Source organism: Hylobates moloch, unplaced genomic scaffold, assembly GCF_009828535.3.
Source record: "Hylobates moloch isolate HMO894 unplaced genomic scaffold, HMol_V3 SCAFFOLD_21, whole genome shotgun sequence".
Lineage (NCBI taxonomy): Eukaryota > Metazoa > Chordata > Mammalia > Primates > Hylobatidae > Hylobates > Hylobates moloch.
In genome coordinates this window covers 37,828,298-37,971,467 of record NW_026652296.1, presented here as the reverse complement: position 1 = coordinate 37,971,467, position 143,170 = coordinate 37,828,298, and the positions used below count along the sequence as shown (strand labels likewise).

The following is a 143,170-nucleotide window of genomic DNA, read 5'->3' as shown; positions in this document are numbered from 1 at the left end:
TTCCAGGATTGAGGGTGGGATCTTTGCTGGAGAACTGCCCACTTCTACTCAGTATTTCCCTGTCTCCTGTCCTTATCACATGTAGAGAAAAAAGGCACTCAGCTAGAGAGGGATGAGGAAGGTGTGAGCTGTTTTAGGTAGCAGGGTCAGGGAAGGTCTCTCAGATGAGGTGACATCTGAGCAGAGACTGGGATGAAAAGAGAAAACCAGCCCTGTCAGTGTCCACTGCAAGAACAGCCAACCCCTAACCCTCAGCCCTGGGAAAGGAGCAAACACAGCTTCTTCTGAGAACAGCAAACAGGGCACTGGAGCTGAATTGGTGTGAACAAGGGTACAAGGGGGAGAAGATGAGGTGGGGAGATGGGGGGTGCATGCCATGCAGGGACTTGGCTTTGATTCGATTTTGGCTTATAGTCAGGGTGAGTGGGAAGCCATAGGAGGGTTTGAGCAGGGGGGTACGGACAAGTTTCTAAAGAACCACTGTGGTTGCTATGTTGGAAATAAACAGTGAGGGGGTTGGGTAAGGGCAGGGGCAGGAAACTATATCAGAGACGTGGCTAATTAGGATCAGCTGCATGGGGCCAAAATTCCCAACAATGACTTCAGTAACACAGATGCTTCTCTCTCTAATGTAAACCAAGTATAGAGATAGGCTGATTGAGGCTGGTAATGGAGACCTTAAATTTTCTTCCAGCCTGCTTCCCCACCATCCAACATTGCTGCCTCACAGTCCCAGAGGTTGGTTCAGCCCCAGCCAGCACGCCTGCACTCCAGCCAGCTGCTGTAAGGAAAGGTCAAAGAAGAACCTGTTCTGTCCTTTTAAGTGCATTTCCTGGAAGTTGTATAGGACACTTCTGTTTATTTCCTATTGGCCAGAGCTCCAGGGGAGGCTGGCAAATCCAGGTCTGTATTCTGAGCTACCATGTGCCCTCCCACTTCAAAATAATCAGGAGTTCTGTTCCTAAGGAAAAAGGGGATGAATGTTGGGGAGACCATTAGCCATCTTTACCTTGAAGGAGACTGCACCAGTCCAGGTGAGAGATGATGGAGGCTCAACTGGGATGGGGAGAGTGGGGGTGGGGGTGAAAAAAGAAAAAAACTTATCTGGGGAATATGAGTCTTTTTAAATGTCAAACCCACAACAAGCATGTTTAAAAAATGGTTAACATCACTAATCATCAGGGAAATTCATATTAAAACTGCAATAAGGTACCACCTTACTCTGCAAGAATAGCATTAAAAAGTCAAAAAACAATAGATGTTTGTGTGAGTGTGGGTGAAAAGGGAATGCTTATACACTGCTGGCGGGATGTAAATTGGTACGACCTCTGTGGAAAACAGTATGGAGATTTCTTAAAGAACTAAAAGTAGATCTACCATTCGATCCAGTAATCTCACTCCTGGGTTATCTAAACAAAGCAAAATAAATTATTACATCAAAAAGACACCAGCACATGTATGTTTATTGCAGCACAATTCACAATCGCAAAGATATGGAGCCAACCTAAGTGTCCATTGACAAACGAGTGGATAAAGAAAATGTGGGATGTATGTGCCATGGAATATACTACTCGGGCATTAAAGCCAACAAAATAATGTGTCTTTTGCAGCAACTTGGATGGAGCTGGAGGCCATAATTCTAAGTAAAGTAACCCAGGAATGGAAAACCAAATACCGCATGTTCTCACTTATAAGCGCGAGCTAAGCTGTGGATATGGCACACAGAGTGGCGTAATGAACACTGGAGACTCAGAAGGGGGAGGGTGGGAGGGGGATGAGGGATGAAAAACTACATATTGGGCACAATGTACACTACACTACTCAGGTGACAGGTGCACTGAAACTTCTGACTTCACCACTATACAATTCATACACGTAACCAAAAATCACTTGTACCCAAAAACTATTGAAATTTAAAAAATAATTTTTAAAATTAATAATAAGTTGAGGGTAAAGGAGTACATGGATTTCACTGTACTTTCTGCTCAGTTTTGTTGTGAACCTAAAACTGCTCTATGTAAAAGAATAAAATCTATATAAAAGAATTTTAAAAATTAAAATAAAAATAATAAAAAATAGAAATAAATAAACATCAGGCCAGAGATATTAAAATGAGACAGCAATCACGTACTACTTCTGCCTTGAGCTATGAATTTATCTCCTGAAACTGCTTGCTATTGCCGCAAGTAGCTATAATGTCTTATGTAGCTAATTAACATAATAATGCTTCAGCAGACACTATAACCCACACTTTATAGCTTAACAATGTGTAGCCAATCAATCACTAACCAATATTATTGCAGTTAAACCAATGAGAATTCCTAACAAACAACTTCGTACTGGCCCACTCCCTGTCCCCCTTTTCTGCCTTTGAAAATCCCCTTGTCAGTGCTGCTAAGGGAGTATATGTATTCAGGCAACTTGAATCAATGCTCCCAGGTTGCAATCCTCAAGGTTGGCCCGGATCAACTCTACTTATATAAATTGTGCCCCAGCTTCTTCTTTTTAGATTGACAGTGGATATTTAGAAGTGGTGAAATTCTGGAAATATTCTGGAGGCAGAGCTGATCTGTTTTGCTGATGACTTAGGTGTGGATGTGAGTGACTAGAGGGGAGCCAGGAACCAAAATTGTTTTCGGTTTCCATGGCTGCACAACAAATTACCAGAAACCAGTCTCTTGAAACAACACAGATAAAGCAAACAGCCCTCTAGAAACCTGGTGCAGGTCTCACTGGGCTGAACTCAAAGTGTGCATGGGGCTGGGCTTCTTCTTTGGGCTCTAGGGGAGAATCCTTGCCTTGCCTCTCCCAGTTCTAGAGGCTGCTTGCATTCCTTGGCTCATGGTTGCATTCCTTGGCTCATGGCCACCTAACTCCAGCCTCTCCTTCTGTAGTCACCTCCCCTTCTCTGACTCTGATCCTCCTGCCTCCCTCCTATCAGAACATCAGGCCTACCCAGACGGGGAAGCCAGGATCATTGCCCCGTCACAAGATCCTCAACTGAACCACACATGAGAGGTCTCATTTGCCATGTAAGGTCACGTAGTCACAGGTCCCTTGGATCAGGACATGGTCATCATTAGGGTGCATTATTCTGCCTCCGCAGAAGTTTTAGCTGAATAACTAGGAGACTGGACTTGTCATTTAGTGAGATGGAGAAGAAGAAGGTTTGTGGGGAGGGGCAGGAGTCAAGCCCTGGTTTTAGCGGTGTTGATTTGGGACATCCTACTAGGCACCCAATGAAGAGAAGTGGAGCTGGCTGGTGGGAGGTTGAATATGAAATTCAGGGATCTGAGCAGGAAATGTAAGTTGTGGGGTCAGCAACAATTGGATAGGATGTGCAACCCCAGGACGGGCTCTGTTTATATTGGGAATGGAAAGAAAGTGGTGTGGGAACTGAACACTGAATGCCAGTGCTTAGAAGACTGGGCCATGAGGAAAAACCACCACAGGAGACTGAGAAGGGGCTTCTGGTGGGGAGAGGGAGACCCAGAGAGTGTTTCTTGTTCCTTTTATGAGTTTCACTGGGAACAGTAAGAAAAAGGGCTCCCTCTCTGGCTTTTGCCCAATACCCTGCCGCTGCACCCCCTGCTCAGGAAGAAATGTAATCGGTTGAGGCAGCAGAAACAGGACAGAGGGCAGCTCGGAGGTTGAATCCACCTTAGGAGTGAGAAGGGGTAACAAAGTCCTTTGGGATTGACAGCTCCTGCCTTTTGGGTGGCAGCAGCACCTTCCCTGGCACCAGGTCCCATCCTTCTCTGCAAAATAGCTCTTTCTGTAGGATGTTACCTTTCCTGCAACAGTGGACCTCAGCCTCAGCTATGCAGCTTTGAAAAATGCTTATGCTTGGGAACCACCCCAGAATTTTGGATTTAATTGATCTAGGATGAGGCCCAGATGGGTCAAGCTTAAACAGCTCTCCTGCTGATTCCAGCATGCAGCCTGCTCTCCAGCTACAGCAAACCCTCCATTCACTGCAATCCCTGCAGGAGGCTGTTTTGCTAGCTTATATCTCAGATAAAGTCCTTTGTGTTTTAACTGTTCCTATGAAGTCCTGGTGAGGATGTGGAAGAACAAGAGCTCTCACGCTGTGCTGGTGGGATGTAAGATGGTGCAAGTGCTTTGGAAAACTGGCCGTTCCTTAAGGAGTGAAATGTTCACTTAACCACAAGATCGCAATTATACCCCTAGATACTTAGTCGAGGGAAATAAAGGCTAGGCACGGTGGTTCATGCCTGTAAACCCAACACTTTGGGAGGCCGAGGCAAGTGGATCATTTGAGGTCAGGAGTTAGAGACCAGCTTGACCAATATGGTGAAACCCCGTCTCTACTAAAAATAAAAAATTAGCTGGGCATGATGGTGGGTGCCTGTAGTCCGAGCTACCGGGGAGGCTGAGGACAGGAGAATTGTTTGACCCTGGGAGGCAGAGGTTGCAGTGAGCCGAGATCGTGCCACAGCATTCCAGCCTAGGCACATGGGCACAGAGCAAGACTCTGTCTCAAAAAAAGGGGGGGGTGTGGGGGGCAGGGGAAATTAAAAGATAACACCACAAAAAGGCTTCTAGACAATATCCCCTAGAAGCTCTATTTGTCCAAAACTGGAAACAGCCCACAGGTAAATAAAGAGATTGTAGAACAGCCATACATGGAACGCTACGCAGTGATGAAGAGACAGACCATCAATGCACTGAACATGGATGAGTCTCGAAGACATTCTGCTGAACAAAAAAACCCAAGTGCAAAGGACCACATATAAGTGCAATTCCCCATGGGAAGCTCTAGAAGAGGCACACCCAATCCACAGTGACAAATGCAGGCTGTCTATCAAGGAAGAAAATGGTCCCTCAATATCCATTTTCTCCATCCCCGATATTCCTCTGAGCACATGGCCACTCAGCATAAAAGCCACATTTCTCAGCATCCTTTGCAGCTGTGCATAGCCATATGCCTAATTTCCAGCCAGCAGGAAGTAAGCAGGAAGAAGTGTACAACTTCTTTCAAAAGAAGAGTTAACGATTTTGCCATCTGAGTGATGATGAGGACGTTTCCAGCCACCAAGATTGCTGATGCCGAAAAAGAAGAGTTGTCTCCCCTTTCCTTCCCACCTTGGTCAAAATATACCACCTTGCTTGGGTCAAGAAGATAAGGAATAGGACAAAAAAGTACCAGACACCGTGGACCATCACATTTGCCTGGACTTCCTACACCTGCACTATCACGTGGAAAGAATGCAAATTATGCAAGTTATTTCTTTGTGGAACCTCTCTTATTTGGGGTGGCTATCAGAGCAGACAAATCTAGGTCCTAACCAATTCAGGTTCAGGGGATGAAGGGGGCTGAAATCACAGATTCTCAGGAGGTTATCACCATGCAATTCCTCATTCAGAGGACATGAATTAGCAGACAAGCTGTGGGGAAGGAATGGAGCCTCCCTGTCTCCAACTTCCCTGTCCACCAGGGCAGCCACTGGAAACCCAGGGCTTGGCATATCCCACAAGTAAGAGAAACACACGGTGTCCTCCCTCCCCAGCCAGGCCTCTCTTGCGCGCTGATGATGGCAGCAGCCACGCTGCTCTTAGGACCAAGGAATCTATCCCACAGCCGCTGGCAGGTGTGTCGGCCAATATCTTCAGCTGTCAGCTCTCTCCAGGAGCCGCCTCAGCCCAGCTGAGTCCACATGAAGTATTGTCTCTCCTGGGAGCAGCTGCACCCAATACTGATCCACCTGGAGGGTGGAGGCCCTCCCCTGAGCTGACCAGCTCTGAAGAGCCATTATAGCCTGACAGGTCCCCAGGGGGTGGCTGAAGCCTCTGTGGAGACACCTGCAGCCTTGTTTTTCCCCGGTGAACCTCCTGCTCTCCAGTCTCAATGCAGAGCTGCTCCCCCTATGGAACCAGCCAGTGACATGCAGATAGCTATGTGTGGAACACAAGAAGCACTTGCAAACATTCTCTCCACACATGCCCACAAGACCCCACAGGCCACTGCTACTGAGGTCAACAGTGGGTTCTACCAGTTTTTTAAAAATTAGATGAGGCCAGGCATAGTGGCTCACGCCCGTAATCCCAGCACTTTGGGAGGCCAGGGTGGGCAGATTGCCTGAAGTCAGGAGTTCGAGACCAGCTTGGCCAACATGGCAAAACCTTGTCTCTACTAAAAATACAACAATTAGTGGGGCATGGTGGTGGGCGCCTGTAGTCCCAGCTACTTGGGAGGTAGAGGGAGGAGAATCGCTTGAACCTAGGCGGTGGAAGTTGCAGTGAGCCGAGATCACACCACTGCACTCCAGCCTGGGTGACAGAGCAAGACTCTGTCTCGAAAAATTAAATAAATAAATAAATAAATAAATAAATAACAAATAATAAATAAAAATTAGATGAAATGAGGAAGAGCCAGTGTCCTGGGTTGGATGTCATCCATATCCCAGATGAGGCACAAGGGGGCACATCACGAACTTACCCACAATCTTTGCCTAAGTCACAGGAGGGCTGTAAAGAGAGCCGGGAGAGCCCCAGACACGCAGAGGAGGCTGCAGGCTGGGAAGGCTTGAGGGGAGACCCTCAACTAGGGCCACGGGGCAGGAAAGTGGAGATGGCTTAGACGGCTAAAGCCTGCTGAATGACAGAAACACCCTTGTCTCCCCAGACGGCCTCAAGAAGATATCATTTCTCGACAATGCCATAGCAAGGAATTTTTTTCGGGGAATTAAGCAGTGCAGCGCAAGGGAAGAGGGAACCGCAAGAGGCCATAGGATCCAGCAGAAGCCTGGGGATTTCAGCATCACCTGCATCTGGAAGGGCAAGGACCCGGAAGCTCTATACCACTCTGGCCGCTGGCCACCATCCGAAGGTCTCCCCAGCAGCCGGCACCCTGCAGAGGGTTCACAGGAGGCTCAGTGTCTGCACAACACAGACTGTGGCAGGAGCAGAGGGACACCACACTGGCACCAGCCACTGGGCCTCAGTGGGCCCCTAGAGATTAGATTTCTCCCTTCTGGCAAAAGAGCAAAGTGGCCGTCTCAAGCTGCAGGTCAAAAAGTTCTCCTATGTAATTGTCCACTTCTTATATTTAAGAACTCAAGGTAAAAACAAATTCTGCTCTAATTGGCAGTCAGACCTCACGTTGCTTGATGTTCACAGTTCCCAAGCCTGAGCTACTGCTGGTGAGCAGGGTTGGTGGTCAAGAGGACAGGCTGGACCTGAGCAAAGGAGGGCCATGCCACGCCGGGACCTGTTGGACAACTCTGCATCTGTCCATCGCCACATCCAACCTCGACCATGCTTGAGAGTGATGACTGCCACCTCACTGCAGCCTCCTGGATCTCAGGCAAGTTTTTCTTTGGCCAGCTGTAACCTGGAGCCATGCAGTGAAGGGGTTCAGGTCACAAAGCTTGGCCAGGTCAAAAGGCACCATCCTGCCAGAGCCCTGAGGTGTAGCTGGCTGGTTCTTCAGGCATGTGCAGCCCCTCCCTGGAGTCCTGCCCCAACAAAAAGCATGACGCTGCTCCTCACAGTGCCCCAATCTCACCTCTCAGCCTCGGTTTCCTCATCTGTACAATGGAGACAGTCATAAAACCCACCTGACAGGACCATTGCAAAGATCTTCAAAAACTACAAAGCCATACCCAGATGAAAGCAGTCATCACTATTTAAGATGAGAAAAGCAGCAATTTACTCAGAATCTTGAAGAACAATGTTCAGTTTGGAGCATCAGTTTGCTTTTGCCTCCCCCTAAAAAAACTCCACAATTTAGGAGCTGCTGCCAATCATGAATCCTGACAGTCAATAATGATAATTTTGCAATTGTTTTACACAAGTTATTTAAAATAAAATATCTGATGTGATTTCCAAATTACAAGGCTTGTTCCTAAGCAACAGCACAGGCTTTAAGAAATACACACAAGAACAGAGAGAATCCAGGGCTGTGTTTTAGCAGCAGCTGTGCTGGGTGAGGGTAAGCCTTGGCCAAAGATGTCTGCCTTTCCCTCACCATTGCCCTCTGCCTTAAGGATCTCAAGAAGTGGCCTTCTCCTCTTCTTTGGGGAGGCAGTGGACTCCTGACACATTGGCCTGGTGGGCCATTGGCTTCTACCCTGGCTGCCCTGCTGCTCCCAGCCATTGGTCCTTCATGAAACCCCCAAGGTTCATGTACCACATTCTTATTCAGGGCTGGGAGTGCATCTCTGCAGGCCCTTGCACCTACAAAGTGCAGGTGGCCAACTTTTGGCTTGTTGGGGACCCTGCTCTGCACACACACATGTGGGTGGAACTGCCCTCCTGAGACCTCTTGGTTTTCATGGACAATGGTACCACCAAGGCATTTCTCCTTCTCAGCCCAAGCCTTTAGAACCCCATCTCTTCCTCATGCCTGTAGTTGCCCAGCAGGCTCTCATTCAGTCCTTGTCTACCCTTCTTGGTGGGCCCAGACCCATCTCTTCAGTCTTTTTCCTTCATGGTGCAGCCCATAAGACATGGGGCCAACCAGACCCCACTGGGGCTTGCTGTTGCTATGGTTAACAGTGGGCTCTATCAGTTTTTAAAAATTAGATAAAATGAGGAAGGCCCAGTGTCCCTGGTTTGGATGGATACCATCTCTTTTGCTGAGCTGCTACCTAAACGAATGCCTTTATTTGCCATCTGCTAAAAAGATTAGGTCCTTGAGAGCTGAAACGACTACCCTAGCTGAAGAATTGTATCTGATAAAGTGAGAGATGCTGTTCTTTGCTCCATAGTGCCTATTGGAGTCATTCCTTGTTGCCATCACCCAATGATTAAGATTGGGAGCATTTCTCCAACAAAGGCAATTTGCGGAACTCAGTCTGCTTTTGCATGGCTGCACCCTGTTCTCAACAGTCCAGCACACACAAGTCAAGGATACAATAAAACTTCACCAAGTGTGATGGTTGTTTTGTATGTCAACTTGACTGGGTCATGGGGTGCCCAGATAGCTGGTTAAACATGGTTTCTTGTGTATCTGTGAAGCTGTTTCCAGAAGAGACCAGCATTTGAATTGGTGGACTGAGTAAAGCCAATGCCTCTCCCCATTGTGGATGGGCATCATTCAATCTGTTGAGAGCCAGAATAAAACAAAAAGGCAGAGGAAGGGCAAACGCTTTCTCTTCTGAAACTGGGCCATCCATCTTCTCCCATCCTCAGACATTGAAGCTCTTGGTTCTCGGGTCTCCAGGCTCAGCCAGGTCTTAGCACATTGGCTTCTGAGTTCTTGGGTGGAAGAACTGCCTGACTGCTTGAGTTGGGACATGGATCTTCTGCCCTCTGTGCTTCTAGTCCTCAGGCTTTCAGACTGGACTGGAATCCCCACCATTGGCTCTCCAGCTCTCGGGCCTTTGAACTACAGCACTAGCCTTCCTGAATCCCCAGCTTGCAGATGGCAAATTGTAGGACTTCTTGACTCCCATAATCATGTGAGCCAATGGCTTATAATAAATCTCCTTTTTCTAGATATATATCTGGAAATATATTTATTCATATAATTCTTATATTTATAATTTATATTAATATAATTTATCATATTATTATTATATATTATATATAACAGCACCCATTGAAGATATATAGATTTATATCTCCACTATCCTATTGGTTCTCTTCCCCTGGAGAACCCTGACTACTATACCAAGTGTAGTAGCATTCTGGGTAGCTCACCATATCCCAGGATGATCACCCACATACATGCTACAACTGCCCCTTTCTTGGCCTTATTTTTTTCTCTCTTTTCTTCCTTTCTTCCTTATCGAATATTTATGACATAGGATTACTTATACTCAGAGATAGGGCCAAGCTTGTCTCCCACAAAGATGAAAGAGTTGTATAAACTCACCTCAAAGATGCTCCAGAAAGGAAATCAAAAGAGGTTCAGAACTTGAATAGGAACCAGGAAAGAATCAGTGTTAAAGTATGTTTCTCAAAATACAAATCACGTAGGGTGGGAGTGGGGGCTTGTGGAAGCACACATTCCCAGGTCCTGCCCAGATGGACTGAATCAAAACACTAGAGATGGGTCTTGAGTTCAACATTTTAAGCAAACTTGCATAATTTGTTTGCTTGTGGTTGCACACAAGTTTGAGAACCAATGCCATAGATATTCTGGAACAAGGACATATGCAGGAGCTGCATTTTAGGAAGCTCAGTCCAGCAGTTTATGTAATATGCACTAAGGGGAGGGGGTGCTGGACATCTGGAGAAGATCAAAGAAGGATGGAGGCACTTGCAGTAATCCAAGTGTGAAGGCAGAGCCTCGAGTCAGGTCTTGTAGAAGCAGAGCCAGAGACAGGGGTGTGGGTGCCCATGACTGGAGGGAGGACTCAGGAGGAAGAGAGGGAGGGAAGCAGAACAAGTCAGGGAAGGAGTGAGATGGCCTCATATTCGCTGCAGTCACACCTCAGCCTGGCCCCACTGGGGGCTCTGGAGCAGGGGCTGCACTGTGGCATTGATCCACCTTGACTCACAGGCACCATGTTGGTAATGTGGCTATTTCCAGCCAGCACACACAACAGCTGGGGGTGTGACCACTCAGTAAAATGAATTGGGCAGGGCACCTGCAGAGTTATAATACATCAACCCTGAAACAATACACACCCCTTCGAATTTACTGACAAGCCAAGTTTCAAGCCAAAAATACAGTCCCCAAAAGGGTGTCAGTGGCTGGCCAAGGGAGGTATTATTGGTGTTAGAAGGAGAAAAGGAATCAATCCCTAGAGAAGATGCTACTTCTTCAGGGTCTGATGATTTCATTTCAAGGATTTTTATTGGTGTTTTTTCTAAGCAAAGTTTACTGGAAAATACTAAAAGAGACCCATGGCGGAGACTGGAAAGGAAAAAGGAAGAAGTGACTAAGCTGATGTTTTACGCATGACTGACTGGGACGATAACGGTTATCAGTAACAAAAGGACCACATTCAAGTCTTCTTTTCTTTTTCTCAGATGTTTGCTAGAGCCATATCTGACCAACCAAGGTCCTTCAGGAGGGACTCAATCCTGAGATCGTCAATTCGTCTTTCTCTCACAATAGCTTCATTAAAAATCACCACAATTCAATACTGACAAATCCCCATTACTTCCTATTATAAATCTTAAAACCATAAGAATCAGCGTCTTCCTTACTACATAAACTTCCAGCCCTCAAATCTCACCTTTTTTAGGTAAGGGTGGGCTATTTGTTGACACTTGCACAAACCTTTGGCTGGCAGAAAATTTTTAAATAATTTCTAAAGAATCATTCAAATAAAATACCAGACCCAGGAAGAAAGAACCATTTCACTCACCAACAACAATAATGTCTCCCTCAACCATCTATCCACACACATCCAGGCACATCCCTTTTTGGTTTAGAACTGGTCAGGTGTGCACTGTGAAGGCATGACAGGTTGCTTCAGGAAAAGGAAGATCAGGTGTACAGGCTGTGGTAGGCAGACAGGCTCTGATCTTCATCCCCAGTAGATCCATCACAGGGCATAAGAACAGCATAGCTCTTTGAGTAACTGGTTTCTGTGCAAGCAATATATGACATTTCACAGACATTAGGCTCCCTCTGGGAATTCTTCTTCTGCATGGCTCCTTTACAAAACGAGATCCTCTTCAAGACTGGTTGGTGCATCTTGGTCAATAAGAAGAGCATCGGCTCTATCATCATCTAAACCTTGAGGGTTTTCATTTAAATTATTGATTACGACCCACTATTGTAAAACAGCCTTACTGTATCTTGAGTAAAATGCCACTTTTACAACCCTTGGTCTCTACTTTATATTTTTATTATGAGCTTTTCAGATCCTCCTGATATGGATTTAACTTACAATGGTCAATGAAAAACAACCCAAACAACCAACACGTATGAATAAAGACAAAACAAAAAAATTTAGAACCCAGAAGTCATTTGGCTTTGACTCTGTCCAATGCCAGCTGAGTCCATTTTTCTTGTCCTATTTTCTCTGCTAAATGAGCCCCCAAAACTCTTTCCAGAGAAGTGAATAAAATGCATGACTCAGGATTCCCATCTCATTTATGTCCTGCCTCATGGAACCAGAAACCCCTTTTGTCCTCCATCAATCCCTGGTTAAATAATATTCCCACCTGCAATGAACTCTTTCTTCAGTCTCTACCCAAGGGCCAGCCCGCTGCATGCACCAACTTTCGCTGAGGGGTTCGGGGTCTGAGAAGTGACTGGTTTTGCCCTTCTATGCATGCTTGCTTTATTACTTAATGTTATGACTTAATGCTACTTAATGAAAACCCTGGCTGGCGGGTCTGCAGAGCAATGCTTCAGAAAGGGCTCTGGATAGATAATCACCCTTTGCCAGAGCCCCTCAGTATTCCCAGTGCCTCCTTTCTTTCTTTCTTTTTTTTTTTTTTTTTTTTTGAGATGGAGTCTCACTGTCGCCCAGGCTGGAGTGCAGTGGTACGATCATGGTTCACTGCAACCTCTGCCTCCCAGATTCCAGCAATTTTCCTGCCTCAGCCTCCCAAGTAGATGGAATTACAGGTGTGCACCACCACGTCTGGCTAATTTTTGTATTTTTAGTAGAGATAGGGTTTCACCACGTTGGCCAAGCTGGTCTCAAACTCCTGACCTCAGGTGACCCACCCACCTTGGCCTCCCAAAGTGCTGGAATTATGGGCGTGAGCCACTGTGCCTGGCCGGCCTTCTTTCCCTTCCCTGTCTGCTTTCCCACTCCCTACTGGTGCTCCTGAGCATCACCTGCAAAATGATCAAGGAGTTCATTCGTAGGTCAGGGAATCCATTCTGAGGTCAGGGAGTTCATTCTGAGTTCAGAGAGTTCATTCTGAGATCACAGAGTTCATTCCTAGGTCAGGGAGTCCATTCTTAGGTCGGGGAATCCATTCTGAGTTCAGGGAGTTCATTCTGAGTTCAAAGAGTTCATTCTGAGGTCAGAGAGTTCATTCTGAGGTCAGGGAGTCCATTCTGAGGTCGGGGAGTCCATTCTGAGGTCGGGGAGTTCATTCTGAGGTCGGGGAGTTCATTCTGAGGTCAAGGGTCCATTCTGATGGCAGAAAGTTCATTCTTAAGTAAAGAAGTTCATTCTGAGGTCAGGCAGTTCATTCCTAGGTCAGGAAGTTCATTTTTAGGTTGGGGAGTCTATTATTAGGTCAGGGGATTCATTCTTGGGTCAGGAAGTTTATTCTTAGGTTGAAGAGTCTATTCTTAGGTTAGGGAATCCATTATTGCTTCGGGAGTTCATTCTTAGGTGGAGGATTTACTCTTAGGTCAGGGGGTCCACTCTGAGGTCAGACAGTCTATTCTCAGGTCAGGGAATCCATTCTGAGGTCAGAAAGTTCATTCTTAGGCCCAGGAATTCATTCTGAGGTCAGAGAGTTTATTCTAAGGTTGGGGAGTCCATCCTGAGGTGGGGAGTCCTTTTCTTAGGTCAGGGAGTCCATTCTGAGATCAGGAAGCTCTAACCTAAAACAGTCTTTAGCTGGAATCCCAGTGTGGCCACTTAGTAGCTGAGTGGTCTTGAGTAAGTCAGGACCTCCAGGTCCACATGATGATCCCACCAGGCAGGCTCATCCCCTGGGCAAATCTCTCACTACTCAGCACCTGCTCTGCAGCAGAGATCCTGAGAGTGCCCACGTGTGGTGGGTGCTCAGTGCCCTCTTCAGATCCTGCTCCAAGGCCAGGGTACCCCTTCCCCACTGATGGCTGAGCCCCTTCTGCATCCTCACCAAACCCCCACTGGTCTAACGAGCAGCCTATGGCAGGGACACGGGGAACCCTTGCCTCAACTCTGCAGGTTTCCAAAGCTCCAAGCTCCCCAGGGGCCAGTGGAGGCCTCTGTTGCAGCAGCATCAAAGCCCCACTGCTCTCTTACCCTTCCCAGGTGGGACTCCCAAGATCCCCTCCCCAACAAACCCCTACATGCAAATCTCCATCTCAGGGTCTGCTTCTAGGGGACCCAACCTGAGACGTACTTCATAATGTTGCTGCAATCATCTAGGACAGAATAATTATGAATAGCAAAGCTCTGAAAAATGTTAAAACATAAGTAGTAGCAGTAGTAGTAGTAGTAGTAGTGGTAGTAGTAGTAGTAGTAGTATTTTGTTATTGTCAACATTCTCATCATCAGGGTCTTATTGCCTGGACTCTGGCCTGTTGGGTCTCAACCCTCCCATGGCCTCCAGAAACCATCTCTCCCCCACCCCTCCATAGCACATAGCCTTATAGATTAAAATGTTCCTAATGGCCCCCAAACTGTTTGTGGCTCCCCCAGTGCTTGGGGGATTTCAGAGGGGCTGGGGAACAGTTTGGCTTCTGCAGCCATTTCTGAATTTCACTTTTGGTTTGTTCATGCTGTGCTGATGCTTCAGGAGTTGACCACAAAGTAGCCACCAGCCACCAAAGTGGCACAGGCTGGCCTGAGGGTCATAAGCCGACCCACTGGGCCATCAGTAACAGAGGCGAGCTGGCTACTTGGCTTCCCCTCACATTTCAGACTCATTAAGCCAGGCAGGGGTGTGGGCATGCTGAAAGAACGCTCTTGTTCTCAATCTCTTTTAACTGGTGATGCCAAGAAGAAACTTAAAGAAGAAGAAAAAAAAAAACTGACCAGGCGCAGTGGCTCATGCCTGTAATCCCAGCACTTTGGGAGGCTGAGGCAGGTGGATCACTTGAGGTCAGGAGTTCGAGACCAGCCTGGCCAACATGGTGAAATTCCGTCTCTACAAAATACAAAATTATCTGGGCATGGTGGCAGGCGCCTGTACTCCCAGCTACTCAAGAGGCTGAGGCAGGAGAATCACTTGAACACGGGAGGTGGAGGTTGCAGTGAGCCAAGATTGTGCCACTGCACTCCAGCCTGGGCAGCAAGAACAAGACTCTGTTATAAATAAACAAATATACAAATAAATTAATTAAATAAAATAAAACTGAGTTGGGCCAATGTGCAGCTTGAGGCAGTATTTCTCTGAGCCCTTTGTTCTCTAAGGATAAATCTTCCGATGAGCAGCCCCCACATGGGTGGTCCAGATGAGGCAGAAGAATAGGGTCTGGAGGCAGGGAACCTAAGGCCATTTCAAGCTGACTTCCTAGAACTAAATTCAAAGTAAAGCCCTAACTTTCCACACCTTAGTAACAAAAAGATCAGAAACTACTCCCTTTGCAAACCCTCACCTTTTCTGTGCAGCAGATGGGAAACTGAAAGTACCTCTGATTGGCTGCTTTTTGCAACCCATCAGATGTTGCATAGGAGTGTAACTTTGTAACTTCACTTCAGCCTCTGACTGGTTGCAGAAAGCAGGCCGCCACTTCATTTACACAGAGTGAACACCAAGTGGCCAATGGGAAACCTCTAACGGGCATTTGGACTCTGTAGATGCTATATCTTGGACCTTGAGCTGCTGCTCCACCCATTCCCACACTGTGGAGTGTACTTTCATTTTCAATAAATATCTGTTTTTGCTCTTTTGTTGCTTCATTCTTTCCTTGCTTTGCTGTGCATTTTGTCTAATTCTTTGTTCAAAACACCAAGAACCTGGACAACTTGCAGTCAAGACCAAGACCCTCTACTGATAACACAGGTCAGATACTTCACAGCCTGCTACTGAGGGATGCTGTGGAGCTTCCTGGGCCCAGGATCCTTGTTGGATCCACAACTTTCCAAGTGGCCCTCAGCACTCTGTGACCCCCACGTGGCAGCCTCCTCCCAGGGGAGACTTCTAGCCTGTATTAGCTTCATGCCAGCCTCCCTGTGTGGCTGCTCATACAATATGATGGCTGTGTTCCTTACCCAAAGCCTCTGTTCCCCATGGGCAGGAATGCCCTTGGAAGAGGAGCACCAGTGGGGGACAGGCCAGACATAGGGCAGCAACCTCATTAAATCTCATCCTCAGAGTCTTTGCTTTCTCTCATTTGGCACTTCTTCCGCCCAAATCTAGTCCCACTGCTAGATCCTGAGAAGACACCCATTTTTACACGCCACAGAGCCCTTTCCAGCACATTATTCTTCCTCTGAACCCCTTGGGGTAGCTTTGGTTTGGCATGCTGACCCAGCACCCCATCCTTTATCTGGGATCTGAGTTGACTCCACTAGTCACAGAGGTGGTTGCCAGAATGGGCCTCACCAATTAAATTACTTCATGCACTGTCACAGCTTAGTGCTTGCTGCCAACTCTGGCTGCACAATAAATATGCATTTGAAAAGGGCACAGCAGAGCCTGCTGAAGGCTCATCCATTGCACATCTGACAACTGATGTTTGCTGTCACTGGGGCCTCACTCAGCTCCTCCCCAAATAGGCCTGTCCATGTCCTCTTTCCAGGTGGCCTAGTCCAGGTTTCCTCACAGCATGGTAGCTGCATTCAAGGGTGAGCAGAGAGAGACAGAGGTGTGGGGAGTTGGAGGGAGAGAGAGACTGAGAGAGAGGAAAAAAAAGAAGAGGGAGTGAGCACAGGTGAGCTGAGTGGAAGCTGCATCACTTTCTATGACCCAGCCTGGGAACTCCTCTCTGCCCAGATTTAAGGGGAGGAACACAGAGGCCACCTCTCAGTGAGAGCAATGTCAGTCATGATGTTAGAGCAGGAGGTCTGAGACATCTTTAATTGTGCAGATGCCTTTGGGCAATGCAATCTGCCACCAGTGACATGCACTCAGTACCTACCTGAAGTCAGGCACCATGTGTGCATCAGGTCATAGCAACTCTTTGATCTTGCCAAAGCCTTGAGGCAGATTAACTAACTTGCCCAGGATCATGCAGCTGGTAAGTGGCAGAGCCAGCATTTGAACTAAGGATGCTCAGCTCCAGAGGTTTCTATGCACTTGAGTCTGTTCTCATAAATTTTGAGAGGTAATTGCATTCCTTACATATAAAAAGGAAAAAGGCAAAAAGTACAATAGAAGAACAGAATACTAGAAAAAAGGAACAGTTAGAAACATGAGATCATGAAAGTAAGCTTAGAAAATAAAGATATAATTGGCAAGATAAGGCAAATAATAAGTCAATAGAAAGGATACACAATAGGCCGGGCGCGGTGGCTCACGCTTGTAATCCCAGCACTTTGGGAGGCCGAGGCGGGCGGATCACGAGGTCAGGAGATCGAGACCACGGTGAAACCCCGTCTCTACTAAAAATACAAAAAATTAGCCGGGCGTAGTGGCGGGCGCCTGTAGTCCCAGCTACTCGGAGAGGCTGAGGCAGGAGAATGGCGTGAACCCGGGAGGCGGAGCTTGCAGTGAGCCGAGACTGCGCCACTGCACTCCAGCCTGGGCGACAGAGCAAGACTCCGTCTCAAAAAAAAAAAAAAAAAAAAAAAAAAAAAAAGAAAGGATACACAATAAAGTTGTTTGTTTATTTTTAATTCCCAGGGCACAGGCAAAAAAAAAAAAGAAAAAAGAAAAAAAGAAAGCAAGCAAGAGAGAGGCCAAAATTGCAAAAACAAAAGAAAGAGGAGAGAAAGTAAATCAGGGAAAGCCATAAAAAAAAAAATAGAATAACTTTTCCAGAGGGTGAAGGAAACCCATACAGACTGGAAAGGTCCAAGGATCATTAGGGAGTGACTCCAGGGGTAAAGGGCCTTTCAAGCAATGAGGGGTGCTCTGGAAAGGCTGGCCCATGAGATGAAGGGATTAAGGCACATTATTTTGTTAACAGCAAAAGCAACAAAGACAAAAACAATTAGGAACTCCAAGAAAAACAAGATCCTGTTCCACAAAGATATAGCCGAACAGAAAGTAAACTAAAATAAGCATGGTGTAAGGAGGGTTGGAAAAGTGAAGGCTGTACACTGGACTTTGAATCTGGGAAAGTCACCCTTTAGGGGGTACACACATCGTGGGAGAGAACAGAGCGAGTCCTACATGTGTGGTTCTATAGTAATCAATAGTTAGGCCTAATAGTGAAAATGCTGCTTATTTATTTTCAATGCTTAGACTCAGTCTAGACAAAGAATAAACCTAATCCGCTGCTGTAGAACAGAAGGTAAATATAGTCATCCTTGATGCTGTAAATGTGAAGACAGTTCTTACTATATTACCTAGAATTAGTTTTGATGGCATCTAACTGATGAGCTCAAAATGATGTAAACAAAATAGACTTGTAGTTCTCACTTGCCTAAAAGAGAACTTAACATAGCTGTATGAAATAAAGGGAGCCAAGTCCTTTCACCCTCCTCTCCACCATCCCTAGGATCTGGCCCACATCTGCATGGTCCAAAATAGCAGCCAAAGTACCAGCCATCACATCTGCATTTCAGGCAGTTGAATGAAGACATGGGGGATGGCCCAGCCTCCCTAGTTTTAGGAAGTCCCACATAACACTTCAAACTACATCTCATCAACCAGATAAGGTATATGCCACGGCTAGTGGGAGAGAAACTAGGAAGCATGGTCTTCAGGCTGAGTGGCCACATACAAGTCAGGGTTCTATTTCCACAGGTAGAGGAGAGCATGGAGGTGACAGCGGCTCAAGGGTTAGTCACAGAGATGGGACTTAGGAAGAGATGGTTGAGAGAACTGTTACCCCATCCCAGAGGGCAGAGAGTTAGACAACAGTCTTTATCATTGATGGAATAAGCAGCAGAGAGGAATTATGTATTTAAAGCTATAAAGGTCATCACTAGAACTAAATCTAATGCAATTAGCTAAGAGACTATTTTGTAAGATTCTATTGTAATAGTCATTGAAGATTGTCCAAAATAGATAAGTCAAGCAATTGAATTACAAGCTCATTATTTAGAATTACAGTGGTAACTGCCAAAAGAACAAAAACATAGGAACAGTTGCAAGTGTTTACCCCATGAGCCTGAATGCGAGGGAAAGCAAGGGGCAGGACAAGAGGTACCTGCTCTCCTTACAAACCTTCTATGCTCTTGGATCTCTGTACCACGAGTTGGAACTTTGCCTTAAATTTTTTAATTAAATTAATGCAGCCTCTGCTTCCACTCAAGGCTGGGGACAGAAGAGTTGCCAGAAAGAAGAGAGAACCACTTTGCCTGTTGCTGACAGCTGCCATCCCCCATTCCCACGAAGCCAGGGCCCCCAAGGAATGCAGAGGGCAAGGCTGGGGGGGCTTGGGGCGTGGCCAGCTCTCCTGTCAGGGTGCCCCTTTCAAACCCAGCAGGGATGAGAATCCTCATCATGGGGAGTGCCCTCCAGGGGCCCACAGCTGGGAGCAGGAAGGGAGACTGGGAACGTTCCACCTGGGATGACCCTCTTACGTCACGGGAGGAGGGGTAGAGTCGTGGGGAGGGGCAGGATCTTCTCGATGCCCGCACCCCTCGCTGGTCATAGGCACTGGCTGGCAAGAACGGGCTGCCTGGGGCCCTGCGCCGGCACCCTGAGCTGATCCCCCCACCTGCCATCGCGCTCATCCCATTGTACACTGTGCATTCATTGCCTCGGAACCATCCCGGGACAAAGTGCCAAAGTCAGCCATTGATGAAAATGCTCACCAGGAAGCATTTTTGAGATAGCACCTCAGAATTTGAAATAGCACCACACTAAAAGCTGTGCTGCTTTGGAAAGGCAGAGACATCTGCTTTCCCAAACCGGTTCTAAAATCTCCTAGGGAAAAACAAAAAAGCCTCTCTGAGCAGCCACCTGTCAACACAAAGGAGATTTTATTGGACTTTTTAAATGCCCTATGTTTGATATAGGGAAGGAATACTTTGGTTTCTTGATCAGAAAAGATGTCACTCAGATCCTGTCTACAACGCAAGCAGAGCGGCTCTTGTCAAAGGCTAGACCACCCTCATGTGGCTGCTTCTGTGAATGGCAATTCAGATATGAAGAGCAATACAGATCAGACAGCTTCAAAAGCTGGAAAACTGGCTGGGCACAGTGGCTCATGCCTGTAATCCCAACATTGTGGGAGGCCGAAGCGGGCAGATCACCTGAGGTCAGGAGTTTGAGACCAGCCTGGCCAACATGGCGAAACCCCATCTCCACTAAAAAATACAAAAATTAGCTGGGCAAAGTGGCACATGCCTGTAGTCTCAGCTACTCGGGAGGTTCAGGCACGAGAACTGCTTGAACCCGGGAGGTGGAGGTTGCAGTGAGCCGAGACTGTGCTACTGCACTGCAAACTGGCAACAGAGTGAGACTCTGTCTCAAAAAAAAAAAAAAAAAGAAAAAAAAAAGGAAAACTAAGCTCAACAGTCAAGCCTGAACTAATTGCAGAAGACTGTAAAATAATAATTTACTTCATTAAATAAGCTGCAGAGCACTTTTCAACCCAGGCTACTTTTATTCTCTAGTCAAGAGCAGTTGTTTTCAAAGTGTGGTCCGAGGTATCCAGCATGCCTAGAAATTGGTTAGAAATGCAAATTCTGGCCTTGCCTGGGCCCTGCTACGTCTGAAACTTTGAAGCTAAGGCTCTGGCACCCTAGTGTTAGCAAGGATTCTGACACTCCCTCACTTTGAGAACTGTAGTTAGCATTAGATTTGTTACTGTCTGGCACCAAAAGAGAGCTGTTAGCCAAGACATTGACCCTTCAAGGGACCAGGAAAACCCATCTAGACATTCTTCAGGCGTTTTAACAGTGAGAGAAAGTCCTTTCTTTGCTCCCTAGCTTAGACAGAGTCCCCAGCAGCAGCCCCTGAGACAACAATTGCACTGCAAGCCACTTATTTGAGAGGTGATCCCAGGGGCACCTGTTGGGGTGTGGGGATGTGAGTCAGGGCAGGGGGAAGCCAGTACAGGGGCAGCACTGCAGGTGCCTGGCTCAGTCCCTGGGGAGCTCCGGGATGATGCAGGGTGTGCCTCAAAGATGTCCTGCCTGAGGGGTTGGAACCCTCCAATTCCCATCTGTCCTTATTGAAGGATGCTCTTGGGTGTTAACTCTGGGCATTCCTGCCCTGCCGTGAATAAGGTCCAAGACTGTGGCCAGAAAACCCCGGTCTGGAAAGGAGTGAAGAGGACACCTCACTGTCTGCTCCACTCAGCTTTCCCAGGCTGCAGTGGGAGACAAAAAGTGCTTGCCGCTCACTTCTGAGCTCTCAAGACTCTGATTCTTTATTCAAAGCCCACTCATCAATCAAGGCCTCTCTCAAGTCCCATCTTTGCCAAGCGCCTCAGCGTCTCCCACTTGGGAGCAGCCTTTCTCCGCACACAGAGCAGCCCTCAGATCCATGCATCACTAAAACGTCTCTGCTGATGCTGGGCAAACCAGAGCCTGGCCCTGAGCCCACACGGCCTGGCCGAACACAGGCGAGAGAGCGAGAAATGAATGCCACAAAAGGGGCACAGGAATGTTCAGAAAGGGGAACACCACAGACCTTTCCACAAAGTGGGATGGCTGTAAAGAGAAGGTGGCATCTGAGCCAGTCCCTGAAGGATAGCAGAATTGTGTGCAGAAATGGGGGCAAGGTACGCAAGGCAGAGAGGGCAGCCTAAGGACTGGGGCAAGCAGCATGGATTCTGCATGGCTGAAACATGGGACAGCGGGAGAATGGTGGGAACCCAGCTTATGTCTCATTATGGAGGGCCTCGGGTCTGGGACCCTAGTCTAGGATATGGGGAGCTCACAAGTAGGGATACTGCAGAGTGACAGTTGTGCCCCAGGCAAGTCCCTTTGAGGAGCATGTGTGGATTCAGGACCAGAAAAGTCAGTGACCCGTTAAGAGAGGAAGAGAAGATGGGAGTGGAGTTGGGGTAATTGTGCCACAGGAGCTGCACCCACTACTCAGGCATTGTTCAGCTATCCACATGCCAACATTGGGGAGCAGCTACCCTGATTTTACAGGCTCAGAGGGTTAGATCATTCACAGGAGGTCACGCAGGTCTGACTCCAAGTTCACATGCTCTTTCTGCTCTATCCACCAGGATTGTTCAAATGGCCCCAGCCCAAACTCCAGACCCACAGTAGGAGCTGCAGGGGCATAAGCGACTCAGCAAGGCTGAAGTAAGTGTGAGCCTCAGAGTGTGAGAGGAATGGCTGGCCCCAGCCCCTAGTCCTGAATCAGGAGGAAGGGATACAGACACTGGCCCCAGCCCTCAGCTCTCAGAGTCAAGAGGAAGGGACATACGGCAGCTGGGAGACAAAGCATCTAGAAGCAGAGGAACCCAGTGGCCATGAGGTCACGAAAGTCACCTCCAGTCACTTGGACCAGAAGACATGCCTTTGGGCAGCTGGCATGTCAACTGAGCCTCGAGGAAAGAGAATTTTTTTTTCTGTTTAATAATTTCTTGAGGTGAAGTTTATATAAAATGGGCTCTTTTAACGCAAACAATTCAATGGCTTTTAGCAGTTTCACAATATCATCCAACCTCTATCAGTTCCAGAACATTTTCATGACTCAAAAGCCTGGTACCCATGAAGCTGCTTCTCCCCATTCCTCCCTGCCCACAGCCCCTGGCAAACACCATTCTCCATTCTGTCTGCAGATACACCTATTCTGGATATTCCACAGAAATGGAATCCTACAACAGGTGACTTTTGTGTATGGCTTCTTTCACCATGTTTTCAAGGTTCATCTACATTGCAGCACGTATCAGTACTTCATTTATTTTTATTTATTTTAGAAATGGGGTTTCTGTTGTCCAGGCTGCAGTGCAGTGGCATAATCATCGCTCACTGCAGCCTTGAACTCCTGAGCTCTAGAGATCCTCCTACATTATCTTCCCAAATAGCTAGTACTACAGGTGTGACCCACCACACCTGGCAAGTTTTTTTTAAATTTTTTGTAGAGGCTAGGTCTCATGATGTTGCCCAGGCTGGTGTGGAACTCTTGGCCTCAAGCAATCCTCCTGCCTCAGCCTCTCAAAGCACTGGGACTACAGGCATGAGCCACCACACCTGGCCAGTACTTTATTTTTCATGGCTGAATAATATTCCATTGTATGGGTATACCACATTTTGTTTATTCATTCATCCACTGGACATTTGGATTGTTTTCAATTTTTGGCTATTATGAACAATCATGAACAAATACTCACTTGAGTACCTATTTTCAATTCTTTTGGGTATTCACCTAGAAGTAGAATTGCTAGGTCATACGGCAGTTCTATGCTGAATTTTTTTTGGACTCATACAGTTTTTTACAGTGACTGAACCATTTTACATTCCCACCAGTGATGCACAAGGATTCCAATTTCCCCACATTCTCACCAACATTTGTTATTTTCCATTTTTTGATTCTAGGCATCCTAAGATTGCAGAATGGCACCTCACTGGGGTTTTGATTTGCATGTCCAGAGAAGGGCATTCCTGGTCAACAAAGCAGCACAGGCCATTTTACAAGGCCATCATTCCCTAAGAGCCTCGTGTTTATAAGTGTCATGCCCTCAGCTCAAAGCTCAGCTCATTGAGAGCAAGGATCATACATTTTACCTTTCCTTTGTGTCATTAGCTCTGAGCACCCATGGCTTAATGAGGTTCACAGCCCCTTTCCACTCAGATCTACAGTTGGCCTGCATGGTTGGGTCAACAGGAATAGCCACCTCCAAGGCTATGCCCAAGGTCACCACGGGGTTGCTTGTGAAGGACATTGAATGCGCCAGGTCCTCCAGAAGCTGCTTGTGCAGCCACTTACAACACCTGCTATGATTGACACCTTCAGTGCCTGTCTGAGGCCTGGTACTTCCCTTTTCAGGGGGCTCCAGCTGATTTCAAAATGCCTAAGGGCTTTTTTTCCAGGCCAGTGGAAGAAAAGCTTCTCTGCCCCTCTTGCCAGACAAGAAAACGACACCCTAACCAGCAGCACTCAACTCTCAGGAGTTGTGTGTAAATTCCACAGTTCCTACACGCTCCTGGCCCTCCAGGGGGAATAATTCTGAAGCATGTGTTCTATGCTGTTCTATGAGGAGCTGCACAGCGTGATGAGGATCCAGTCACCCACAGTGGTAGCAGCCTGGGTAATCTACTCCTCAGCCATCCCAATTCCCCACACCCCTATGCCTAGCAAATCAATGACTTGCACCAAAATACTTGCTTCGGATCAGCTTCTTGGGGAATCCAAACTAAGACATGTACCATGTGCTAGGCACTTCCTACACAGTAATTTATAAAACTAGCTTAGAAGCAGAGAAATAACAGTGTCCCTGAGAGTTAAAAGTCAGTAAGACTTGGAACATACCTATGCAATGTCACCTTTAAGAGAAAAGAGGCTCCCAGCCCATGAGGTGAACAAATTAAAATATCCACCACCAGAATGTGGAAACGCCCAAAAAGGGGTGGGGTAATTCACAGGGGCAAATGTGGGCGGGGCTGGTGGGAAGGGACTGTGGTCACCAGACTCACGGTGGGGTATCTGGTCTCCCTGGTGACTACGTTCTTTCCTGAGAACATAGATCCTTCAGGCCTTGTCAACCTGTGCCCTTGGCCACTGGGATCACGCCATCTACTGTGTTTCCTTGTTCTGACCCATGCTCTTATAGCCACCTGCACCTGCTCACATACAGAGCACATGAACACATGCTGCTTAGTCCCTGGGAAGTTGGTTCTGGCCATAGATGAACCAACCAACACCCGCTCTGGAGTGCAGCCTTGTGAGCTTGTTCTTGTGACTGTTCCTGGCCAATGGACCCATTTTCAGAAATCAGGACAAAGCCAGCCTCAGGACTGTGGTGAGTTCATTGAGGTGGCGTCACTACGTAAGGCCTTGAGGGGCCTTTTTTTTTTTTTTTTTTTTGAGATGGAGTCTTGTCACCCAGGCTGGAGTGCAATGGCGTGGTCTGTGGTCTCAGCTCACTGCAACCTCTGCCTCCCCGGTTTAAGCAATTCTCCTGCCTCAGCCTCCTGAGTAGCTGGGATTACAGGTACCTGTCACCACTCACGGCTAATTTTTGTATGTTTAGTAGAGACAAGGTTTCACCATGTTGGCCAGGCTGGTCTCAAACTCCTGACCTCATGAAGTGCCCACCTTGGCCTCCCAAAGAGCTGGGATTACAGGCATGAGCCATCGCACCCAGCCAAGGGGCCCTATTTTCAAGGTTCCATTAGCAGCAAGTGGCAAACCCAGGTCAAACATACATTAAAAAGGAGTTATTGCCAGCACTAGGCTATTCCCTGGAGTCTTGGGGCAGGACCACAGCAAGGACTTGGAGAAGGAAAGTAATGAGTAAGAACACTGTCTTGCTGCATAGCAGACTACTGCAAAACTTAGTGAGTTAGCATGACAACAATCATTTATTTTGCCCACAAATCTGCAGTTTGGGTGGGGCATGGCAGGGTAGGCTCATTTCTCTCCAAGTCATGCCCACCTAGGACCACAGTGGTTCACACAAGCCACTCACACAACTGGCTACTGGGCACGTGTTGCTGTGGGGTGGCTCAGCTGGAGCTGGGCTTTGCAGCACAGCACTGGGCTCCAGGGACATGTATAGCTAGAGAGCAGCACCGACTGTAACTCCCTTTACAGGCCAATCTTGGCAGCCATGTAACACCATTTAGCCTGAGCTCACACAGTCACAAAGGTGTGCCTGACCAAGGGAAGGACTCAACACCATCTCCTGACAGGGGGTTGGGGAGGAGGGCAAGGTGAAGTTCCAGATGAGGACATGGGACCATTTATTTTGTGGCCATTTTCAGAAAATGTAATCCATCACAGTGAGGAATCAAGGCAACCACTCTCCATAGCTCGTGTGTGCACATGTGTACATACATGTAAGTGTGCATATGTGTACATGTAAGTGTGTACATGTGAGTGTCCATGTGTACATGTGTGTGTGCATACATGTCTTGCTCCAGCTCTCTCCTCTCTCTGGTCACATGGCCTTGACCTCTGCTTCATCCGCTGTCTGTGCTCACGGCCTCAGTTATTCCTGCCTTCTCAGAATCCCTCCTCCTTCCTTTGGGAACAGCTCCTCCACATTACTTCTTTTAAGAAACTTCCTCCCCAGGTGTTTTTGGTGGGACTGTCCCTCAGGCCACCCATCCCTCCTGGGCAGCAGAGGGGTGGCACATGACTGAAGTTGGGCCAATCCAACTCTCTCCTGAGAATCTGACTTTAGTGGAGAATCCCGGGTGCTAGACACTGGTCACAGCTCTGTCAGTCCAACTCAGCCTCTGAGGCATCCACCCCCCAGTTCTTGTTCCCAGACTCCAAGAGCCACTTTACCCAGTGCCTTCTGTAGACTCTGCAAGCATCCTGCAATCTTCCATTAAACACTGATAAATATGCATATTTAGTTCCAATTCCACATAAAGGCTCTGCAGCCACCTGACCTCTCTCATGATTCCAGATGGCTGGTGGCTGAGCTGGGAAGAGGGCTGAGATCCAAACCAGAAATGATCCCTACAACCTTCTCAGACAAACGGCATCATTGCAGGCTGGGCAAATGCTCCAGATGGTGCCTCCTTGATACACTGCCATTTGATGTCTACAGTGTCCACATCCCCATTTTACAGAGGCAGTAACTGAAGGACAGAGAAGGCAGAGCTCAGATTTCACAAAACACTGTCTGACCCCACATGGTTTGCTCCTTTGGTAAACCTCAGAATCTCCTCAAAAGTCAGGTCCCCAACTGCCCTCCTGGAAAAGCAGCCCGAGCTCACTCTGAACTGGCAGTGGCTCAGATGATCCTGCTAAGGCCGAGAGATGGAAAAAAAAGTGTTTTTGGTGGCAGTGCATTAGAGTCACAACTGCTTTGCTGTCACCGTAGATCGACTGGCTCCAAGTCATGCAGCCTCTCATGGCAAACAAATGCTGTTAAGATCCTGCGCCAGAGAACAACATTGACAATGAGGGAAAAGATCAATCCTGTGTTTACAGACTTAAAGATCCTTAAGTCAAGCCTGTCATCAGAGCTGCCAAGGACTCTGCCTGTGTGACCAGATGTGCCCTTCCTCCCTGGACGGACTCCACGCTGCACATGGGACCACTGGGCTCATCTTCAGAAGGTGCCCATGCAATTTGGTGACAAATCCCACCAATTTGTCAATATACTTCTTCCAAGTTTAAAAGCCAGTCATTGGAGGGATTGTTGGCAAATAAGGAAGTTGCTGTAGATGCAAAATGTCAAAGCATGATTCTGCTTTCCTAACGCTTTCTGGATGCTACTTGGTGCTCAGCCCCATGTGAAGCACTTAGCATGCATTGTTTCCTTCACTCCTCACGTCAGCCCGAGGAGATGGATATGACCACTGCCCCTGTTGTACAGAAGAGGCAGCTGAGCCCCCAAAGAGGCTAACTCACTTGCCACAGCCACCCTGCTAATGCTTAAGCCACATTAGTCAAGTTGCAAATAACTTTATGTTTATGCCCAATTTTAAATAGTATAAAAGATAAAAGTGATTTCCTGGCTCTTGAAACTGAAAAGTCCAAACTTGAGGGATGATTTGACTCCCAACATAGTCATGAAGAGCCTGATTTCTTCCCAGCCTTCCTGTCTGCCTCATCATCAAGGGTCTACCACTCAGGGCAGCAAGATGGCTGCAGCAGTGCTATCCACACACTGTGAGTCCAGAAGGGAAAGGAGAAAAATCTCCTTCCCCAGAATCCCTCAGCAAACACCTCCAGGCTCAGTGGCCCTAACTGGGCCTCCGACCACCCTCAGCTGAGCTCAACGCATACAATGCCAGTCGTGTGCCCTTTGGAACCAGGGATGTCTCTGACCTCCCCAAACTCCAGGATCATAGTAAGCGAGGAGACCACCCCTCATATTGTCTTATGCCCAATTTCTGCCTCCAAAGAAAGAAGTAGTAAAAACTGAAAGGCAGAAATGAAATCCACAAGCAGACAGCCCAGCGCCACATCCTGGGCCTGGTAAAGACAGACCCCTGACCTAATTGGTTATTTGCATAAAAAAAGCACTGTGAAGATCCCTGTCCTGTCCTGTTCCGTTCTAATTACCTGTGCATGCAGCCCCCATTCACATACCCCCTGCTTGCTCAATTGATCATGACCCTCTCACGTGGACCCCCTTAGAGTTGTGAGCCCTTAAAATGGACAGGAACTGCTCACTCGGGGAGCTCGGTTGTTGGAGACCTGAGTCTTGCTGAAGCTCCCGGCCGAATAAAGCCCTTCCTTCTTTAACTTGGTTTCTGAGGGGTTTTGTCTGCTGCTTGTCCTGCTACAATAGGGGGAATAAAAGTCAGGGTTGCTTCCAAAGAGAGCAGGGAGTGAGTGTTGAGGACAGATCAACACAACTATGCAGTTGAGGAGCAATGATTTGAACCCAGGCTTGTCTGTTCATTCAAACAGTATTTATTGAGCCCTTGCTATGGGTCAGGCACAATTTTATATGCTGGAGACACAAACCTAAAAGGACCCTAACCTAAAAGGCAGACCCCACAAACCTAAAAGGACCCTAACCTAAAAGGCAGACCCCACAAACCTAAAAGGCAGAACACCTGCCTCTCAAGGCTAAAGTCTCACATTTTTAAAAGGCCTTGGAGCTGCATTAATGTTCTTCTAACCAGCTTTTCTAGGTATGAATCGACCCTGTGACACCAGGATGGTTCTTTGTCAGCCTCCTTGTCTATAAAATCAGAAATAATGGTACCTCCCCCAATAAGTTATGTGAAAGAAATGAAAGGGGCTTATTATATAGGAAACAAAAGCAGCACAACATCCAAACTACTGAGCATGCGGTAAATCAACTCTCATTCCCACTTCCATCCACGCCGATTTAGATCAATCCAAGTATCACTGCCTTGGGGTTCAAAAAGCCATTTTAGTTCATAAAGCCCCGAAAATGCTCCTTCACCCTCTGTGCTCAGCCTCCAACGTGTCTTTTTAATAATCCAAACTTTCCACCTACTTAACTGAAGTGTGTATGTGTGTGGGGGGGGTTCGGGGGGGGGAAGAGGTGTCCTATACTAAATAGTCCAACTGTTTTCAACTTGTCCTGAAATCTGAGACCAAGATTCTCTTGTGAATGCAAACAAAGGGAGCCGACGAGACGCCAAGAAAGCACAGGTTAAACTACCTCACTTCATCTAGCCCCAGTTCTCTCCTGGCTTTGCAATTAATTATTCAGCCTTAGACCAGCAGATGGAGCTGAAAATGTTATCTAAAGAAATTAGGTTTTTCTTTTAATTTACAAGCTATAGTTTCTCATGCCTCCACACTGAATGGTTACATCCTGTTGAGCCTGTTGGTAAAGTTCAGTAAAAATCCAGTTCTCATTCCAGAACAGCTGAATCGTAGCTAGGGACGCGTTAAAACAGAATCCCAACCCCAGCCAGGCCCGGGTTTCCCGGGGCCCCTTAGGCCTCAGGGCTGTGGGGAGCCGCCGTCACTCCTCCGCCTCACCCACGTCCCACCCTCGGCCCAGTCTCCTCCCACTTTTAGCTACGTTTCCCATCCGACTAAAACCGGCTTCCTCCGTATCCACCAGGACGTCGCGCTTAGAAGTGGCCTAAGCTCCTACGGAGCGCGATCGGCTCAGGCACTCCGCCACGCGGATTAAACGGGGCGCGGCCGGCGTTGCCCTCCGTGGCCTCAAGCATTGCGGCGCCTCACATGTTGCCAGACGGAAGGCCTCGGCGGGGTCAGGCAGCTGCTGCTGGCCGTGATTGCATCAAGTGGTGACGTTGCATTAGCCTTTTAACTGAAATCACTCCAATACAGGGCGCACGTGGGACGAGGGGAAAGCACCTCAGCCGACCCCACACACCTTCCCCGCCCTCACCAGCGAAGCGGCCTCCGCGCAGCGGAAAGAAAAGCAGACGCCACACCCAGCTCTAGGGGGCGGGACCTGAGAGGTTTGGCCCAATCAGGGATCCCACTTAACCAGATGGGCCGGAGTCTGTGACCCGGTTGGACCAATGAAAACTCAAGGGCGGATTTGCCGGGATTTCTGGGAACGTGACACTCCCGGAAGCTACCGCCTCTTAAAAGCCACACATGGGCGGAGTTAGCCTTCCGGCCCGCAGTCCCACTGGTTGACTTCGCTGCCTGTCACGGGAATGTGGGAGTGGGCGGGGCCGGCGCGCTCGCGTCTGCGCGGAGCCCGGCTGGCCGCGCGCGGGAAGCCGCGGAACTGCGCCGGAAAGTCCCCCGGCTGTGGGGCCCCGGTGACCCAGAGTACGTCTCCAAGAAGGAAGAGGAGGGGAGAAAGGCGGCTCTTCCCGTGCCCCTACCCGAGGCCTCGGTGGGCCCACCCTGTGACCTCCGCGGCCGGCCCCTCAGTGGTACTGCGGCCCGCGCGGGGGGCGTCCCGACCGTGGGCGCCGCGGCCCGCGCCGACCCTGGACGTCGCCGCGCAGGTAGATTGCCGTCCCCCGGCGGTCTGAACCCCCGAGACAGCCCCTCGTGCATACCCCACGCTCTCCTCCATTGTCGAGAATGAGACACGGCTGTGCCTTTGTCCACGTGGTAGAGTTGCCGCCGGCGTGAGGCTCTCGCCTGTGCAAAACGCGTGGCAGCGAATTCTCTTCAACGAGGAGAGGCGCGTCCCCTCACAGAGCAGCTCTCGGGTCTGAGGAGGGCAGGGCAGGGCGTGCGTCTGTCTAGGTTTGAATTAAAGGCGACTCACAGGAAATAAGGCCATGCCACTGTGGTAGCTTCTCCCGTCCAGCTCCGGACGCTCGACAGTGCGGGCCGTGCGAGGAGGCGGCGGTCTTCACAGCCTCTTACTCCAGTCCTCACGGTCTGGTTCTTTTTCTGATTTGACACAGACAGCGGCACTGACGGCCCCATACGTAGCTGAGAGCCAAAAGTGGAGATGGTACTTCTATGGGGTGTGGGGGCGTGGCCAATTGTTAGATTGTGTTTGGAAAGACAGCCAGGGGCGGAGAAGAGGGGCATTTCTGAGATGATGGGCGGACTGGTGCCATGGAGGGAGGAAGAGTGAGGTGGAGATCGGGAATTCCAGCCAAAGAGAAATGGGGTCACTAGGAGAAAATGCCCACTCCAGCAGTCCTGGAGTTGTGCTCATGGAGACTTGCTTACGCGAGTAAAAGGACAGCGTCGTCTTGACAAAATTTCAGCCCTCAGTCTAGTCTTGTAAATGATAGATCAGGAGTGTACTTAACCGTCGTTACCTTGATCCTGCCCTAGGTTAACCTTTTCTCATTTGTAAAATTGTTATAGTAATACTTTTTTCATCCATTTATGGTAACATTTAAATGAGGTAACATTTAAATGTGGTAACATTTAAATATGCGAAGCCCTTAGCAAACACAGCGCTTCTTATTCGTGGTTTCCGCATGGGGTGGATTCAGCCAACCTCAAATAAAAATATTCTTCAGAAAAAGAAACATGCGTTTGTACTGAACATGTAGAGGCTTTTTTTTTTCTTGTCATTGTTTCCTAAACTATACAGTATAACAACTATTTACATCCCATCTACATTGTATTAGGTATTATAAGTTACCTACAGATGATGAGGGTATATAGGAGGATGCTGCGCATAGGTTATATCAAACAATAAGTTATGTGAAAGAAATGAAAGGGGCTTATTTTATCAGGGACTTGAGCATCTGCAGGTGTTGGTATCCTCGGGGGTCCTGAATCCAGTTCCTCACAGATACCGAGGGACCGCTGTACTCAGTTCAGAGTACAGTTGAGGCTTAACTTTGAGGTCTGTGGAGGGCGTGGAAAGACCCACGTCTGAAATTGGCTCTTAACTGCTCATTTTTAGGACAGCTTCCCTCCCAGCCAGCCCTTTACCAGAAGCAGTGCACCACCTTTGCAGCCGTTATAAGTACCTGGCTCTTTCCAGCCCTCTGTGGAATGTTTTATCTATTTCATAAGCTAATCATTAAAAAAAAAAAAAAAGTCTTTTTTTGAGATGAAAAAACTATTCACTATTTAAGTTTGTAAGTATAAACTATTTTAGTAATGTCTTCTATTTTAGTAATCCACTACTTTAGTCACGTCCTCTTTTTTTTTAAGTGAAATATTTTAATTATGGAGAAAAGAACATAACAGTTGTACCTGTACCCTGAAAAAAGTAAATGTCAATTTTTTTATGCTTTTGGACTTTTTTATTGGGGGGACAATGTGACATTTCAGCTATAGTTCACATTCTGTGCCCACACACCCAAGAGCTTTGAAATCTAACATGCCTTTCTGTTGAGGCACTGTGGCTCCACAGGACTTATCTGGTGGATATTAGTACCTGTGTAAGCTGGGTGTCCTGCCTTCTAATCCCCACTCACCCAAGAGGTTTGCTGCTTCCAGCTTATCATGGGGATTATGGCTGCCATTTTGGTTCTGTCCTCATATCATTTGTGTTTCTACCCTCTTAAGAAACCTGCCTTCTCTGTCCTCCCAGTTCCTCTTGAGTGAGCTCATGATAGACTTTCCGGGACTCAGCAGCTGACAAGCATTTCATTGGTTTGGTTGGCCTTTATTGGGCCAGTGACCATTCTTCCCTTCAACATGGTCCACTGTCTTTACCAAGGGGCAGTCATGTCTGTTGCAAGCATTCAGGAAAGAGTGGCCTTCCATAGTCAAATGTACTCTATTTTATAAAATGTGATTTTAAAAATTCGTGGTCCAATCAGGCCTCCTTATCCTCTGGGAATTGATTCCAGCAGCACCCCCTACCCCCACAACAGACCAAATCTGCTCATGCTCCAAGTCCTTGATATAAAATGGCATTAAGGCGGGGCACGGTGGCTCATGCCTGTAATCCCAGCATTTCGGGGGGCCGAGGCAGGCAGATCACCTGAGGTCAGGAGTTTGAGACCAGACTGGCCAACATGGCGAAACCCTGTCTCTACTAAAAATACAAAAATTAGCCAGGCGTGGTGGCAGGCACCTGTAGTCCCAGCTACTTGGGAGGCTGAGGCAAGAGAATCGCTTGAACCTGGGAGGTGGGGGTTGCAGTGAGCTGAGATCGCGCCACTGCACTCCAGCCTGGGTGAGAGTGAGACTCCGTCACAAAAACAAAATGGCACAGTACAGTCAGCCCAACATATTTGCAGGTTTCGCCCTGAGGTTGGCTGAATCTGTGGATGTAAAACCCTCAGATATGGAGTGCTGACTATAACGAAATGTTTTTAACTAAACACTTAATGTATACTGTCTCAGTATGCCACAGTGGTAATCCTATCTTAACAAATGAGCAAACTGAGGCTTAGTAAAATTAGGCATTAGGCACTATTTGAGCCTACAGTCATTGTTCTGCAGTCTGTAACTATTTTGCCAGTAGTAGAAAAGGAGGAATGTTCCATTGTCAGGGCAGAATGAACTTTGGCATTCACATCTCTTCAACCTTACTTCCCGCAGCCCCTGGTTCCCCAAGGCAGCGGAAATACCCTGGTGGAGCCCTCCTGCCATAGAACCAGAGATGGCATCTGTGGATTTCAAGACCTATGTGGATCAGGCCTGCAGAGCTGCTGAGGAGTTTGTCAACGTCTACTACACCACCATGGATAAGCGGCGGCGTTTGCTGTCCCGCCTGTACATGGGCACAGCCACCCTGGTCTGGAATGGCAATGCTGTTTCAGGACAAGAATCCTTGAGTGAGTTTTTTGAAATGTTGCCTTCCAGCGAGTTCCAAATCAGCGTGGTAGACTGCCAGCCTGTTCATGATGAAGCCACACCGAGCCAGACCACGGTCCTTGTTGTGATCTGTGGATCAGTGAAGTTTGAGGGGAACAAACAACGGGACTTCAACCAGAACTTCATCCTGACCGCCCAGGCCTCACCCAGCAACACGGTGTGGAAGATCGCAAGTGACTGCTTCCGCTTCCAGGACTGGGCCAGCTAGTGGGGGTGGCAGAGGTCTCTTTGCTTCATTCAGCCCTAGCTCTGTAGAGAAATGCAAACCTTGACTCTCAAGGATGTGAGGAACACAAGTTCATTTCTGTTGTTGCGGAGACACTGCAGACTCCACTGTGCTGAGGTTGAACTCTTTTTTTTGTTGCTCAAGCTCTAGGAGTCCCTTTCCTGAATATATACTTGTTTGTCATAGTTTCCTTTTCAAAGTAGTAAACTTTTCTATTTTTCTACTTGCCCAGTAGAGACTCTGATTCTGGAAATTCTGACAAATAATTTAATAATACACATGTTGCTTCTTTCCCCCTGTCTGATGTGTTTGACCAGGTTTTGAGGGAGGAGGAGGGCTAAAGGCAGAAAGCATAGTAGGAAGCACCCGCACAGGGGTGAGGATCAGAGCTTAGTACCTCCCCTAGGCACCAGTGTGCACATAGTTGACCCACCTGGAGCTGTGATTCACAGCCCCATGCACACTAGAATCTCTTGGGACACTGAAAATTACCTATGCCAAGGCCATACTCCAGACCCAACCATGCTTGAGTCTGTGTGTGTGTGGTGGTGGGTAGGAGGGTTGGTTTTTTTTTTTTTTTTTTTTTTGAGACAGAGTCTTGCTCTGTCACCCAGGCTGGAGTGCAGTGGCATAATCTCGGCTCACTGCAACCTCCATCTCCCGGGTTCTAACAATTCTTGTGCCTCAGCCTCCTGAGTAGCTGGTATTGCAGGCACATGCTACCACAGCTGGCTAATTGTTTGCCTGAATCTTTGAGGATAGGACTGGGCATGGGCAGTTTTAAAAAGCACCCTAGGTGTCTTTTAGGATACATCACCTTAGGATATAGCAAAATCACCTAACAGATGGCTGGGCCCTACCTTAGCACCTTAGCTGAAAATTAAATGTTGAGAACAGATGAAATACTAGAGTTAGCTAATAATTGCTTATAAATGAAGCCACTATATTAAACTCATTCATAAAGAGAAAGTGAATCAGCACTGATTCTGAGAGGAAGAAGCACTGAAACTGGGATGGGGGACATCAGAACTAGAAGCTGCTTTTACTGATCCTAAAGGCCAAACCCAATTGCATTTCTCCAATGTAAAGAATAGAGAACCCTGTAGAAGTTGGACCAATAGATGATGTGCCTGCCATGCTGCAGCTTCCCCAATTAAGTTGTCTTTGGTAAGAGTGTGCTAAGTTTGGGATAAGGTAGTCAAGATACTGGGATGGGAAATTTTGAGAAGGGTAAGAATCCTGATGAGCACAGTGACATGGGTAACCGTTTCCTCTTGACACCCCTTCCCTTCTCTATTATCTGAAGCCCAGTGTTTTGAGAGACAAGGGACCCACCTTAAAGACTTGACTTTCTCATTCAATTTGTAGCTAGGTCTGACATGTGATTAAGTTCTGGCCAATGAAGTAGGACTGAACTTGGGGGAATTTTCCTTCAACAGACCTTTCTTTTTTCCCCACTCTATCCTGCTGCCTGGAAAGGTTATGCTGGCCTGACCATGGGCTCTGGCTCAGTCTTGGCCAAGAGAACAGCTCAGCTATACCCTAGAGGTAGGATAGTGGTGAGCTAAAAGGAGTCTAGGTCCCATGTGGAAACACCAAAATAGCCACAGCTCACTCAACCTAAGACTTCTTTTTAAATGAGAAATCCCATCTTAAGCCATTATCAATTTGGGGTGTGTGACACTGACACACAGCAGCAATCCTAAGTGAGGAAAAGGATTTGAATGGGGCAGACTGTTCACTATAGGGCCCAGAGGACACGGGGACGGCCCCAACTACTGCCCCTCAGGTCTGGGCCAGACCCCCAGTGGACAGGGAGGATAGGGTACTGGGCGTGTGTCCCCACCCACACTAGCCTGGTTGCAGGCGGCCTCCAAGGGCACAGCGGGAAGCTCCGCCCTTGCCACACCCCTGCCACCCGGGAAGACAAGTGTGCGTGGCACCCTCCTCCTTCGTCCCTGCGGGTGGGGTTTCCCACCGGTGGAAAGCGAAAGCCCCTCCCGTTATGTCCGGCGCGCTGACCACTGCCTTAATTATAAGGCAGATGAAGGTGAAGAGTTTACTGGTTTTTATTTTTACAACTTTTTCTAAATTTTAAATTATTTTAAAAAGTTTAAGAAATTAATTGTGCTGAGTGTAATCATGCAGTGCGAGTTCTTAATAGTGGCCACATCCACAAACCTTGTGTGGAAGAACAGAAGGCGTTCTGCTGTGTTTCACCGTCTCTCCCTCGCTTCAACTTCCAGGTCCCACAGTAGTGGTGACAGCAAGGTCTGTTGGTTTCTTTGGTTTGGGTTTGATGAAAGGCCACTCCAGTGGGGTAGGGGGTGGGCAGGGAGAACAGGGGCTGGGGTGGGAGGGGCAGGAGTTGGGGCCTTGGGGAGTGGAGGAGACGAAGGGGAGAGTGGCTTGGAGAAATCTGGAAGAAGAGACATTGGAAGGCCTGGGGAGGTGAAATGGACACTGGGTGAAGCTGAGGAGTCCTACTGAACCATGTTACCTCTGATCCTGATATTGCCAGAACACCAGGAAATCAAGAAGCTTCTGAATGTGGTCTGTTGCAAGCTTGGAAGGTGCACACCTGTTGCTGCTAATTTGGACAATTTGGGGGAAGAGCAGAGATTTAGATGCTGCTTTGGTCGACCTTAAACACCAGCCCTGCCTCCCCTACCACCTTGCCAAATTAGGGCCCAGTCTCTCTAAAGAGCAAACAGAAAACTGCAGAAAGTTGCTTTGTCCTGTAGACAAAAGGCTGGGACTTGGTAAGAGGAGGGACCCAGGATGCAAAACTTAAGACCAGCCTGGCCAGCAAGGCGAAACCCCGTCTCTACCAAAAATAGAAAAATTAGCTGGGCGTGGTGGCGGGCGCCTGTAATCCCAGCTACTCAGGAAGCTGAGGCAGGAGAATCGCTTGAACCCAGGAGGCGGAGGTTGTAGTCAGCCAAGATCGCGCCACTGCATTCCAGTCTGGGCGACAGAGCGAGGCTCCGTATCAAAAAACAAACAAAAAATCTTAAACATCACCAACGAGCCTTGTGAGAAATGGTTTAACGTTGTCATACCTTGCCCAATTTTAAGGCAGGTAAAGGCGTGTGTTTCAACTGAACCCCAGCTGCCCTTTAGGGCATGCTTAATTTGATGTGGACTGTAACCTATTTTGCAGCATGGTAGAGATTTGGAATCTGCACATTAGGAAGAGCGCCCACGAGGCGGTGGCGTTCTTTCTCCATCGGAGCTCACACCCCTCCTGGGGCGCCCTCTCCCAACCCGGGCTCCCGGTGAGCGCGGCCGCCGCTCCTCTGAGGGCTGCTCTTCCCTCGCTTCCGAGCCGAGGCCCCCGCGACACGAACGCCACGCCCGAAGCAGCTCTCGGAACCCAGAGCGCCCATGGGCAGCTCTCGCCAGGACGTACTGACCGAGGGTAGGCTGCCCAGCCGAGTGGGAATGTTGAGGAAAGGACAGCAGCTCAGCAAACGAGCTCAGTAAAACCACAGCCCAGACCCCGCTGGCCACCAGCCCGAGACCAAGACGCAGGGGGTCGCGCCGGTTTCGCACACAACCGCAGGTTCCAGCATCCCCGATACGACCGACGTCATTACCCTGCGACCGCTCAGGACACTTCGGAGAACTCTTTTTTCGGCTAATAATCGCGCAGTGGCGCGACCACGTGACTCCGGCGCCCTAGCCCCGCCGTCCGTCTTCAAGGAGCCCTGGAAGGAACTATCCCAGCGGCTCCAGAAGGCGGGGAGAGGCGGGGCCGGACTCCGGGACAGCCAATGGGCGGGGAGTGCCGCCCAGCCGGACCCACCGGCTGCTCCCTCACGAGCCTGTGGGAGTGCGCCGGCGGTGCAGGTGAGGGGCAGCGAGGGCGCCTAGTGGGCAGGGCCCCGGGGTTGCGCGTGCGTCAGTGTTCTTCCCAGTGCAGTTTAGAATTTGATACATTTCTTTCCAGTCTATTTCTATAGATTTGTTTTCAAGTCAGATCAGACCCTGTGTAAAATAGTGTAGCCTCCGTTACTCATTATAACATGGTGAGCATTTCCCCAAGCTATTACACATATTTTTAAACATTGTTTTAATGACCGGCATAATAATCCAGTGCTTGGATATATAAAATTATTCGGCCATCTCCTTATAGGTGAGATTGTTTCCAAAGTTTCACTAATGTGAGTCCACTGCAGTGAACGCCCTTACATAAAAATTGTTCACTCCCGTGTACTTTTCTCGTGCAGAGTTCTACAGCATGAAACACTATATTTAACTGCGTCAGGGTGATGTTTATCAGTGGCTTATTATTGTTTTTATAGTATTCTATTGTCAGTGAAGTATGCCATTCACACTCTCAAGTGAGTTGTCTATTTGTATTATTTTTTAAAAAATCACAACATAAACTTAGAAAGGAGAGCTTTATTTCTTTAAAGGGTGATAACCTGCAAGGTGGCCCTTCTGACAAGCTGGGAAGCATAGCTTCTGGCAGGAGCTCAAAAGGCAGGCACCTGGAGGGAAGGGGGCCTAAGACAGATTTAAGCTGAAGGGCTTAGCCAGGTACACATATGAACAGGCCACAGGAAGAGCTATGAATATTCATGAAACGGGTCCTGACCCAAGCTTACTGGACAAACGTGCATGTTATAGGTGACCTACTTTGGGGTGGACTCAGCATTTACATGTATTCATGTATTACACTTAGACCCTCTAAGTTGAAAGATCTTTTCAGAACACTGATGCACTTGTGTGCAGCCTCTGTAAACCGCCAGAATCAGACCCTATTCGGTTGTTTCCCATCAGGAAAAAGTTACTGCAGTCAGTCTCTGGTCCAATCAAAGCAGTAATTATTTGTGGAAGTGGCGGGGCTGGGGCCGGGGGCGTGTCAGTCAGCATGTGGATGCAAAGCACATTGTTTGAATATTGCTTATCTAGAGGCTAGTGCTTGTTTGGCTGCTAGAGAATAAAAACCTTGTGGCAGTTAAGGCATAGTTTCTTCTTGAAGTGTAGAGGTGCATGACAACCCTTGCTGGGCATGGCCCTTCATTCTTTATCATTTAGTATTGCCACAAAGAGTCTGTGAGTCTTATGACCTCTATTTTAACCTTAATGCTAGGATGGGTGGTGCACGGAAATGAGGCCTGTCCAACCTCTTGTTCCATCATGGCCAGGAACTCAGTTTTTAAGGTTTCTCTGGCTTAAAAAAAACTCGTTTTTAATGTTTGTTTTCTCCCTCTTGGCCAAGAGGGAGTCTGTTCCATCAGTTGGGGGGCTTAGAATTTTATTTTTAGTTTACAGTATACTTTGCTACTTTTGTGTTAGGCTGGTGTTTTTTACCTTACTGATTTCCAGAAGTTCCTTTGAATAAGCTTGTTGTAATTTCTACCTTTGAACCTGATCTAGTTTATAAATTCCTGTAGCATTTATAAAGATAATTTTAATATAAAATATATGATTATCATATGCCTTTTCTTTCTTTGGTTAGGCATTAAAGCTATTAAGACACGCAACTAAAGCAATCCTTTCAGCATTGAATGCTAGCTAACATAATCAAAGGTGCAGTCTCGTTCTATTGCCCAGACTAGAGTGCAATGGCGTGATCTAAGCTCACTGCAACCTCCATCTCCTGGGTTCAAGTGACTCTCCTGCCTCAGCCTCCTGAGCATCTGGGATTATAAGGGCCTACCACCACTCCCGGCTAATTTAGTTTTGTTTTTTTGAGACGGAGTTTTGCTCTGTTGCCCAGGCTGGAGTGCAGTGGCACAATCTCCACTCACTTCAACCTCTACCTCCCGTGTTCAAGCGATTCTCCTGCCTCAGTCTCCTGAATAGCTGGGATTACAGGCATGTGCCACCTTGCCTGGCTAATTTTTGTATTATTAGTAGAGAAGGGGTTTCACCATGTTGGCCAGGCTGGTCTTGAACTCCTGACCTCAGGTGATCCGCCCACTTCGGCCTCCCAAAGTGCTAGAATTACAGGTGTGAGACACCACACCTGGCCTAATTTTTGTATTTTAGCAGAGACGGGGTTTCACCATGTTGGCCAGGCTGGTCTTCAACTCCTGACCTCAAGTGATCAGCCTGCCTCAGCCTACTAAAGTGCTGGGATTACAGGCGTGAGCCATGGTGCCTGACCACCTTTTTGTAATGCAAAACAAAATCATAAAACACGATTCTGGGCCTGCTGGAGCCATGGGTGAAAACTGCATTCATTCCAATTTCTTCAAATCATGGAATGCAAATATAAAGAGAGTCCGCCTAAGAAAGATTTCTGTCACTCATTCATTCTTCAAATATTTATTGAGCACCTACTATGTGTGGGAAACTGGCTCCAGTTCAGGAAATATAATTAAAAGTACAATCTCCCAATCCTTTTCAGAAAGGTAATGGAGAAAGAAAACACTTTGTAATTGAATGAGCATTAAACTAGAATGTGATACTCATCAGAGGCAATCCACTAAGAGACTGCAAAGACAGAACGAAATCTCCCTCTTTTGTGCAGCCAAGCAATCTATTACGCACATTTTCAAGATAAACAATAACTAGTTCTCAAGGGAAGTTGGCAGCATTTTTCATCACACAGTTCATCTAACCTGATATTTGGGGTTATCCTCTGTGTTAGCCAATTGGCTTTATCTAGAGAAAAAAGAAACTTGTATCTTTATGATATAATTTTGTAAGTTGGAGCTAACGGCCCACTCAAGTTAGGCTCCTACTCTCCCAGTAAAACTGGGAGATAGGGGCATTAACTCCCTTGATACTTAAAGAGATGGCTCCTAGGTCCTAGAGAAAGACATATCTAGGTTATAAAGCGGACAAAAAAGGCCTAACTAGTCTTCAAAAGGATTTATATATTTCAAAGAGAGGAAAAAGTACTTACACTAATTACCAATTTTCTAAAAGTAAATGTTCAAAGTAAAAGGGAGGGAAATCTCTTATTTCCAACAGGAAGTAGTAAACCTCTTATTTTAAATTTGTTTTTGTCCTGACAGTCCCCAAACATTACAAACTCAACCTATCAATAAGACATGGCTGAATTAACTGCTGGCCACAGTAACGGACTGCATGACCTGGCAAAGCTTTAGCAATGGCTGGGAGCAAAATGCAAGGTCAGTTTATGGAGAACTGGAAGTCTGGCTCAAGGAAGGTGTTTCAAAGCGGGCTTTGGTTAGTATTGAGCAAGAACTGGTGGAAACAGCAAGATTTCGAGGAGTCAGCGAATCTTAGGGCATCAATTGTGCTTTCCCCGGAAAAGTGGATGGGTCTCTGGGGAAGTTCTGTAGTGAACAAAGCCTTCGCCGGGATGGGAACTCCTGGAAAAATAAAGCCCTGCAATAAAGACCACAGGGTGCAGTCCTGGCTCCTGGCGAGCCGCGTCCCCCAGTAGGGGCGGGGGCACCGCTAAAGAAGCGCCCCAGAGGAGAGCGCCGCGCCCCGCCTGGCGCCAGTTCTCCAGCGCCCGTGGAGGCATCTGCGCGCCGCTGCGCCCCCAGTAGCCACGGTGAGTGCCAGCTCCAAGCCTGGCTTGCCGCGAGGTCCCTCGCGTGGCCACGGGGCCCCACGGGTGCGCTCGGCCTCGGGGACCTGAGCAGCTCTTAGTGGCACGCGAGCTGCAGGCCACGCCCTGACCGCTGGCTGCTGGGGCCCGGAAGCGACGGCGCCTGGCGGCCAGAAGCCCGGAACGGACGCGAAAGTGACCACGCACCTCTGACGCTCATATGACTTTTCGCGACTGGCCCCGCCCCTCTGTGGCGTGCCGCAGAGCAGACGTCGCTGTCTCCTGCGCAGGCGCAGGCCTTGGCTCGCGGCGGGTGACGCAACCGGCGTCGCCAGACAGTCGCGCGGCCAGATCAGGAAACTGCCGGAACCGCTCCGTCGCCCGAAGTGTGCGCTCAGCCACTTCCTCAGCCCCGCCAGGGGCGGGGCCGGCCGCGGGAGAGGAGGGGCCTGCAGCGACCAATCTGCGGTGCCTGCGCAGGGTGCCACGCCACGCCCAGCCGGGCCGGCCGTTCCTACCGGCCTGGTCCAGCGGACAGCGGCGGCAGAGGGGGTGCCGGCTGGGAGGTGAGTGCTCGGCCCACAGGCCTGGCCCCGGCCCCTCGCCGCCCGCCGCCGCTTCTCTGTGGTCCGCGCGCCCCGGCTGCTCTGTGGAGCTGCGGGTCTCGGGGATGTGGGAGCGGGGCAGGGGGCGGCCCGAGGGCCTGATCCACGCGGCCCCGGATGCCCGCGTCGGGAGGCGGCGCGTCCGGCCGAGGAGGGGCTTCTCTGTGGCTGCAGTAGTTTGTTCTCCGGGTCGTCTTTGGAGTGGCGGAGCGGCGTCCGGGCGCTGGGGCGGCCAAGTGGCGCGGGCAGGGTGGGAGGTGCCGTGAGGGCGGCGAGGACAGCGGCGGCTTTAAGCCTCCCTGGAAACCCTGGTCCTTGTGGCCGTGGACGGTGCTGCGGATAGCAGCGTCTCCTGGAAGGGCTCTGGCTCCGTGAGCCCCGGGGATTCAGGAGCCGCCGACGGTGGTGCACATGCCGGGCGCACTAGGAGGCGGCCGGAATGCCAATGAGATTCGGCGGACACGCAGCTGTCACCGGCCGCAGAGGGCCCTGTCTCCACCTCCAGTGCCTGCACTCCAGTAGCCAAGCAACATGGGAAATCGCGCTCAGAACCCACTTTGCTGATTGAGAAATCAGGTCCCCTCGAAGGCCCTGTTGGCAGAGGTCTGGGGAAGTCAGGGCTGGGCGGTGCATGTGGGCATCAGGCTGAGAGAGCCCTCTGCAGTCTTGTTTCCCCAGGCTGGGGCTGGGACCACTGAAACCCCGCCCCACTCATAGATCCCTTGCTTAGGCTTTGTCAGTGTTCTCACAGTTTACTGTGGCGTCTCCTTCAGGCGACATTGATCAAACCTCATAGGTACCTGTTTACAGTGGAATTCCCAGAGGGCAGTCTTTTCCATGTTTGGGGGACTGGTGGTTGTGGGGAGCGGTATCATTGATGAGACTGCAGAAGGGGAGAGGGGTGGAACTAGTTTTTCAGGGAAGATGATGACAAGTTTTTTTCTAGACATGTTGAATCCGAGGTGACATCTGTGGTCTGGCCGAAGGAGGCTAGAAGGAAGGCATGTGCTTTGGATGGATGGAAACAGGAATCAAAGAGGAAGGTAGATTCAGGAGCTGAAGGGCAGGGACGAACTTCGTGGAGAAAACACATTCAGGGAGTTTGTGGCAAAGCAGCAGAAATGACGATGGGGTGAAGGTATCTGGAGGCCTTAGGTGGGGTTGGTGAAATTTGCATGCCCGCTGCAGTGGAAAGATTTAGGGGCTAAAGATAGCCCTTTGCTTTTGGCAAGGCTGAGGGGAAGAGTGTGTTGAGTAGTTTGAGTTGAATCCAGGCACCAGGCCCTGGCTTAGGTCCCAACCAGCCATTGACTGTTACCTTGATAGATCCTCATCTATGAAATGGGGATCACTGTAGCACCTTGGCCTATGTGTGGGAAACCAATAACAACTAGCCAACAAGTTTCAGGCTCATGGAACCCTGGTAACAGCCGGTCAGCCTTCTTCAGAGGAGGAAATGGGTTCACAGAAGTAGCTTGCTCAAAGTAACATAAAAGCCTTGGAACTTACATTATTTCGGTAGAGTAACAATAGTTCAAATTATGAGGAGTTTAGGATGTTGGGAATGGGCGATGAATTGTGAACTGCTTTTCCAAGAAGTTTTCCTCATGGAAAGTAGTTATTTAGTTGATTCTTTTCAAAAGCAAAAATGATTCCCTAAGGTTTTGGATTTGCTCCCAGATGGTGGTGGCTATGTGTTTTAATTATCTGGTTTCCTGATCAGAGAACTAGACATTATTGTTGCCATGAATTCTTTTACAGTTTTGGGGACTATGTAAGCAAATTAGACAGTGACCTTGGTGAGCAAATTACTGTGTTAATGTATTTCACTAATCACAGCTTCCATCATTTGTTTATCACTGGAGGAAATCTTAGAATACACTTTTTTTCATGCCAATTTATTATCTTAGGAAAATGCATGAGGAACTTCACTTTAGAAAACTGCTAAGAAGTGAAATGTCATTTGAATCTTTACCTGAGTAAAGCTAGGTTGTTAATGAGTCTGTATCCTCTCAAGTACTGAAGGAATCCTCAAATTTTAGTCCTTTTGCATCAGTGGTTGCTCATGTATAATTCTTGTTTCTTTTTCAAAGCTGTTTTTGGAAGGAAGAAAGATGGAAAGCAGTGCAGTTCTGCTGGAATCCAAATCCTCCCCATTTAACCTACTGCATGAGATGCATGAACTTCGCCTCCTGGGTCACCTGTGTGACGTGACAGTCAGCGTGGAGTATCAGGGCATCCGCAAAGACTTCATGGCCCACAAGGCAGTGCTGGCTGCCACCAGCAAGTTTTTTAAGGAAGTGTTCCTTAATGAGAAGAGTGTGGATGGTACTAGGACTAATGTCTACTTAAATGAAGTACAGGTTGCTGACTTTGCTTCATTTCTTGAGTTTGTCTACACTGCAAAGGTAAAGGTAGAAGAAGATCGGGTGCAGCGAATGCTGGAAATGGCTGAAAAGCTGAAATGTTTGGACTTATCAGAAACTTGTTTTCAATTAAAGAAACAGATGTTAGAGTCGGTACTTTTGGAGTTGCAAAATTTCTCAGAGTCTCAGGAGGTGGAGGTGAGCAGTGGCTCCCAAGTTAGTGCTGCTGCTGCCCCCAGGGCAAGTGTGGCCACTGATGGCCCTCACCCCAATGGTCTCACGGATTCCTTGGGCTACCCAGGAGAGAGAGCCAGCAATGGCATGTCTTCAGATTTGCCACCGAAGAAGTCCAAGGACAAACTAGACAAGAAGAAAGAAGTAGTTAAACCTCCCTACCCTAAAATCAGGAGAGCTAGTGGAAGGCTGGCGGGGAGGAAGGTCTTTGTGGAGATCCCTAAAAAGAAATATACGAGAAGACTCCGAGAGCAGCAGAAAAGTGCAGAGGGTGACATGGGGGACTACAGGTGTCCCCAGGACCAAAGCCCGGACAGGGTGGGCACGGAGATGGAGCCGGTTTCCAAAAATGAGGGTTGCCAGGCAGGTGCTGAGTTGGAGGAAGTGTCAAAGAAAGCAGGGCCGGAGGAGGAAGAGGAGGAGGAGGAGGAGGAGGACGAAGAAGGGGAGAAGAAGAAGAGCAACTTTAAGTGCAGCATTTGCGAGAAGGCGTTTCTGTACGAGAAGAGCTTCCTGAAGCACAGCAAGCACCGCCATGGCGTGGCCACCGAGGTGGTGTACCGCTGCGACACCTGCGGCCAGACCTTCGCCAACCGCTGCAACCTGAAGAGCCACCAGCGCCACGTGCACAGCAGCGAGCGCCACTTCCCATGCGAGCTGTGCGGGAAGAAGTTCAAGCGCAAGAAGGATGTGAAGCGGCACGTGCTGCAGGTGCACGAGGGCGGCGGCGAGCGGCACCGCTGCGGCCAGTGCGGAAAGGGCCTGAGCTCCAAGACAGCACTGCGGCTGCACGAGCGCACACACACGGGAGACCGGCCCTACGGCTGCACTGAGTGCGGCGCCAGGTTCTCGCAGCCGTCTGCGCTCAAGACGCACATGAGGTACGCAGGGAGCCATCCAGAGGGGTCCCTGCGCACTGGAAGGGTGTGACAAGCACTGAGGTCGTCCTGGGATTTGATGTCTTACTGCTTAATTTCTCTGCTCCAGACGTGGGGGCTTATTTCGAGACAGCGTTGAGTTCTCTGTCAAGGTAGAGGGGCTGCGAGTGATGGCTCTGCTCCCTTGTTCTGAGACCCCTGGGGCGCCCTTGCTGGCCAGGAAGTCCCCCTGGTGGGACTGCGACAGCGGCCGCGGGCTCGCCCCACTGTGCTGGAGGAAGAGTTGGGCCTCGTTACCTTTATTTCTCCTTTCCTGACTCTTCATTTAGATCTTGGGTTCTGTGACCCTCCGGGTCCCACAGTCTCAGTAGAGACCTCAGTGAGATGCCATTTCAGGCTTTAGGACTCGTCTCTGGTCTTTCGGTTCTCAGGCTTGGAAGGAGTGCCATCTGGGCAGTCTACACTCCAGAATCAGGACAGACAGTGCTTTCTGTTTCTTAATATGTTTCTGAGCTGTAGGTGTGTGGTGATGTTTTTAAATGTTTCCTTATAGTTCTTAGTATATTTATTCTTGAAATCTCAACAAGCAGTTGTTTTCTCTTCTCTTCTAGATCTGCCCTCAAACCTCGGTCAGTCTTGGGTTAGTAGCATGGTGTTCATCTTTTACTCTATATAATAAGTTAAAAATACTTGGTTTAGGAAGTGCTCAGTAAATTATGTTTGATTGCTACTTCATACTAGTTGTGACATTAAAATGCTTACGCATTTTAAAAATGCCACCATCAGCAATTTGAGAACAGTTCTCCTTTCTCTACTGGTGATGTCATGTTAGGAAATGAGAGTAACATTTTTGATCATGTGACACTTAATCAGCAGTAGTTCCTAAGGTGTTTGTGGCTGATTGTGTATGAGACAGCTTTACAAATGTTAGATTGTGGTCTTTAGTGTTTTAAAAAATCTGCAAAGGCCTGGTCTCTACCTGCACATGCCTTATAGCATCAGCAATAGGGCTTGTGATCAGGTGTAGATGAACATTCCAGTCAGTGATTTATGGAAAATGTGTGGATCCATTGACCTTGTGCAGAAACTCAGTTTATTTTGGGATGGAGATTATGGGCTCTTGACCTGTCACTACAGTCATTCTCATTAGGTCTCTTGGAATAAATGATTTTTGCAGGATAGAGTGGAAATTGTATTGCAAAGTGAGCTTTGAAATACATCCTAAGTTATCATCTGAATGTTGTACTTTCAGAATTCATACAGGGGAAAAACCTTTTGTCTGTGATGAATGTGGTGCAAGATTCACTCAGAACCACATGCTGATTTATCATAAAAGGTGTCACACAGGTAAATACCCATGCTGTTGTGATTGAATGTCTTTCCTAGATCTAGAAGGAAATGCAATTGATTAATTTTGAAGTTGGCATCTACCAAGGTGGTGCAGGTTAAAGCCATGATATAGCTTTTCCATCTAGTAAGTGAGCAAAATGAATAAACATACACCCATTGCCTTTGTTGCTAGTGTGCACATGGCCATGGCTTTTATACCACCAGGCCATAGGATCTGGCATGCACGTCTTAGGTATCAAGAGATATAAAATAGTTCTTTTGTAACTGAAAATTTTTTTTCTAAGACTCTGTCCTAAAGAAATTGTCCAACATGGGAAGAGCGGTATGCTGTTATCCCACTTCTTGCTATTTTTATTAACTAAGAATGGGAAACAGCCTGATTGTCCAACCACAAGGAAGTGCTCCAGTAAACTCTGGTAAATCTATACCCTGGCTTATGACCCGGCTATTCAGAGTAAGGGCTCTGAATGACATGAAAAAGTCTGTGCTTGGATGTTCAACTTTAAAATCCACAATTAAGCGTACAGTTAACCTCAACTGTACTGAAAACCTGCACATAAAAGACCAGAAGAAAATAAGTTGTTATATGATACATTAAGGTAGTAGGATTATCTCATTTCTGTTTTCCAAAGTCTTTATGATTTATTATGTGACAGAGAAAATTTAAGTTGGCTTTATTCTGCTTCAGCACAGTAACCCTGAGGTTTAGAATCTTGTGGAAGATACAGAAGCATACAGCACTGAAGTGTTCCAATTCTTCTCAGTTTCTTCTTTGCTTGCATTTTTTATTCTTACTTGTAAACACTGGCTTACAAGCCTCAAGTTCAGATGCATGTGAGACAGAGATGACATGTCTCTGACTCATTAGACACCACATCTGTGTGATTAGACACCAATTCTGCTCATTCTGAAGTCACAATTCATGTTATTAAATGAAAATCTCATTTAATGTCATGAAATTAGCATTTAATGACATGAGTTTTGACTACAGAAATGAGTAGAATTGGTGTTTAAAGAAAGCTTAGGATTGGGGACAAAGTCAGGTTATAATGAAGGATTAAGTTAGAATTGGTCCTTTGATAAGAATATTAACATGGTAGGATTTTACTAAAGTCGCTGTTTTTATTTTGATGTCTGAAATCGGGCACAGCTAATAATTTGGTAAGTCTTATTTGTGGGATTAAACTACAAAAAGTGAGATGGTATTTAAAACTTTTGTCCTACAATTCAATCAAGTTGATTGGAGTTGCTACTCTTATTTAGAATAGTGATACATATCCATTGTCAACTTCCCCTTTATTCTGATAAAGATCCATAGAAGTGTTCCTTTGAAAATAATCCAGCAGTTCCTCCAAACAGAAGTTGTGAAATTATTTTCTTGTTTGGAATGAGTAAATTTCTAAAATGTGAGCCAGCTGAACAAACAATACCTCTTTGATTCTAGTCAAATGGAATTTTTCTTGCAATTTCCAAGGATATTTTACACCAACTTTCAGTAAGTAGCAAGCATCATACATGAATATATATTTTATGATAGTTTTTACTAGAAAATGTAACATGCTGCCTACCAAGGCACTTTTGAGGAGTTCATGTGGGTTTTAACAGTGGAGACCTACTGTTCCATGTGTTTTTAATGCCTGTATTGTTTATGACTTTATTTCATTTTTTCATGTAGGTGAAAGACCTTTTATGTGTGAAACATGTGGCAAGAGTTTTGCTTCTAAGGAGTACTTAAAACACCACAATAGAATCCATACTGGATCCAAACCCTTTAAATGTGAAGTATGTTTCAGGACTTTTGCCCAGCGGAATTCACTCTACCAGCATATTAAAGTCCACACAGGTATGGTTGGAATGTCCCAGGGAAGGGAGTTTAGTTTGGCCAAAAAAAAAAAAAATTCCAAAGCTTGTAGATTTACCAGTAAATTACTTGGAACTAAGCTTTTGAAGAAAACTGGCCAAACTTTGTATGTCATAATAGCATTTATTTAGAGATTGTTTCTAACTCTGAGAAACTGAAAAGTGGGAGCACTTATGTGTGTAAATGGGAGAAGACTAAGTCCCTTTGCTACATGGAGTTTTTACTGAAAAGGACAGACAGCTTAGTCATGGTGTGAATGTAGGAAGTAGATGTGGATGTGTGGACATAGGGATAATGATCTGTACATGTTAGTATATGCACACGCACACATGCATATTCAGTTGTTAGGGGTCTTGTAATTATATACTCCATTACCGTGGAAAACAGGTGTCATTCCTATAGTTATAATACCTGCTGCAGGCACATGTCCTGGCCCCTTTTTGGTGTAGGCCATAAATTTTTGGTATTATAGAGATAGTAGATTTGTAGCCCTTAAGTTGTTCCCAGCATAACCTTCCTTCTGTTGGATGCTGAGGCTCCCCAGTGGTTTACAACAGCATCATTCATTCAAGTATGTATTCAGAATTAAGCACAGTAGGCCAAAGGGACCCACCAGCAGTCTCCTCTCTCCCTGCCTCAGGGGAGCGTCCCTACTGCTGTGACCAGTGCGGCAAGCAGTTCACCCAGCTCAACGCCCTCCAGCGCCATCGCCGCATCCACACAGGGGAGAGGCCATTCATGTGCAATGCATGCGGACGGACATTCACCGACAAGTCCACTCTTCGACGGCACACCTCAGTAAGCAGTGGGTTGGCTTATTTGAGAAACAAGCTGCTGTCCTTAGATACATGGAAAGAGAAATACCTACCACCATTCTCCAAGGTGGTTAGAGGTCGAGACAACAAGTACTTTCTCCTTGGGTTGTCTCTGCAGTGGAACACTCACGGAGTGAATGAAGTGGAACACCAGGCCCCAAGGCCCAGGGAAAGCATAATCCACGATGACTACTCTGTAACAGTGAGGGTGGTGGCAGGCGGGTACTTATTAGTGAAAGTTGAAAATTGAAGTTGTAGAGGGACTATTGTTTTAAAAGATGCACTTGTTCAGAGACACATTCAGTGACTTTTGTTTTGTGTTTAACTTATAGATACACGATAAGAATACTCCATGGAAGTCTTTCCTTGTCATTGTAGATGGCTCGCCCAAGAACAATGACGGACACAAGACTGAACAGCCTGACGAAGAGTATGTGTCATCCAAGCTTTCAGATAAATTGCTGTCTTTTGCAGAAAATGGCCATTTCCACAACCTGGCTGCAGTCCAAGGCACTGTACCTACCATGCAGGAGAACAGTTCTGCAGACACAGCCTGCAAGTCGGATGACTCCGTGGTGTCCCAGGACACCCTGCTGGCCACCACCATCAGCGAGCTTAGCGAGCTGACCCCACAGACAGACTCGATGCCCACACAGCTTCACTCTTTGAGCAACATGGAATAAGAGCTTCAAGCAGTTCCCATCCTGTTAGTCTGTGTGGTAGCTGAACTCAAGATGATGTCGGGCTAAGAAAAATAATTGTCCATGTGCAAAGATGTGGGCAAGAATGGCCTCTGCAGATTTTCCTGAACTTCTGCTAACTTGCACGGCTTTATCACAGCATTTTTAAAGCTTTCCCTTAAAAATCCTGATCTGCATGATCTCAGCTACTTTATCGACAAACAAGGCAGTGAACATAACCTTACTTAATTCTGGTGTAGGGTGTATGTGTTATTCGTTCTAATTCTTGATTATCTAGTTTAGACAACTGCTGGTCTTAACTGCAGAGTACAGAGCACTGAACCAGCTCCTGATATTGTCGTTAGCAGTCTTCCTGGCTTCTCACCCTGCCTTATATTTCCATGTGGGTTTACTTCTCTCATAACTACTTTTAAGGTATTTTTCTTCCAAGCTGAAATAAAACTGGGGCCACATATTTTCAGTCATTTCTTCCCTGTTGAATTGAAGCAAATCGGATTTTCTGTGGGGACCCTCAAATGCAACTGAAGAAATAGATTGTTGCATTCATTCCACCCCACCCCCCATTTGTAGGCAGTAAACAAGGTATGACAGATTGAACACCTGCAAAACTGCTAGCATAATCTCAGCACATATGCAGCTAGGAAGTCTGTCATAAAATCAACTTAGAAATGAGATGAGACTGTTAAGTTTCAGTCTTAAAAAAATCAGATTAGGTAAAAGCTGTCCTACCAAAGAGTCTAGCAAAACAATATAGTATTTTTTTGCAGAGGCGTGAAAAATTAGATGCTTTAGAGTACTTGAAAGTTGTGTAGTCATTTTATTTGCAAAATGAGGTGACTGTGGCAAATTATAGAACACAGAGTATTATTATTTTTGCCAGGTTTTTCTGACTTTATTTCTGTAATTTCCAGAAACCCAGACTTCTCGTTTCTATACCTAGAGATGGAAACAGGCAAGTAACTGACATGTCTATTTCCTTGGGAGCATGTGAGAACACAGCAGTAGGGACCAAAAGTCTCAGCACACTTACCTCCGATTATGCCTTAAAGAGTTGATTGTGAAGAACCAGTAACTGTCTCAAATGCTTCTTTCGCTGTTTCATGCAGGACTTAATTATTGCTTTAAAAAATTCACAATGAAAAGACGATTCTGCTGTATTTGTTAAATGTTGACATTTGGTTCTAGGGCCTTGAGTATGTGCCACGTGCTTGTGAAATGCTTTGATTCACATGTAACATTTAAACATATTAATTTAAAAAAGGGAACCTTGGAGAATTCTTTTGTTCGCTAGTTCCTTTTTTGTCTACATTTTTAATTTATTAAACTTGCTGTGAAAACATTGATTTTCTAAGAGGAAGGTACTTTGTCCTTAAGTTCCAGGATGAAGATGTAGCTGCACTACGCCAGAAATTAATGAGGGAAGACTTTCTTCCTAAGTGCTTATGTTTTAACTTATGTTAGTGAAACCACTACAAGGTGTTTCAAGCGCTGATAACATGTTTCACACCTGCCCTTGGAGGTCACAGTACTAATTTACTTCAAATTTAGTTATGACAATGTCACTGTATCCTAGTTATGTTTACAGAACAAATAAATAATGACTGTCACACATCCAGAGGAGACCGAACCTGCCCAGCTGATGTACTGTTTTATGGAATAAAGTCACTTGATCAGAAGGAATTGAAACAATAGATTATTTTGTTACCTACTGGAGGGATTTTTGTCTTGAATTTGTTTCTTTAGAAATTCTACAAAAAAATGTTGTTAATGTCTGCTTTGTAAAAGCAGTTTTGCAATTTTTTTAAAGATCTATTTCTGTGATAATTTAGGCTCTGCAGAAATAGGATTCTTAATTGAAACATATAATTTGCTTAATTAGATGAATAATGAAATGTAAAATCTGGGTCCATAAGCCTTTATTTCATACAGTCCTAGGATTAAGCTGTTTAACTGCTTGGATCCCAGTTGGTCTCTGGCAGTGGGATCCTGGAGAGGAGAAATCCTGGCCTCTGCTCACGTGCAGGCCGCAACCGGGCTCAAAGGGCGGTTGAGCTCTCTGCCACTTTCTTCGACGTAAAAAGTAGGCATCAAAGATATGACTTCTACTATATACATTTCTCTGTCCCTGAGAACAGAGAAACCTAACCCTGTAGGGGACTGGTTACAGAGGACCTCCTGGAGCGTCTGCCCCATTCCTCCAAGTCCAAGTACAGCCATGCTGAGTGGAAGCGAGGCCACCCTCTGAGTGGATTGGTCCCAAGTGTGTAATGAGGAAAGTGCCCAGGTGCCGGCACACTGCCTCTCCCAGAGCCTCAAGAAGGGCCATTTAGGAGCTTACTTCAATCATTTTCCAACCATTTTCTGTGAAATACTGTCAGCCCAAACTCTAAAGGGATGTGCAGCCTTTTGTTTTACCAAATTCTTTGTTGTCGTTTGGAAAAAATGGGCCATGTGGTGGAGACCTTTATTTAAGGTGATTTTTACAGAAATGTGATTTTGCTGTAGATGATTATCCAAACAAGTAAATTTGAGTGTATAATTTAATTTTTAACCTGTTAAAATAAACCTTGTCACTCCAAGGAGTTCATTTTTGGGAAACAAGATGGGTACTTGTCAATTTAACCAAATGTCATGATACTCAGGTACTCAGGAGTAACAATATTTCATTTGATGTGACTGAGAAAGCCAACCAGGTCAGAGGATCATCTAGCACAGCAGTCCCCAACCTTTTTGGCACCAGGGACCACTTTTGTGGAAGACAATTTTTCCACAGGTGGGGGGACAGAATGGTTTCAGGATGATTCAAGCGCATTACATTTATTGTGCACTTTCTATTATTATTGCATTGTAATATACAATGAAATAATTATATGCACCATAATGTACAATCAGTGGGAGCCCTGAGCTTGTTTTCCTGTAACTTGACAGTCCCATCTGGGGGTGATGGGAGACAGCGACAGATCATTAGGCATTAGATTCTCATAAAAAGCATACAACCTAGATCCCGTGCCCGTGCAGTTCAATAGGGTTTGCACTCCTATGAGACTCTTAATGCCGCTGCTGATCTGACAGGATGCAGAGCTCAGGTGGTAATGTGAGCCACGGGAGTGGCTGCAAATACAGATGAAGCTTCACTGCCTACAGCTCACCTCCTGCCGTGAGGCCCAGTTTCTAACGGGTTGGGGACCCCTGATACATCATCCTAAATGAGACTCAGAAAATCATCTGCGTACCTTTGGCAATCCGTACGTGGACTCTTAACTAAGGCTGACAAAACTAAGCTTTTAAACTACCATGGTGGCATCTTCATTAGGAAATTGATTCTAAGAAGAGCCACTTGATTTAGGCTTTGAATGATCAACAACTCAATGCCTAGATGGGGACAGCTTGTTCTACCATTTAAAATATTTTGCTTTGACTTGAAGTGTTGTGAATATACCTTAGGACCTGAAAACAAAGCTCTGATAAGATGGTAGGAAGAGCCAGCCTGCACTACCCCCCATGGGTCCTCTTCCTCATCAGAACTTCAGGCCCCAGTGGTCAGTGGGACTGACCCTTCCCCAGGGGCATCTCTTCTCTCTGTGCAGATACTTTGCAAAATTAAGATAAATGCCCACACTGACCAGATAGTTGAGTGGTACTTTCTTGGGGTAGGAGAGTGTCAGGCTTAGGGGTGCCTCACCTCCCCACCAGTCTTCCAGCAACCATGCCTTCCTCAACTTTGCAAGTAACTGTAGACCCTAAAGGATTCAAGGAAGGGATAAGAATGTGAGGTCTGCAGGGTTATCACGTACTTTAGTGGACTGCATCAACAGAAGTAACCAGGGTTTCCTTCTAAACCCTCAGTCTGCAAAACCATTACGGTGCCCTGGAATTCCCATCAAATGACCGGAGCCTACAGAGTATTAATGTCTGTTGCCTTAATCTTAACAGGAACAACTTGAAACAATGGAAGCAACTTTTGACCTATGCCAATTTAGCAACAAAACTCATCAAAATATTACTGATAATTTCCACTTTACAGGTTAAAATAAAACAAACATACTTTTTCTGCTAAGGTAGATTTATTGTTACACATGGTTAGTTTTCATACATGTAATCCCCTGCCCCAGAGCAACTCAGGACTCCATGGAGCAGGAAGTCTGCTCTTGGTCATAGCTCATACCACAGCAGGCAGGTCACGGGGGCATGCTGTGCTGCCAAGTCCTCCAAAGGAAGTCAAAACGGTTTGCATTTGGACATTTAAATGCACAAAATCAGGAGAAACAATAAATGCACAAGGGCTGGTGCATATACTTTGGTTATGGTGACGCCACCACACACGGTCACGACTGTGCAAAAATACTGCTTTCAAATCATTAAATAAAAAAAGGAACTCACACAAGCTATAAAAATGTTGCCACAAAATGCAAAACTTTCCTGTAAGAAATATTAACTGACTTTGACTATGAACTAACTCCAGATTTGCTAAAGTACAAGAATTGTACCATAAATAATTATATTTTGTTCATAAGTAACATTCTATAAATCTTGAAGACCTAGCTCACAGGCATCTTGAAACATGGCACTGTCCTACATCCACGGGACATTTAAAGGAAGTAAGTTTGCACATCACTGACTGGGCTTTTCTCTCATTCTTTTTTTTAATCTTCTGGCAGGTCTCTTCTAGCCATTACAATTACTTTGATTCTTTTCATGTGAAATATTAAAAACAAAAATTAATTCCAAAAATTAATTCTCAACCCCGGAACTGGTCCCAGTGTTTATTGCAATACAAACAAGTGACCCTCCAATTGACACAACAAAATGTTACAAACATTATTGTTAAAAAAAAATACCCATTCAGACAGGGGTCTGTTGGAGTATCATGATGAAAGCTAAACATAATTGCCCTAAAATAAATCATTTGGTTTTTACTTTAAGTGGTCAGACCAGAAGATTCTTTAAACAAGTAGAAACAAACTACTTAAAACCAGAGGACTCAAGCTGCAGAACCACTCCTCACACCCCATTTTCACAAAAGTGCATTTGGCTGGTTGTACGATATTAGGTAGGGAAACAAAACTCCATTTTTCTCTGTGATCATTTTTTCATAAGAGATTCTAAGAGGGAGTGAAAAAGTACCAACTGGACTCCATTCCAGGTCTTACCTCTAGAGACAGCCAGCTCTGATTTAGGAATCTCAGAACTTGGAAGGAAGGAGGAAATCCACATTAAATTCTAGGGCCCAACAGACAGAGCATCTTCATTGCCACCCCCAGTAGTGGGGACTACAGTACACCTGTAGTCCCAGTGGATGCCGTGACATCACAGAGCTTCCTGCTCTACCAGCCCACCTCATGCATGTCACCACCATAACTATAGCCTGCAAGTCCTTGTGGCCACCTGATGTGGATCCTCTACAATCTGTCCTCGGCTGGCCCTTCCCACTTCCTTTCCTGCTACTTTCTCTTTCTTGCTAGACTGACCTACTCATCATTTCTCAAACAACCTGACTCGACCCTTGGCCTGGAAACACTACCAATTCCAGTTGAGAGCCACCAAAAATGAAAACATCATTGCAATACTACTTGCTACTACCTGACATAACATAGGAAGTTTCGTTACCTGTCATCAGTGAAGCTCCGTGATGTCAGAGTGTCTGCTGGGTTAAGTCTGGCAACGCATTTCAAATATGAATCATTTAACTATAAAATATGCAGAGGACATTCAGGAGACAAGCATATGTCTAAAGTACAATATCAGCATATAAAATAATAGAATCAAGTTCATGAATCAAGATAGCATACATATATTATATAAACCAATTAAACATGACAGAGTTCAAACACATAAGCCAACATATTCCACCAGCTAAGAGAACAATCAAGTCCCCTGAGAAACAAGTTGGGGTTCTTGCCCACTTGGGCATACAGGACATTCCTGTACCACATTCACCCCACCTAACCCATCTTGTGCAATAAACAGGAAAATTACATACATTCATTCTCAAGCTTGACTTAGATAATCTATCCAGCCCTGACCAAGATTTCTATAGCCACAGCACAGAACACACCACCTCAATGTGGGAAAGTGTATAAACATGAAAATAATGAGCAGGCTGTGCCAATTAAAATACTTTAATGCAAATGTAAAGGGATTTCTCCTCCAACTAAAAGTGAAAACTATCTCCAGAAAAAGAGAAAAATTCCATTTATAATAGATGTGATGTGTGTGTGTGTGTGTGTGCGCGCGTGTGTCTAAGTACAAATCAAATTCATTTTGACACTCATCCATACATGAAGCAAGTACTTCCAGAAAGCTCCTTTCCTCACAATGTGATGCCTACAGACCCTGGCTATTCTAAATTTTTGCCATGCACATGTTAGCATACGGAACAACACAAAAAGCAAAGAAACTAGTCACTAGCACCATCAAAATAATCACAGGATAACAAAAATAGAAATGATTTCTAATAAAATTATAAACTCATTCCTAGTAACTGTCCTAAACTAAACACACATTTAAAGAACATATCCAGATGCCAAAGCACAGAGAAAATGCAAAGCATCTATGAGAACAACTGGGTTGAGTACTCAAGTCCAACAAACAGGACATAAAAACACGTGGCAACATTAAACATAGGCTCCGCAAATACCAATGAAATATGAGGAATGAGATTCTGAAGTACTTCTCAGAAAACACTGGGGGTTCTGATGAGCATGAAACAACCCATCATTACCACAAGATGAACAGGAGCCTCTCCTTCATTCATTTCACAGCAACACAGACTTGGCGAGCTTAAATAATACACAGGCCGTCTGGCTCATATGCAACAAAATTAAGCCATTAAATAGGGATCCCATAAAGATCACTTGACCCTAAGACAAAACTAAAGAGGAGTTAGCTGCATGCCACAAAGACAAAAACATTTCATTTTAGGTCTCCATCTCCTTCTCCATCCCCTTGGATGGACTTTTTGATGCGAAGCAACATGGTGGTCAGCCACTGATCCAAGCGAGATATTGAGTCAAATTCCTTCACCTAGTGTAAGGAAAGAGGAACAGGAATTACCCCATGTAAATACATTAAAAACACAAAATAATAGTAACCCAAGCTGTTTATACCTTTACAGCCATAATCTACTAACTTTCTTCATCATTTGAAATTAATCATTCCAGTTTATAACCTTCTTCATTAAAAAATTGTTTATTTTTTCATTATCCTGTTACTATTTTGATGATACTAGTGACAAGTTCCTGGGCTTGACATTTCTCTGTTTTCAAACATGTGTAAGAAAAAAATTCATTAAGTCATAATTATTGTGGCAAAAGAAACTGGACATTGTATAAAAATTTGAAAGGAATATGGAAAATTAATACTCACCAAACATGGGAAAACATTAATTACAGAGTTAGAATATGTATGGAAGCGGAATTAACACATTTCAATGCATTACCCAAGAATAAAATTACAATAGGATGAATATGATGTGGTAGGCAAAAGTTAGACAGGAAAACATTCCTTTCCACTATCACGCCTGAGCTGTGATGAACATGTTACAGGAGGCTACTGAGAAATTTGCTTGAGGCTGGATGTAGTGGCTCATGCCTGTAATCCTTGAAGTTTGGGAGGCCAAGGCAGGTGGAAAGCTTAAGCCCAGGAGTTAAGAGACCAGCCTGGGCAACATGGTGAAACCTTGTCTCAACAAAAAAATACAAAAAAAAAAAAAATTAGCTGGGGGTGGTGATGTGCACCTGTAGTCCCAGGTACTTAGGAGTCTGAGGTGAGAGGATCACCTGAACCCAGGCGGTTGAGGCTGCAGTGAGCCGTGATCACACCACAGCACTCCGGCCTGAGTGACAGAGTGAGGCTCTGTTTCAAAATATATTAAAAAAATTTTTTTTGCTTGATTCTAAACATGAGATGGCAAAAGATGGAAAAACAAAAAGTATAAAAAAAAAACCCTCATTTTTTTAATATATATATTTTTATTTATTATTTATTTATTTATTTTTGAGATGGAGTTTCACTCTTGTTGCCCAGGCTGGAATGCAATGGCGTGATCTTGGCTCACTGCAACCTCCACCTCCTGGGTTCAAGAGATTCTCCTGCCTCAGCCTCCCGAGTAGCTGGTATTACAGGCACACTCCACCATGCCTGGCTAATTTTTGTATTTTTAGTAGAGATGGGGTTTCGCCATGTTGGCCAGGCTTGTCTCAAACTCCTGATCTCAGGTGATCCACCCGCCTTGGCCTCCCAAACTGCTAGGATTATAGGCGTGAGCCACCATGCCTGGCCACCTTCCATTTATTTTATGCCACAAATACAGCAAATTCTCACTACTTAGTTTTTATATTTTAAATTATATTTAATTTTTTTTTTTTTTCTTGAGACAGAGTCTCGTTCTTTCACCATGCTGGAGTGCAGTGGCACAATCTCCGCTCACTGCAACCTCTGCCTCCTGGGTTCAAGCGATTCTCCTGCCTCAGCCTCCCGAGTAGCTGGGACTACAGGCGTGTGCCAGCATGTCGGGCTAATTTTTATATTTTTAGTAGAGACGGGGTTTCACCATGTTGGCCAGGATGGTCTCGATTTCCTGACTCATGATCTGCCTGCCTCAGCCTCCAAAAGTGCCAGGATTATAGGTGTGAGAAGCCGTGCCTGGCCTTAACTAATTTTACTTTATACTTATTTATGGGTCAGATTATTTTCAAAAGAAAAAATTAAAACAGCAAATTATAAGAATATAAATGGAATATTTGCTCCTGAACTAGTCTCACAGCTAAATTAGTTTTGAGTATAAGTTGAATCTCAGCATGGCTAATGGAACTGTTTAATTTGTGTGATATATAAAAGGTGACGTTTGGAAAATACAACTTAAGATATGCTGGAGTCATGTTCAAATAAATATTCAGAATTTACATAATGAAAAGGAAAAGAAGTTTCTTTAACTTAAATCTTCAAATAATGTACCATGTCCCAAAAGCATAACTTACTGCTTCAGTGTAAGCTTCACTGTTCTGTTCCTCATGAGCTTCTAGGAGTTTCTGGTAGCATAAAAATATTTTAAAAAACAGTTCTGTAAGATGAAGTCCCATTTCTAAATATATACTTTAAGTATAATACCAATGTTGCCAAATATTGCACACAACTGAGGAAATACTCGTATACAAGTCAAGAGCCAAGTTAGGGATCTAGCTTTTGTACTAACATTTCTTAGGTGCCTATTTCGGAACACAACTACATGTTTCTGACCTTAATTGCATTTGAACACCTATAATGCTAAAGCAGGAAAGTACCAGGGCCCCTCAGTTAGCAGACTTTATAGATTAAAACTTCACTTCATACCCAATCCCACTTAGGTGCTGTCACCTAACAGAGCAAAAGCATTTTTCTTCAAAGTTCTAATATTACTTACTTTCAATAATTTACATTCTCTTGAATCAGTAAATGCTGGAAACATTTCCTCATATTTCTCAAGAGCAAGCTGAGAGAGAAAAACCACTCATCAATTTCAGACTTACTAAACAAAGCTTTCAACATTCTATCAGCTTCAAATAAGATCTACCTATATCCTATTAAGTGTTGAAGAAGTATGTAGTTAAACTCAACAGCAGAATCAACATAGAAAATCTGTCTATTCTGAATTTTCCATTTCAATAAAGAATAATTTCTAAACTACTTTTTTCTGAGTTAGGCTGCTGCCAAGAAGACAGTGTAAATGAAAATGAATTCTTAAACACTCACAGACCAGGTATCTGTATCCATCCATTAAATGGAGAAGTTCTTAATACAGTCCAGATTCCAAATAAATTACATTTAGCTTCCTGCTCGAAGCTGACAGAAAGAACAGTTTCTCCTACTGGCTTTAATTCTGCTCTTCCAACTCCAGACACTGGCCACACCAAGGCTGCCTGTCTTTTTGCCTCTTGGCTCCCAGTACTCACTGTGCTTTCCAACTTCTTCCCAGTCCTCACTCCAACACCATTTCTGAGCTTGCCTGTTGTTTTGGTTGTTTTTTAAATGGATATTATCCTACTCTTATTGTCTCCTCCCTTAGTTCCTTAATTTCTTTCTTTTTTCTTTTTTTTGAGGCAGAGTCTTACTCTGTCACCCAGGCTGGAGTGCAGTGGTGCGATCTCAGCTCACTGCAACCTCTGCCTCGCAGGTTCAAGTGATTCTCCTGCCTCAGCCTCTCAAGTAGCTGGACTTACAGGCACCCGCCACCACACCCGGCTAATTTTTTTGTGTTTTTAGTAGAAACGGGGTTTCACCATGTTGGCCAGGCTGGTCTCGAACTCCTGACCTCAGGTGATCCACCCCACTTGGCCTCCCAAAATGCTGGGTTTACAGACGTGAGCCACCACACCTGGCCCCTTAATTTCTTTAAAGCAAAACTACTGGGAAAAAAAAAAAAAAAAACAGTGGCTACCAGTGAACATATACATATATTTAAGCCTATAGCACTAAGTATTCCCAGGCAGTGCCCCTCATTCAAGTACCAGGCTCTACACTGCTTAGTTTCTGAGATCAGATGAGATTGGGTGTGTTCAGGGTGGTACGGCTATAAACTATCAGGTAACTTTTGAGAACAGCTTTGACAGCTGTTAAAAGATTACAACTGGGACACGTATCACAGAATAATACTCATTTTTAATGTACCCAGTTTATTCTTGGTACTAAAATCGAAATGAAATGATACCAAGAACAAGAGAGAATGTGTACGTATTCTTATGGGTGAAATCAGTCAATCAGTGCTCAAGGAAATCAGTCAATCAGTGCTGAAGGACTCCTTACCTTGGCATTCAACTCGTCTACTATGAAGTGGCAGAGGGCAGCTTTGAAGAAGTAATCCTTTGCACTGTATTTCAACAAAGGATTATCCATTGTGTTTGCCCCAACCTAGGCACAGAACGCAGAGTTAAATTTAAAAGGTTTACCCTCCTATATCAGGCAAAGTCATTCTCATCTGTTGTCCTTTAGAAAATAATTATGTTATCTTATGTTAGTTTAGCTATGAAATATATTATTTTATCCCAATACCATACAGTAGAAATTTTACTAGACAAGACCACTAAATACATGAAGTCTTAACCAGTTAAAAATAGCTCAGAAGAATTCTGCTTCCAATAAGATGGAGTAAACATCCTTTCCCCTAATCCTCCCACTAAGCACTACTAAAAGCCCAGGTCATTTTCTAAAAAACAAACGTTTCCCAAGGGAAAACGTGGTGGTGGGTTCCCTCGGTTTTCTTTTCCCTTCCTATATCCATGGCATGAAACTGAGGAACCAGCAACCCAGAAATGCCAGTATGCGCAGATCAAAAGAGAAGAGACAAAAGCCTGCTCTCTCTGGCCAAAGGACTAGAAAAGGGGCAGCCCAGCAAGAGAGAAAACACTTAGACAATAACTGCTCTACTCCAGCCAAATACCACAGAAAAACTGAGGCCCTAACCCCATTTACATCATCAAAGGCTGAAGAAGGAGTCCTAAAGTCCATTCTTGAAAGACTGTAAGAAGGACCCCAATACCTCTGCTTAGGAGCTTCAGAGAAGGCCAAACAGGGAGCTGAGGCTTGATCCCCACCCAACCCCTGCCACTAAGGCAACACAGACCACACTGGGAGCCTGCATCCTGTCTCTGTCCAGCAGGAAAGAGGTTCCCCTTCTTTCTCCAGCTGGTGAGCTGTCAGAAGAGGTCTAACGGAGGGTGAAGACTCTCACCATACCAAGAACAAACCAGCACTGTGCTGGCAGAAACAGATAAGGAGAGGGGATGCCACTTCAGCCCAGGGCTGACTAGGCCCCTCAGGTGTCAACACAGACCTGGTGGAGAGCTGACACTTCTACCTCCACCTGGCAGTAATGAGGTAACATCCCCACCTTCCTCAGCCAGAGGAATGTCAAAGAAGGCCAACTGAAAGAGAAGGTTTAAACAAGACCCAGTCTCATAACCTAATGTGCAAATGCCCTGTTTTCAATCAGAAATGACTTGTAATACCAAAAACACAGGAAGATCTCAAGCTAAATGAAAAAAGACCATTAACAGATGATGGTTCCAGATGACGGTTCCAGATGACGGAAATGTCCAAAATATCCCACGAAGATTTTAAAGAAGCCCTCATAAAAATGCTTCAACAAGCAATTACAGTAACACCTGAAGCTAATGGAAAAACGGAAAGCATGCACAAAGAAAAAGGAAGCCACAGGAAAAAAGATATAAAGTAAAAACAAATAAAGATTTCAGAACTTAAAAAAAAAAAACAGTACCATACATAAAAAATGGGTGGGCTCAACAGCAGGATGAAAGGGACAGAGGAAAGAAGCACTGAATGGAAGACAACAACAGGAACAACAGAGAGAAGACAAACTGACAAAAAGGAACGGAGCATCAAGGACCCATGGGATAATAAAACAGTCTCACTTTTGCGGCATCTGCATTCTAGAAGGGGAGGAGAAAGAGAAAGGGGCTGGCTGGGCATGGTGGCTCATGCCTGTAATCCCAGCACTGTGGGAGGCCAAGGCAGGCGAACCACTTGAGGTCAGGAGTTCAAGACCAGCCTGGTCAACATGGTGAAACCCTGTCTCTACTAAAAATACAAAAATTAGCCAGGTGTGGTGGCAAGCACCTGTAGTCCCAGCTACTTGGGAGGCTGAGACAGGAGAATTGCTTGAACCTGGGAGGCAAAGGTTGCAGTGAGCCAAGATCACGCCATTAAACTGGCAGGCCTGGGCGACAGAGCAAGACTCGGTCTCAAAAAAAAAAAAAAAAAAGGGAAGCTGAAAAAGTACTTGAAGAAATAACTGCTAAACGATTCTCAAATTTGACAAGAAACATAAACCTACAGATTCTGTAAGTTTAGGGAAACTCAAATAGCTTAAAACCAAATATATCTATCCAAGCCACATTATAATTAAACTTCTGAAACTAAAAGAAAAAAATTATGAAAGTGTCTAGAGAATAACACCTTTTTTATAAGGGAAAACAAGTTGAATGACAGCAAACTTCTCATCAAAAACAATGGAAGCTGACTGGGCGTGGTGGCTCATGCCTGTAATCCCAGCACTTTGGGAGGCTGAGGTGGGTGGATCACTTGATGTCCGAAGTTTGTAAAACCATTGAAGCCATAAAGTGCACATTTTTCAAACTAAAGGAAAAGAACAATCAACTTAGAATTGTACTCCCAGGAAAACTATGTTTCAGAAATGAAGGCAAAATCAAAACGCTTCCAGATAGAGGAAAACTAAGAAAATCTGTTGTCAGCAGACCTACCCTAAAAAAATGACAAAAGGAGGTTCTCTAAACAGAAAGGAAACAATAATCTTGGAACATCCAGAAGGAAGAAAGAACATGGTAAGCAAAAATATGAGTAAATATAACAGGCTTTCTTTCTTGAGTTTTCTAAATTATGTTTGATGGCTGAAACAAAAATCCTAACATTGACTCATGTGCTTCTAAATGTATGCAGAGGAAACATTAAGACAACTATATATTGAATAGGGGGAGTAAAAGAACAGAAAGGGAGGTAAGATTTCTATATTTCACCAGAATTGATAAAATGATGACACCAATCTAGAGCATTTAACCACAAAAGCTACACAAAGATATATACCATTGATTTTCCAACAAAACTGGTTTAAACTGTGTGAATCCACTTATATACGGATTTTTTCAACCAAATGTGGATTGAAAATACAGTATTCTTAGGAATTCAACACCCATATAAATGGAAGGCCGACTTTTTTATATGTGAGTTCCACAGGGCCGACTGTGGGACTTGACTATTCACAGATTTTGATATATGAGAGAGGTCCTGGAACTAATCTTCTGTAGACACTGAGGAATAACTGTGCTTAGAAACACTAGAAAATCAAGTAGGCTGGGCATGTTGGCTCACGCCTATAATCCTAGCACTTTGGGGGGCCGAGGTGGGCAGATGACTTGAGCTCAGGAGTTCAAGACCAGCCTGGGCAACATGGCAAAACCCCATTGCTAGAAAAAGACTTGAGCTCAGGAGTTCAAGACCAGCCTGCACAACATGGCAAAACCCCATCGCTACAAAAAATAGCCAGGTGTGGTGGTGCATGCCTGTAGTCCCAGCTATTCTGGAGGCTAAGGCTGAGGTGGGAGGACTGCTTGAGGTTGGGAGGTGGAGGCTGCAGTGAGCCAAGGTTGCACCATTTCCCTCCAGCTTGGGTGACAGAGTGAGACCCAGTCTCAAGAAAGAAAAGAAAGAAAAGCAACCCATAAAAAGGTTGGAAAAAGAAAACAGAGAAACAAAAGGCAAAGAATAGAAAGCAAAAACTAAAATGGCAGAAAGCAGAATTAAGCCCTAACATATAAATCACTGCATTAAATGTGAATGATCTAAATATACCAATTGAAAAACAAAGATTGGCACAGTGGATTAAAAAACAGGATCCAGGCTGGCTGTGGTGGATCATTCCTGTAATCCCAGCACTTTGGGAGGCCAAGGTGGGTGGATCACTGGGGTCAGGAGTATGAAACTAGCCTGGCCAACATGGTGAAATCCCGTCTCTACTAAAAATACAAAAATTAGCCAGGCGTGCTGGCACGCGCCTGTAATCTCAGCTACTTGGGAGGCTGAGGCAGGAGAACTACTTGAACCCAGGAGGTGGAGGTTGCAGTGAGCCAAAATCACTCCACTGCACTCTAGTGTAGGAGACAGAGCAAGACTCTGTCTCAAAACAAACAGAAAAACAGAATCCAACCACAAGAAACTCACTTCAGTTATAATGATATAGACAGGCTGAAAGAAAAAGAATGGACAAACACATCATATAAACATTAATCAAAAGAAACCAGGCAGGGCTATAAAGTGGATAAAGTAGACTTGAGCCAAGAAAATTACCAGAGACAGAGAAGGACATTATGTAATGATAAAAGGGTCACTCCAGCAAGAATAGCAATCCAGAGCTGCAAAGTATGTGAAGCAAAGACTGACACAATGAAAGAAGAGTCAGACAAATCCACAACTACAGTTGGAGATTTTAACACCCAACTCTCAACAATGGATAGAATTAGAAAGAAAATCAAAGGCCAAGTGCGGTGGCTCACACCTGTAATCCTGGCACTTTGAGAGGACAAGGCAGGCAGATCATTTGAGGCCAGGAATTCGAGACCAGCCTAGCCAACATGGCACACCCCTGTAATCCCAGCTATTCAGGAGGCTGAGGCACGAAAATCGTTTGAACCTGGGAGGTGGAGGGTTGCAGTGAGCTGAGATCAAGTCACTGCACTCCAGCCTGGGTGACAGAGCAAGACTCTGTCTGAAAGAAGAGAGAGAGAGAGAAAGAAAGAGAGAAAGAAAGAAAGAAAGATAGATCAGCAAGTATATTAAAGAATTCAACAATGCCATCATCCAACAGGAGCTAATCAACATTTATAAACATCACCCAATAACAGCATAATCACAAAACATATGCCAAGACAGACCATATTCTAGGCCATAAAACAAAACAAATTTATAAGAATTGAAATCATGCAAAAATATGTTATCTAACCACAAAAGAATTAAAAACAAGAAGTCAACAATAGAAAGATTACAGAAAAATCTCTGCTAGACACTTGGAAATTAAATAAAACACTACTAAATAATCCATGGGTCACTGAAGTCTCAAGGGAAATCAATAAATCCAACTAACTGAGTAAAAATAAAAGTATAATGATATAATAAAATTGGGAAGTAGCCAAACCTGTGAAAGCATAACTGAAAACACTAAAAATGCATACACAACAAAGATGAAAATCAGTAAGCTAAACTTCCATGTCAAGTACCCAGAAGAAGAGCAAAACAAATCCAAAGAAAACAAAATGGAGGAAATAACAATAAAAACAGAAATCAGTGAAAATAAAAACAAAAAGAAGAGCAATAATTGAATTCTACCAAATATTTAAAGAGGAATTCACACCAATCCTTTACAAACTCCTCCAAAACACAGAAGAGGAAGAAGACATCCTAATGCATTGAGACCAGAATTACCTTGATTCCAAAACCAAAGACACCACAAGAAAACTAATGATCAATATCCTTTATGAATATAGACATAAAATTCTCAACAAAATGTTAGCAAACCAATTCTGGCACTTACAAAAAGTAGAGTCAGCCACAAGGGTGGTCAACATCTATGTCACTGGACCCCAATAAAAACTCAGAACACTGCATTCAGGGGAGCTTCCTTGGTTGGCAGCAGTCTACGCTTATTTTCACTTATTACTGTAGGGGGAAGTAAGTGCTGTTTACATAACTCCACTGAGAGCGGACAACTGAAAGCTCTTCCTAGAAGTCTCCTAGACCCTGCCCTATGAGTCTCTCCTTTGACTGAGTTTAATCTGTACCCATTTGCTGTAATAAACCATAATTGTGAGTATAACAGCTTTCAGTGGGTTCTGTAAGTTTGTCTAACGAATTATTAACAAACTTGAGGGTGTTCTTGGGAAACCCCTCAAAGTTTGCAATGACCAAGTAGAATTTATTCCAGGAATGTAAGGTTGGTTCAACATATGAATATCAATCAATGTAATCTACAATATTAAGCTGATTAGGACAAAAACCATATGCTTACCTCAACAGATGCAGAAAAAAGTTTGACAAAGGACAAAAACCATATGTTTATCTCAATAGATGCAGAAAAAAGTCTGACAAAGGACAAAAAACGTATGTTTATCTCAACAGACACAGGAAAATGTCTGACAAAATCCAATACCCTTTGATGATAAAAACACTCAACAAACTAGGAAGAGAGGGGAACTGCCTCAAACTGATAAAAGCATTTACCAAAACCCCACTACCGATATCTACCGATATCATACTTAATATGAAAGACTGAAAGTTTTCCTTACAAGATCAGGAACAAGACAAGGATGTCTGCTCTTGTCACTTCTATTCAACACTGCACTGGAGATTCTAGCCAGGGCAACCGAGAAAATGAAGTAAAACACATTCAGATTGCAGAGGAAGAAGTAAAACTATTGTTATTTGCAGATAACATGATTTTGGATATAGAAAACCTAAGGAATCCACACAAAAAAACCTATTAGAGCTAATAAACAAGTTTGGCATGGTTGCAGGACAAAAAATTGATACACAAAATTCAACTGTATTTCTATACACTAGCAGTTAACAATCTTAAAAGGAAATTAAGAAAATAATTCAATTTGTAGTAGCATCAAAAAAAATAAAATACTTTGGAGTATATTTCACCCAAGAAGTACAAAACTTACACACCAAAAACTACAAAACATTGTTAAGCAAAATGAAAGAAGATCCAAATAAATATAAAAGGAACTCTGTATTCATAGGCTGTCAGACTTAGTATTGTTAAGATGGCAATACTCTCTGTGATGACTGATTTTATGTGTCAACTTGAGTGGGCTACAGGGTGCCCAGATATTTGGTGTTATTCTGAGTGTGTCTGTGGGGTGTTTCTGAATGAGATTAACATTTGAATCAGTAGGATGAGTAGCAGATTGCCCTCCCCAATGTGGGTGGGCCTCATCTAATCTACTGAAAACCTGAATAAAATAAAAGGTTAAAAGGAAGAATTCATTCTCAATGCCTGTCTTAGAGCCAGGACACTGGTATTCTCCTGCTTCAGACTTGGACTCAGACTAGAAATTACATCATCAACTCTCCTGGTTCTGAGGCCTTTGGATTTGGACTGGAGCTATACCACTGGCTCTCCTGGGTCTTCAGACTGCAGATCTTAGGCCTTCTCAGCCTATATAACCAAGCGAATCAATTCCCTCCAGTAATTTCTCTCTCTAAACACACATACACACTCACACACACACAAACACACACATATACACCCCTACACCTCTTATTGGTTCTGTTTCTCTGGAAAACTCTAAAACCACTCCAAATTGGTATGCACATTCCATACAATCCCTATCAAAATCCAAGCTGGCTACTTTGCAGAGATTGTCAAGCTGATCCTAATATTCGGATGAAAATGCAAGGGATCTGGAATAGCCAAAACAATTCTGAAAAAGAACAAAAAACTGGAGGACTCACACTTACTGACTTCAAAACTTACTGCAAAGTTACAGAAATAAACAGTGTAATACTGGCATAAAGATGGATAAATAGATCAATGGAATAGAGAGCCCAGAAGTAAGCCCTCATATTTCATATGGTGAAATAATTTTCAATAAGGGTCTTAATACCATTCAATAGTTAAAAGATAGTTCTATTCAATAATTGGTGCTAGAAAAACTGGATATCCACATATAAAAGAATAAAGTTGGACCTTTACCTCATACTATATACAAAAATTAACTCAAAATGGATAAAAGACCTAAACCTAACAGCCAAAACTATACAATTCCTAGAACAAAACAGAAAGGAAAAGCCTCATGATATCAGATTTAGCGACAATTTCTTCTATATAACAACAAAAGCCAGACAAAGAAAAAATAGACAAACTGGACTTCAAAAATATTAAAGACTTCAGTAAATCAAAGGACATTAATAACACAATCCAGAGACAACCCACAGAATGAGAGTAAATAGTTGCAAATCACATATCTGATAGGGGATTAATATCCAGAATATATAAAGAACACCTAAAACTCACCACCAAAAAACAAACAACCAAATTGAAATCCGGAGAAAGTACTGGAATAGACATTTCTCCAAAGATAAACAAATGGCCAATAAGCAAATAAAAAGATGCTCAACATAACTAGTCATTAGGGAAATAACAATCAAAAACAGAGTAAGACAACATTTCACACTCATTAGGGTGACTATTATTTAAAAAAACAAAACAAAACAAAAAAACAAAACAAAACAAGTATTGGTGAGGATGTGGAGAAACTGGAACCCTGTGCATTGCTAGTGGGAAGGTATAATGGTGTAGCCACTGTGAAAAAGTCTGGCAGTTCCTCAAAAAGTTAAACATGGACTTACCACATGGCCCAGCAACTGCAATTCTATTCCCAGGTATGTAACTAAGAGAACTAAAAACACCGCCACAAAAACTTTAACACAAATGTTCACAGCAGCATCACTGATAATAGCCCCAAAGTGGAAAAACCGCAAACATCCATAAATTGATAAATAAACCATGAGGTATTAGCCACGAAAAACAATGACATACTGACATTTGCTATGACATGGATGAACCCTGAAAACAATACACTAAGTGAAAGATGGCAGTCACAAAAGGCCACATGGTATGTGATTTCATATATATTCAAGGTTCAGAATAGACAAATCCATATAGACAGAGAGTAGATTGTGTCTTCCAGGGACTGGGAGGAGAGAATGGACTGCTGGGCTTCTTTTGGGAATGATGAAAATGTTCTGGAATTAAGTACTGGTGAGAGTTATACAACTTTGTGAATAGACTAAAAACCGCTGAACTGCACTCATTACATGATGTGTGGATTATATCTCAATAAAAAGAAAAATAAAAAGTTTAATTTTAAAAAATTATTCAGACAACTTCTCTCCAAGGAAACAACAGTATCCTCACCTGCTCATAGATCTCAATGGCTTTCTGGTACTGCTCAAGCTGGGCAGCATATGCTGCCACCTTCAGCAGACACTTGTTTGCTGAGCTGAAATCAAGAACCAAAGCAGAGTAAGTAACAAGCCAATGGAAAAACAAAAGATGTGCACTGGGCCTTAGAACATCCTCATTTGGTGTAGTCAAATACACTCACGGAGTATAAAGAAGTATTTTTTTATCACACATAATAAAACCCATTAAATCATATTAAGAAAAGTAATACTTGCCTGTTGGATTCTTCTCCTTTGTAATAATCAGCAGATTGTTCATAATGTGCAATAGCCTGAAAACATACATATTTTATTCACACACAATTTATTTGGAGAGCTGCATTTTAAAACTACATTTGCATAGGTATTTTTCCATAAATAAACCTACTCTACCAGCAAACTTTTCACAACTCGGCCTGCTTTCTTTAGGAAATACAAGAAAGCACGCAGAATGCTTGCTGACCATCAAAATCTGTTTCCCCCTCCCCACATGGCATATGCCCAGCTATGCTACTTCCTCAGCTTCCTCTATAGTGAGGGGCAGCCTATGACTAGTTCTCTCCAGTGGAATGTAAACAGACATGCTGGGGGCCACTCCCAGGCTTGGGCCATATATCTCACTTTGCATCCTCCTCCAGGCCTTCCACTTCCCATGAGGATGGCTATGACCAAGTCCAGAGTGACACTGTAAGCTAGACACCAAAATGGCAGAACTGTCAGGCAGGTTCCTAAGTAACTACAAAGGACACAAGGTACCTCCAACCCCAGTATCTCTACCACTGTCAAACCCTTAGCAGCCACACTGGATTGTTAGAGAGATATGAAGCCCTAATTACACTTTACGTCTATGACTTGCAGCACAGACTACACCCACTAATACCTTAAGTGTCACCTAGAATAAGGGTGTTGTCATCAATCTAAAACATATGGCATCAAGTGGAGAAGAAACAGAGATCACAGGCCAGAAAGCTAGAAGTCCTTGTCATGCTGTGGTGGAAGTTAGTGAAATCAAGCACGTGGCAACTCAGAAAAAAGAACTGGTGTCGGCCAGGTGCGGTGGCTCATGCTTGTAATCCCAGCAGTTTTGGAGGCCAAGGTGGGTGGAATACCTGAGGTGAGGAGTTCAGGAGCAGCCTGGCCAACATGGTGAAACCCTGTCTCTACTAAAAAGATACAAAAATTAGCTGGGCGTGGTGTGGGCACCCGTAATCCCAGCTACTTGGGAGGCTGGGACAGGAGAACTGCTTGAACCCGGGAGGCAGAGGTTGCAGTGAGCTGAGATCACGCCACTGCACTCCAGCCTGGGCGACGAGTGAAACTGTCTCAAAACAAACAAACAAACAAAAAATACGTGTCTACCGGAGTCCAAAACTAAGCAAAATGGCTGAGAAGAGCCAGATGATAGTGTGTGCTGCTGTTTTTAACACAGTTTTGTAAGAGCTGAACTCTGCAAAGAATCAGCTGGTTTGTAGACAGTGGTAGACAGCCTTAGAAATAAGGCTCTCATAAGATTGAAAAAACCTTCTATACCCCAAATAACAAGAGGTAAGTATGAGCAGTTCTTTAAACCAGGGCTCTAGCCAAAGTTTTTCTCTAACAGGTCAGACAAGAAATATTTTAGGTTTTGTGCATCTTTTTTGCAACTACTCAGCTCTCTTGTGGTAGCATAAAAGCAGCCATAGACAAGATATAAATGAATAAGTGTGGTTGTGTTCCAATAAAACTATATTTATGAACAATGAAATTTCTAATTTCATATAATTTTTACATGTCGCAAAATGCTTTTTTCTCCCAAGGATTAAAAACTGTAAAAACCATTTTTAGCATGCAAACATACAGAAGCAGGTGGTGGGTTTGCAGGATGCTTGAATGACAAAGGTTTCCCAGCAAATGCAAATGAGGGAGCTAGCAGTCTCTGAAAATCAGATTAAAGGTGCTGCCTTTCTGCCCAAGCCCATTAGTTAAGTGGCTTCAAGGCAGCTCCTAGTGAGTTAGAAAAGAGCCCCAGGGACAAGAAAACGAATAAAACAAAACAGGCCATGGAACTATAGGCAGCTTTCATTTGTGATGCACTTTGTCTTCATTCACTTCGCATTTGTTAGTGAGCACCCACTTTGTGGGCATCATGCTAGGCTCAGGGCTGTGATGGTGAGCGGAACAATTATGGGCCCTGCCCTCACAGAGCCCACATTTTAGAGGGAGGAGATGTACCTTCATCAGGTAATCTCACATGTGTGTACATGACAGCTCTGACAGGTGCTCCAAAGAAATATTTTCTTCCAGACTATTTCTGTATGTGACTAAGTATTTGCAAAAAGAGAACCATAGTATACCTATTCTTTTATAGCTGCATTTTAAAATTCAGTATTCTGTGAAGGTCAGGCATGATGGTCCATGCCTGTAATCTCAGCATTTGGGAGGCCAAGATGGGAAGATTGCTTGAGTCCAGGAGTTTGAGACCAGCCTGGGCAACATGAAAAGACCTCATTTGTATGAAAAATTAAAAAATTAGCCGGGCATGGTGGCACATGCCTGTAGTCTCAGCTACTCGGAAGGCTGAGGTGGGAAGATCGCTTGAGCTCAGGAGGTTGAGGCTACAGTGAGCTGTGTTCATGCCACTCCAACCTGTCCAGCCTGTGCAACAGAAAGAGGCACATGCCACCATTCCTGGCTAGTTTTTTTTTATATATATTTTTAGTAGAGATGGAGATTTCTCATGTTGCCCAGGCTGGTCTTGAACTCCTGGGCTCAAGTGATCCTCCTGCCTTGGCCTCCCAAAGTGGTAGGATTATAGGCATCAGCCACTGTACCTGGCCTTTTTTTTTTCAAGAGAAAAACAGAGTATGTCACATTTCATTTTATCTGCTCTCAAGTTTATGGAGACACATGTGTTGGAGACCATGCCTGGGCAGCAGAAATGACACAGCACTGCAGGCTCCTGCCCCAGAGTGCCCTTCTGACCACTGTGAAAGAGGAAGCTGGAACAGGAGCCTCTGCTGGCAAAGATGCTCTGCGCATAGTGCTCATCCCCGCGAGACTCACTCAAACCTAAATAAAGATACCGTGGCCATCCCAGACACCCTGACCAAATAAATACCCCAGCCACACCAGACCCATCTCCCTCCCATTCCATCATCAATTCCACATCAGGTAACAAAGGAGGTTCAGGTCCAGCTCCATCACCTTCCTCCAGGATCCACAGATAACCTTCCAAAGAGAAGGCTCACACACACATGTCAATGCACAGGGTGGCCCTGACTTGATCAAGATCAGGGAGTATCCTCAGAAAAGTATGGCAATTATTAAAAAAAAAAAGGTCAAATAATAATTTTATGTAACAAATATGAGCAAATTTTGTGCTGAATAACCAACAGGTGGAGGTCACACAGTCAAAAGAGTGAACGTTAACAATGCCAGTCCAATTTCAGTAACGCCTAGCAGATCCTTCCCCAGACCAGGACGACTCCATTTGGTATGGTGGAGGCAGGGGTAGCATTTGTTTATTTAGCAAATATAGATTCCACTAGGTCCCAGAGTCCTGGGCTCTTGGGACACATCAGCAAAGCAGAGACAAAGCTCTCTGCTGACACGTGTGCCCATTCTGGCGGAGGGAGAGAGACAATCAACATGAGAATGATGAACAAGCATATGAGACGGCATGTTGTAAGGAGACATCTGCTCAGCAATACAAGAAGTGAGGTGTGTGGGGATCTACTATGTTTTCTTGGGGGGGCTAAATTAACTAGGGGGTCATAATAGGCCTCATGGAAAAGGTAATAAATGAGCAAAAATGGAAGGGCATGGGGAAGTTAGCCACGTGGACTTGAAAGATGTGAGGTGTCAGCCACATGGACATCTGGGGAAGAGCTCTGCAGACAGATGAAATTGTGGATACAAAGGTCCTGAGGCAGGAGTGCTCATCTGACATGTGTGCGGAACAGCAAGGAGGCCAGGATGGCTGTGCAGGGTATGCAAGAGGAGGAGAATAAGAGAAAAGAGGAGAGGCCGGGCCACACAGGTGCATGGGGGGTGTGGGGCTGGGAGGAAGCAATTCAGTGGAGACATGAAGGCTCTGCACAGCTCCAGCTGTTCCTCTTAGTGAAAGGGGTCTAATGAAAGGCTGTGAGCAGTGGAGAAACAGAGTATGATGCAATGCTTAGAAGGCTCACTCTGGCTACTCTGTGGCATGGGGATGTGGGGTTGGCAAGGTAGGGGGAGCAAAAGCAGGGAGACCGGTTTGAAGGATCCTGCAGGGATCAAGTGCAAGCTGGGAGACAAGGTAGTGAGTTGTGCCAAGACTTGGGAGCAGGAAGGACACCGCTCAGAAAAATTGCTCACAGCTTGTAGGGAAAGAGAAAGGGCAAGGAAGCCTGTAATTTAGGGGGGAACACTGGGTTGGAGACAGGGCATCTGAGAATCCAGTCCCAGACATGTTGGGTTAGACATGATTGCTGGACAAAGTGGAGAGGTCAGCAGGCAGGTGGATACAGGAATCTAGCATTTGGAGAGAGGCCTGGGCTGCAGTCAGATTTGTGAGTCACTGGCACACAGATACTTAAAGCTGTGATGCTGACTGAGTGTACAGAGGTCACCTCTTACACTTTCTTCACTGGGCCTTAGAGTACTAAGCAATACAGCTGAAGGTTCTTTTGGCAATGGTAATATTCCGACGTGAATCAGAGACAGTGGAAACAACAGGTGATCTCTGTAAATCTTAACCAGCTCTCATGTCTTAGATGTCCACTCCAGGAAAACAGCCCATCTACTTAGCCAGCTAGACCCTGAAAGTCTCCAGGCAAGGCCGTCTATGACCACTCTACACCTATGATCACTCTCAAACTGAGGAGAAGAGAGTTCTTTGAGTCAGCTTATCCGCCTGCTTCACATCTGAGGAAGTGTGCCCACTGCTTACCTTCTCAATGTCTACAAGTTCAGTCTCATAGATCTCTGCAATAGTAATGTGGTGCTTGGCTGCAATTGTAAACCTTCCCTAGGGGAAAAAACAAGAAACAGTCACACACCCATTTTACCTATCTGAATGCCAGTTTGGGAACATAAAAAAGAGAGAGAGAACTCTAAGCCGTCTCAAGACTCCACCCCACAGCCACTCAAGCAATGCAATGTCTTACCATGTCTGTGTAAATGTCGATGGCTGCATTTAAGCAGTTGATAGCCTCTGAAGCGTAGGCATTTAAGAAAAACAAGGAAAAGTCCATTCAGTCAAAGAGGGTTCAGGTGAGGCTGTCTTCTTGGCTGTTATTAGAACGTTAATGAGGTATAATTTTGGAGTGGAGGGTGGGCAGGTTAGTGAGAAGCAAACAAAAATCATGCACAAGTCCAGATTCATCAGCATGGCTTTGTTCCCAGCAGCTACAGTATAATTTAGGGAACTGTAGCTGCAGTAACATTGGCTTAGTTACTCTTAACCTTAAAGTGAGGACTCCATCCAGGCAAAAGACTGTATTATAAAGAAAATAAAACCATACAGGTTGTCACCAACACTGATAAATCTGCTAAAATATGAATGCAAACATATTCCTCATTAATACCATGCATATATATTAATTTTGGAACATGGCACCACATCACAAGAACAATCACCTCAATACGATTCTACTCTCCATACAGCCAAAAGCAAAAGCACTTTGAAATGCCTATTCAAACAACCCTTAAGCAAAGTCAACATTCTGTATAATGTTCAAAGATGCTAAATTGCAGCATACTAACAAAATGAAGAAACAAATCTAATAAATAATAATGCTAATAAATTATACTAATTTTCTAAAAAAGTGAGCCAAAAAATTTTCCCTATCATAAAATGATGGTGTTTATAATGCTAGCATACAGTGACAGCTCCAAGTGTATTACATTTAGTTTAAAGAGGCAGCAAAGTAGAAAGGCCTGACTACAAAATTAGAAAGGTAAGCAGATGAACAAAAATTGAAACAATTTCCCTCTAAACTACATAAAAAATATGGATCCCTGTTACACCTTTTAAAATACAGAATACAAAAATAATCTATCAATAATCCCACTCAAATCCGTTGTTAGTACTCAGATGTACTTTTCCTTTGTGTTTATTAGACACATTTCTACGTGCACAAACTTTTTTCTGAAAATGAGATTATACAACATTCAGTCTCATGTGCTTCTTTAATTGACATGTAAACATTTACCAGGTTACTGAAGATTCTCTGAAACCACGGATTTTAATGCCTGCACCATATTCTAAAGTACTGATGCATTACAATTTTACCACTCTAACAGCTCATTTAACCTGTGTCCAGTTTGTCACTTTGGGAAATAAACTGTGATTAATCCTTATAACAAAGGTCTTGCAGATACCCTATTTCTTTATGACACATTTATTCTCAAAATTTGGGATCTGTGTGTTAAACAAAATGGACTGCTAAAAGATAAAGGAAAAACACAAAATTTCCGCTGTGTACGTGTGTGGAAGGGAAGAAATTAATACTTTTAATTACACTCTTCTAACTAAAAAGAAATAATCTTTGCAAAATTTTACCACATTAAATATCCAATTGCATTCTTTCCTCAAAACAAATAGTTTGAAAAACTTTTTAAAAAACCAAATGGGTACTGTATGAATAAGACTTTTTAACGATTGAATATTACAATCTCCCATTAACTGGATCTGAAAACTCCTTAGGTATTTAGCAGTAAGGGAACATAAGAGTTTCCTTTCATGAACAATACACATTTTCATAAAATTAAGATACAAGAAGTCTTAGATAAAATTAAAGATAATTTCCAAAAAATTCTCTAAAATGCAATATAAATGGAGTTTAATTAAATGCTGCTATAAACAGCCAGTATAAATTTAACATAATTTCTCCTCATAAAAGCCCCCAAATGATTAAAAAAGAAAAATCCCTAAGGTTATCAAAATTTCTTTATTATTCCAAAATACAAAAATTCCTTTTTACCAGGACTTGAAAGCACACCAACACTGACCTTAACGTTGAGGCAAGTACTGACTGGTTAGTTACACACAGAGATAGGCATGCTACATGCCTGGCTGTCTTACCTTGGGGATCTGCCTTTTTGTAAGCATTTCCAGCATCCACAAAGCTGGTAGCGGAGTCATGTTTGCTCTGAAGCTGCATGTGGAGCTTGGCTGCCTGACAAAATGCGTTTCCTGCAGCTGAAGAAGACACTACAATTAAACACAGAGGAACAAGTCCCCCCAGAGCAGCCCATGCTGTAAGTACTAGACCTCCCTAGAAAAATTATATTCCACTGGAAAGAAGCATTCTAGTCAGAAGCGAAAATCCATGTGGTCCAGTGCCACTCGGGCAAATATAAAAATAACCAGAATCAAGTCAAACAGTGATGAAAGCTTCTCCACCTCAGCTCCAGCAGACTTTCCAAGTGTCCCTGGGCACTAAGCCACCATTCCCTGATCTGGCCATTCAATACCAATAGCCAAGTCTTGGGCTACTCAATTCAATTCCACTAACATATAATAAACACCAGCTAAGGGCTTCAAGCCACAAATGATTAAAGAAAGGTAAAACACTGAGCGCAAAGATATTTGCTCACTTTTCTATCTTAGTGTCTCCTACACTTAGCTGTCAGTGTGGAAGAAACTGCTAATGGAGGCTTCGTGGATAAGGTAAGTTTCCTAAAGAGTGAAAATCAGGCCCACAATTTTGAAATCCAAAAAAGTCTAAAGATCCAAATTTTTTTCTTTAGTTTACAGCAAAATCTGACTGAAATTTATATGAGGTTTAATCTATTTTACCCCATTTAGTGTGAGAATTTACAAATTTCCCTGCAGAATCACTGATGGATCTGGTTGTGGGGTACTGCCCAGATCTCCAACTGAGGCACCGTACAACATATAAGGTACATGAACTAATCTTTTTCAGAAAAGGTATCGGATCAGGGACCATGGATTCTGGAGTGCTGGAAAAAAAAGAGGGAAGGAATCGCTAGCAGAGGAGTCACATGAACACAGAAGAAATGCTTGAAGGTAAGAAAGGGCTGGAAGTGGAGGCCAGTGACAAGCCTGCCCTGACTGGAGGAGGCCAGTGGAAATCAAGGCTGAAGCTGCATCAGGCCACTTCCCAGAGGGTTTCAACATCAACATGCGAAACTTCCTGAGTTCAGAGAAAGCAACACGACAGACTGCCTCTGAAAAATGAGTCACACTGGGGAAGTGAGTACAGCAGAAATGGAGAGGAAAGAATCTGACCTACCAGGAAAAGCACGGTTAAGAATATCACAAAACCTTTGGGTTTCTAAAAAAATTATCATAAAGCAGTACTCACTGCTGATATTAAACATTTGCTATAAATTTTTTTGTGAGAAAAAAAAATCCAATTCTTTTCCTTTTTTCGAGACAGGGTCTCAATCTGTCACCCAGGCTGCAATGCAGTGGCGTGATCACAGCTCACTGCAACCTCCACCTCCCAGGATCAAGAGATCCTCCTACCCCAGCCTCCTGCATGTGCCACCACACCTGGCTATTTTTTATTTTTAATTCTTAAAAAAATTTTTTGGCTGGGTTTGGTGGCTCAAGCCTGTAATCCCAGCACTTTGGGAGGCCAAGGCGGGTGGATTACCTGAGGTCAGGAGTTCAAGACCAGCCTGGCCAACATGGCGAAACCCTGTCTCTATTAAAAATACAAAAAATTAGCTGGGCATGGTGGCAGGTGCCTATAATCCCAGTTACTTGGGAGGCTGAGGTAGGACAATTGCTTGAATCCGGGAGGTGGAGGTTGCAGTGAGCTGAGATTGTGCCACTGCACTCCAGCCTGGGTGACAGAGCAAGACTCTGTCTCAAAAAAAAAATTTTTCTTTTTTTTTTTTTTTTTTGTAGAGATAGGTTCTCACTATGTTGCCCAGGCTGGTCTTGAACTTCTGGGCTCAAGCAATCCTCCAGCCTCGGCCTCCCAAAGTGCTGGGATTACAGATGATTATACCTAGCCGTAAACATCCAATTCTGCTAAAGCTTCGGCTGCATCTCTTGTTCCAACTCACTCTCCCCAGAGGAAATGCATAATTCTCACGTGGGTTTCCGAACCTGAGGGCAAAGGGACAGTACAAACTCTGGAGCCCACCTGCCCAGGTTCAATTCTTCCTCTGTACCAGTTTCTGATTAAAAAGAGTACCCAGCATCTTTGAAAAATACGTAACCACCAGCATGACATGGGTAGTGCTATGATCTGAATGGTAGTATCCGCCCAGAATTTGTATTACTGGAGCCTGATACCCAATTTGACAGTATTAAGAGGTGGGGCCTTTGGGGGAGTGATGAAGTCATGAGAGTGCCACCCTCATAAATGGGATGACTGCCCTTATAAAAGAGGTTGAAGAGAGCTGCCTTGCTCCTTCCACCACATGAGGACATAGCAAGAAGGCGCCATCGTGGAAGCTGAGAACAGTCCTCACCAAACACGGGGTCTGCTGGCACCTTGATCTTAAACTACCCAGCCTCCAGAACTCTGAACAAGACGTTCGTTTTCTTTATAAATTACACTAAGGTATTTTGTTATAGCAGCAGGAAGAAACCAAGGCACTGAACAATCAGAGTACATGCCAGCCTCAGGGCTAGAGCTGGAACTGAAGAAGCCCTGCTGGCCCCTGGTGAATCATGAGAGGCTGGTGGGTATCCAGAAGGGGCAAAGGCCACTGCCAGGGCAGTGGCCATGCACCTGGGGTACTTGGGGCAGCACTTAACCATGAAGTGGCAACTCAGGAACATATCTGGCTAAGTGGGAGCTTTGATGGGCTCTGCCTCAGAAGAACGTAGTAATAGCTTGGATTTCACAAGTAAAGTGCTTAGAAGGGCCTGACTCACATTACACAAGGTGGCCACTTTCATTATTACATGCAAATCTAGCCTTAGATCATATCTGTGGTTTGGCATATTGAAATGCCATCATTTTTTTACAACCTACATCCTTGCTCTCCTGCTGGCATTTCATTTTTGATAACTTATCTACGTTTCCTGTCTCAGAATCAGTCATGGGCCATCCTTTTGTTGCTCAGTAATACCACAACACCCAGGCTCTTCTGGGCTACCTCCATTTCTCCAGACAATAGTAAGTGCTTTAATTTTACATTTTCACATTCCCACATTCCAAAACGAGTTGCTGGCTTATTTTTTCACTCTGACTATTCATTGAATCACTGACAGCAAATGCTAGCTTGGTCTATCTAAACTTGGCAGTGTCGGGCTGGGCACAGTGGCTCATGCCTGTAATCCCAGCACTTAGGGTGGATCACGAGGTCAGGAGTTCAAGACCAGCCTGGCCAACATGGAGAAACCCCATCTCTACTAAAAATACAAAATTAGCTGGGCGTGGTGGCGTATGCCTGTAATCCCAGCTACTCCGGAGGCTGAGGCAGGAGAATCACTTAAACTTGGGAGGCAGGCCGGGCGCGGTGGCTCACGCTTGTAATCCCAGCACTTTGGGAGGCCGAGGCGGGCGGATCACGAGGTCAGGAGATCGAGACCACGGTGAAACCCCGTCTCTACTAAAAAAATACAAAAAATTAGCCGGGCGCGGTGGCGGGCGCCTGTAGTCCCAGCTACTCGGAGAGGCTGAGGCAGGAGAATGGCGTGAACCCGGGAGGCGGAGCTTGCAGTGAGCCGAGATTGTGCCACTGCACTCCAGCCTGGGTGACAGAGCGAGACTCCGTCTCAAAAAAAAAAAAAAAAAAAAAAAAAAAAACTTGGGAGGCAGAGGTTGCAGTGAGCCGAGATCGCGCCACTGCAGTCTAGTCTGGACAACACAGCAAGACTCCATTCTCGGAGGTGGAGGGGGAACTTGGAACTGTCTTTAAAGGATCATATATTAAATTAAATGGCCTCTGGGAAGCCACACAACTTAGGCTAAATTTCCTCACTTGCAAAACTCTTATAATACCTGTGAGGATGATCTCTCAAAAGCTGAGTATCAAACAAATTAGCTTAGTCATTGTGAAAGAACTTTTAAAACTATAGAGATGTAATGCTGTTATTATCATCCCCAATGCAACATGGATAGAACTTCAAGGAGTCTAATATTCATCCACTCAACAAATACACTGAGCACCTATGACTTTGCAGGTGATAATCCAGGGCCTGGAGATACAGCAGATAAAACACACAAACATGGCCTTCCAAGGTTTACTTTCTAATGAGAATCACAATATAATAAAAACATGTAAATGTAAATGAATAAAACATTATGTAATTTATTTTTGCTAGATGGTGATAACAGTGTTGGAAAAAAAAAAAAAAAAGGTTCCAGGAAGGACAAAATCGTTATTTTTAAAAGGGGTGGCCAGAGAAGACCTCACCAAGAAGATGACATGTGAAGAGGGAGCTGAAGGAAGCAGGGACCCAGCAACATTCTGTTTGGGGGAAGAGTAGGGAGACAGAGGGAACAGTACATGCAAAGGCTCTGAAGTGGGAGCTGGGTGCACAAGGAAGGGGATAGTCTTTGAGGGACACTACAGGGACGTCAGCTCTTATTTGAAATGATATGACCTTACTTAACTTGTGTTACGTTACTTCATTAACACATTTATGCCTAGTGTTCCTTTACTGCAACGCTAAGCATGTGGGAGTTATTTACATCCTATCCTACTGCTCAAGGTCATCGCCAAGGTCTGATTTCCAAAACTCAAAAAATTGCAACCTCAGACATAAATGGAAACTTTTTTCAGACTGGAAAAGTGCAGCAGTATGACAATGTCAGGAGGCTAGAGCATCACTCCAGGCAACAGATGACAGATGACAGGGGGTGCACATACAAAGCCTCAGTTACATACATGATCAGTGGCCTCTCTGAAATGGAATTTCCAAAGGTTAGAATACTTGATCACCAGATACAATAAGTAATAAGTGGTCTCAGCCGGGCACAGTGGTTCACGACTATAATCCCAGCACTTTGGGAGGCCGAGGCGGTTGGATCACCTGAGCTCAGGAGTTCAAGACCACCCTGGGCAACATGGTGAAACCTCGTCTCTACTAAAATACAAAAAATTAGCTGGGCGTGGTGGCGCGTGCCTGTAGTCCCAGCTACGCGGGAGGCTGAGGCACAAGAATCACTTGAGCCCCAGAGGCAGAGATTGCAGTGAGTCAAGATTGCACCACTGCACTCTAGCTTGGGCTACAGAGTGAGACTCTGTCTCAAATAAATAAATAAATAAATAAGTAACAAATAAGTTTTATTTACTTACAAATAAGTAAGTAAATAAGTAAGTAAGTAAGTGGTCTCTTCAGGTAAGATCACTTTTCACTTATAAGACCTGAACAAAATAAACGAGGGAACGTGAAACAAACTGTTTTCTCCTCCATTTTAAAAATACAATATAATTCAGGCATAAGTATGTTTTGAAAAATAGCATATCTAAAGCCTTAGCTAAAACTAAACTTCTTACAAAGATCTTTAAAGCCAGAAGAGACCTTTTAGATTCATCTAGCTCAAAAGCATTTTCTCCTTTGAAATGATTTTAAAGTGTCTGCCTTGAAACAGCTTGTAGAGGGCGAGTCCCACTTCCAATCCCACAGCAGCTGTGAGCCAGAGCGCAACACTCACGTCCCCTGCTCTGGTCAACGGTGGTCTCCATTTTCACTACAGAAATATCCCATCACTAAGGCATGAAAGATCTCTTTCGCTGAAGGGAGAGGGATGAATTTCTCTCAAAGAGCCATCCCATCTTGGACCAATGAAAATAATAATCCTGTGGATTTTGTTATGCCTGGTCTCACTGGATAGAAAGTATTACTTTAAAAAATAACCAGGGGTCTATTGAGGTTAATGTAAATCCATCCCCCTCCCCCCAAACCCCACTGTCATAGTTCTCAGTGGAATCACAATAAGTTATTGCATAGCAGAGAATGATCATTCTCAACCAATGTTCAGGTAAAGAAAACCGGGCATTTCTCTTTATCCCACTACTTTTAATGACTTTTATTCCAACTTTCATTCCTTATGGCACTGTGTTTATTTGAACATATTAGTAAGAAGCAAAGATTACTCTAATTCCAAGTAATTTTAACTATTTTTAGTTACCACATGCCTACTCTATTAAGAAGTTTATAGAAACTAAGACAGACACTGTCCCTGTGCTTGAACTTAAGCCAGGCTTTCCAGCTTCATTCACTTAGAGCAGACTCCTTCAGTCTCCATATGTCAGTAGCAGCCACACCAGTTATTCAGCACTGACACCTGTCTCTGGGGCCAATAGTCTTGCTCTTCAAGGGGAAAACAGTCATTTCTTCCTTCAAAGTGATTTTAAACCATTTGCCTATAAAACAAACAAAAACTTTGTACATACCACTCCAATTTTTAGCCATCTTGAACATATTTGCAGCTCTGGTATACATTTCACAAGCCTCTTCTATTCTTGTGTTTCCTCTGAGAAAAAGTTAAAAATTAGGTTACATTTTAACAACCATTCACATCTCTAATTCTCCCTCCCTCAAATGATAAACATTTAGTATATACTTGCTATGTGCCAGACAAGCATTACAGAATCTTAACCTTAAAGGAAATACTCTTACTATCCCTGTTTTCCAGATGAGGAAACTGGGGTGTTAAGTGGTAAAGTAACTAGCCTGAGGTGACACAGAAAGGATAGCTCAGAATTAAGACTCAAACACAGGGCAGGGCATGATGGCTCATGCCTGTAATCCCAGAACTTTGGGAGGCCAAGGCGGGCGGATCACCTGAGGTCAGGTAGGTGTTCGAGACCAGCCTGGCCAACGCGGTGAAACCCCATCCCTACTAAAAATACAAAAATTAGCTGAGCGTGGTGGCATGTGCCTGTAGTCCCAGCTACTCAGGAGGCTGAGGCAGGAGAACTGCTTGAACCTGGGAGGCGGAAGTTGCAGTGAGCTGAGATCGCGCCATTGCACTCCAGCCTGGGCAACAAGAGCAAAATTATGTCTCAAAAAAAAAAGAAAAAAAAAGACTCCAACACAGATCTGGCTGACCCCAGAACCAGAGGTGTTACAAACTAAAGATGTTATTCTGATTACATCTTTAATCAGAGTCCTTCCCATCTATAAAAGCTGGAAGTTGTATATCAGTCTGAGTAGTTAAAAGTACGTTTTTCAAAGGAGATTAAATTTTGAAGGACAAAGACATCTTTACCCTGTTACCTCCCAAGAGTTCAGCACTATGTTTATTCAGAAGCCACATCTTATGAGAAAGTGGCACGACATTCTACAGCTGTATGATGTCAACTCTGGTAAAGGCAAGTCCTTCTCCAACCTGGAGGAGGCCCCAGGGTCCAGCCCAGTTTAGAAATGCATTTTGCAACACCCTGAGAAATGCATTTTACAACACCCTGAGAGAAGGGTACCTCCACTGTTGCTTGAACATACACAGTTCTGCAAAGTTCTTCACCAAGCAGCTGATTCCACTGAGGGACAGCTTTAAGCTACTTGGAAATTTCTTCTCACATAAAAGCCAAAATTATCCTCCATAATCCTCCCAGAGTTAACTTTGCTTTTACTATGCTAAGGTCCCTCCATGAAAGATGTTTATCTATCTTGTCTATTTATAATCATAAAATAACCAGTGGAAAACTGAGATGTAGTAGACTCTGTACAGTACACGTAACAAGGAACTCAGTGGGGTATGGACATAAGGACTCAGAGATAGGAGAGGTCAAGGCTGACACTGGATGCTGGGCCTGGTATGAACACATGTACATGAAAGAGTGCACACACACGTGTTAGGAACTCCAACAAACTCCAAGCTCCAGCAGACGAGCTTGCAGCTCCCTGTCAACACAAGTCCTAGAGCAGAGCAGAGGCTGGGCGTACAGCAAGGCTCAGGTGTGACTCAGACCTTAGGCAATAACTACTAACAGTATGGCCCGGGACCAGTTCTTTAACTCCTTCACACCTCAGTTTTGGCATGTGTAAACTGAAGATAATATTATGTATACCTAGGAGTTATTATGAGGATCAAAAGAAATAATCCATATACAGCTGCCACTGCAGAGCTTCACCCAGACTAGGTATTCAATCAGAATGGTTATCATATCTAGATCCATGTATGGAAGGCATAAAAACCTTTGGGAATATTACATCGTATGTCTCATAAGGAACATGTATCTAGAATAAATGCAAATCAAAACCACACACGTGATACCACGTGGCTCCTGCTAGGATGGGCTACTGTCTGTCAAAAGACAGAAAATAACAAGAGTCAGGGAAGACGTGGAGAAACTTTATATACGTGGAGAAACCTTATATACGACTGGGAAGAATATAAAAGGGTGCAGCCACTTTGGAAAATGTTACCATATAACCCAGCAATTCCATTCCTAGGTACACACCCAAGAGAAATGAAAACACATCCCAGCAGGGCGAGGAGGCTCACGCCTGTAATCCCAGCACTTTGGGAGGCCAAGGCTGGAGGATCACCTGAGGTCAGGAGTTCAAGACCAGCCTGGACAACATGGCGAAATCCCATCTCCACTAAAAATACAAAAACAATTAGCCGGCGTGGTGGCACATGCCTGTAGTCCCAGCTACTTGAGGGGCTGAGGTTGCAGTAATCCGAGATCGCACCACTGCACTCCAGCCCACCAGTCTAGGTGACAGAGCGAGACTTTGTCAAGAAGAAAAGAAAGAGAAAGAGAGAGAAAGAGAGAGAGAGAGAGAGAGAGAGAGAGAAAGAAAGAAAGAAAGAAAGAAAGGAAAGAAAGAAAGAAAGAAAGAAAGAAAGAAAGAAAGAAAGAAAGAAAAGAAAAGAAAAGAAAAGAAAAGAAAAGAAAAGAAAAGAAAAGAAAGAGAAAACGCATATCCACACAAAAACTTGTATGCAACTGTTCACAGCAGCATTGATCATAATAGCTAAAAAGTGGCCAGGCACAGTGGCTCATGCCTGTAATCCCAGCGCTTTGGGAGGCCAAGGTGGGCGGATCACTTCAGGGCCAGGAGTTTGAGACCAGCCTGGCCAACTTGGTGAAACCCCCATCTCTAGTAAAAATACAAAAATTAGCTGGGCATGGTGGTGGGTGCCTGCAATCCTAGCTACACGGGAGGCTGCGGCAGGAGAATCACTTGAACCTGAGAGGCGGAGGTTGCAGTGAGCCAAGATAGTGTCACTGCACTTCAGCCTGGGCAACAGAGCGACTCCATCTCAAAACAAAAAAAAAGCTAAAGAGTGGAAACAACCCAAAAGTCCATCAACCAATTAACAGATAAATAAAATGTGGTATACACATACAGTGGAATATTAATGCGCAATAAAAAGAAATGAAGTACCAGTACCTACTACACCGTGGTTGAGCAGTCACAATGAGATGCCATTTATATGACAGGTCTACAGCAGGGAAATTTTTAGAGACAGAAAACAGGTTAGTGGTTGGTAGTGCTATGGTTTGAATGTTTTTGTCTCCTCCAAAACTAAGTTAAAATTTAATCCCCAATGCAACAGTGTTGGGAGGGAGGGCCTACTGGGAGGTGTTTAGGTCATGAGCCCTCTGCTCTCATGAATTTATTAAGGCCACTGATAAAAGAGCCTGTGAAAGGGAGGTTCCATTTTCTCTGGTTCTCTCTTCTACCATGTGAAGACAAAGCAAGAAGGCCCTCACCAGATACCAGAAGCTGGTGCCTTGATCTTACACTTTCCAGCCCCCAAAACTGTGAGAAATACATTTCTGTTCTTATAAATTACCCAGGCCAAGGTTATTGTGTTACAGCAGCGCAAAGCAGGCAAAGACATCTAGAGGCGGGAGTGTTGGGGAAAAACAGGGAGGTGAGGGAAAATGACAGCTAAATGGTACAGGGTTTCTTTCTGGGGTGATGAAGATGTTCTAAAACTGCTGTGGTTGCATAGCCCTGTGAATAGGCTAAAAACCTCTGAACTGTACATTTTAAATCAGTGAATTGTACGGTATGCGTATTAAATCTCAATAAAACCTCCTCCCCAACACACACACACACAAAATCAAAAAACAAACAAAAACCTTTGGAGACTATGTTACACAGTGAAAGACAGAATGGCAACAAGCCATACCAAAAATGAAGTGTCAGAATAAGCTACAGCTTTGTCTCACACCTTCATGTCCCTTTCCCTCCACTTCAAATCTACACATTAAAAAAAAAAAAAAAAGAAAAGAAAAACAGCTAATAAGTTTCCTAAATGGAAAATTCCTGACATGAAAACGTTCTCAACCTTAGCCATACCTCCCTTGGCATAAAGTCTTGCTACTTTCTTGGGTCTTGTTTTTCTAAAGAGTACTGGGAATCTTGAACTGTAATTATAGTTCAATCATTCTTATTAAAGGTTTCTAAATAAAACTAGCTTAATTAAAATGTACTTTATCCACTTATTTTCAGAGACAGGATACAGCTAGAATTAACAGAGTTCCTACATTATTTTAGATTTTGTGCTAGATATTTCCATATATGTTATGTCATTTTCATTATTACAACCATGAAAGACACTATCTCCATTTTACTGAAGAGAAAATGGTATCTAGAGGTCAATGGCTTATCCAAGGCTACCTAGCCAAGGTCAGTAGTGTACCTGACACTTGACTTCAAGTTCAGTGAACTTTGAACTTTGCTAAACCATGAGATTCTCATGTCTCCTGAAACAGAATCGCCAGAGGTAGCCTCACTTTAAAAACCCATTTGTCATAAACCGACCATAACTTTAAAACTTCCTGAAAAAAGGTACTTTTGAAATTACGCTGGATGCTTATTTTGCTTTATGTGAAAGTTAATTTTTTGTAAATTTTATGGACAAGCATTGAGAATTTGCATTCAAAGTAACAACTGTCATCCAGAGGTCTCACAGTGAGGCAGAAGATCCTTGGAAAAAATATTCTGTGAGGAATCCGTATTAAGCAGCAACATAAGTTAAATACATGGCACTCAATTGACATTAAGAAGCTAAACTGAGCTAAATTAACTATTTTTTTGTATTACAGGAATCTGACTTGGAAGAAGAAAACATTTTCCCCACCATGAAAGAAAACACTGCCCAGCTAGCACAAAAACCACTGCCACCTGGCTGGCCCAGCTGAACCACCCCTGCATTCCAGAGGCAAGGCAGACTTCTTCTTGACCGTACTTATTCAGGAAATATTTACTGAGATCCATATGTGCCAGAAAACACTAAGGAAATAAACTTCTTGCCCACAAGGAGGTCACAACATTGAGGAAATAATATCAAGTTTCACAGCTAGAAGGGTCTGAGAAAAAGCCTATCAATTCCCCATGTTCCCCTGAGGAAACACGGTCAACGCCACAAATGTCCCACCAGGAGCCAGTGAACAGCAGAGCTGTGAAAACCAATTCATCTTCAAATAATCTAAATCCTTGATTTCACCCATCCTGAATAATAACTATTTCAGAGCATTGTAAAATTATGACAACTATAGTCCCTACTATTTTAAAACTGTGGGTGGGAGGAAGGAGACATCGTAGAATTGTGAGAACTAATGACACACACATCATGAGATGTACCTCAAAGAAAAAGGCTGACAACCCCTGAGACAGAAATAAAGTTGCCTCTAAAATCACAAGATATTAGTGTAGAAATACCACAAAAAGTGACAGTGACAGTACTACGAAGATAAGCACATAGAACCAGAGGCAAAATTCAGCTCTTAACATCAAGATGCCATGAAGGGGTGTGTCAAGCCACCCCAAAAGACTGAAAAGGGACTTGCCCAGTGTGGGGAGCCTGGGGGGACCCCCACGAAGCATGGTACCTCCTTCTTCTCATTATTTACCAGCAGTATCTCCTTAGCCACTAGACTGATGCTCTGGGGAAGAGGAAGCAGCACAGGGCCTGGCACACAGGCCACAATAACAAGGCTGACTGCTTAGTGTCTGGATGGAACAAACTGTCCACATTAATTTTTTAAGTTTTCCCATGTATGCCTCAAAATAATAAGCAAATGTAGAAAGAATCCATAAGAGAGGAAAATTCAAAATCTGTCTGAAAGTGCCTCTGCCATATAGAACTACTCTGTGATATCATAGGCTCTATAAACAATTTATTTCCACCTGATGCTTCACTTCTGGAATCTTCACAGATTCTAAAAACTGGGGGCTTTCCTAGGTAAACTTAACCCTTCCAAGATTACTTTATTTCAGGGCTTAATATATTTTTAAAAAGTACAAATCTTTTATGTGATGCAAAAGTAGAGATTTCTTCAGTGGGGGAGATGCAGAGGCCCCAGGAGGACACAAAACAACTGGAAGAGATATTTTTACATGTTCTCAACACAAAGAAATGATAAATGCATGAGGTGATGAGTATGCTAACTATCCTGATTTGATCATTATACAACACAGACATATATCAAAAAATCAAATCGTACCCCATCAATATATGTAATGTAATGTGTCAATTAAAAACTATTTTTTTAAAAAAGGTAGGAGGGAGATACTCTCCAGAATGCTAATTTGAATTATTACATCAAAAGGCAGCATTTAAATGTTTCACTGTTCTTTTATAAATCGGTAATGCAGAAGCCCAAGGTATGGTGGAAAGGCCCAGGGCATGGGCTTGAGTCAAACCACCTACAAATGAACACTATCATTTATTTACCAGCCTCTAGTTCCCTGCAGCAGCCAGGCCTGTCTTGGCCTTGGAGAGAAAGAAAAATTCCACCAAGCCAGCTAGCACTGTACCAGTAAGGGGAGCGCTGTCTCAGTGGCCTTGAACTTTTGGAATCAATTTTGTAAGAACTTTTCACTTTACTTCTGCTTAATTAAGGACAAAAATCATAGATTCTCAGAGAAAATAATCAGAGACATTTAAGGACTGTGACCAAAGTATTTGTGTTTAAGCACAATTTCTTGAAATAAAGCTTATGAGAACAAGTATAACAAAGAAAGCTAGTTAGACGTTATTTTGACAATAGTTTTCTAATGCCTCAACTTTATATGGGGAGTAGTCATCTTTATAGAGAAGAAATAGGTATAGACTGGACCTATTTATAAAACAAAACAAAGATATTTAAATACTTAAGAAAGATAATGGTAACTGCTAGATCAATTCAGAAATGACTGTTACACACAACCTGATTTACCAAGAGCAGTTTTTAAATTGAATTTCAGTCTTTATAAAAATTTAAGCTGAATTTCAGTCTTCAGAAAATACTGATGAGACATGTGATTCCCAAAAAATCATGGTGGCTGCTTACAGATAAATATATCCACACATCCTCCAAAAACCTTACAGATCAACAAAAAGCAAACACAACCACCCATAATCCGTGCCTACAGCAAAAGGAGGCAGTATTCAGCAAGCCTCCATTAAATATAATTGAGGAAATAAAAAATCCAAAACTACCAGAGCTAGCAACACTGCCTCTGCTGCCAGTCAGAGGGGCGTCTGTGGACACGAGAGGTGAGTTTAACCTGGCAATCATCATCCAGGGAAGAACTCTCAACAAGGAAGTGCTCTACCAAGGTGGGCAAACACCCCAGACCAGGTGGAAGACCTGGCAGGTTAGAGCACTGCAGCTGGGAACAGAATAGAGGGGCTTTGCCACAGACGGCAGTTTCCAGAAGACACTGCTTCTGGGAGAAGGCAACTTAGAAGGTGGGGGCAGCTCTATGGAGGTTTGGCAGTGAAAGGAAAGAAGGCAAGTGATGGAAATACATTCTTGAAACAAAAGAGTATCACAGAATTAGAAGTCACACAAACCTACCCCTCCACAGCACCATTCATTAAAGAAACCACACTTAACTGTACCTACACAAGGCAGCATTTAAACTAAGAAACCCATGAAGTCACACAAACCCCTCATCTCCTGTCACAGAAACACATGCTATTGTGTGTCCAAGAAACTCTGTGACTCTTTACACTAAACAGAAAGGAGAAACAGCATCCATATGAAGCTACTACATAAGAAGATCCTAAGTGAATTAATGCAGGAATAGAAAATCAAATACCGCATGTTTTCACTTGTAAGTGGTAGCTAAACACTGGATACCCATGGGCATAAAAATGGCAACAGTAGACACTGGGGACTCTAGAGGGGTATGGGGAGAGAAACAGTTGAAAAACTATTGGGTACTATGCTCAGTATCTGGGTGACAGGATCATTTGTACCCTAAACCTCAGTATCACACAATATACCCAGTTAACAAACTTGCATAGGTACCCCCGGAATCTAAAAGTTGTAAAAAAGAATAAATATTAAAATAAAAATGAGTCATACCAAAAAAGCCCCAAAACAAAAAAGAAACAAGAATTAAAATACGTTCCCTAAAACAATCACAAGGCACAGGAAAACAATTCCATATGACTGAAATATTATTAAACAGATATGAAAGTACACCATAAGCTAGAAATTTAAAAACTCATCATGGAAATGCACAAAAAAATAAGATGATGAACTCTTGTTTCAAATTCTAGAAGGATAGAAATAAAAAGACAAAATGATCTCGGAAATAAAATCTCTGTTATAACATACCTAAGGGGAAAGCAGATTCTACTGACAATAAGGAAAACTATGAAAACAGGCAAGGGAACAAAAATGAAGAGAAAAGGATCTAAGTAAAAGTAATACAGAATGGGCAAAGAGCCAATATCCATGTCATTAGAGTCCCTGAGGAAGGGTAGAAAAAAACCCATTTTCACAATCTGAGAAAATTTTCTGGAAACAAAAGGCATGAATCTAAATACTGAACAGGCCTACATGTACTTGGAAAACTGACCCAGAATAGTCTACTGTGAAACATATCCTAGTAAGACGACTAGAATTTTATAAATGAAGAACATTTCTGGGCTTCCACATAAAAACGCAAAGTTACTTATAAAACTAAGAAAATCAGGCTAAGACTTCAACAGCAACATATAGAGCAAAACAACAGTGGAACAATGCTTTACCGGAAACTCAAGGGGGAAAAAAGAGTGAGCCAAGGATTATAAAACCAGGCCATCCATCACGCACCCCCCCAGTGTAAGCCAGGACCCAAGGGATAACTAAGAGATGACTAGGAAACATAGCTGAAATGACTGGTGGTGTCACTGCCTATGTTGTATTGTAGATCTAAGACAAAATGTAAGGACAAGGGTAGAAAAATAATAGGGAAACAATTCTATGTCTGACAAAGTACAAACGGCTTTAAAAAAAAAAAAAACAGGCATATTAGAGAACAAGAGATGTAGAACATGCTCACTGAGAAGCACATAGGTAACAGGAGTTTTCTGGAGTGAACAAAATAATAGGCGCCTAAGTAAGGAAAAGGAGCTAAGGATATTTAAAAACATTTATAGCATAAAGGTAACCAGTAGAACAAAATTACAAACCTTCCTAAATAAAAAAAGAGATGACATGAAGACAAATAGCAATGAAAATATAATATACAGTAAATATAGTAGTATGACAGTTAAGAACCAATCATATACTTGTCATTTTCAGATCTGCTCAAAAACCAAAACCCAACTTTGTGCTCAATACAAGAAACACAACTAAAATACCTATTCTGAAAGGCTTAAAATAAAGAGATGGTCAAAAGTATACCAAACAAATCAAGCAGCTCTCGTTAGAGCTGTCATAACAGCAAATAACCCTGACATCTCCCAAAGGCTTCTCTCAGTCATTTGACTTGTTTACTGCAGACTGGCTGTGACTGCTGGCTCTTTCTCCAAGTGTCATCATTCTCTACTCTGGAATGTAGCACTTATACGGTATATATACTCTTCTTAATTTCTTACAGAAGGGTAAAAGCCATGGCAGAAGTGCCTTCTACTCATACTTCATCAGTCAAAGTCAGTCACATGGCCACAACTGGCAGCAGAGGGCACAAGGTAACAGACAGCATGTATGATCCTCTTACATAAAAGTCTTAATGAATGCAAACACAAGCAATAAGAAAACAGAGATTGTTACCCTGCAATGAGACAAAGTAGAATTTGGGCTCAAAGGCCTTAAAGGAAATAAAGAAGTTCACTTCATAATGCTAAAAATATAATTCATAATAATATTAGTTGTGAAAATCTATGTACCAAAAACACAGTGGCCCCCTTTATAAAGCAGAAATTGCAAACGTTAAAAAAGATAGAAATACACTTATAAGAAAGCAGATATTAATATGCCCCTGTAAGTCCAAAACAGATCAAGTGAACAGAAAATACAGACATGAAAGACACAGACAATATAATCAATAACTAGACAAGAGGGATCTCTATCAAAATTTGATAAGAAAATATCCACCTTCTAAAGTATACATGGGAGACTACAATCCCAGCACTTTGGGAGGCCGAGGCAATTGGATCGTTTGAGATCAGGAGTTTGAGACCAGCCTGGCCAACACGGTGAAACCCTGTCTCTACTAAATACACAAAAATTAGCCAGGTGTGGTGGCATGGTGCGTGCCTGTATTCCTAGCTACTGGGGAGGCTGAGGCAGGAGAATCACTTGAACCTGGGAGGCGGAGGTTGCAGTGAGCCGCACCACTGTACTCCAGCCTGGGCGACAGAGTGAGACTCTGTCTCCAAAACAATAAAGTGTACATGGGGGCTGGGTGCAGGTGGCTCATGCCTATGATCCCAGCACTCTTTGGGAGGCCAAAGCAGGGAATTGCTTAGGCCAGGAGTTCAAGACCATCTTGGGAAACACAGCAAGACTCCATGTCTAAAAAAAAATTTTTAAATAAAGTATACCTGGACCATTCATGAACACCAACAATATATTAAGTGGCAAAGAAAATCTCAGTAAGTTCTCTGATCGTAATGAAAAAAATAGTTTAAGTAATAATGTACAAAGAAAGGCTGTTCTTTCTACCTGGAATAAAACCCTTAAAATAAAAACCTCTTGGAACAAAGGGGAAACAAACTAAGATAAAAACATTATGTAACAGGATCTATAAAATACAACTGAAGCAGTTTTAAGAAAAAAATGTATAGCCATGAATATTTTAATCCATACAAATAAAGTAATGAAAACAGTGAATGAACACCTCCCTAGAAAAATGAACCAGAGGGAAAAACAAAAGAAGCCAAAGAAAGCAATAAAGATAAAAGTATAAGTCAGTAAGACAGAAAACACAAAACCAGTAGAACAAATCAATAAAATATTGGTTGTTTAGAGAAAAAGAATCAAAAGAATCAAGGAAAAAAGGGGAAAAACACAAATATAAAAGTAAAGTGACAGAAGAAAATTACTAAGACAGAACATTTTAAAAGTCAGAAAAGACTACTATGCACAATGCAAATACATTTTTTAAAACTTAGATAAAATGAATTATTTCCTAGGAAAACACAATTTACCAAAATCGACCTCAGTAGAGATAGAAAATTTAAACATTACAAATTTCAGAGACAAAAACAAGAAAGTTATCAAAGAAATACCTATCAAAAGCCCCAATGGTTTCACTGTGGTGTATTCTTAAACCTTCAAAGACCAGAGTCCAAAAAAAAAAAAAAAAAAAAAGAAAAACATCCAAATTATTTTTAGGAGGCACCTGTAACAGCAATGCTTCAAGTTGACAAAGTAAAGCTATATACAAATGAATTGTAGATAAAACAATCCTAAATCATGTATGTAAAAATAGACTCTAGGCCGGGCACAGTGGCTCATGCCTGTAATCCCAGCCCTGTGGGAGACCAACCAGGCAGATCATTTGAGCCCAGGAGTTTGAAACTTGCCTAGCCAATATGGTGAAATCCCATATCTAATAAAAATACAAAAATTAGCTGGGCATGGTGGCCTGTGCCTGAAATCCCAGCTGCTGAGGAGGCTGAGGTGGAGGGATCACTTAAGCCTGGGAGGCGGAGGTTGCAGTGAGTAATATGCACATCACTGCACTCCAGCCTGGGCGACAAAGTGAGACCCTGTTGCAAAAAAATAAACAAATAAATAAAAATAAAAATGGAATCTACATTTAAAAATATATTATAATCCTGAGAGGTTTACTCCAGGAGTGTGAGGACAGTACAATACGAGGCCTCATATTTACTAATTAACATATAATAACTCTAAGGAGAAAAATGTTTATCTCCACAGATATTCAAAAAGGCCTTCAAAATACAACACTAATCCCTAATGAATACACGGACTAAAACTGGAATTGACAGACAAGTCCTCACCATGAAAAAAGATATCTTAATTCAAGAAAGTATTGACTTATTAGATTTTGTTATTACTTATAAGTTCCACTCAAATACAGAAATAGTTAACATTCTGAAACTACTTCCAAGTTTCCTTACTGTGAACTTTATTAGTCACTGAAAATTCTTTGAAGGTACAAAAGCTTTACTGATTTTATCATCCAATCAGATAAACACAGTGTGAAAATCTAAGAAGAGTATATGAAGTCTGTAACTAGGGTGATTCTGTGTCCTCACTGCATAGATATGCTTGACTTGTACCCATTTTCTTAGTATCTCAAAAATATCACAATTTGGACAATATATTCTCTTTAACTCCATAACTCACAAAAATAGAAAAATATATTTAAAAATGTTTAAGTATAATATTTTGATTAGCTTAATTATTCAGCATTAATTCATATGATGAATTAAGATTTAAATATGCTGTTTATATATAAAAGGTAATAGAGATTGAGACATAACTAAGTAAAATGAGGAGGTAAAGGGGAAAATGTAAGACCATGTAAGTTATAATAAATTCTTCATCATTTTTAGCAAAATCAATAGATACTGTCTAAAAATCAAGATATCAGGAAGTAGAAGTGCTCTAAAATTATTTAGAAATGTGGTGGTAACCATCAGAAAAACTAATTAGAAAGTTAAAAATGGTTGCTCCTTGGGAGTGAGATTATGGAAAAAGAAGACTCAGAGAACTTTACTTTTCAACTGAAAACTCTCTGCGCTGGGCACTGTGGCTCATGCCACAGTGGCACTTTGGGAGGCCGAGGTGGGCGGATCATGAGGTCAGAAGTTCAAGACCAGCCTGGCCAACATGGTGAAACCCCGTCTCTACTAAAAATACAAAAATTAGCTGGGCGTGGTGATGCGCATCTGTAATCCCAGCTACTCGGGAGACTGAGGCAGGAGAATCACTTGAACCCAGGAGGCGGAGGTTGCAGTGAGCCAAGATCATGCTACTGCACTCCAGCCTAGGCAACCGAGCAAGAGTCCGTTTCAAAAAAAAAAAAGAAGAAAACTCTCTGTACTCCTTGTACTTTTCTACCGTGTACAGCTACAATGTTTATAATAAGCAAATATTTAAATAAAATGCCTAGTACAGTGGCTAACACCTGTAATCACAGCACTTTGGGAGGATGAGGTCAGCAGAGCAGATCGCTTGAGTCTCGGAGTTGGAGATGAGCCTGGGCAACGTAGCAAGACCCTGTCTCTACAAAAATAAAAAATTAGTCAGGCATGGTAGTGCATGCCTGTAGTCCTAGCTACTTGGGAGGCTGAGGTGGGAGGATCTCTTGAGCTCAGGAGGTCAAGGTCGAAGTGAGCAGGTATCTCGCCACTGCCTTCCAGCCTAGGCAACAGAGTGAGAGCTCGTCTCAAAAAAATAAATGCATAAATAAAACGGAAGAAAGCGACTTAAACTCTCCTTTACTTGGTATAGCTTTGCTCTTGAAAACTAGGTAAGAATAAAAGAAAAAACATCAGCATTTGTATTAGCATTAATACATTCATTCTCTCCACCAATATTTACCACGTGACCACCGCACACCTCAGGTTGGGTGAGGTGTTAGCCACAGCAACAAAACAGGCAGACTTCCAAGGAGCCACACATGATCACCAGCCCTCCCTCTCTCTCCAGAGTAACTGCACCTCACAGAGCTCACAAGAATGAAAGAATATGTGGAGAAAACTGCAAAAATGCAACAAGAAAAAGGTCAGTCTGGTAACAGTTTATCATTTGATACCAAGCTGTAACAACCTAAAATCAGAAAACCAAACAGTTATAATAAAGTTATACAGCTCTGTGCAACTGAATAAGCATTCTGACCTCATTCAATCCTTAACTACTGTGAAAAATAGATTCTGTCCCTCTGCCCATCTGAAAACTAAAAAAAACAAGTTCTGAGTATGATTTACTTGACTATGGTCACCAAAATATTAAATGAGAGAACTTGAGCCTCCACCTGGTCTCCCCATGAATAATAATATAATTATATTTCTTATGTATATTATATAATTTATAAAAATAATTGTTCAATTTATAATCGATTTCTTTTGAGAAAGATACACAAATATACGTATATATTTCTTATACTGTATCACCTATCTCTATAAGTAAACCTGAGCCTAATAATTTTTTTAAAAGTTCAATCTGCATTTGAACAAGAATTGTAACTGAGGAAAACCTAAATGCTTCACCTATGTTATCACATGGCCCCACCATATTTTGGTCAAACTTAAAAGCAATCTTTGTTGAAATAAACACAAGTGAAGAGTACTGATAATTTAGAGTCTACAATGCTTAAGAAATATTCACAATTTTCACAAACTAATAAATTATAGATTCATAATTATTTCAAGGTAACCCAATGGGGCCTTTCATTAAATTTACATTGACACTGCCAGATTTATAGCTCTTGTGTAAACTCTGAGACTAAACACCGAAAGGCAAAGGAAGACGGCGTTAACCATGAGAAAAACATCTTTCCACTGGCATTCTTTTTTTTTTTTTTTTTTTTGAGACGGAATCTCGCTCGGGGGCCCAGGCTGGAGTGCAGTGGCACAATCTCAGCTCACTACAACCACTGCCTCCAAGGTTCAAGTGATTCTCCTGCCTCAGCCTACGACGTAGCTGGTATTACAGGCGCTCGCCACCACGCCAGGCTAATTTTTGTATTTTTAGTAGAGACGGGGTTTCACCATGTTGGCTAGGCTGGTCTCAAACTCCTGACCTCAAGTGATCCACCCGCCTCAGCCTCCCAGAGTGCTGGGATTACAGGCGTGAGCCACCGCACCTGGCCACCACTGTCAGTCTTAAGCACTTTCTTCTACGTGCATTGTGCAGGTTATTCCCAATCGAGTCTCATAGCAACAAGATGGAGGGAATAGTATTATAAGAGGCTTTTCCAATTCAAAACAATCTTAATGTCAGACTCAGGCTGATTTAAAATGATACCAGTAGTTCATTAATATTGTAAGTTGGAATTTGAAATTAACTACAAAATTCCATAGCTCATCCCTGGCAACAAACTGAAGGACAATACAACTCCTTTGGAAGTAGTTTTACTAAATGTACTATACTACAAACTTGGGAAAAAGTTTTAATTCCACAACTACAAAAGCACATCACTGCTTAAACAGTAATTAAGCAGAAACACAAACCACCACAACAGTGGTTTCCTGCAATGTTTGCATCCCTTGTCAGCTCTTTTCCTGGGGAGGAAGGTGGGGATGGGGAAGGAATATTGATACCTTACCTCTCAAGCAGATACGGCAGAGGATTTGTGCCTTACACAGAGAAGAAATATTTGACTGACACGTTCTCATAAATACATATGCATATTTTCATCTAATTTTACTGAAAGCAAGAAACAAAAGCTATAGAATACTACTAAGAATACAGTATTGCCACAAAACCAGTGAGTGGTAAACACTAGAGAACTCATGACAGGCTTTAATCTGCAGATAGAGCATTCAGAATGTCTGTGATGTGAAATATCTGCAATATGCCAAGCACCTTTTAACGACTGCCACAACCTCAAAACAAATGGCTTATCCTCTTTAAAGCACCAGCTAGTCAGCTCTTAAATAAATGAGCTCTGATGGTATTCAAGTCAGTATGTGTGTTTTATTAATTTTGTGTTACATCAATTCTGGAGTCTGACATAGAGATGGATTACCCTGCGTTTTAAATAAAGGATTACATGTAGACCTTTAGGAATGAAAATGGGGACATTCTATAGCTAAGAAGGCAGGGGCAGGGTGGAGTAACATGTATTCCAGTCTAGAAAGGTGATGATACATGCCATCTATAAGGTAGGATTCTAAACATCTAAAATTGATACAGAATCTTAATTGTCCTACTGTCACAGAAACACTATGTCTGTTTTCTGGCTTCAATAATTATACAATATTACTAAACTCCTAAAACTCTAAGTACTCCTTCCTGCAAGCTTTCCTGGAGCAAGTATTACTGGAAATAACAGTCTTCAAAGTATAAATCACACTTGCATGGTACATTCATGGTTAAAGCTCTTTCAGATATTTTATTTCATTAAAAGATCAATGAGGCTGGGCGTGGTGGCTCACGCCTGTAATCCCAACACTTTGGGAGGCCAAGGCTGGTGGATCACGAGGTCAGGCGTTCGAGACCAGCCTGGCCAACATAGTGAAACCCCGTCTCTACTAAAAATACAAAAAAAAAAAAAAATTAGCCGGGCATGGTGGCGGGTGGCTGTAATCCCAGCTACTCAGGAGACTGAGGCAGGAGAATCGCTTGAACCCGGGAGGCGGAGGTTGCAGTTAGTTGATATTGCGCCACTGCACTCCAGCCTGGGCGACAGTGTGAGACTCCATCTCAAAAAAAAAAAAATCAATGATGCAGTCTATGGCTCTGAAATTCTGGAAAAGTCATCTGTTTGGCCTACTGCTTCTTTGATAAATAACTGGAGCTGATAATTTTGATGAATATGCTAATTAATATCTCATGGTCACTGTCTCCAACATCCATGGTTCCAAATGTTTTACAAACATAACCTCACTGAACCCCCATAAATTTTGAGATATACCATTATTATCTCCATTTTATACACTGGAAACTGAAGCAGAGAGAGGCTAAGTAACTTGCCCTAGGTCCCAAAGCTAGATAATAAACCAACCTGTTGTACCCAGGTAAGAACTAAGATGCATTAACTTTTGTGTAAACTGAGTGTGAATGGTGAAGGTTGGTCTTCGTATATGTCCTGTCAATAACATAGGTAGCAACATTTAAAAGGGAGATGTTTCTTTAAAAACAAAGGCTTTTCAAAATCCTTTAAGGATTATAAGCTCAAGATTTGGCCCAGTTTCCTAAAAACATCGAAAACCTCTTTCCCAAAAGGAGTGTTCTCCTGAGACAAGCACCAAGTGCTGTCATGCTTTTTCCTCTGCCAGTTACAGACTCTCCCACAGGGAAGCACTTCCTGACTTGAAATAATGTTGTAACATTAAAATAACCTCCTGGCATGAGGTACTATGACATTAAATTTTATCAGAGTGAATTTTAAATGTTTTGTGAATCAAAACATTTAAAAGGAGTTAGTGTGGCGCTAGCACTTGATGGTACTGTCATAACTTTTAAATGCAAAACAAAACATAATTCTAGCTATATCTCCTATACATCACATGAGAAATCTAGAAACCAGCTGTGATAAATGCCCTCTGAGAGGTTCCTGAGGACAGGGACCCTTATCTTCTTGCATTTTTGCAGCCCTTTATGTATTTCTGCAGTTATGCGTACTGCATGAAACTTGTCCTTAAGCATTTCCTAAAGATGTATCAATAGCGGTAAAGTATTATAATTTATAGCCAAAGCAATGAAGTTGGCAAAACAAGCTAAGAGCCCATTATGTCTGTCTTCTGAAATAGAGTCTGAACTGAATGTGTACAGAAATAAAATCGTGTCTAGTCATGCAACGGGTTAAGTATCTGCTCTTGGTAACAGCAAAGGATCTTTCACTTTCAAAAGAAAACAACGAAACAGGCACACACAAAATTTCTGCCTTTTTCATCCTAAACAGCTGAATCATTCACATATTCAACAGCCCAGAATTCTTCCGGGCTGTCAGTGCGGGCTCTGCTTTTTGAGAGGTTGGAATTTAAAATCCTCCTTAGGAGAGCACGGAAGAATTACAGGAAATTAAAGGGATTCCCAAAGGGCGCTGACTTAAACAGGAGCAGCGTTACCGTTAATCAAACAGGAGGCCCTGGCTATCAATCAATCTCTGGAGAAGGAAAAATACTACGCTGAGAAAATATATTAGTTCATTATTCAAGTATTTACTAAAGTTGTACTCGCCGCAAGGCCCCTGGAGGGAGGCCAACAAGCACACCAGCTCTGGATCCCGCGCCGGACCGCCCCCTCCCCCGCCGGGCCCACCTGCAGGCGGGACGCCCCCAGATGCGCGTGCCAGGCGCCGGGGGCGGCCCCTGCACCGACCCCTCCGGCTCCACCCGGGCGCGCCTCACCCGGACGGGTCTCCGGAGCGATACGGACTTCAGCGTGGCGAAATGCACCAATACGACTCGCCACGCATGGAGAAGGGGGCCCCACGCGCGCCGCGAGCTACCGCGCCCGCGGGCCTCAGGGAGCCGCTGACCTTCTAGGTCGTGGGACCCCCGCACCAACGCGAGCCAGGGCGAGGGGGCCGATCTGGGGTCTACACAGGGCGCGTGGGGCTGACAGCCCCCACAGAGTGTTCTAGGGGCTTCGTGGGGCGCTTGGGGGGCTCTGGGGGTCCTAGGGGTTCTCTGAAACGCGCGTGGGGGCTGAGGGTCCCTGTGAGACTCCGGGGTTTCTAAGGGGGCGTGTTAGGGGATCCGGAGGGCGTGTGGGGGCTGAGGAACCCTGGGGAGTTCTGCCGACCCTAGGAGGTCTCTAAAGTGAGCGTGGGGGCCGAGAGCCCCTGGGAGGATGCGGGGTTTCCAGGGATCCTGGGGGGCCCTTTTGGGGTCTCTGGAAGGCGCGTGCGGACTGAGGGCCCCTGGGCGTCCTGGGAGCTCCAGAGGGCGCTGGGGGACCCTGCAGGATTTCTGGAGGGCGCCTGCAGGCGGAGGGTCCCTCGGCGTGGTCTGAGGGCCCCAGAGGTTGCGTGGGGGGGTCAGCCTGAAAGGAAGGGGGCCAAGTACGGAGACCCCCCCCCCCAGGGTACGCACGGTCTGGCGCTCACCCAAACAGCCCTCGGAGGAAGGAGTGGGAGGCCTTGACCCGCTTCTCGGCCTCCGCCATCAGCTGTACTGCCTCACGCTCCTTCCCCGCGTTGTCCATGTCGCCCGCCGCGGCCGCCACAGCCCCCTCAGCCGGCTCGCTGCGCGCCCAGGCGCCTTAGCCCTCCCTCTGGCGGTCGCAGGGGCGCAGGCGCAGGCGCGACGCGCGAGGCCTTTCGGGAGCTGTAGTCCGGGTCCTGTCATGGCGGCGGGGATTCGCGAGCCGCCTACTACAGTTCCCAGGAGGCCCGGAGGGGGGTGTGTGTGAGCCGAGCTTGCGCATCGCTAGCTCCCAGGACATCGGCGCAGGGGGCGTGACCCCCCCAAGGGGTCCTGGACCAAGGTGAACTTTAATTTTTTGTGTATGCAGAAATGGAAAATGATCCGTGGCCTCTAGTAAAGATCACCTACTCAGTAAGACTCGCATGGCAATGAGATGGATGAAGGAACAGGGGATAACAGATTGGATGGAACCCACACCCTGCATGCAAGTTCTGCAAAAGAGAATCTGGTGTAGCCACCAAAGCATCACATGCTTGATACCGCCCACCAAAAAACGAGCAACAGCTGGCAATAAGAGCCATTTTTTATCTCAAAGAGCAAGACGTCCCCAATATAAGTTATTTTTAAATCTCCCCAAACTGTAACTTTCTGTTGGTCCTCTCTTCCTTGGTTATAAATGAGTTGCATATACGCAATATATGCATAATCCACTCTTTTGTTGACTGAATTATATTCAATGGATGTGAGCCATTGAACTCTTATCCTTTACATAATACTGGTCATAGTGGATGGATCTCCAGGGACAAAATGTTTGCCTGCCAGGAAGACTTCTAATCTCCTAGGAGAAGTATCCATAGATAGATGGAATCCTGTGCCAGAGACTTTCGGGCCTGTCCCAGAGGGAGTTATTTTTGAATACAATGTCTAGACCATTCAAGCTTGGCAGTGCTAAGGCAGAGATGCTGAAACTAATAAGAAAATCACTGCCAAGTGAGATTTATGACAGTTTCAAATTGTTGATAAATACACTCTGGGCACTGGCATGCAAAATTTCAGAAAATGAAGACTGTCTGTAGAGAGCAAGGCAAGAGGGGCCAAACTCCTAGAAAGACAGTTGACTAAAGCACATGTCACAGAGTTCATACATTTCAGGACTCTGTAGATATAGAAAGAAATCTCAGCTCTTCATGCAGTTTATTTACGATTACTACATGCATTATTCTAACTTTGAAAAGCTGATCTGTGTGCTTTTGGAGAGAGAAGGAGGCAGGAAATTGGAGGTAACCGTAAATGCAGGGGAGACCAGAGAAAAACTGTAAAAAGTGAACATAAGCATTTGGAAAGCAGAGCAGTCTATGGGGGTTTAATGGACTGAGGCTAAATCAAAAGCTCCTAAGTATATCAGTGTGTTGGTTAAATCAGTTCCCTAACGTGGTTCGATGCAGAAGCTCTAATAGATATTTAAGAAATACTGATTCCTAGGCCACTGGGTTTTGGTATCAAGGTCTCTTGCAGCTGGGGTCTAGAAAATGCACATTTTGAAAAGAACTCTCCATCCCTATTCTAAAGCACACCGTTCTAGATTCTCATATCTTAGTCAGTTGAAAAGGAGCTGGAACAGACTGCCTCCTCGAAGCTAGTACTTGCAATTAAGAGAGACATTTTTGGTGGTTTCTGGTAATTTCCTTCATTCTCTTCTTTGTCACAGGAAATTTGTGGGCACTCCCACCGTTCTGCCAGTCCACACCAAAGTGGGAGAAAACCTTCAAACCTTAATTACTGGGTAGAGCTAGTGTTTTATTCTCCCAGAGGCTGGGGGAGGAAAGCAGGCAGGGCAGAGAGATGAACCTCACAGAATAAGGCCTGACTAGACAGACAGCTGAGGAATCCTTGAAACAAGAAGGAAAAGAAAAGGAGAAGCAACCCTGGTGTGGATCAGGAGAAGAGTAGAAGTCATCTTGGAGAAGAGGCAAAGGACCCACTGCCCACACCTGCGCTGCGCAGGATGGAGCCACTCACCGCTGGTGGCCATTTACATTCAAATTAAATAATATTAAATAAAATGTAAAGTTCCATTTCTTGGCTGTACTAGCCACATTTCAAGTGCTCAATAGCCACACATAGCCAGTGGCAGCTGAAAGAGTTAAAAATATAGCACCCTGGTGGATTCACTAAGTTGGATACCTGGTGGATTGACTAAATTAGATACCTGAGGGCAGTGGCTCACGCCTATAATCCCAGCACTTTGGGAGGCCGAGGCAAGCGGATCACTTGAGGTGAGTAGTTCAAGACCAGCCTGGCCAACATAGTAAAACCCCATCTCTACTAAAAATACAAAATTTACAAAAAATGCAAAAATTAGTTGGGTGTCGTGGTGCATGTCTGTAATCCCAGCTACTCAGGAGGCTGAGGCAGGAGAATCACTTGAACCTGGGAGGTGGAACAGAGGTTGCAGTGAGCCGAGATTGCACCATTACACTCCAGCCTGGGCGACAGAGTGAGTGAGACTCCTCTCAAAAAAAAAAAATAAAGTCAGACACCCGCAAAACGACAGGTGCAAGAAGATTACTTTGACTTTTTCTTTTCTTTTTTTGCATACGGAATACACACTGGACTCTCTGACCTCTTGTTCCTTTTCTCTTTTCTTTTTTTTTGAGACAGAGTTTTGCTCTGTTGCCCAGGCTAGAGTGCAGTGGCGCGATCTCAGCTCACTGCAAGCTCCACCTCCCGGGTTCACGCCATTCTCCTGCCTCAGCCTCCCGAGTAGCTGGGACTACAGGCGCCCACCACCACACCCGGCTAATTTTTTGTATTTTTAGTAGAGACGGGGTTTCACCGTGTTAGCCGGCATGGTCTCGATCTCCTGACCTCGTGATCCACCCTCCTTGGCCTCCCAAAGTGCTGGGATTACAGGCATGAGCCACCACGCCTGGCCCCAACCTCTTGTTTATTTAAAGCAAGAGATGAAATTCCCATATGAAAGATGTCCTTCTTATACTAGAAATTAAGCAACATTCTTATCATCAAAGACAGGAAGTTGAGGCCAAGAGAATTCTGTACAAACCCTGTTAAACTAACCCTTATCTTGTTAGTCACTTTTCTATCCAGTTAACTACCCTAGCCCAAGCCCCTCTGCCTCATCACATTTTCAGTTTACTATTCTTTGTCCAACTCAGTAAATAAGTAACACACTCTATTGCTTCTTTGGGTTTTCATTTCCTTATGAGGCCTCCCAGGCCATGTAAAACTTGTATCAAATACATCTGTGTGCTTTCCTGCTATTAATTTGTCTTATATAAGTTTAATTTTCAGACTCCACCAGGAGCCTAGGTGGATGGAGCATGAGATGCCCCCCTATACTACTATATCGGACTGCACAGACAGAGAACAATTTTATCATTGCACAAGTCCTAGCAGATGGCACTAGCCTCTATGTGCTTTGCTTTTCAGAAGCTCTGGACACGTGTAAGAAAAGAAGAAAAAGCCTTCAGGGAGTTTCTGAGAAGGCAGAGCAGGAAAGGAGCCTGTAGCCTGAACAAGGCAGAGCCAACAGTACTACTGGCTTTTCCCTGTGAGCAGATGGAGGTGGACACCTGGACACTCAGACTGAATCAGCACATACCCCGAAGGATGATCCATCAAGACAGGGCTGAAGCTACTTGAGAACCCCAACACTAAGAAAGCCAGAGTCAGAAAAGAACAGAATCGATATGGAGAAAGGGTGTAGCCATCTGTGTGTGTTCACAGAAGGGGAGAAAGCACCAGGCAAAGATCCAGTATGGAAAGTTACGGGACATCACTGCTGCTCCACTGAAGCAAAGCAAGAAGCCTCACCCGCATTAAAGGGGAGGGAAATGAGATGACATCTCCTGACGGGAGGGCCTCCGAGGATTTGCAGATGTTTTCACACCACAACAGCTAGGTTAGGGGGAGTCCGTGCGCACCCTGTTCCACTCTGGTTGCACTGACAAAGTTGGGAAGCTGGAGCCGCTACGCTGGGGTTGGGGGACAGTCCTCAGGTCACATGGCCCTGCATGGCATGGCCCAACGGTCCCTGCCCAGGTCTGCAGTGGCCTCCTCTGATGACATCTCAGCCTTGGTTCTGCCTGAAATGCTAAGCGTGGCTCAGAGTCATCGGACAAGGTCAAACCATCTAAAGCAGAGTGCTCTGCTTCAGAAGGCAGGGAAGGAAGAAGTCCATTTCAGGAGGCTCTTCACCCAAAATCGTTAAAGGAATGCATTAATGAAAATAAATCTTCCATCTGTGTGGATGAGGTTGTGCAATTCTAAGGATAGAATTTAATTGTTCTATTTACAGTGATTCTTTTCATTTTTCTCATAGACTAACAAAACCCAAGAACATTTGAATGGCACATTTCAGAGAAATAATTAAATGGCTTTTGTTAATCTCTAAAAAACTTTTTGAAACAACATCAGTTTATGTGTTTGTGTGTTATGTGTGTGGGGTGACATTTCACACCCTGTCAAAATTGTTACAAGTTTCCCCAAATGTTAATCTTACTTAACCTTTCCTTAAAAAATCACTATATAAAATACAGACCAAAAAGTTGCAAAAGGTAAAATTAAATATACACAAATATCTGTTAGGGAAAACAAAAAATGGTAAATTAAGTTAAAATAAATGCTTATGAGAAAATACACATTACTGTCATTAGTAAGTCTTTTTTTTTTTTTTTTTGAGACAGGGTCTCACTCTGTTGCCCAGGCTAAAGTGCACAATCACAGCTCACTGCAGCCGAAATCTCCCAAACATAAGTGGTCCTCCTACTTCAGCCTCCTGAGTAGCTGGGACTACAGGCATGTGCCACCAAACCCAGTTGTTTTTTTAATTTTTATTTTTAGTAGAGATGAGGTCTTGCTGTCTTGCCCAGGCTGGTCTCAAACTCCTGAGCTCAAGCAATCTTTCCATCTCAGCCTCCCAAAGTGCTGGGATTACAGGCATGAGCCACTGTGCCAGACCAAATATTCTTCTTTTTATTAGTTGATGTAAAAGTCTACAAACAAGTTTTGAAATTAACTTGACGCCTTTATTTATGGCAAATGAGCATAAGATCATTTTGACAATTTTTATTTATATTATATATTCTAGGACCTTTCTTATCTATGCTTAATATAAGTTATGGTTGTGAGCCACAGACACAATTGCTTAAAGGGAAAAATGGTTTATTTCCCACATACTCTTTGAATTCCTTTCACATCATTATTTAATATTACATTAGGAGAAATTTTAGGGAAAAAAAGCTGCTCATAATTCCACCTACCCAATGAAACATTTTTAATTTTTTATACATATATAGTGCTATCTCACTTTTATCCATCAAACTTACACACATGTAAGTATTATTAGGAGTATGCTTGTAGTTTGTATTTTTTGTTTGTTTATGAAACATATATTTTCTCTGTTGCTATAAGTGTTTGTAATTGATTGTTAATGGCCAATAGTTGAATGAATCAAATTTCACAAAACCTTTTTCCTCTGTGGCATATTTGGTTTGCATCACATTTGGCTCTTAGGGAAACATCTAAGACTGTCTTGGAGAGTGAAATAATTTCCCCATCACTAGATTACACCGTCCCAGTCTTATTTAGTGTGCAGTGCTAGCATTTCTTCATTATCAGGTGGGAAGAACTGGGTCTTCACAAATCTACTCTTAGCATGGTAGTAACTGGCTTTAAAAACACAGTCAACCCTTATTATTCATGGATTTCATATTTGCAAACTCACCTACTTGCTAAAATTAAGTTGCAATCCTAAAATCAACACTTGTGGCGCTTTTGCCATCATTCACAGACACTCAGAGTGGGCAAAAATGTGGGTGGCCTGACAGCTTGTTCCAAGCTGAGGTCAAACACAGCAACACTCTGCCTTCTTGTTCCAGCTGTTGTTGTTTTTGTTTGTTTGTTTGTTTGTTTTTGAGATGGAGTCTCACTCTGTCTACCAGGCTGGAGTGCAGTGGCTCAATCTCAGCTCACTGCAACCTACACCTCCTGGGTTCAAGAATTCTCCTGCCTTAGCCTCCCAAGTAGCTGAGACTACAGGCACGTGCCACCATACCCAGCTAAGTTTTGTATTTTTAGTAGAGATGGGGTTTCCCCACGTTGGTCAGGCTGGTCTCGAACTCCTGACCTCAGGTAATCCACCCGCCTTGGCCTTGAGCCACCACTCCCAGCCTTGTTCCAGCTCTTGTATTGTTAACAAGTGTCCTTCTTCACAGCCTGTTTAGTGCCATGTTTCACAATTTTGTGTGGTTTTTTTTTTTTTTTTTTTTTTTTTTTTTAGAGGTAGGGTCTTTCTGTGTTGCCCAGGCTGATCTCGAACTCCTGAGCTCAAGTGCCTTTAGCGTTGGCCTCCCGAAGTGCTGGGATTACAGGTATGAGCCACCACATGTGGTTTGAGTTTTGTGCTTTTTGGTTGGTGATTTTGCCGTTTAAAATGGCCCCAGGCATAATGCTGCAGTGCTATCTGGTTCCTAAGCACAAGAAGGCTGTGAGGTGCCTTATGGAGAAAATGTGTCTTAAATTAGCTTCATTCAGGCATTTACAGGGTTGTTGGTGGTGAGCTTGATGATAATGAGTCAACAATATATATTTTAAAAGACACCTCTAACTAGAGACACACATAAAACGAGGTTAAATATTGATCAATTGACAGAAAATGTTGTAACCAGAGACTCAAGGAAACCAAACCTTGTATTTTTCCTGGGCACAATGGTTTAGCATTTACTACTTCTGTGTTTGCAGAGATTTTATAGAAGATAACTTCTGCAAATGATGAAAATCAGCTGCACATTGGGAGAGTATCTGGATAAAGAAATGAAATGAAGTCAGATCATAGAATCTCCCTTTCCCAATCCCTAAAGGAAATGGGCAAAAACTAGCAGCTCTTCAAGAGAACTAAGACAGAGGGAAATCATCTGGTGCTGGCTAATTTCTGTTTGCTCCCTAGCCCCACTCACTAACCTTCTGTTATGGTTAATTTTATGTGTCAACTTGACTGGGCCACGGAATGCCCACTATCTGTTAAATGTTATTTCTGGATGGGTCTGTGAGGATGTTTCTGGAAAAGGTCAGCAGTTGAATCAGTGGACTGAGTAAAGCAAATGGCCCCTCCAATGTGAGCAACACCATCCAATCCAATCCAATGAGTGCCCGAGTGGCAGATGGTTGAATTAGCTCTGCCTGGCTGTTTGGACTGTGACATCAATCTTCTCCTGCCCTCAGTGCTCCTGGTTATTAAGCCTTCAGACTCAGGTTGGAATCTACACCTGTGGCTCTCCACCTCTCAGGCCTTCCAACTACACCATTGGCTTTCCTTGGTTTCCAGCTTGCAAACAGCAGATGGTGGACTTCGAGGCCTCCATAATTGTACAAGCCAATCCTTTGCAATAAATCTTTTCATATCTCTATGTTTCTCTGGAGAACCCTGACTAATGCACTTTCTCCATGCTGCTCTCTGTTTCACAACACAGGCTGCTATGGACTCCATCCATGGGGCTCTTGTGCCCTATAACTTCTGCCTGTATTTGACAACAAGATGCCTAGGAATGAGGTAGAGGACAGAGGGGATTGAGATCATGGTGTTTGTCCCCTGCTCCCTCCACAAAGTGGCCAGCTGGCACGCCAATTCTTTCTCGATTGTTTGCCTTATCTTTCAGGCTTAGGGTAGCTGGCATGGCTGCTGCAGACACTTGCCCTGTGTCCCGGGGTTTCTGTGTCCCTGCACCATTGCACACTGCCCCGTATAGAAACTGCCCTGAACTCTCCTGTTGCAAGTGTGCCTGTGCTGACTGTGGAGACCCAGACTGACATGCTCCCCAACCCATTGGATGAGGCCAGTATAACCTTGAAACCCAAACCAGGAAAGCACAATATGAGAAAAAACAATCATAGGCCAGTTTAACTCATGAAGATAGATACAAAAATGCTGAAGAAAACATTAGTAAACATACCACACACAAAAATCTAGATGGATTATGGACATAAATGGGAAATGCTAAACTTTAAAAATTTCAGAAAAAATATTTAAAAGTAGCTTTATGACCTTGATTTCCTAAATAAGACATAAAAAATGCAAACCACAAGAGAGAAAAATCAATACATTCTTTCCATTAAGATTAAGAATATTTTTTCATCAACATGCCATAAATAAAATGAAAAGACAACCACAACCCAGAGGATGACATTTGCAAGAAGGATAAATAAATCCTACAAATCAACTGGAGACAACCAAACAGAAAAATGGGCAAAAGATTTGAACGTGAAGACTTAATTACAGATTTCAACAAACTCTTGGCCCTCTTCTGCTTTTGCTGCTCATTGCTTCAGTGGGAAGAGCATCTGCTTACAGAAAACCAGAAAGATCGCAGGAGAAGGTGGAAGCAGGAGTGTCACAGCCTGCAGAATCCACTTGCTTTTTCTTTGCTTTCAAAATGGAACCTGATGACTATTTAAGAGCTGGTAAACAGATATCGTGTTGTGGAAAACGTCTGCAGAAAGGAGACCAAAGGCTGGATGAGGACGATGACCTCCCCACAAGCCCTTCCACTCTGGGCATCCTTGGCCTCTTGTGACACGCTCTGACTTTTTAAGGCTTGTGATTTCTCATGTTTCTGTGTCTGGAAAGAGAAAATGTACCCTGGGACCTTTGGAGAGATGCCAGTTTGGAGCCATCTGTAGCACTGCCTTGTTTGCTGACTTTCTGTGCGCCTGCTGCTGGCCTGCTCCCCAGAGTCAGAAGGCATTTCCAGCCAAGGTCAGCCATGTTCTTCTGCTGCTGCCCTGGGGGCGAGGGCTCAGGGCTGCAGTGGGAGCTGCTGCTGGCAGCATGGACTCTGCTCCCCTACCCCTGCCCTGCAGCCATGGCTGGGAGATTCCTCAAGCAGGCACAGACTGCTGACCGTTCCTTCCTGGGCCATGTTTGGAGGGTGGCTGGCAGCAGGTGGGTTGCAAATAGATTTGCTTTCTGCCTGGGTTATATCCAGGTCAGCAGCCAGCCTAGAACAGGATTATTTAGGGGACAAAGAAGAGCTTGTCAAATAGTGCTACATGCAAAAAAAAAAAAAAGAGTAGAGAGAAGAAACCAACCGAGATCAACCGTACTGTTTACAGAGGATTATTTGTTTCCCCAGAGTGATGAGAAAATTTCAGATAGCAGACATCGGCTGATGAAGAGAGTGTCACAGTGTGACCCTTTCCTGGCACCAATGCCATATCTACTGGTGAAGGAGTGATGAAAAACTACAGCCAGGAAGCTCCCTGTCTGCAGGTTCCTCAGCCCACACAAGCAGAGCCTGCTGGGATAAAACACACCATCATGTTCTTGTTTATTTCCTGCTTCTCCTAGGAGCTGGGCTGATAAATCCCGAGCTTGGTCATCAACAGACAGAACCAGGAAGTTGTGCAGCTCATAGAGGGCCTCTGTGGGACACACACCATCTCGCCCACACAGCACCCAGCCACGGGTTGATCCAACAGGAATCCCACACTTGCCATCATGACTGATCCAGCAGTGGCCTGTTACCAGGTTCAGCTTATGAGATAGAAGGCCCAATTTGCTGGACTCCTGGGAAACATACTTTTCTTTCTTTCTTTCTTTCTTTTTTTTTCCAGACGGGGTCTTACTGTGTTGGGCAGGCTGGAGTGCAATGGCACAATCACAGCTCACTGCATTCTAGACATCCTGGGCTCAAGCGATCCTTTCACCTCAGCCTCCAGAGTTGCTGAGACTACAGGCATGTGCTCCACGGCTAGTTTTTGTGTTTTTTAGTAGAGATGAGGTTTCACCATGTTGGCCAGGCAGGTCTTGAACTCCTGGCCTCATGTGATCTGCCCACCTTGGCCTCCCCAAAGTGTTGGGATTACAGGTGTGAGCCACTGCACTTCGCCAAATTGCACATATTTAAAGTGTACAATTTGATGAAATTTGTCATACGTAGGCACCTGTGGAATTATCACTACAATTCATACAACAGATATATCTATCACCTGAAGTTTTCTCATGCCCTTCTGCAATCCTTCTCTCCTATGCCCCTTATTCCACAGACATGAGCAGACCCCACAGTTCCTGTTATTCCATGGTCTAACCAGATCTCATATTTTTCCCTTCTTTTATTGGCAAGAACAGGGCTCCTATTTGTTATAGCCAGCACTCCTAATTTACTCTTGTTTCACGGAAATACTCAGGCTCCTATTTTTCCATTATTTCATGACAGTAACCAGACAACAACTAAGTCGTCTATTTCCCTTTGTTCTGTTGCCCAGGCTGGAGTGCTTGGTGCGATCTCAGCTCACTGCAGCCTCGACCTCTCTTGGGCTCAGGCGATCTTCCCACCTCAGCCTCCAGAGTAGCTGGGGCTACAGATGTGTGCCACCATGCCTGGCTAATTTTTGTATTTTCTGTAGAGATGGGGTTTCACCATGTTGCCCAGGCTGGTCTGGAACTCCTGGGCTGAAGCAATCCTCCTAGTCTCGGCCTCCCAGGTGTCAGCCACTATGCACTGCCCCTATTCCATGCTGTAATCAAGCTCCCTGTCTCCCTTTATATATGTGCCTTACCAGAATCATATTTTTTTCCTGATTCCATGTCCACAGAGTCAGAAATCAGTGTTCTGCTGACGCAAGCTAAGGAACGCCAGTGTGACCTGTTAAGCCCCTCGCATCTCCTTCTGTGGCATAGTCAGGGTCTGTGTTTTCCTTTTCTTCCATTAAAATTGCCAGTGACTCATTTTCCTCTTTATGGACACAACCAACTCCCATATTTCTTAAGCAGATTTATCGTTTATGCTTTGAGCCTCACGTCCATGGGGTTTCTAATATGGCCCACCCAATGTTATTTTTCCTCTCTACGGGCCTCAGCCTGATGGGGGTATCCCAGGTGTCTGGGGCATGCTGAGATGGCCAGGTCTGACTGACCTCCCTGATTACTCGGAATCCTTCATTACGTATTCTACAGCAAGTGGCCCTCCGCAGCTCAGGCTCAGGGAATTTCAAACGTATCACCTCCACCGGCTAGACAAGTCCTCTCAAGACAGGCTCTGGGGCCAAGGGAAGATGTTGTGACAGGTGCTAGCAACATTGTCATGATGGAAGGTGGCCTGGCTTCTGGGACAGGAGGGACCTGACAGGCCATGGGTTAAGTGTGGGTTCAGAGTCACAGAAGAATCACAAAGAAGACATTACTATGCACCTGACACCGGACTTGGGAGCAGGTTCTTTGCCTACATCCAGTTGGTCTCTACCACAATTCAAGAGGAGTCTTTCTCCCCATTCTCATATTACAGATGAAGAAACCCAACTTAGGGAGATGAGGTAACTCTCCCAGAGTCCACAGCGAAGGACTTGAGCCAGGACAGCTGGATCCTAATGCTCCTGCTTCCCCTCCCTCAGCATGCTACTCCTCACAGAACAATGCTTTATTTAGTTTTGGACATTTTAACCTTTATTTTGGAATAATTTCAGACTTACACAAAGGTTGCAAAAATAGCATAAAGCATTCTCGTATACCCTTCATTCCACTTCCCCAAATGTTAACATATTATACAATCACAGTACAATGGTGAAAACTAGAATATCAACATTCACACAATACTATTAACTAATCTGCAGATTTTATTCACATTTCATCAATTATTCCATTAATTTTTTTTTCTGGTAGGATTCCATTTAGGGTTTTTTTTGTTTGTTTGTTGTTTGTTTTTCTTTTTCTTTTTTTTTTTTTTTTGAGACAGAGTCTCGCTCTGTCACCCAGGCTGGAGTGCAGCAGTGCCATCCTGGCTCACTTCAACCTCCACCTCCTGGGTTCAAGTGATTCTCCTGCCTCAGCCTCCCGAGTAATGGGGACTACAGGTACACGCCACCACACCCAGCTAATTTTGTATTTTTAGTAGAGATGGGGTTTCACCATGTTGGCCAGGCTGGTCTCGAACTCCTGACCTCGGTGATTTGCCCACCTCAGCCTCCCAAAGTGCTGGGATTACAGGCGTGAGCCACCACGCCCAGCCAGCAAATGTTTTTAAAATAGGGCACTCATGGGCTTTTGGGGATAAGTAACACCTAATTTTCAGGGGTCTGCAGGATAATTTTGAAATGGGGCTCACAGCTTATTCCTCCCTCATAGGAAGGCTGCAATTACCTCACAATGCTCCACTAGGGTCACAACAAGATAGCAAAAAGCCAGTGCAGGGCCTGCAGGTATAGGGGGATCCCACAGGCAGAAATCTGTGGTGGGCGGGTGGCAGGTGAGCAAGGAGAACGTGTCTCTAAAGGAAGCACAGGGAGCAGGTGGTGGCTTTGTAAGACAGTTGGAACCCAAGGAAGGTAAGAAGAATGTACCACCCCTTGCTCCATGTGACTGCTTCCTTATATCTCAGTTCAGATATTACCTTCTCCATAAGGCCTCTTCCCTTCCTGTAAGTGATGCTTCTCTATCTATGACCCCAGCTCTTATTGCAGAGCACTGTAGGGGCTGTTCTGGGGGCTTTCTTCCCTGAGACGTGTGAAGGCAGGGAGAGGGGCTTGCACGCCTTGGCAGATGTTTAAAAATTTTGCTTGCCTGAATCACCAAAGAACTGAATGGGTGGTGTAAATGGGTAGAAAATGAACTGGCTGGAAAGTGAACGACAAGGTTCAGGTCTGAATCTCTGTTTAAATGCAGGCAAGCCATCCCCCAGGAAAGTCTATGTTGGTGAGGGTTATGGTGGGAGAACGAGTGAGCTACTGCCTGGCACCACCACACTCTGGAAGGTGCAGTTGGGAGGAAGGTTTCTGAGGCTGTAGACATGGGGATCGGATGCTGGAGAAACCCCCTGCTGCTGCTGATCGCCCTGGTCCTGTTGGCCAAGCTGGGTCACTTCCAAAGGTGGGAGGGCTTCCAGCAGAAGCCCATCAGCAAGAAGAACATGAATTCAACTCTCGACTTCTTCATTCAATCCTACAACAATGCCAGCAATGACACCTACTTATATCGAGTCCAGAAGCTAATTCGAAGTCAGATGCAGGTTTGTACTTTGCTCTCCCCAGACATCGGCAGGCCCTGTTCTTGCCCGTTCAGACACGTGAGGATTCTGGGGTGGCTCCCAAGAGAACCAAGTGCTGGTTCTCCGCGAGGTCCCAAGTGGGAAGCATCTTCACTTGTAGCAGGTCCATATTAGAGTTGTTCAAATCCCAGAATGTCCTTAGCCACACTTCCAAAATGCTTTTCTAAGGACTGGCATGAACTCTAACTCTATTACACTTAGAGGCAAAAATGTTCACTGAGGATTAAACTCTTTTTTTCTTGAGATGGAGTTTCGCTCCTGTTGCCCAAGCTGGAGTGCAATGGCATGATCTCAGCTTACTGCAACCTCCTCCTCCCAGGTTCAAGTGATTCTCCTGCCTCAGCCTCCCAAGTAGCTGAGATTACAGGTGCGCACCACTACACCTGGCTAATTTCTTGTATTTTTAGTAGAAACGGGTTTTCACCGTGTTAGCCAGGCTGGTCTTGAACTCCTGACCTCAGGTGATCTGCCCACCTCGGCCTCCCAAAGTGCTGGAGTTACAGATGTAAGCCACCATGCCCGGCCAACTCTTTTTCCTTGGGAAGAAATGCCTTTCATTCTGACATTTGACCCTGCCAGAGTGACAGCAAGGATAATTTTGCTCCCTTTAAAGTTCTCATTTGGCAAAATACAAATATTCTCTGTAGGCCTGTAGCCCCCAACATTTTCTCAATGTGCATGGTTGTAAAATTCAAAACTGGGTGTTCTGTGTTATACAAACTTCAAATTACACAGACGGTTTATTCTGGAAGTGGAGGGGATGTGAGAGATAGGATTCAGCCAGATCACCTCACCTTCTGTTTTACATATAAAATTTCTCTGAAATATATCAATCGAAGGATAATAGAAGAAAGAAAAGTTGTTAGGGAACCCCTTTTATTGGTACAACATTTCCTCAAGGTCAGATAATAAACTATACAGTCACCCTTGCTGTCCATGAGGAATTGGTTCCAGGACCCCTCAGGATGCCCACATCCACGGATTCTCAGGTCTCATGTAAAATGGAATAGTGTTTCCACATAACCTATGCACATCTTCCCACATATGGTAAATTATTTCTAGATTAATTATAATAACTGGTACAGTGTAAATGCTATGTAGATAATTATTATACTGTACTGTTTAGGGAATAATTACAAGAAAAAAAGTTCAGTATAGAGGCAACCATACATTTTTTTTTCCTATTTTGATGCAGGGTTGTTTGCATCCACAGATGTGCAGCTCATAAGTACAGAGGGCCGATTGTACAAGTTGGGGCAGCAACAATGCTACGTCCTAGTTCAATTAGCTGGATTTGGGAAAACACAACTGGCTATGGGAAAGCTCTCTGGCCAGAGAGTAAGGCGGCTGGAACAGAGACAACTGGCAAGGGGGGAGGGCAGGGTGGGGAGGACGAGTCAACGTTAAGTCAAATCCTCATCCCAGTGCAGACTGTCCCGCGGGCTGGCTCAGTGAGGCACTTCTACCACAAGATGGCGATGTTGCCTATTTGGTTCTTGGTTCTTCCTCGATTGGTTAAGACCCCAAGGATGCTTGTCTTGCGAAATCAATCTATCACCATTAAGTTAGCTGTTAAAGAATAATGATGAGCATTTGATGTCATTCACATTGATAAGTAGACAGAGCAGGCGTGCCTCCTGGTAGCTGGGTGATCTTGGCATGGGCCTCTGGGCACCCCCACACCCATATGACCACTGTGTCTGTCCTTACACCTCACAGAGGGGACAAGAGCAGGCATGGAGGGCTGCAAGGTGCCTCTGGGGCTTCATGCCCAGCTCCTCCCAATTGAGGCTCTTGGTCAAGTGATATCCAGACTCTCCAGACCTCAGTTTCTTCACCTGCGAAGTGGCTCAGAATAGGAGGGAAGTACTTAGCACAGTGCCAACATCTAGTAGCACCTGTAAAAATCTTTGCTGTTATTATGACTACTCCTGTCATTATCAAATAAGTCTAATAACGAATAACATTTTGCACACTGGAACGTCAGTTACAGTGATGACCGGTGGTTTAGTTTTTCCTTACATTCTGAGCGTGACCACGCCTGGGGCAGCCCTGCAAATGCCCATGCGTGGATGGCCCCCACATGCTTGGGTGCGGGGAGGCTGGTACTGCCCTCAGGCCTAGGCTCCCTGCTGCCCTGTCCCAGTGTTTGCTAAGGGTGTCTTCCTCCCAGGAGCAGTGTGGGCACTCTCTGCCTCAGTCACCACCCCAGAGATGACCAAGCCCTCTCATTGGACTTGACCAGTGACAGGGCAAGGCAACAGGGAGCCTCCCAGAGCTTCTCCTGCACCAGCGAAGATCCACTAATCCACATATCTACTTGGGAAACCAGCTCAGAACCCAACAGGGAACCGTAACCCCCAAGCTCCCTGTTAGAGTCTCCCTTCTGGGCGTAGGACCTCCCTGCCCACAAGGGCTTTTCCAGACTCCAACCCCTGCAGGCTTCATGGCCTCACACTTGATCACAAGTGAAAGAGCCATGGGGAAATCCCTGGTGTGCGTTCTCGACGGCTCTTGTACCCACCATGCCTCCTTCCTTCATTTCTGTACACGCTAGGAGGAAACTGGCATTATTCTCCTCATTTCCTAGATGAGGAAACTGAGATTCAGGAAAATTTACAGAGTCTGCAGGGGGTAAAGCCAGATTTTTGTTCTGTCACTCTCTTAACACCGAATCTGCTTCAAAGTAACGCTGCAGACAGTTTGCTAAAAGATTTAATAACTTATAATTATGAAAATATTTAAAATTTATTTTATGCATTAAGGGAAATGCAAGCTTCCATTTAGCCCACATAACAACTCCATGAGCAGGCACAATTGTGGTTTGCAGTTTGTAAGTGAAAAAGCTGAGGATGCTAAGTAACTTGCTCAAGGTCACAGTCACTAAATGGAAAATGTGTGCCCCAAATCAATTCGATTCCAAAACTGTTTTTAATTGTATTGCTAAGCTGCCTTCCGCTAGGTTGGTCAGGAATGATAGCAGGGAGAGAGGAAATGGCAGAAGGCACTGGGGGGTGGGAACAAGATGCTGGCTCTGTTGCATTATGAAGGCCACATGTGCCAGCCTGGGAGTGGCCTGTGGTGGCCAGGCAACCCAGCTTGATGTTACCTCTTCTGTCCTGAGGATGGAAGGGAGGCAGGTGAGAAGCTTTCTGTGGCTGCTGCAGCAAAACCAACCTATGACCAGGGGCTTTGGCTGCCATTGCCCTCCCTCCAGCCAGAAGTAGGGAGAAGGGAGCCATGCTTTTGGTGGGTAAGCTCCGGGAACAAGGACTGTGGCTCGGGGGGCTTTACTCTCAGTCCTAGCTTCTCCAGGAGAGGGTCAGCCACTGGATGCTTGGAGTCCACACTAACAGCACAACTGATTCTTGGCAGCTGACGACGGGAGTGGAGTATATAGTCACTGTGAAGATTGGCCGGACCAAATGCAAGAGGAATGACACGAGCAATTCTTCCTGCCCCCTGCAAAGCAGGAAGCTGAGAAAGGTGTGTAGTGGAAGTCATCCCAAAGGGACTTGTGAAGTGAACATTTTAAAAAACAACAGCTAGAAGTTGACAATTTTTCCACTTGTGTGGATTGGCGCCAGCTGGGGCCCAGCCCTGGGGCTGCCTGGCACCTCCTGAGGCTGCTGGGGGAAGGAGGGAGGCTTTATATTTGGGCTGGTACGGTCCTGCACCCAGGCCTCTGGTCGCCTGGACCCTTCTCCAACCTGGCCTGCTCCCCAGACCCTCTGCATGAAAGCAGTGTTTCCCTTTCCCTGGGGTCCTTCTTCTGTCTTCTCTCTCCCTCTCCAGGTCTCTAAGGTTGTCCAATTTCCTCCTTGTTCCCTTCTATTTTTCCTGGTCCCTGGGTGGCACCCCTTGAAAGCTGGCAGATACAAGGGGCTCCCCCATGCCTGGGGGGGTGCAGGAGGAGGGGACAATTCTATTGCTCCTTGCTGGCCTGCCTGGCCCACATGACAGGCTGCTGCCAGGCCACAGGCTCCAGGTTCACCTGCTGTAGGTCCCAAGTGGCTGGGTAGGGGGAAGACAGGGTGACATTCCTGTTCCAGACTGGCCCTCCTTTCTGTTTCTACCTTTGACTGTGGGCAGCTCCCCTCTCTGCCCATGGGGTTCATGAGCAGCCACAGGGACAGACCTGGGGAACAGGTGCCTATTGCTCGCCTTTGAAAAATACTTCCCCCAAAGTCTGTTTTCTTTCTTCTTCCACAGAGTTTAATTTGCGAGTCTTTGATATACACCGTGCCCTGGATAAACTATTTCCAGCTCTGGAACAATTCCTGTCTGGAGGCCTGAGCATGTGGGCAGAAACCTTGGATGAGGGCTTAGACGATTGAGTTGTGCACTGGCTGTTATTAAACTGTAAAGGATCATGTCTCCCTCATTGGGGTCTCATTACACATGCACACACACACATGCACACACACACGAGTGTACACACACACACGTACACACTTACCTTCACAACCCACACACACAATGCTCACACTCACGACACCCTCACGCTCTCACCACTCACATACATGCAGACTCACTTTAACAGCCTCACACACTCATCCACCCGCCCACCCACCCACTCATACATGTCAAGCACATGCACACTCACTCGCACGCACATTCAGTGGTCTTCAGGGGTTGGTGCAATCTTTTCTTTCTTTTCCTTTCTTTTTTTTTTTTTTTTTTTTTGAGACACAGTCTTTCTCTGCTGCCCGGGCTGGAGAGAAGTGGTGCAATCACAGCTCACCGAAGCCTCGAATTCCCCAGGCTCAAGTGATCCTTTCACCTTAGCCTCCCAAGTAGCTGAGACTAGAGGTGCACACCACTTTGTCCAGCTAATTTTTTGAAACACTTTTTTGTGGAGACAATATCTCCCTTTGTTGCCTAGGCTGGTCATGGACTCCTGGGCTCAAGTAATCCTCCTGCCTCAGTCTCCCAAAGTGTTGGGATTATAGGCGTGGGCTACTGTGCCCACACAGCTGATGCAATTAGAACAGAATGTTCATAATTATTGGTGAAACCTCATCATTCTTTCTACACCACCCCACCTCTCTATGGCTTTTCTGAATTTAGCGTGTCCCTGAGCTCTGACCCTAGTGTGGGGAGCCCTATTTCTTCCCAGCACACACACAACACTGTGACTCACACACATTTTTGTGATTTGTGATCCCAAGACTAAATTCACATTGAGTGACTCACTAGAGGACTCACAGGACTTAGCCTAGAGTCATTCTCATGGCTGTGATATGACAGCAGTGGGACACAGGGTGAAACCGGCAAAGGCAAAAGGTGCCTGGGGCTAGGTTGGGAGAAAACCAGCCAGGAGCTTCCAGAGTTCTCTCTTGGTGCCGTCACACAGAGCACGCTCAATTCCCCCAGAAGTGAGCTGTGACAGTATGTGTCACAAGGAAGCTCCTTAAGACCCAGCAGCCAGGGTTTTTACCGGGGGCTGGTCATGAAGGCAGCCTCTGCCTGGCACGTGCCGAAATTCCAGACTCCCAGAGGATGGCAGGGTTTCAACATCAACCCCACTGCTGTACAGAGAATGTAGACACACTGAGGCCCTCTTATCATGCAGGAAAAGTTTTCTATCAGTGTGGGGAACTGTTCTCAAACTCCATCCAAGGCCAGCCTTGCAAGCAGCCTTTCTTTTCTTTCTTTTTTTTTTTTTTTTGAGACGAAGTCTCACTCTGTTGCCAGGCTGGAATGCTGTGGCATGATCTTGGCTCACAGCAGTCTCTACCTCCTGGGTTCAAGCAATTCTCCTGCCTCAGCCTCCCTAGTAGCTGGGACTACAGGTGCTCACAAAATTAGCCTGGCTAATTTTTTTGTATTTTTAGTAGAGACGGGGTTTCACCATGTTGGCCAGCGTAGTCTTGATCTCCTGACCTGGTGATCCACCCGCCTCGGCCTCCCAAAGTGCTGTGATGACAGGCGTGAGCCACTGCATCCGGCCTGCAAGCAACCTTTCTAAGGACAGCAGTTCAGGCGGGCCGTGCAAACTCTTTTCTGCACACTGAGTCATTGAGCCTCCCATGTTCTGATGGCTGCTAAAATAAGACCTGTGTTTTCTCCTCTTCTCTGGCTGACAGTCGATTAGAGAAGGTGCATGTTAGACCAGAAATGGTCTAATAGCCACAATGACTGACAGTGTGCCTATTGTACCACTTGACCATTCAGCCTCTTTCCAGGCACCAGTGCCACCAGCTGGTCATAATGGCAACTTGAGGGAATATTGCTAAAGGGGAAGAATAAACACAGAGCAAGAACCTGAAACTTGACAGCAAGGCCTGAGAGAGAAGAGAGGATGGAGGAAGAGAGTTAAAGGAGGTGGAATTCCTGCGCAAAAAAAAAAAAACACAAAAACAACCTTCCCACAAACATGACAAAAACAAAAAGGCAAGAAAGCACCCAGTCCTGCAAATCTAAGCTAATTGAGGGCTGACTGGGTGACCAGCACTGGCCTGCTGCCCACATTATCCCATTTGATCATCATGACCACCCTACGAAATGACAACTTTTCCTCCACTTTATAGATGAAGAGCCTCCAAAGGCAGCCTCTGTCCGGATTCTAACATCCTAGCTTAACACAGTTTGTTGGTTGCATTTTTAGAAATGGAGTCATACAATATATATTCTTTTGTTTCTGGTTTCTTGAATCCAATACATCTGTGTTGTCATGTGTAGTTATAGTTCACTTTCTTTATTGTATAGAATTCCTTTGTGTAAATTACCACAATTTATCTATTGTACTGATAATGTACTTTTGGGTCGTTTTCAGCTTCTAAGAACAATAGCTATTAACAAGCGTGCGTGTGCCTGTCTAATGCTGGACACATTACATGTACTTCTTTTCTTTTCTTTCTTTTTTTTTTTTTTTTTTTTTTGTGAGACAGAGTTTCTCTCTTGTTGCCCAGGCCGGAGTGCAGTGGCACGATCTTGGCTCACTGCAACCTCCGCCTCCCAGGTTCAAGTGATTCTCCTGCCTCAGCCTCCCAAGTAGCTGGAATTACAGGCACCTGCCACCATGCCCAGCTAATTTTTTGTGTGTATTTTTAGTAGAGATGGGGTTTTACCATGTTGGCCAGGCTGGTCTGGAACACCTGACCTCAGGCGATCCACCTGCCTCGGCCTCCCAAAGTGCTGGGATTACAGGCATGAGCCACCGTGCCTGGCCACATACATGTGTTTCTATTGGATATATGCCTAAGAGTTAGTGGGTAATAGGATATGCTTACATTTAGCCTTTAGCTATTTTTTGCTCAAGACTTTTAAACATTGTTTGTTTTTTACCTAATTTGTTTTTCTAATGTTACTTACTTATCGATTTAAATCTTGTTCAACCTCTAAGTTCTTACTTTTTGAACATCTTTTATTTATATGGTCTAATTATACTATTTCTATCTTTTTTTTGCTTTCCAACTTTAGAGTCATCTCTTATTATTATTATTGTTATTATTATTTTATTTCAATAAGTTTTTGGGAACAGGTGCTGTTTGGTTTCTGAGATTTTGGCACACCTCTCACCTGAGCAGTGCACACTGTACCCAATATGTATTTCTATCTCTTTAAACACAATTTCATATCGACACTCTATTCTTTTTATAATGTTTCACCAAACTTTATGGCATTACTTTGAATTTTTTAAAGTGAACTCTCCCACCCCACCCGCTCACCTTGCTTTCATAACTGGCAAACAGGAAGGGTGGGCCTGAGCCAGCGTTGAGACAAGAGTGGGCACCCAGGCCCTGGCTGAGTACAGGGAGGCAGCACAGCAGAGCTCTCCAGTGATGGAGCAGTGCTGTGTCTTGAGCATGGTGCTGTTTACACGAATGTACACATGTGACTAAATGGCACACACACAGTACCAATGTTGGCTTCCTAATTGTGATATTTTTCTATGATGTGATAAGATGTAATCATTGGGGGAAACTAGAGGAAGGACACAGGGGACTTCTCTCTACTACCTTTGTAACTTCCTGGAAATATATACTAATTTTTAAAAAAACTTCAAAGAAAGCCCCCACAACGTTGGCTGAGAAATCCAAGAGATTAATGGGCACAAATGTTCCACCTTCTCTTTTTAATCTCCCCAAGAATAGTAATGCTTGCCTTGGGGACACCATAGCAAAAAATATCAGAAAAGTGTTGAATGTTGACTGGTATTAAATTACTACCACTGCCACTGCCAGTGTTCTTACTAATGATTAATATTTATTTGAATGCCTGCTTCATGTTGGGCACTGTGTTAAGCAATTTATATGCATTATCATCATCAATCTTTACAACTGCCTCAAGAAGTAGGTACTGTTATTCTCAGTTAAAGATGAAGACATTGTAGGTTAGCATCATCCCAGGCAGTTGGCGCAGGGAAACCCCACCTGGGCCCCACTGAAACAGGGTTCTGGGCATTCCAGCACTTCAACAGGGAGAGTAAAAGCCAAAAAAAAAAATGATTTGTTCTTTCAAAGCCAATCCTATCTTGGTGAGAATTGGTGTTGCTGACGTGCATCTCAGCTCACAGTTCACACGTGCAGGAGCTCTCCTGTTGGTGCTCTGCCTATAATCTCTCAAATCTCGCACTTTCTGTGCGTGCCAGCTTGACTTCCCTGTGTCCCTTTATCTGTGCACTGTCTCTGCTGCTTACTCTGCCCTGGAGCTGCCTCAGGCCAGAGGTACTAGGGAATTCATGCCCCCTAAGAGCCAATACTTATGGGAACTGAACTGTTGGATAAATACCCCAACTCCCTCTCCCCGCAGGGAAATGAATGTGGTAATGCCGTGTGTGTGTGTGTGTGTGTGTGTGTGTGTATGTTTGTGTGTGTATGTGTTTGCTATGGTGTCCCTAGACCTCACCTAGTGTATTAAACTCAGGGCTTTTGCTTGAGCTCTTGGGAACAAGATCTTCCTGCCTTTCTTACTGGATGTGAAGGAGGACACACCTAACCCACTGAGCTGCTGGTAGCCTCCCTGTGACCACATGGAGGAGGAAGTGGAGTGGGGTAAGCCCGGCGACATCATCTGAGACCTTGAATCAGGCTGTGGAGTTGGGGGATGCTTCCTCCCGTGGCTGCTGTGCCTTCTGTGGAAAGAAAGCCCCTTGAACAGAGGACTCCTGGCTTCTCCTTGTCCTCAGGACTTCCTCTCCTGCTGGGATTAATCTGACTGGTCTGTTTGGGAAGAATGAACTGGGCATTGTCACCAGGTCTGCCTCCTTCACGGGGGGCACATATGTCCCTTTGCTCCTCCAGGAGAGGAATTTGTTTATAGACAGACCTAGTTTGGTCCAGTGTTGCTCGTGCAAGGGGGCAGAAGTCTAATTCTGGAGTTTGCAGTTAGAAAGTGCACTTGCTTGCAAAAATAAGGCACATCTCTCAACCTGGTTATCGAATCAGTAGCAAAGGCCTTGTCTTTCTTAGTTCTTTGGTGATTTCTTCTTATTTCACACTTTAGGCAAGGAGAGAGGGTGATCTTCATTGGGCCCCTCAGAGGTGCCATCATAGGCCATACTTGCAAATGTCTCTTGGCTGTTCAGTTGCTTTGAGCTTCTTCCCTCTCCTTATTCTGCTTCTCAATTTCTCCATACTATTTTAAAATCTAAAGAATCTTAAAATCTTGCCTGATATGAGAATGAAATTGAAGTTCTGCTACCATGAAGGCGTAGGTGATAAGGTCAGGAATAATGTAGGTCACCTCATTTGGACCCCCAAACTGCCCTGGCCCAGCAGACTTTCAGATTATTACTATGAGCTGAAGAATTTGGATAAAAGGAAAAAGAAAAAAAGTGGAATCACGATCTTAAGAGAATATGTTGACAAACATTTATTGCCTATATTAAGGATTATTGCTCATTGCAGGATTCTCTCACATGTAGTGGCCACAGGTGTATGCTCCAGGACACCTAGTCACTACTGCAGCTTTTGTTCAAACTTTTGTACTGTTCAAACCAGGGTACAGCAAACACTGAGAAGAAGCAGTTGACTTGCTAAAACAAAAAACAAAGGCAATATTTTAAAAGATGCAAGGTGAAATTTAAAAGGAGAAGGAAGAGGACGTAAGACACGAAGATGGAGAAAAGGCCACCACCTCTCCACCCCTACAATCCTATTTGGCCACAAACAGAAGGACATTTTCTGGAATGATCCCAAAAATATTACTATCAAGCGGCTGAAATCAAAATAAATATCAAACAAGATATTTAGAAATAAAGTGTCTGCGCAGCCCATATTCATCATGGGTACTGCTGATTCTTTTTTCCCCTCTTCATTTTTACTCATTTTTTTAAACTTCACTTCTTTCCTTACTTGTCCTCTCTTGGCTCCATTTATTCATCTACCCATTCTTCCAAACATCGATTTATCCCTCCATTCACCTACCCATATGTCTATCCATCCATTTGTCCATCCATTTATCCTTCAATCCATCCCCAATCCATCCATTTACCCATCTGTCCACCCATCAACCCATTCATCCATCCTTCCATTCATCCCTCATCCATCTCCATTCATTCTTCCATTTATCCCTCCTTCCATCCACCCATCCATCTTTACTTCCTGACTTTGTTTCCTCTCCCTCAGTGCATGCAGCCTTGCTTCATTCCTTCATCCATCTGTCCATTGCACCATCTCCCACAGATGGGCCAGTGCCGGGTGGGATGAAACCCTGTTGGAGCTGGAGCTGCGTTCGGGGGTGGTGGCTTCCCAGCAGAGCACACGCATGCAAGTTTGTGCCCCTCACCCACCCTCATCCACCAGTCAAATCACTTCTGAACTTGTTTCCTCACCTCCTCCTGCCCTGGATGAACACGGCTGGATGAAATGAGAGAGGACAGAAGCTCAGCACTTGTGCGGCCTTGTCATGTTGACTCTGAGGTATTCAGTCAGCGCACCTGCCAGGTCCCTCCCACAGGCTGCTCAAATATTAGGAATTGTCTGCTTCCCTCACCCCAGAGTGTGCCCCTGCAGCTCGGCCACCTCAACTCCTCTCTCTGGACATGTTCAGCCTCCTCACACTCCTTCCAGCAACAAAGGAGCAGCATCCCGGCCGTCTCCACCTTTGCGTTCCCTCTCTGAGGAAGGAGGTGTTACCCATGCATTCTTTTCAAGCCAGCTTGAGGAAATTCCAATTAATTCTTTCCAACTCATTCTAAAGCCACAGAAAAACCTCACTGAAAAGGACTTCTGTCTACGTTAAAGTGCTTTTACCCAATACCTTGTGAAGCTCCCCTTCCTGGGGGACACAGTTCGTGGTCTCTGGCTTTCGGCAGGTGGTCCGCTGCATTTCCACGTTCAGGTGATACTCCAGGTGGTCAGTGATCTGTGGGTGGCAGGCGTGGGGGAGGCACAGCGTGTCTCCTTCTCCCCTGTCTGTGGTTTCTGTGCCTGGGAGCCCTGCTACCCTACGTCCAAGGGCAAGGAGCTGGTCCTAGGCGGATTAGCGGGCTCCTCTCTCCTCTTTCTATTTGACTCATGATTGTTTTTGTCATTCCAAGACAATTAACCAGAAACCACCAGAAACATGATCTTTCCCCCTGGGCAGATCTATCCCTTGGATAATGCAAGTGACGTTAGTGGTTCTGGATAGGGGTCTGTAAACTTTTTCCATAAAGGGCTACATAGTAAACATCTTAGGTTTTATTGGCCATGCGGTTTCTGTAACTACTCAGTTCAGTGTGAGTGTGGCAGCAGCAAGCAGTGGCAGACAAAGCACAGGCACGCACATACACATGGCTAGGTCACAAGAACACGACTTACAAAAGTGGGCGGCAGGCAGATTTGGCCCTTGGGATGTAATGTGCTGAGGATTCCTGGTCCTGGGTTTCGTTTAAGTGCCTTAATTTCATCACCCTAGTGAATTTATGCTTCTCTTAAAGTGCTCACTTCAAACTAAGCAAGGTTGAATTTCCCTTGAATGGGACTATTCCTGACACCAGTGGCCACCCAGTGTGGGCGTATCAGGACTGGGGAGAGGCGGGAAGTCACACTCACCTGCCTCTGGACTTTGAGGACTCGGAAGATCCTGAAGTGGTACTTGTCATCACTTTCCTTGTTATACTGGTCGGTGATCCACTGCAAGATGTCCTTTGCATGGTTTTCTACTGCCGTCACTTCATGGACGCTTAGAAAGGTTTTCTTCCTTGCTTGGTAGGGGAGGGCCATCAGAGTCAATAGAATGGCCAACAGGAGCTGTAGGGCCTGCCAGGGCTCAGCCATCATCCTTCAGCTGCAGAGGAACAGGAAGAATCCTCTCTGCACTCCTCAGGGACAAGTCGAATCACACTGACCCTACCTGCCCTGGCAGGATTTAAGAGCAGCTGGTGGTGGACACCCACAGCTCTCCTCTCCTCCTCCTCCCCCTTCATCAGCAGCTGAACTCTAGGGAAGAGCAGCAAGAGACTGTGCAATGGTTTTTGCTTAAGTTCATGCCACACACACACATGCTAACATACACATTTTCTCTTTTGAGGGGCTGCTCCCTCAGCAGCACACAGGCTTCTGTGCACCCAGCATTGTCTTGGTGGGAGCCAGGCCAGGGCCCCTGGGAGTCCTGGAGGATGGTAGCTGCTGGAGACACGAGGAGACTGGATGCCAGGACTGGCGCGTGCATGGGTGAGCAGTGGGGGTGGGCACTGTGGGGAGGGGCCGCCTGCACTGGAAGCCACTCTCCTCCAACCTGGTTCCTGCAGACGAGTTCTGGAAAAGCACCTCCCTTAGAGGACAAAGGAGCAGAGGCACCCTACAGAAAGGTGTGAAGGGAGGGAGAGTCAACTCTGACACCCACGATTCCCCAGTACCGCCAAGTCCTAGAGTGGCCTCCACTGGACTTGGATGTTTTGGAGGAGGAGGCAGTGGCGAGGAAGCTTCAGGCGTGAGACACAAGGAGCTTTCTGGTTGGACATTCTGGTCTCCTAAAGGTCCCATCCTGGGGACCTGATGGGAGTCCCCAGACTTGGCTGCCAGTTAGAGAAGGAAGAAGCCACTCGTGGGTGGAGGCCAGAGCTTGTGTCCCATGGCACACAGAATGCAGGCTTGGCGCGGTTATGTTCGATTCCTGGAAGGCCTGTTATGGTGTCTTTTGGGAAGATGCAATATAAAAATATGCAGTGATGGCTCCTGTGTGGGAACCCGGGGAGGAGCCCTGGGCACACCCAAGGCCTGTTTTGAGGCTTCCTCATGTGCCTCCAGTGGAGGCCAGGAACCAGGAAGCCAGGGCTCTTTCCTGACACCCCTGCTCAGCCTTCCCTCACAGATACACTTGCTGCATAGCCACATTCACACCCGAACACACAGACACACAATACATACACATACCTACACACACAGTCACACTCACACACTGAAACACAGACACACAATGCACGCAGACACATACCTATCCACACACTGAAATATACAGACACACACACCTACATGTATACATCCACATTCACAATGAAAAACACAGACACACAACACACACACATACCGCCACACATGCACACATACACACTGAAACACAGACACACAACACACAGAGACACACGCACCTACACATACACAATCACATTCACACTGAAACACACGGACATACTACACACACATTTACATGTACACAATGACACACTGAAACATATAGACACACAACAAACACACACCTACACGTACATGCCCACACTCACATTGAAACACACAGACACACAACACACACAGATACACACACCTACATTACACACCCACACTCACACTGAAACAGACACACAACATACACACAGACACATACCTACATGTACACACCCACACTCACACTGAAACACACACACAACACACACAGACACACACCCCCACGCATACATACCCACACTCACACTAAAACACACAGACACAGTACACACACAGACATACACACCTGCACACACACACACTCCCAAAACTCATGGACCTCAGGGTTCACTCCTTGGAGTACAGTGGGGTGCACGTCCTCCACGGCCTCTTGATGGAGGGTTTGGCATCACCGCAGAGTGAACACTGTGGAAGGGCTGTGTCTCCGCCTCCTGTCTGTGCTTCCAGGACAGCTTCAATTTGTCTGGTGGCACAAAGGCAAAGTGGAAAAAGGTGAGAAGCTGGGCATCAGTTGGGCCTAGTATGAGGTCTGCTTGGCCTCTGCCCTGAGCTCCCTGAGCGGCTGTAAGTGGGATATCAATGCTCTTTTCACTGGGTTACTCTTATAATTAAGAGCCTATGGGCAGAGACTGCTCATTTTATTTTCCTCAGTAACAGAGCTGCATTTTTGTTTGAGTATGGGACTGCCTGCAATAAAGACTGCATTTCCCAGCCTTCCTTGCAGTGGGGGTGGTCTCATGACCGAGATCTAAGTGAATTGTTGTTTGAAACATAAAGGAATTTACTCTGTAAATTGCTGATTTAGTTGCAAAGAGTCATTTTTGCCTTATCTGCCACTGGGAATGAGGACATGATGGCTGGAGCTCCAGCAGCTCTATTGGAACATGAAGTAATCTGGAGAACAGAAGCCAGCTCTTGAGGATGGAGAGAAAAAGATGAAAGGATTGTGGTGCCTTGTGCCCTTGCCACTTTTTGGAGTGCTAGCCCTATATTGCCATCCCAACTCTTTTATAGTAAAGTTTATTTTCTTGTTTATATAAATAAGAGTATATTTTCAACTCTTGTGTGCTTAAACCACCATAGTTTTGGTCTCTAATTCTCATGGCTGGCCACATACTAATTGAAACAGAATCTGACTCATAATAAGTGCTTAATATGTAGTGGGATTATTGTGCAATTGTCTGAACAGTATTTATGAAATTTTGTTTTTTATTGTCTGATTTAGGTTGTTCATGGTATAGACATATTTACTACATGTCTGCGGCAGAGTTGCTGTAAGACTAGGAATAGTATATGTAAGCATCCAGCACGCGGTGGGGCAGGGTGGTGGGGCTCACAAAGAATCCCTCCTGTCAATGTCTGTGGGGGTCTGACTGTGGACCCCCTCCCGTGTGTGCTTTGCAGCTGTGCAGAACTGGCAATGTTCATCTCTGACCTCAGTGGGCAGCCTGTGGGCCTTCACTTCTATCAGTGCAAACATACCTTGCCAGTTCCCTCAGGCCCCAGGTAGCAAGGCAAGAGGGCGGCAACAAAGAAGCCAGGCCAGGAGGCACAGGTGGTCGATCTTCCGCAGGGTTGCACTGGCAGCATTACCTCTTGGTTGATCTCATCAGTGGCCCGTGGGTTCTATTCCTGTCACCCACTCGCCCTCCTGGCCCTGCATGGGGAGGTGAGCAGTGTGAAGAACACCACGTCCTCCAGCCCTCTTGATCTTGTCTTTTTTCCCCTCTGCTTTTTCTTCTTGTTATTCCCTCCCCACTCCCCTGCAGGCTGGAATACAAGCTCTTCTCCAAGCCCAAATCTTGACCTCTTCCTCTGTGTTCACAGTTCTTTACCTCAGCAGATACAAGAATCCCCGTTGAGAAGCTGATGGAAGCTGTGGCCCCCTCCCACCGAAAACAGAGAATGTGCCCCTTATGGGGAACAGGCTTCACTTGGAAGTGTCATCATGGTGTGGCTTTGTCCTCACTTCCTACTGTTCCTTTGCATGGACTCAGCTATGCTATTTGTCCTCTGTGACTTTTCAAGTGACTCCCAGACAATATACACAGTCCCAATCCAGTTATTGAAATGCTAGTTTTTGGAGATGGTCAAAACTTTGAACGTGCTTTAAAGTTGCACTTCTCCCTCCTGGAGGCTTGCATTTGGGGAGGAGTGCTTGCTTCTTTCTCTTTTTCCCTCTGCACCACATCTCCTCTGCCTCTTCCATCTCACCAGCCATGGTTTTTAGGGCCCCTCTGTGTCAGAACGAGCAGAAGAGGAAGATGTAGAGGATTGGAAAATTCCTACTTGGCTGCAGCTGCTGTGCTCCCCAGCTTTGGCAGAATTTTAAAACTGGCTGTTCTGGGGTCCCTTCCTGCCTCGGCCCAGCCTCCATTGCTAGCAGCCCCTCCCTTGCGGCTACGCTGGCAGCTGTGCTCATTTCCTGTGGCTGCTGTAACTAGTTACTAACAACAGTGGTTTAAAGCAACACCCTTTTATTATCTTGCAATTCTGGAGGTTACCAGCCCTACAATCAAGGTATTGGCAGGGTCGCATTCCCTCTGGAGGCCCTAGGGGAGAATCTGTGTTTTCAGCTGCCAGCATTGTGTGGCTTCTGGCCCCTTCTTCCCTCATCAAAGCCAGCATGGAGTCTCTTCAGTCTCTCTACTCTCTGGCCTCTGGTTCTCCCAGCATGTCTCCTTCTCTGACTCTCCATCTCCCTCTTCTAAGGACCCTTGTGATTAATTACATGGGGCCCCTTCAGATAATCTCACCATCTTAAGACCCTTAACTTAATCACATGTGCAAAGTCACTTTTGCCCACAAGGTAACAAGTTCACAGGTTCTGGGGTTAGGATGTGGACATCTAGGGTGGGGTGTTATTCTGCCTGTCATGGCAGCACAGAGGCTCTCCCTTCTGGCTGCTGGCTGCTCTTGCCTCAGCCAGGACTGCTGTGGTTCTTTTGGCTGAGGTATGTGGAGCCCTGTTGACATCCCTACCACCTCAGTTCCTTCTCTGCTCTGGACCATCTCAACCCAGCCGCTTCTTGGCTGCCTGGGCAGAAAAGCAGGAAGTCAGTCACCAGTAGCTTGGGCGAGGGTCAGGTAGATCACCTCCCTCAGAACTTCCTCTGTTCCCGACTCCTGGACATTTCATTTTCTCAACATGGGTGAGCAATTCAGGTGGCTTCTGTATCCTCTATGAAAAATTTTACGTTCTTCTCTGGCACCTGATTTTGAAAATTGTCCTAATAAAAAATTCCATTTAACATTCAGTAACATTTACATAAAATGTTGCATATGACTTTAGGGAGGTTACAGGCCCCTGAATCCAATCCCTTGGCATGGAATAATATGTATGTATGTATATATATGTGTATGTGTGTGTGTGTATGTATATATATATATATATATATATATATGTATATTTTTTTTTTAAAGGCTAGTCAAGTGAAGCAGTGGGAGTGGAGAAAGAACAAAGGAATCTGTAACTGGTTGTGATCAATAAGTTGTAAATACCATTGTACTTCCACCAACCTTGATGCTATTTTCAGAACCCCTTTTCTACAGTTTCAGTTACTAACAATTTGGCCACATCCAATGCTCCTATAGAGGTGACTCCCATATAGTTAACTTCATTCCAAGTTCCCTTTTTGAAGTGTGATTCTATATTGCTACCTATTTGCTGTAAATTTCTTTGAAAATCCCACTGTAAACTGAATCTCCTCCAGCCAAAGTCATTGTCTTTACTCCCTTCCACCGCCTCTCTGGGGTACCCTATTTTGTCTCTTGGGAGCCCCAGAGTCAGCTACCAAGTCCCACAAGTCCTCTAGTCATGTCTCAGTTCCACACCCCATCCCCTATGGCTTCTTCTCAGTAACATGGATCCATGGGTCCATGGATTAATTGCTAGGAGACATCCATCCACGGATGCAATATTATAGCATGTTTATCCTCCAAAAAATCTTTCTGACTTTCCACATCCTACCAAGAATTGGTTAAGATGCTAAAATTAAAAATAGAATGGACTGCCCTTTCCAGCTGTCAGAAAGACTTCCTCTCAACCTGGTATAGAATACTCAGACTGCAGTTTGCGTATATTTGCCCAAAGTTCCTGCAGCCACAGGCATGGAGTTGCTCTGCTGGAAGATGTTATCTGGCCACTGAACTGTCATCTCACATAGATGAACATGCTGAGGAACTCGCTGATTTCTAAAATTTTCCATGCACTCTTCAACTCCAGTGGCTTTGTAAGTTTTCAGATTGCAATCAATGAATGTTCCTGCCCTGCTAAATCTTCTTCACTGTTCCCCATAGCTCAGGTGGATGTATCTCCTTGCATGCTGATTCTTGCTTGCTGTTGTTACCTCAGCTTTCATGTCTCATGGAAACTGTTCTCCCGGCCAAATTGAACAAATGCAACTCGCTGGACTCAGAGAGGATTGAGTGGGCAATTAATCAGGAGGGTGCCAGTCTCCCAGGAGAACCAGCAAATATCACTGAATTACAGTGAGGATGAGAAAGGCACATTTATCAGTACTGTTCCCAGGAAGGAAGGCCCCTGGACCACTGGAGGTGGTCCCAGTTTCCTTTGGGACTTTGGTTAAGATGGGTTTTGTTTTATGGGTCTGGGGCCAGAGGAGTTGGAATTGCTGGGCCTCAGAGGAGAGGCTGGGCTTTTAGCCAGAGACTCCTTTTCCTCACCTTCCCTAGACCATTTGGCCTCTTCTCTCCATTAAAGTGGGGCCAACATTTAAGAGATGTAGGTTTATAGGAGTCCAAGATCATGAGCTTCCTGGGGCAGCCGAATTCCCTCCTACAAAGTCTCCAGCATACGTGCTGTAGCTCAGTCTTGGTAGGGGATTCCCCTCTGCTGAGCACTCTCATCCTTCTCTTCCTTTTGTTAACAGCTGCTCATATTCCTGGACTCTGCTGAAGAGCAATCTCCTCCAGGAAGCGCCTTCTGATTGCCTGGCCCACCTTCTGCCCAAGCTAACACGGATACCACTGCTCTCTGGCCACACTTCTATCAAAACACGCAAGCTGTTCTCCTTCCACTGCTCTTCAGCTCTGCCTCTGGAACCTCACTTTGAATCCCTTGGGACAACAAAGTCAGACTGGCTGGACTCACATCTGGCTCCACCACTGACCAGCTGGGTGGCTGTGGGCAAATTACTTACATTCAACGTGCCTCAGTCTTCCCACCTGCAAAATGGGTATAAAATAGTTCACATTCACGCTAATGAAATGAGATAATCCAGGCAAAGAGCTTATAATGGTTTTTTAAAAATGTTCAATTATTATTGTTGTTGTTATTATCATTTGTCATTTTCTGTATTTCTGACAAGTAGTGCAGTTCTTGATGTTGAATGAACCGCTGACAATGTTCACACACACACACACACACACACACACACAAACACACACGCATGCACTTGCCCAAATGTTAAACTTTGGTTCTCTCCTCTGACTCATTCTTTGTACCCAGTCAGTCATAAGGTCCCATTGGGTCATTCTTCAGAACACCTGTCAAAAACCACTGGCATGGCGCAGGATTTAGTTTTATTCACAACTGTATCTCCAGGGCCTGACACAAAGTCATTGCTCAAAAATATGTTGGATGAGTGAAAGCATGCACACATGGATGACTGAATGAATAAAATCCTTTTCCCCATAGACTGCATTTCCACAGCTGCCTACCAGCCCGCTCTTCACTGACTCCATCCAGACTCATGTAATATCCTGACCATTCCTGCACTGTCCACTTTTGTGCAGGCCTCTCCCTGCACAAAACAGCAAGTTTTACACCACTGCTGCGAGGTCTTCAACTGGTTCCCAGTGGTCTAGCAAATAAGGAACAAACTCACAAGACAACTAGTGTTTATAGCATCACTTCTGTTTATACTTCCCCAGCTTGCACTTCTGCCAACATTAGATGAAAATGCCTTTTCCACAAATCCTGCTGGCCTCCCCAAGTCCCTTATAAGCACCTAAAATGTATTTATACCATTCTGGGAACAAATATAATAGGATCATCCTTCACAGCTCAGAAGGCAAATGGTGGCTGCTTAACAGCTGAGCTCCCCAAATGCCCTCACCAACAGGAAGTCTGGCTCCTTCTCCCCATTTTGCCAGGGTTCCCTTGTAGCCTCAGTAGGATCCAGAGGGTCACGGGGAGGCTGTCCTGGCTGCAGAGGAGCATTCAGAAGTATCCCTTGGACTTGTTGATCCCATCTGGAATTTGTGTTGGTGGAAGGAATGCCCTGGGGATTGAACTATGTATTTATTTATCTATTTATTTTGCAGATGGCTATCTAGTTTTACCTGCCTCATTTGTTGAATAGTCATCTTCCACTTTTTAATTCATTAATTTTGTAATCATGGGGTTGTCATTTGAGGAAAATGGTGAGACAAGTCTCAATCATTTTTGGAGATTTATTTGCCAAAGTTAAGGACGCACCTGGGAGACAGGTCTCTGCCTTTCTCTGAAGATGATTTTGAGGGCTCGAAATTTAAAGGGGAAAGGGTGGGATATTGAGAAGCCCACAGTTTTCACCTAAACAAAAGGCACAAAAAAATGTCGGAAATCCGCATTTTACTGAAGATAACACAGACAAAACGGGGTAGGGAAACAGTCAGATACACCCTATGAAAGGAAATTAAATTTTGGGACCCCAAGCTCATTTAGCCAAAGGGAAAAGTCAAGTTGGGAACTGGGTCATGCAAACCTGCCTTCGCCTTTTGGTTCCTAAGTAAGATGACTACATGATGAAAAGCTACTCACCTCCCCCATATTCTGCCCACAAGGAAATTCCTAGTGAGATGTTAAAACTTCACCGTGGCAATGCAAGTTGATAGTTTATCTTTAAAGGTGCAGTCACTCCGGCCCACCAGACACAAAATTTATTGTTGTCTTATTTTCAGACATTGCCACAGCCACCCCAACCTTCAGCAACCACCAGTCTGACCAGTCAGCAACCATCAAAATCAAGGCAAGACTCTCCACCAGCAAAAGGATTATGACTCACTGAAGGCACAGATTGTTAGCATTTTTAGGAATAAATCATTTAATTAAGGTATATATATTGTTTTTTATACAGGATTCTATTACACACTTAATAGACTATAATATAGTATAAACACAACTTTTATATGCACTGGAAAACCCCCCCAAAAATTGTGTGACTCACTTTATTGCAATATTCACTTTATTGTGATGGTCTAAAATGAAACGCCCAATGTCCCCAAGGTATGCCTATGTAAGAAATTGCAAAACATATCTATAGTGATTATACCATTTTGCATTCTGACTGGCAGTGAATGAGAGAAACAGTTTATCCACATCCTCACCAGCATTTGTTGTTATCACTATTTTTTATTTTAGCTGTGTGGTATCTCATCATGGTTTAAATCAGCATTTGTCCAAGGACTAATGACATGGAGCCCATTCACTAATAACTAGTGATCTTTTTATATGTTTATTTACTATGTGTTTATCTTTGGTAAAGTATTCATGTCTTTTGTCCATTTATTAATTGGTGTGTTTGTTTTTTTACTATTGAGTTTTTGAGGTTTTTTTTTTTCTGGTTACAATTTTTTAGGTATGTTATTTGAAAATATCCTTTTTCAGTCTGTACCTTGCCTTTTCATTTAACAGTGTCTTTATTAGAGTAAAACTTTAAATTTTCATGAAGTTCAATTTATCTTCTTTTTTCCAGGGGTACATGTACAGGTTTGTTTTGTAGGTCAACTTGTGTCATGAGGGTTTGTTGTAAAGATTATTTCATTGCCCAGGTGTTAAGTCTGGTACCCATTGGTTAGTTTTGCCTGATCCTCTTTTTCCTCCTACCCTCCACCTTCCAATAGGCCCCAGTGTGGGTTGTTTCCCTCTATGTGTCCATGTTTTCTCATCATTTAGCTACCACTTATAAGTGAGAACATGTGGTATTTGGTTTTCTGTTTCTGCATTAGTTTGCTAAGAATATTGGCCTGCAGCTTCATCCACGTCCCTGCAAAGGATATGATCTTATTCCTTTTTATGGCTGCATAGTTTTCCATGGTGTATGTGTACTACATTTTCTTTATTTAGTCTATCATTGAGGGACATTTATGTTGATTCCATGTCTTTGCTATTGTGAATAGTGCTGCAATGCACATATGCATGAATGTGTCTTTATAACAGAACAATTTATATTCCTTTGGGTATATACCCAGTAATGGGATTGCTAGGTCAAATGGTATTTCTCTCTTTGGGACTTTGAGGAATCACCACACTGTCTTCCACAATGGTAGAACTAATTTATATTTCCACTAACAGTATATAAGCATTCTTTTTTTCTCCATAACCTTGCCAGCATCTGTTATTTTTAAAATTTTTAACAGTAGCCATTTTGATTGGTGTGAGATGATAGCTCTTTGTGGTTTTAATTTGCATTTCTCTAATGATAAGTGATGTTGACCTTTGTTCAAATGCTTGTTGGCCGCATGTATGTCTTCTTTTGAAAAGTGTCTGTTCATGTCCTTTGCCCACTTTTTAATGGGGTTGTTTGCTTTTTTCTTGTAAATTTAAGTTCCTTATAGATGCTGGATACTAGACCTTTGTTAGATGCATGGCTTGCAAAAATTTTCTCCATTCTGCAGGTTGTCTGCTCACTCTGTTGATAGTTTCTTTTGCTGTGCTGAAGCTCTTTAGTTTAATTAGATCCCACTTGTCAATTTTTGCTTTTGTTGCAATTGCTTTTGGTGTCATTGTCATGAAATCTTTGCCCATGCCTGTGTCCTAAATGGTGTTGCCTAGGTCGTCTTTATAGTTTTGAGTTTTACATTTAAGTATTTAGTTCATCTTGAGTTAATTTTTGTATATAATATAAGAAAGGGGTCCAGTTTCTATCTTCTACATATGGCTAGCCAGTTATCCCAGAATCATTTATTGAATAGGAAATCCTTTCCCCATTGCTTGTTTTTGTCAGGTCTTTCAAATGTCAGATAGTTGTAGGTGTGTGGCCTTATTTCTGGGTTCTCTATTCTGTTCCATTGGTATGTGTGTATGTTTTTGTACCATGCTGTTTTGCTTACAGTAGCCCTGTAGTATAGTTTGAAGTCAGGTAGCATGATATCTCCAGCTTTGTTCTTTTTGCTTAGGATTGCCTTGGCTATTTGGGCTCTTCTTTTGGTTCCATATGAATATTAAAATAGTTTTTTTTTTTTAGTTCTGTGAAGAATGTCAATGGTAGTTTAATAGGAATAGCATTGAATCTATAAATTGCTTTTTAACAATATTGATTTTAACAACGTTGGTTCTTCCTATCCATGAGCATGGAATGTTTTTCCATTTGTTTGTGTCATCTCTGATTTCTTTGGGCAGTGTCATGTAGTTCTCTTTATAAAGATCTTTCACTTCCCTAGTTATCTGTATTCCTAGGTATTTTATTCTTTTTGTGGCAATTGTGAATGGGTGTACATTCCTGATTTGACTCTTGGCTTGACTGTTGTTGGTGTATAGAAATGTTAGTAATTTTTGCACACTGATTTCGTATACTGAGACATCATTTTTATGACTCCTTAACATAAAATGAGAGAGATATAATTTTTTAAAATAAGGATCATGCCTTTGGTCTCATGTCTAAACATTCTAACTTCATGCCATGAATATTTTGTTCTAAAACTATTATAGTTTTATATTTTTACCTAGGATTCAATTATGAGTTAATTCTTGTATAATGCAGATATGATGAAATTTAGTTTCAGATTCATTTCTATTGCATATGGAAGCTCAATGGTTCCAACATCATTTATTGAAAAGATTGTTCTTTATACATTGAATTGTCTCTACACCAATGCCAAATGTGAGTTGGCTACCCGTTGATCTATTTATGGCTATTCTGTTCTATTCTATGTTTTGACTATTCTATTCTATTCTTACATATGTGTCCATCACCTTATAAATACCACCATCCTCTAGTTGTATAGGATTTGAGGTAGACTATTGGGATTTTCATAATATGACACATATAATCCATACATGTTTCTATATGCAAATAGGGAGGTATATGCATACAGTTGGGTGATATTTTTATTCATTTTGACAATCTCTGTCTTTTAATTTAGATCACTTATATTTAATGTAATGATTGATATGTTTGGATTTTAGGTCTATTATAGAGAGGCCCATCAGTCTTAGTCTAGGTTCTTCAGGCATCTGAACCCTAGGAACAGCTTTAGCCAGCACTGTCTTCTCTAGAATCCATGTTCCCTTCCAGCAAGGTTCCCTAAGACACTCACAAAATATTTTGTCAGCTGCCAGGAAGAAAATTCCTATTATTTTTTCACATGGTGAAATAACTGTGCTGATGCTTGATCCTGTTTCTGATTTATGGATCAATGATTGAAGAAAAGGCATTTTGTTTGTTTGTTTCTCTCCAGATCTACTTTTCAGAGCTCACAAAATGATGAAATGTTCTAACACCAGATGGCTACTCTGCTGTGTTTTGCTGTGTTTTAGTGGTTCTCTGGGAATGATGGCTCTCAAATATGACATAAGAATTGGACACCCAAGGAGAGATATTTTGAGACTGTTGAACTCTGCAAAAGTCTAGCAGGCAGAGACACACTTTCCAGAGTGGCTAACATTAGACCCTGGTGCTCTTAGGCAACACAAATGCTCCAAAAGTTGGCAGCAACCCTCAGGCCAGCTGGGAGACCAGAGGAGACCAAGCAGGTCAGCAGTGGGGATGTGGGAGAGGAGGTGCTCTTCCCTTCCACTCCCTCCTCTACTGCCAGATTGGGTACCAGAAGACAATGCCAGAGGACACATTATAGGGAGCAACTTGCCTTCAAATCATAGGCTCTCTCTTTTGTGATTTTGAATTCTCCTGAGCCCCTGAATTTTTGATTATGGTTAAAATGTGTATCACATAAAATTTGCCATTTTAAGCATTTTTAAGTGTACAGTTCAGTGGTGTTAAGTACATTCATCCATGTGCTATCCTCACCACCATGCATCTCTAGAACTTTTTTCATGTTGTAAAATTGACACTCTGTACCCATTAAACAATAACACCTCATTCTTCTCTCTCCCAGCCCCTGGCAACCCCTAGTCTACTTTCTGTCTCTGTGAATTTGATTAGTCTAGATATCTCATATGAGTGGAATCATATAGTGTTTGTCTTTTTGTTACTGGCTTATTTCACTTAGTATAACATCCTCAAGCTTCACCCATGTTGTAACATGTGACAGGTTTTTCTTTTTTATGGCTGAATAATATTCCATTGTATGGAAATGCCACATTTTGTTTATTCACTCATTCATCCACGGACACTTGGGCTGCTTCCACCTCCCAGCTATTGTGTATAATGCTGCTATGAACATGAGTGTGTGGATATATGCCCAATTCCAAGCCTCTGATTTTGCACCTTTGGTAATGAAGCAATCCCAAGGGAGGGTTGCAGAAGTTCCAGGGCAGAAGCCCTGATCAGGCAGCTCTCTGCTCGGCCCATGAGTCTCCAAAGGGTCCTCCAGGTATATGAGCCTGTCCCTAGGGGCCTGACCAACTTTTTGGTTAATAAGAAAAACTTTGCCAAGACTGCAGATGATCGCAGAAGCAGCAGCTCAACTCAGCATGTCCCTATCAGCTTTTTGATGCTTAAATCCTTCAGCCTGGACACCCAGCATGGTCTCCATGGTGAAGACTCAGTTGCAGCTGCTACTCACTGACCTTTGGAGAGACACTGTGGTAATAGACACTTGCCTTGATGTAGGAAAGTCTCTTCTCTGTCCTGCCTGACTTGGAGCAAGACCTAGAGTGGAGGGCACCAGGGGTGGAAAAGGGATGAAAGGTCTTGACTTTCAACACTGCTTGGGAAAATGCATTTTCTCTGCTTCAATCGAGGGGACAAAAATTAAAGTTCAGTGCCTGATAAGGAAGAAGACTATGGTAAATATCCCAGGATTTCAGGTGAAACCATGACAGGCCACATCCTAGGAGTAAAAGTGAACTGGAAATAGACCATTTGCAGAAGCCCAGATTTGAATCTTTGAACTGAAAGAAAATAACAATCTAGAATTCTATAGTCAGTAAAAATACTCCTCAAAAATGAAAGCAAAATAAAGACAATTTCAGAACATCAAAAAAGAAAAAAATCTCAAAAATTTAAAAGATGAAAATGTTTCAGAGTGTGTTCTTTGTTCTAAGTAAACAGCTATAATAAAAATAGCTAAAAGTAATTTTAATAACTCTAGCTGTCTGTAAATTTAACAATAAAAAATTAAACAATAAATTTAAAAATAATTCATGGATTTTAAATTGAAAGATAATAACCATATGACATATCAACATTTCTGAGATGTTGCCAAAGAAGGGCTTAAGAGGGAAATTTATAGCCTTAAACCCATGTCTTAGCAGTATTTTGGGGACACCCAGAAGAGAGGGGATGAAGACTTGGCTGAACCCCTAGGATAGGGGGTCCCAAAGACGTAAAATTGTTTAGAGAAAAGTCAGCTTTTGGAAAAAGCTAAATGATATACCAACAAGATCCAGTCAAAAATAAACACTAAAGAGAGTTCTTTGGGGGTAAAGGAAAATGATTCCAGGTGGAAGCAAAGTAATGTTGAAGGCATGGTGCACAGAAGAAGAGTAAATATAATTGATAAATCCATATGAATATTAAACGTATAAAACCACTGTAATATTGTTTTACGGGCTATCAAATATGTAGAATTTAAGTACATGACAACAATAACATACAAAATAGAAGAGGACAAAGGGGTAATAGTGTCCTAAGGTTTCCTCACCATCTTTGCAGTGGTATGTTGGGAGCAGGCCCCCCCAAATCTGGCCATAAACTGGCCCCAAAAGTGGCCATAAACAAAATCTCTGCAGCACTGTAACACGTTCTAACGCCCAAGCTGGAAGGCTGTGGATTTACGGGAATTAGGGCAAGGAACACCTGGCCCACCCAGGGCGGAAAACTGCTTAAAGGCATTCTTAAGCCACAAACAATAGCGTGAGCGATCTGTGTCTTAAGGACATGCTCTGCTGCAGTTAACTAGCCCAACCTATTCCTTTAATTCCGCCCATCCCTTCGTTTCCCATAAGGGATACTCTTAGTTAATTTAATGTCTATAGAAATAATGCTAATGACTGGTTTGCTGTTAATAAATATGTGGGTAAATCTGTTTGGGGCTCTCAGCGCCGAAGGCTGTGAGACCCCTGATTTCCCACTTCACACCTCTATATTTCTGTGTGTGTGTCTTTAATTCCTCTAGCGCCACTGGGTTAGGGTCTCCCCGACCAAGCTGGTCTTAGCAAGTGGTGCCCAACGTGGGGCTCGAATCCAGATCGAAGGGTTGCCAGAGTGACAGTTGGAATGGAAAACTAGCTGGAGGACACCTGAGTACTCTTAAAGCAATCTCTGTGGTGAGTAAGAAGGGGAGCTCGGAAGCATCAGGGTAACAATGGGACAGGTGTGGGGTCTGGTTTGTTTCACCTTGGAACTTTTTCACACTGATAATGAGGAGAACAAGAGTATAGTGACGTAACAGAAGAGGTTACAGAGCATGTTTATTTGCCAGCTAAAGTGGCAAAGGAAGGAAAGTTTCATCCCTACCCTTCTGCACCCCCTCCTTATTATTTTGAAGAAAATGACCCCCCAGGTCTTTCTTTTCTGGAGGACAGTGGGTGAAAAGCAGTTGCCCCAGTGACTGTTTGAGCAGTGCCTCAAGTGACCGCTCTTAGTTCTATTCAGGCAGGAATTCAGCAAGCTAGACGAGAGGGTGATTTAGAGGCTTGGCAGTTCCCTGTTAGAATACATCCCCCAGATCAACAGGGAAATATTACAGCTACATTTGAGCCTTTTCCTTTTAAATTGCTCAAAGAATTAAAACAAGCTATAAATCAGTATGGACCAGGTTATCCTTTTGGCATGGGACTGTTAAGGAATGTTACTGTTTCAAGTCAGATGATTCCTACTGACTGGGACACTCTTAACATGAGCTTGTCTAACTCCTGCTCAGTTCTTACAATTTAAAACTTGGTGGGCATGGGTGCAGCACACCAACATGGCACATGTATACATATGTAACAAACCTGCTTGTTGTGCACATGTACCCTAGAACTTAAAGTATAATAAAAATATATATATATTAAAATAAAATAAAATAAAATAAAATAAAACTTGGTGGGCAGATTAAGTTTCCATTCAGGCTGCTCACAAGGCTGCTCACAATGCCCAGGCCCAAACTCAAATTAATATAACTGCAGACCAACTTTTGGGGATTGACAGCTGGGCTGGTTTAGATGCACAACTGGTCATGCAGGATGATGCAACAGAACAGTTTAGAAGAGTGTGCATTGGAGATTGGGAAAAAATCACTTCAGGTGGAGAACAATACCCTTCCTTTAGTGCTATAAAACAGATACAAGGGAGCCATACATTGATTTTATAGCTCAGTTACAGGAGTCTCTTAAAAAGATGATTGCAGATTTGCCTGCTCAGGATATAGTGTTGCAGTTATTAGCTTTTGACAACACTAATCCTGATTGCCAGGCTGCTCTGTGACCTATCAGACGGAAAGCACATTTAGTTGATTATATCAAGGCCTGTGATGGTATCAGAGGTAATCTGCATAAAGCCACCTTGTTGGCACAGGCAATGGCAAGACTAAGAGTGGGTAAAGGAAATACTCCATTTCCTGGAGCTTGTTTTAACTGTGGGAAGCATGGTCATACTAAAAAAGAATGTAGAAAAAATCAGCGAGTCAGGTCACCAGATAGGGGAAAAAAGAAAACTGTTGAGTCTGAAATATGTCCAAAATGTAAAAAAGGAAAACATTGGGCTAGTCAGTGTCACTCTAAGTTTGATAAAGAAGGGAACTTGATTTTGGGAAATGCCATGAGGGCCCATCCCAGGCCCTGTTCTAAACCAGGGCATTTCCAGCTCAGGCCATTCCCTCACCCCGTAAAATATTTGTCCCCTGCCACGGCCGGTAGTGCCACAGTAGATTTATGCTTCACAAAAGCTGTGAGCCTTCTGCCTGGGGAACCCCAGCAAAAGGTCCCAACAGAAGTCTGGGGACCCTTTGCCAGCAGGGACAATAGGATTACTTTTAGGAAGGTCTAGTGTAAGTTTAAAAGGGGTACAAATACATACAGGAGTCATTGATTCAGATTACAATGTGGAAATTCAAATTGTTATATCTACTTCTGTTCCCTGGAAAGCAGAGCCAGGAGAGCGCATAGCACAGCTCCTGATTGTGCCATATGTGGGAATGGGAAAAAGTGAAATTAAATGAACAGGAGGATTTGGAAGCACAGATAAACAAGGCAAAGCAGCTTAT

General features: G+C 44.4%; 5 protein-coding genes and 1 long non-coding RNA gene across 11 annotated transcripts; 3 read left to right on the top strand and 3 right to left on the bottom strand.

Annotated features, from left to right (window-relative positions):
* Positions 1–29,848: 29,848 nt before the first annotated feature.
* NXT1 (nuclear transport factor 2 like export factor 1) lies at positions 29,849–33,891 on the top strand. Its single transcript, XM_032142615.2, has 2 exons — positions 29,849–30,119; positions 33,091–33,891. Exon 2 carries the CDS (start codon positions 33,152–33,154, stop codon positions 33,572–33,574), a length of 423 nt encoding a protein of 140 aa, XP_031998506.1. The 5' UTR covers positions 29,849–30,119; positions 33,091–33,151; the 3' UTR covers positions 33,575–33,891.
* A 1,754-nt stretch (positions 33,892–35,645) lies between these two features.
* LOC131382193 (uncharacterized) lies at positions 35,646–37,180 on the bottom strand. The gene is made up of 3 exons (XR_009211452.1): positions 37,009–37,180; positions 36,093–36,182; positions 35,646–36,011 (listed from the first exon to the last, which is right to left on the bottom strand). It is a non-coding gene; the product is annotated as an uncharacterized LOC131382193 (long non-coding RNA).
* Positions 37,181–37,300: 120 nt separating this feature from the next.
* Positions 37,301–52,483, top strand: GZF1 (GDNF inducible zinc finger protein 1). Of its 4 annotated transcripts, none has more exons than XM_058432846.1 (6): positions 37,301–37,444; positions 43,774–45,161; positions 46,411–46,505; positions 48,184–48,351; positions 49,010–49,167; positions 49,563–52,483. In XM_058432846.1, exons 2-6 carry the CDS (start codon positions 43,795–43,797, stop codon positions 49,809–49,811), a joined length of 2,037 nt encoding a protein of 678 aa, XP_058288829.1. In that variant the 5' UTR covers positions 37,301–37,444; positions 43,774–43,794; the 3' UTR covers positions 49,812–52,483. The 4 variants fall into 4 exon arrangements, with proteins under 4 accessions (XP_058288829.1, XP_058288827.1, XP_031999151.1 ...); XM_058432844.1 differs by having other exon boundaries at positions 49,517–52,483; XM_032143260.2 differs by lacking the exon at positions 37,301–37,444 and adding an exon at positions 41,557–41,641 and having other exon boundaries at positions 49,517–52,483.
* Positions 52,484–53,930: 1,447 nt separating this feature from the next.
* NAPB (NSF attachment protein beta) lies at positions 53,931–101,347 on the bottom strand. Of its 2 annotated transcripts, XM_032143258.2 has the most exons (11): positions 101,166–101,347; positions 82,694–82,773; positions 76,443–76,559; positions 74,524–74,570; positions 74,307–74,384; positions 69,632–69,687; positions 69,369–69,453; positions 60,665–60,769; positions 59,286–59,354; positions 58,864–58,914; positions 53,931–56,908 (listed from the first exon to the last, which is right to left on the bottom strand). In XM_032143258.2, exons 1-11 carry the CDS (start codon positions 101,261–101,263, stop codon positions 56,798–56,800), a joined length of 897 nt encoding a protein of 298 aa, XP_031999149.1. In that variant the 5' UTR covers positions 101,264–101,347; the 3' UTR covers positions 53,931–56,797. The 2 variants fall into 2 exon arrangements, with proteins under 2 accessions (XP_031999149.1, XP_031999150.1); XM_032143259.1 differs by lacking the exons at positions 74,524–74,570; positions 82,694–82,773; positions 101,166–101,347 and having other exon boundaries at positions 76,443–76,502.
* A 12,062-nt stretch (positions 101,348–113,409) lies between these two features.
* Positions 113,410–118,633, top strand: CSTL1 (cystatin like 1). Its single transcript, XM_032142768.2, has 4 exons — positions 113,410–113,541; positions 113,879–114,221; positions 117,636–117,746; positions 118,473–118,633. The coding sequence occupies exons 2-4, from the start codon at positions 114,003–114,005 to the stop codon at positions 118,554–118,556; spliced, it is 414 nt and encodes a 137-aa protein (XP_031998659.1). The 5' UTR covers positions 113,410–113,541; positions 113,879–114,002; the 3' UTR covers positions 118,557–118,633.
* A 5,431-nt stretch (positions 118,634–124,064) lies between these two features.
* Positions 124,065–126,537, bottom strand: CST11 (cystatin 11). 2 transcript variants are annotated; one of them, XM_032142785.2, is made up of 3 exons: positions 126,245–126,537; positions 125,469–125,573; positions 124,065–124,242 (listed from the first exon to the last, which is right to left on the bottom strand). In XM_032142785.2, exons 1-3 carry the CDS (start codon positions 126,470–126,472, stop codon positions 124,159–124,161), a joined length of 417 nt encoding a protein of 138 aa, XP_031998676.1. In that variant the 5' UTR covers positions 126,473–126,537; the 3' UTR covers positions 124,065–124,158. The 2 variants fall into 2 exon arrangements, with proteins under 2 accessions (XP_031998676.1, XP_031998677.1); XM_032142786.2 differs by lacking the exon at positions 125,469–125,573.
* Between the last annotated feature and the right edge of the window lie 16,633 nt (positions 126,538–143,170).

Coding starts and splice junctions, on each gene's coding strand:
- NXT1 (XM_032142615.2), top strand. CDS start 33,152: ATGGCATCTGTGGATTTCAAGACCTATGTGGATCAGGCCTGCAGAGCT.
- CST11 (XM_032142785.2), bottom strand. CDS start 126,472: ATGATGGCTGAGCCCTGGCAGGCCCTACAGCTCCTGTTGGCCATTCTA. Junction 125,574..126,244: donor TCCTCAAAGTCCAGAGGCAG/GTGAGTGTGACT, acceptor TGCCACCCACAG/ATCACTGACCACCTGGAGTA. Junction 124,243..125,468: donor AGGAAGGGGAGCTTCACAAG/GTATTGGGTAAA, acceptor TTTTTGTTTTAG/CAAGTCAACTGCTTCTTCTC.
- NAPB (XM_032143258.2), bottom strand. CDS start 101,263: ATGGACAACGCGGGGAAGGAGCGTGAGGCAGTACAGCTGATGGCGGAG. Junction 76,560..82,693: donor GATGGCTAAAAATTGGAGTG/GTATGTACAAAG, acceptor TGTCTTCTTCAG/CTGCAGGAAACGCATTTTGT. Junction 60,770..69,368: donor CCATTGAGATCTATGAGCAG/GTGAGGATACTG, acceptor TTCTGTGCCTAG/GTTGGGGCAAACACAATGGA.
- CSTL1 (XM_032142768.2), top strand. CDS start 114,003: ATGGGGATCGGATGCTGGAGAAACCCCCTGCTGCTGCTGATCGCCCTG. Junction 114,222..117,635: donor TAATTCGAAGTCAGATGCAG/GTTTGTACTTTG, acceptor GATTCTTGGCAG/CTGACGACGGGAGTGGAGTA. Junction 117,747..118,472: donor AAAGCAGGAAGCTGAGAAAG/GTGTGTAGTGGA, acceptor CTTCTTCCACAG/AGTTTAATTTGCGAGTCTTT.
- GZF1 (XM_058432844.1), top strand. CDS start 43,795: ATGGAAAGCAGTGCAGTTCTGCTGGAATCCAAATCCTCCCCATTTAAC. Junction 46,506..48,183: donor TCATAAAAGGTGTCACACAG/GTAAATACCCAT, acceptor TTTTTCATGTAG/GTGAAAGACCTTTTATGTGT. Junction 48,352..49,009: donor GCATATTAAAGTCCACACAG/GTATGGTTGGAA, acceptor TCCCTGCCTCAG/GGGAGCGTCCCTACTGCTGT.